Below are 141051 nucleotides of genomic sequence, written 5' to 3'. Positions count from 1 at the left end.
CCCATCCTTGGAGGTTCAAGGACTGGCTGGTCAAATCCCTGAAAAACCTGGTCTGAATTCAGTGTTGGGCTTGCTTTGAACAGGAGGTTGGATTACAGACCTCCTGATGTCCTGTCCCACCTGAAATATCCTACGATTCAGTGTTCTTGCTGTGCTGCAAGGGGCTGAAATTGCCTCTTGTGCTCTGCCCAGTATGTCAAACACAGAGCCAATGCTTCTCAGAATGGGACTGGATATGAACAGATTTCAGAGCACAGTTCCTGCCAACCACACCTGAAAGTCATCAGGAGGTGGCACAGTTCAGTTGCAAAACCAATAAATTTACTTTAAATCTAAAATGTCCAGTAAAATCCAAAGCTAAGACAGAAGATGCCTGATTTTTTTTCTCTGCCCAGTGCCTTACCTCACTTGACAACACTGCATTCATTTAAAACTCCTCATTCCCCACCCAGAGGTCACATCACCTATTAATCATGCTGAAGAGCCCCTCAATTATCTGAAACCACGATTACCCCAACCCATTCCATGTCCCCCGTGACATTTGGATAACTGAGGTTGTTCTGTATTATTATTATTTTTCAATTGTGGTAATTATTGTACATTAAACCATTAGCATTCATTACTCCTACAGTGTGTAATTAGAACAATGGTGGATGGATTGCTACCGACTCTAATGAAGTTTTTATAATTGTAATTTATGGTCGTCAAATTACCTTTCTTAAAAATGAAGCCTAATATTAGCCTCTTAAGTTATGGGGAGGGGGCGGCAATTACTTCTAATTGATGGTTCTTGTTTGCTCTCCGTACAGAGCGATGCCGATCCAGCCCCGCTCCAGGTCTCCACCTAACCAAGAACGGGAGAAGCATCCTTGCAAACCGACCGTTCATCCTGCCCTTTCCGACGACAGCGATACGGGGCCAAGCGTCACGACGAAACACCGCAGGATCCCTGCTTGGATTGCTGCTGCTGGCTTGGTGTAGAGAAGGAGGCGGCAGAAGCCCAGGTCGGCAGCTCTTGGGCCAGCAGGCAGGAGAGCGGGCAGCTGCCCGTTGGGTTGCGGGAGCCCGGCCGGGAAGCCAAGCGCGGCCCGGCCGCTGGCCATGGTGCTGAACGGCCCCTCCGCGCCCCTCCGCGCCCCTCCGCGCCCCTCCGCGCAGAAGCCTGGGGGTGAGGGTGGGCATTGAAGGGCGGTTCGACCGGTTAGCTTAGCCTGGCGTTCCGGCTGAAGGGGAGGGGCTGTAATCCTGCCCTTTAATTATTATTTTTGTTGTGGTTATGAGTTAAAAATAAGCTGTGCCTTTGCTTCCCAGCGGGGATCTGAGTTTTGCTTTAATTGCCTCTGTTTGAATCAATTTAGGCTCAATTATGCTCCTTCTTAGGTGTAATTGAGATGTTTGTGCCTATCGTCTGAGGTAGATGCAATCATCCCCCGAAGCACTGCAGAACAGAGAGGCAGAGGGCTGCGGCTTGATCACCTTCCTAATGGTTGGCCCTAGGTGAGCTCAGGAGGAGGATTCCCTCAATCAACTCCTTTCCTCCTGGCTGGAGCACGCAAGGGCTAAACCTGAGCAGGGAGGCCCCTAGGCAAGTTAGGAAGCTACAGGTTTTGGCACCTTTTTGGATTAGAAAGCTCTGCCATCGGGTTGTGCTAACCTGCCCTGAGATGTGCCAGGCCCTGGAGAAGACCAACAGAAGAGCCCTCACCACCAGAAGGCTTGAAACTTTAAGCTCCACACCACACAAACATTGTCAGGAACTGGTTTTTAAGCAGGTGATTATGGACAATACTTTCCATCTGGATGGGATGGGCAATGATGTCAAACCTCCAAGCTGGAACACCCATCTCCCATCAGGATGTCCTCAAGGTGTAGGTACAGGTCTCCTGCTCGGCTGCAGTAGGAAAGCTTTGTTCTAACACATGAGGAACAGGTGAATTTTCACTGCTTGAGAAAACTCCAGCGACAGTTTTAAGATTTTTTTTTTTCTTAGAACTACCAAGAGAAGAAAAAGAGACTTGAGGGTTTGGGGGCAGGGGGGAGGGTGGTGTTTATTTGGGTTGTTTTTGGGGTTTTTTGTTTTGGGGTTTTTTGGGGTTTTGGGGATTTTTTTTTGCCTGCAAGAGGACATTTCACTGTCATTTTCCTGCATTGCTGGGATCTAAGATCAGGCTCATGAGAAAGCAGAAGTCTGATTCTAAGACCTCTGCTTCAGTTACGTGGATCCATGGTCACAATTAGAGAACTGGTCAATGGATGGATTCTTCAGAGGTTTAAAAAAATAAATTAAAGTATTTCTCAATTTTTGACTGACCTCCAGCAGGTTCACGGTTTCTCCCTTGAACGTAGCACAAACCCAACACTTACATCTTGGTCTTTGAATAATGCACTAGCTGTTTCTCATCCCCGGCTCTAGCAAAAATGGAAAAATATGGAGTGGAAGAGGATTGCTGAAAAGTGTCACTGGTGAGTAGTGGTTCTTTTGTAAAGGATGGTTGAGGCTTTTCTAATAACCCTATTTTCCACTTCAAAAAAAAAAAAAGCTTACAAGCTTCTGTAGAAGTTTGAAAACTGTGGACTGTATCTGCAGGTCTCAGTGTGTAGTTCTTGGCTATGAAACACCACAAGTGCCTTCCTCACCCAGAGAAGAGTGCTGGTGATGGGAGGTTGGGCTGGCCTGTCCCTCCTTCTTCCCACAAGAATCGTTCTCCCGTCATCCAGTTCTGAAGAACATGAAGAAGCAGTGGGGACTGATTAACCTCCCGTGAGCAGCAGCGCTGAGAAGGACCCAAACAGGTTTCCTTAGGACCATTCAGCTCCACACAGTGCCCAACACAGGGTGGGCCTGGCTCTATCTGGGGGCTCCACCACGTCACCCCCAGACACCTCTTGCAACATCTTAGTAGCATCATGCTGCTGCTGCCCTCTGGCTTCAGCGGGCATGTGCTACTGGGCCACTGGCACTTAGGACTACCTGGTCCAGGTCTGCACTTGGCCAGAATTTCATAGAATCATAGAACAGTTTGGGTTGGAAGGGACTTTTAAAGGCCATCGAGTCCAACTCCCTGCAATGAGCAGGGACATCTTCAACCAGATCAGGTTGCTCAGAGCCCCATCCAGCCTGGACTTGAATGTTTCCAGGGATGGGGCATCTACCACCTCTCTGGGCAACCTGTGCCAGTGTTTTCTCACCCTCATGGTAAAAAATTTCTACCTTGTATCTAGTCTGAATCTACCCTCTTTTACTTTAAAACCATTACCCCTTGTCCTATCACTACAGGCCCTGCTGAAATGTCTGTCCCCATCTTTCTTATAAACCCCTTTAAGTATTGAAAGGCCACAGTAAGGTCTCCCCAGAGCCTTCTCTTCTCCAGGCTGAACAACCTCAACTCTCTCAGCCTGTCCTCCTAGGAGGACCAGCCCTCTGATCATTTTTGTGGCCTCCTCTGGACCTGCTCCAACAGGTCCATGTCTTCTGTCTTATGGGGAGTGGTGGCCCCGATCCATACCAGCAGTAGCCACCAAGGTCACCTCACCACGTTGGCTGAAGAGCCTTCCTTGTCAACTTAAGCTGGCTGGCCTGAAATAATCCCGGCTGGTTGTCCACGGAGCACCCACCCCATCCTCGACACAGGGCACGGCCGAAAGCCCCCCCGGCTCCCCGCCGTTGCCTTTGAGCTGCTGGCACAGGCCTGGGCGCAGCACTGATTAGATCGCTGTCACCAGGGAACAGGAAGGTTAATTGCCATTCTCTTTGTGTGCCGCTCGGAGAGGAGACCAATTTCAGCTCAGTAGCAACAAAGTGTTGCCTGCTTGCTTTGGATGGGGGCAGGGGGAAAGCAAACCAAAGTGGAAGGCAGCGAGGGAGGGGAGCGGGGGGTGTTGGACAAGTGGGCAGGATTGTGCATGGACTTTGAGCATAGCTGTGTCTTGTCTGGTCTAGCAAAAGAGAAGTGCTTAACAAGTATTAAGAGACACAAATAATTCTCCTTTTCTCCTCTCGCCCATTCTTTTCTCTCTTTCTCTTTGCTTGTAAATCCTGCTTATCGCATCTGAATAGCAGAATGGTTTCACACCGGACCTTTAATCTGGCCCAGAGCAGCCCCCAGAGGGGCAAAGTGGCTGAGGATTACCTTTTATTTTATTTGATTTTTTTTAGCTTTCTTCCACTCCTCCCCTCCCTCGTCGTTTTTTTTTTTTTTTTCTTTCCCCTTGCTCTGCATTTGTTCTTGGAAGGAGTGAGGAGCAAAGGCTTAAGGGGGGGAAGGGGAAAAAAGAAGTGTGTAGGGGGTGTTACAAACTTAAGGGGATCTGGATCTATTCAGAGCGACTTGTCCATAGCCTTGCTGCTTTTGTTCGCCTGCCATTCTTTAGCTGATTTCTTCACTCTAGTAAAAGCGCTTTAATTCCCTTGTAGATACCGAGAATCCCTCCTTCTCCTGCTCTCCCCTCCTTCTCCTCCTGCAGCCCCGCGCACCCTCTTTTACTTTTTCAGACTCTTTATCCAGTGTCCTCCTAACCACCAACAAAGCCCAGAAATCATCAGGTTTTCTTTCAGAAGAAGGAAAGAGCGAGAAGGAACAGGAGGAGCCAGAGGAGATGGGGAGCAGCGTGTGCGTGTGCGCACACGTGCATCTTTACGTGTGTCGCACCTGCCCCATGCCAGAGCTTTTTTCAGCTCCTTCTCTTAGTTAACAAAGGCTGATAACCTGTTACCTCAATCAGTTGTGAGTTCTTGGACATCACACCTAAAGACTTCACATGGATAAACTCATTTCATGCCTATGGAGTGAACCACTGAACACCAGCAGATTCAATGTTTGCTGTTCGTCATTCCCCATGGTTGAACCTTTGGCTAGAACATGGGCAGCCTCCAAAATCCCCATTGCCTTTGGAAATTCTGGATATTCAGTCATGATGTTTTCCTTCCTGAAACACAGTGAGGGAGACTGTCCTCACAACACGTCAGGCATTGGCACCATCTCTTGGAGCTGAGCATCTCCTGGTCAGGCACCCCGTGCTCCTGCACAAGGCCATGCAGCTGAACAGCTGCCTGAGCTTCAGAGTCAAAACCATGGGCAAAGGAGCTATTTTTATCGCAGAGAGTTGGCGACTGAGAGCACGGGCAGGTATTCCCACCAGCAAGCAGTCGGCACCTCCCCTGAGTGTCTGCAGAGGGTGATCCATAGCTTGCTACTCTCAGACGGTCCCGCTGTGGGCAAATCTCTCCTCACTAAATGTGGGAGAAGACAAACCTCTCCCTCAGTGTCCGGCAGCTGGTGGGGATGCTGCTCTGCTGACCTTTCTACAGGTCCAGTTACACCCACCCCGGGTCTGGGGGGGGTCTCCAGCCCATGCCGACCTCCTGGCTTGTCCCCTGTGACACTTGCTAGCAGCAGCCCCGGCAGCCCTCAGCCAGGGCGTGGGTGTGAGGTCCTTCTGCATCCTTCAACGCTGGCTGACTCCTCAGCCCTTCTCTCCTGAAGGGCTTTGCCATACGTCTTACACCTGGAGCTGGGAAGGTTTGGTGTGCTTGGGCATGTGCTTCTTTGCAGAGCAAATTATGGGAGCAGGACCTGCTTTTACAACAGGGTTTGTTCCCACGTTGGCCAGGATTAACTCCCCCTTCCGCTCCCAAGCAGTGGGCAACAGGAGAAGCTGAGGCATTTCCTGCAATGACTAATTAGATCCAGCTCCTAACAACAACATGCACCAGAGAAAAGCAAAGCATTAGCCAGGACAAGGTAATAAGACTGTTCCCCTCCCCAACAATTTCTCCCACTAATCCCAGGCAAAGCTCCCAATGCTGGACCAAGCTGCCAGGTGGTGTAAATCAGCACTGCTCCACCTCCTTCAGTGAAGCTTTGCTGATTTATAGCAGCTGAAGATTTCCCACCACCAATAATCTACATCTTGAGAAAGAACTAATTTTGTGCATGTTCATTTCTAATCCCTTCTCTGCTTGGGTGCTGTAGTGGATACCAGGGCATGACTCTTTCTTGGAGGCACATTAAAGCTGCCACCACCACGAAAGGCAATGCTGCTGCTGACAGAGGTAGGCGTGAAGGGTGTTGCTTCTTTTACAGATGGCTGGATTCCTCCTGCAGCCACCGTGGTGGCATTGGATTAAGCCATAGGCCAAACGCACGAGCAGTTTAATAATGAATGATGCACGCGTTGCCAGCTATGAGTAATTCATGCAGCAGTGTGGGTAGCACAGCTGCTGTCTAAGCACCTGGCCCTCGAAGGGTGAACGAACATTAAGGTTGTTCCATAAAAGCCGGTCCAGCAGTTGCAGGAGGGGATGTTTTATGAATGGAGGTGGCAACCTGGACCTAGCATTTTTGTAGCAGTTGGCCGGTAGTGGAAGATGATTTGCGGTATGGTTCACTGAGGTGTTGGCCAAAGGCTGGAGCAGGTGGGAGGGTAAGGCCTGACGAATATGGGAGGAGGTCTAGGAATACCCAGGAGCAGAGGGACGTGGAGCACCAACAGGTAACTGGGAGGAATGTCAAGGTGGTTTTTCAAGCTAGTTTCCAGAGGAGATATATCTGGACTTGTTTAGAAGTCAGAAAGTGATGGGCACCACAGCTCCCATCTTCTCTCCTATCCTTTGAGCCAAAACCATGAGGTGCCACAGGTAACAGGTCAGATGGCTGGCAGAGGTGTGCTGCAGGTCACCCTGGAGCACCCAGTGCTGCTGCTCACAGACCATTGGGGTGTAGGTTTGGTTCCAGGCACATAAGCAAGACGGTGACTGCCAAACAAGGATGGCCAAAAATGATACTTGGTGTGCAGGCACTCAAGACCAGGTGAAATGATGGGCATCTCAAAAGCAAGTCATTTAGCAGCTCCCTATAAGTTGAATGCTGATCAACCCCTGTCTATCAGGTGAAATCCAGCATGCTGGATTGTCCTCTCTGGTGCCTTCTCCTCTTCCTCCAGACCCTTGCAGCTCCACCCTTATCTGCCTGTCCCAGTGACAGGGAGATTACATTTGTCTCATCTCGTAACTGGCCACACACCCAGCACAACAGGGGACCTGACACTACAGCCTTGGCACGGATGCTTCCAGCCAAGGCACAAGGGCTGCATGTTCTACTGTGTGCCCACAGTATCTCCAGAACAGGCTTGGTAACTTCTTCCAGATCAATTCCCCACCCTGGGCTTGCAGCCAGGAGAGGGGTTTGAGATCAGCATTGGGACCCAAAGAGTCAAGTGAGGCAAAAAACCCCCTATCTTGACTTGCAAGAAGCAATCCTGCTCTGCAGCAGCTGCACCCCAAGTCTTTAAGAGTAGAAGCTTCTCCGTAGCGTCTCCTAAGCCCCCGCAGTATGTCTTGTGTTTTGCAGTGCCCTCAGTGTCTTCATCCAGAGTGCAGCCCTTGTTTGAGGTGGAAAATACAGCCCAAAGAAGTAATGCTGAGCATGAGCGTATTTTTTACACAAAATCCCCTCCTTCCCACAAACCACCACCACCCTCTTGGCTGCTCTGGTGCAGGCATGTTGGTGAATGAAAATGCTTCTCCCATGTTTCCTCCCTCCCATGGGAATCTCACCCCTCCTCCTCTTGGGATGCTTCATCCAGCCTCTTTGGAGCACAAGCTGGGGAAGGCGCAGGGAGGGAGAGGAGGAGCTGGAGATGTTTGCTAGCAAATAAAGGACTGTGTGCTTAAACACTCTTCCTCTGCCTATCCCCACCCGGCAGCGTTTGCTCAGCAAACACTGCTAATTCACCAGCTTTCCAACGTTTGATTCAGTCTGCAAAAGCAAACCTCGTATCCCACGTCCCCGATGGCCTCCTCTCCCCTCCTCCTTCCCCCCAAGATGTGCTGCTCAGCACCAGCCCTCTGCTCTTCCCCACATCCCTGCTCTTCCCTTCCACCCCCAAAATCTGGCAGCTGGTTAAAATCAGGCTGAGGTGCACATGGTGGGCAGGTGATGCAGCAGCCTCCCATGCAGCAAAGCTCTCCTGCAGTGCTGCCAGCCCTCATAAACATGTGGGAAAGCAGAAGCCTGGACAGTGTTTTCCTGGGATGCCACCCGTGCCCAGACACCAGGCTCAAGCCAGCTGATAAGGGGTGAGCACAACCTTCCCAGGCTTCATGCAGGTTTGGTTAGGAGAAGGGTCATGAGCCAGGTTATGTGGAGGTGGAAGAGGGAAAGCTGGTGTGGGACAGAGGCAGTGATGTTGTTCCCTTTGGAGAAAGGCACGGGATTTGCCGAGGGGCAGGGGGAACTGCAGCCCTGATTGCACAAGGGGGGCAGCACCTCTCTTGCTTTTGACCGGTTATTTGTAACCAGTACCTCTCCTAAGGACAGGGCTTAGACCCCGCATCTGCTCTGGCCATGGCAGTGGGAAACAGTTTTCTTACTTGACTTGAAGGTGCCCAGTAAAGGAGTTGCTGGTTTAAGTTATCAAACCACCAGACACAAAAAACCCAACCTGAAACCACAATGTTCATCCAGGCATTGTCTTACATAGGAGAGTTGTCAGCTACTATGGTATAGTATATTATATAGTATATACTACGCTATATATAGTATAGTATATACAGGATGCAATAGTATGGTTGTGGAGAGATCAATACAACTAACAGGGAACACTCAGATGCCAAAATGCTTCAGCAACTCCAAAATGTTGAGTTTGAGTCAGGGTATAACACCCTTTTCATTTTGGGATAGCAGTGAGAACATTCTGCTGAAATTGTCATTCATTTCTGCTTGCGGCTTGGCCGGGAGTTTGGGAGGACTTTCCTTTTGGAAACTTGTTTTATCAGTCCTACTGACCAGCAGCACTGAGATAAGGAGATATCAGGACTGCCTGCCTTCAGGTGTGCTTGGACAAGGGACTTGAAGAACCATGGTGGTCTTGCCAGCTAGCTCACACCCAGGCGCTGTGTCTTCACTGTGTTTCTCCTGATCACGCTTGAAGCCAGTGTTGTAAAACAGTGCACACACCTTTGCCTTCTCCTGCTCAGCCTCTGATCTAACTTAGTATGGGGAAACACTGATTCAGAGCCAGGACCAAACCCAGGGGAGGCTTGGCTTGCTCGGTTTGGGTTTGCTTTGCATTGTGGCTTTTGTTGTAGCTGCAGTTCTTGGCCACGCTCTGCTGGCCTTCGTCCTGGCAGGACCTCATGCTGTGGGCATCCAGATGTCCATCACCCATGCCTGAGTCGCAAGCATGCGGGTGCTAAAGGCCACAGCATGTCCCTGCTGTGCTCCTGGAAAAGGAGACTGGCTCGGGAGAGCAATCCTCTCCGCTCGCCTATCTGCATGGGAAGCATCCCCCTGTCACTTAAAACCAGCCCCGGAGCTCAGGCTGTGACATACGCTCCCTTCTCGCCTCCTCTCCCGCCCGCCTTTCATCACAGGTCCTCGCAGGAGGCCCATTAAACACTTAGCTGACCTTGGACCTCTGCCCGCGACAGCTGCCCGTGAGCGCGGGCAGGAGCGTGCTTCCATTGCGCCGTGCCCGCCGGAGCTGTCACCGGTGATTTACCACGCTGCGGCCGTGATACCGAGCACGAGGAGCTGGGACCGCTTGGACGGGGAGGGAGGGAGGGAAAGCTGGGGTGGCACGGTGATGCCACAGGGCAGCAGCAGGCTGCTCTGTGTATCTGCTGGCCAAGCCGCCCCTCTTAATGCCCCTCCGGGTTCAACCCTGGGTCTTAATTTTCCAGCTGACTACACTTGTTTCTAGCGGGAGTGAGAGGGAAGATGCAGACTAAAATGGTCGCAGCCTCTGGCGCTACGTCTGTGGCTGAAGGATGGATAACAACTGGGGTGGGCTATTTTTCCCCCTCCTCATGCTGTCCTGATGGGACCAACCCTACCGTGGAGGCACTTCTGGTGGAAGGGTGGCCTGTCCCAGCCGCAGGCTTTCGAGTGAGGTTTGTGGACATAGCTGGGCTGGTTTCGCATCAGGAATCAGAGCTGTGCCCCCCAGACCATCCCATACACGCCGCTGTCCAGGACAGCATCCTTTGGGTACGGCATTAAGCCCTTGCCATTTTAGTTTTTGATTTTACACCCTGAATCTGAGCCATCACCCCACCGTATCCTGCTCAGCCTTTCAGATTACCTGGCCTTAACTCTAAAAAACAAATTTTCCATGACAAATTATAGAAGATCTTCCGTGGTCTTAACAGAGCCCGATGACCCTCTCCTGCCCCATCTCTCCACTGCTGGACCAGAAAGCCCCAGAGCAGGTCCTGTCCCCAGGGTATCTCCAGTGTTTCTCAGGGCTGTGCTGGGGTGTTCTTTTTATCTTGAGTTTGCAATGTAAAATGCTGAGGTTTAGCCTGTTCCTTGGGAGGAGAAGCAAACAAGAGCTGCCTCTGTCAGACTGTTTGCAGGCAGCTGGAAGAGAAGAAGCCATATAGAAGAAGGTAAGGGTGGAAGGTCCCAAAAGATGCTTCAGCTGCCCCACCAGCAGAACAAGGTAATGGCAAGCTGCAGAGCTGCATCCCTCTTTTCTCCCAGCTATATTTGGGGACACCCTTAGGGAAAAAGGGTATTAAAGCATTTCTAGTTGTACCACCCTGTTCATCACATCCCCATAGTCAGAAAGAGATGCCTTCACCACTCATGCTTCTCTTAGGTCACATTTGGTAGTAGCGAGGTTTTTCTGGGAGCCTGGTATGATATACAGTGAGTTACCAAAAGAAGGAGACATAGCTGCTCTGTGTCCCAGGGGAAATTACTATGTATGTGGGCAAGGATGGAAAATGTGAATCTCTCTGCCAGGTGCAGGGCAGCTGCTCAGGGAACCTCTTCAAGGGATGAGAACGTTTTCCCTATAGACAAGCTGTAGGCACCTGTTAAATTAGAGCAACCTCCCCACAGTGAACCTATTTTCCTACCCTGTAATGGTGAGGAAATGCTCATCTGAAGCTTGGGTATCCCCTGTAACGAGCTTGCACCTTTTTACTCAACCCAGCATGTAGAAATGCCCCAGGGAAACTTTGTCACCACCCTGAGGAGTCCCCAGGACTCCAGTTTCTGTCACCCATCAGACCTCACCTTCCCCTCATGCCTGGAGGTCAGGGGGAGGGTGTATTTGCAGCCGTGGTGGCTGCAGTCCGGGATTTCTTTGCACCCAGAAGATAGCCAAGCTGTGATTTTTCAGAAATAACCTTTGATTTTGAATGCATTTATGAGCAAGGCAGTTCAAAGGCAGCTCGGCTGCAGCAGGCAGGCTTGCACCACTCCTACAGTATCTCTGTTGGACACAGCAGAACTTGGGGACATGAAACTGAGGATCTAAAACTCGGCGTGCCTTTGAAAAATCTTCACTTGGAGACTTTGCTTGACATAGTGAGGAACAAAAAAGGATCTGGAGTTACACAGGGGCATGGAAGGAGCAAGATATGAAGGAGAAATGCTGCTCCTGATGCTGCCAGTGCTATCTTGGTGACTTGGCTATGAAATAAATGCCCAGATCGGTGCTGGGCTGAGGCCTGCTGGCTTATTTCTCTGCTTAGCCATGAAAACCCATCACTCTTTGCTTGGCTTGGAAGAGAACGACCCTTCAAGGCTTTGGGGTTTTGTTTTCATTCCTACTGATGAATTTCTTGTTGTGGAAACCTCTTCAGAACCAGACTTTCTTAAGCTGTAGCTGGGAGGTGCTGGTAGAGCGGTGGGACAGGCAGGTATGACCCGGTGTGGGAAACCTCTGCTGCGACCTCACCGTTGTCGTTGCAGAGATGGAGTGCTCTGCTCTTGGTGGCTGGTGCTGGAGATGCATCGCTGAAGCCACCCAGAGCCTGGGCATCTCCTGGGTGAGGCAGGGGAAGGATGGAGCCTGTGTGAGAGCAGAGAGGAGCTGGGCTGGTGCTATGGTACCTGCTGTCGGGAGCACCCTGGAGCAGGCTGAGATGACCTTTTTGCACCAGCTCCCATATGTGGGTGCTGAGCACATCCTATGTTGGTCACCTCCATGGCTGGGAGAGGCCAGAAGTTCTCCTGGCCCTGGTTGTGCCTCTGAAGTGTGCTGCCCTGCAGAAGGAGTCCTCCTTCGTCCCCCCCCTTTGCATTATTATTTCCCCTCCTCTTTAAATTCATCTCCCTCTGCCATCCGGGGCTGTCCCTGCTGGAAAATTACTCTCACAAAAGCTCCCTCAGCAGTAATTACCTAAATGGGGGGAAGGGAGGGGAGATCCATTTAGAATCCACTTCATTGCGGGATTAGCTAATTAATTAACGGTTTCACTGACAACTCGAAGGGGAAGAGTGTGTTAAATAGGAAGGCTTCGGAGCTTGATTTATGTGATCTGACACCCACGGTCTCTCTGCCAACTTGCCATCCTGCCTTCCCCTGGCCGTGGGGTCCGGCTCGCTGCCTCTCTGGGGATGCCGTGGGGACAGTGCCTGCCTGGGGCTGCCAGAAGGCTGGGGCACGTGTGCCTGCGTGCGGGGAGACAATGCGGAGGTGGATGGGAGCAGGGGGTTATTAGCTGGCAGATGAAGCTGGGCTTGGAGGGGGCTGTGGCCACCGAGCTGGCAGGGCCACCCATCTGCCTGGCTCTGGCACAAAGAGCCGGGGAGGAGGAGGATGGTCCTGCCCTGCGGCCCCCTCATCCCACCCTCTGTTGCTGGGGGAAGGAGGTCGTGCAAAGTTGGATCTGGGCCACCTGCGCCTTGTCGCCCTCCACCTCCAAGCTCTGCCTGTGGCGACTGCAGCGGCAGTGGTTGGGGACGGGGTGCAGGGTATGTGGCTCCTGACTGTGAATGAAGCTGCTGAGAAGCCTGGTAGCCCCAACTGGTGGACTGGCCACTCTCCTCTGTCACAGGCTCCCTGTTCAGCCCTGGGCATGTCTCTCAGCCCTCCAGTGCTTCCCTTCCCTGCCCATCACCCAGTGTGGTCCCTTGGCTCTGTGCCTGCAGACCTGCAAGCACCTTGGGAAGTGTCCTGGGTATCAAACCTGATTGCACATCCCCAAACTTGCTCCTCATGGAGCTGACGCCGGTGCTGACCCCAACCCAGTCTCCCTTTGGGGAGCCTGGTGGCTGGGGAAGACCCCAAACTGCACCAGGGATGGGGTTGGCCAGGCTGGCTGTGCAGAAGAGAGGACCGGCATGGCCCCATCCACACGTAGCCATGCCCAGCCAAATGGGCACGTGGAGCCTGGGGTATACAGGCTGCCCGGCCCAGGATACCACAGCTGGAATGAGTTTGTTGGGTCTCAGATGGGAGTAGCTGCACTGAGCTGGAGCGGGCTCCCAGCAGCAGGAGGATGGTGACCTCAACTCCCCCCTCAAGCATCCCTTGCTTTGACTGTGCTCTGCCCCCCTTTCCCCTCTGGGTTTTTGTGGAGTTGGGGGTTCCTGGAGCAGATCAGGGTTCAGGCCTTGCTCTGCCCACCACCCAAATTCAGCCCCTGGTGCCTCTCAGCCACACTGGCATCTTGAGGGACAACCAGCTGTCTTTTTGGATGGGAAAAAAGAAAACTCAAAAGTTTCCAGCTGGATTTGTTAATTTGAGGCAAAGGTTAAGATGAGTATTGAAAAAACATGCTTTTTCAGGTTAATTTGCATTTGTTTGTTTGTTTGCATTCTGCAAAGACTGTAATTCCCCTTGGAGGGAACAAAACTGCCAAGTTTCACACCTTCACTGGAGGTGAAAATTTCTCACGTTTGCTGCAAACCTGCGGATTGGTTTGGGGAGAGATAGGAGGGGGGAGAGCAGCAGGGCCGGGTTTCCTTCCACTTTCATCTGCTTCTGCAAGGATGAAGGGGAAATATTGATTAACAGTTGCACTGGAGCTGCCCATCCTTTGTGGAAAACTGGAGGGTGCCAGAGGGACGTGGTAGGGGACGAGGTGGAACATCCAGAGCGATCACCCCTGCGCTTGACCATGGGATGGGCACGGGGAACCTCATGGGCAGGTAGCTGGGCTCATCCCAACCTCTCTGCCCCACTGCGGTGCAGGGCTGGAGGGATGCTCCTGCCCACGCCCTGCCGGCAGTCGGCCCCGAGCCCCCCGGCGCTGCCCAAAACCTCTTGCCATTGACTTTGACGATTGTTTCAGCCACTTGAATGCCGGAGGCAGGGAGTGGGTTAAATCCAAACAAATGTTAAATCCCAAATAAATAAATAAAGGTAGTTCTGGGGTGGGGTGCGCCCGTGTCTGGCAGGCCTGCGCTCCCCCTGTGTGTGTCCCCCCCCAGCACTTTGATTGCTTTTTTTGATGGCTTCTAAATAGAGGCGCCCGATCGCATCTGGGAGGAAAATGAAACAGATTTCATTTTTCACACGCGGCACAATGGCCGCGCTGACAAAAGAGGAAGGCGGCCCATTGTCCCGCTCTGCATCTTCACATCCTACCTCTGTCCCCCGAATTAACCCCTTTCACCTCCGCCTTTGTGGCGACACCACTTCGGAGCCGCCGAACAAAGGCGGCAGAAAGCCCTCGCCGTGTACCGGGGGGGCGGGCGGCGGTAGGGGGGCAGCAGGCTGAGGCACGTTGGTGTCCCTCATCTTGCTCCCCGGGGCCGGCGGTGGCCGTCCCTGTCCCCTTCCCATCAGTCACTTGCCAAGCAGGACCTTCTCCATCAGGTCCTACCTGCATCCCTGGCTGCGAGGGGTGAGGAGGGGGCATTATTTGCCCCCACACCTCCTCTTCCACCAAGACGTGGGGTGCAGACAGCAGCAGGATCAGACCCGGAGAGCAGCTTTACCCAAGGAGCCCTGAAGGACCAGGATGCATCAGCAGCATCGCGGCCCCAGCCGTGCCATGCAGTTGTACGGCACCTGGCTCCCTGCGAGGGTCCTGCAGCACCCTGCACTCCCCCGCCACTCCCTGGGGCTGAGACCTGCTAGACCAAGACCCAGAGCTTTGGTGGCCCCATTAACCACGTCCTCCTTTTGCACATTAAGGGTTCACTGGGCTTTTCTTGTTCCTTCCATAGATTTTTATTACGAACTCCATGATGATTTGGTTTATCACACTTAGGTCCCAGCTGTGCAAAAATACAAAGCTAAAGGGGAAAAAGGAGCAAAGGGCTTTTGAGCAAAGCTCAGAAGCATTTGGGATTTGCTGAGGCTGGTTTTGATCTGAGCCTCGTGCCTTCATGGAGTGCACAGGAGGACCGGCGTGGCTGCAGAAGCCAGGACCGAGTTGCACACCAGCGTGGGAGTGCAGCACAGCTTGGACAGCAGAGTTCTAAGCCCATGGGAAAGTGATTTCAGAGATTTCAGCATTTCTTGGAGCTGGGGGAAATCTTGGGATTTCTTTCCCCGACATGTTGGTTTATCTCCTCAAGGTCTCATTTCAGGGAGGATGCCTTATTTTGTTTCGCCTGATTGTTTTGACTCCCGCGCTCACATCTATCTGACAAGCCATTCTGTTCAAAGATGACACCGCTGCGATGAAGCCTGTGATAATTTCCTCCGTCTCTGCAATCGATGCCCTCTCGCGCAAAGGCTGCCTTCAGCTGCAGCGGTATTTTTAGATGAAAAAAAAAAAAAGAAATCACACCCAGAGATTTGTTTTTCTCTTTCTGAGCTCAGTCTTTGCAACAAGGCCCCTGATGTGCTGTGGTCTTCTGCTCATCGTGGGGCCCCGCAGCTATTTGCTGCCTCCTTGGGCTTCCCCGGCTGGGACGTCCACTTGCATTTGAGTAGGACGGGGGGGAAGGATCAGGCCAGGCAGATATTTGGGGGTGGATTTTGCTAGCAATGGGATTTCCTTTCCCCAACCAGAAGGTCACCATGTGTGTTGCAGGGAGGACAAGGACCTGGCCAGCCGATGTCTCCGGTGGTACCCAGGGCCACGCGGTCCCTCTCCCTCTCTGCGGCTGCCTCGTGCAGTTCCCGACTGCAGCATCCCTTTAAATAGCAAGGGACTGCACTCCCACCCGGGGCCTGCAGAAGGTTAGATAAGAGAATACAAACCACAATGCTTGCCCTTTTTTTTTTTTTTTTATCTTTCCCTTTTTATTATCTTCTTATGGCTTTAGAATTATCTTCACAGACACTACATGAATTTAGTCAGGGCAGGTAAGGTCACACACAGACACAGTTGCTCATATTTATGTATATTCACCAGGCAAAGGAGATAAATGGGAAAACAGGCGCAGAGGGGGACGGGGAGGGGAGGCAGGCAGCGGGGAGGACGGGATGCATCAACCCCAGGGTAGGATGGGGAGGGGCAGCAAGTGGGCGCGGGCACTGGGGCCATGACTAAGGTGGGGTTGAGCAGGGTACCATGGCATGTGATGCCATGCGATGACAGCACCTGGGCAATGGCAAGGCCATTCCTTCTGCTGTGGGGTTAGAGCCTGTGATGGGAGGGTGGGCAGGATTTCCCACAAGGCTGGTGGAAAATCACCCGTAAAGTCCTGTGGTTTGGTCAAGCCCTGTCTTCTGCATGTTTGTGACCAGAGAAGTCAAGCCAGCAACCTCATGGGTGGGCTCATAAAGCATGTCTCAGCTAGTTCAAGCTTTGATAGCTCCATTAAGACACCAAAAAGCTAGGTGAGCTGATTCTAACTGCTGGTCCCGGGCATAGAAGGCAGTGCTGTGTTGGGTGATAGGTCTGGGCTCTGGCTTCCAGGTCAGATGATATCATGGAGAGGTGGAGGTGACCATATCACAGTGAGGTGGGTACCTTGTGACCTCACGCTGGCTGTGGCTGGAAGATGGGTCACGGCAGAAGGGTGTAAGCAGTGGTGAGCTCCAGTGCTTGGTCAAGGTCTGGCTAAAGGGACCACAGAGTGGGAGCTGATGGTTCAAGTGCTGCTCCATGCTGAATCATGGTAGAGCCAGGGCATGGAGCAGCACCTTCGTCCTGCTGCCCTACACAGGGCAGGCTGGGGGGAGTTATGTGGGGGGGGCCTCGGAGGTGACAGAGCTCCTGCAGCAATGAGTCCCCTTCCTCAGGAAGCCCCATCGCTGCTGGGCATGTGGGAGAGTGAGCAACCTCCAGCCCGAGCAATTGCAACCTCATGTCTGGCAGAAGGGACCTCGCACACATGGGCAGGGTGACATGACATTTGTAGAGCTGCTGAGATGACCAAAACACCAACCTGAGCTCAAACTGACTCGGTGCCCGCTCAGCCGCTGCTTGCCAGCACCTTTTCAGGAGAAGAAAAGCAGACTGAGAGACCTAAAGGGCTGCTGAAATCAGGGTCAGCTTGTCCAACCCTTAATCATGCCTGGTGGCACCTACCCATGTGGGCTCACCCATCTCCGGTGTCCACAAGCATCCCAAGGGCTGAGCATCGTCTGGCTCCTGCAAGGAAAAATTCCCATGGGCTCCAAGCTGCGAGCCCACAAACCAGGAGGCGTTGGGCCGGCTGTCAAAGAAATGCAGCGAGAAAGGTGATTTTGCAAAGGTCTCTTTCCCTTGTAGAGACCTGGGTGGGAGGGGAGGAATAGGGCAGGGACAGGGGGCAGGGGGCCGGGGCTGGGCATCAAACTGTTAATGGCAGGAGCCTTTTGGGAAGCTGGGTACCGGCGCAGAGTGTGATGCTATTTCAAGGAAAATATATAATGCACCTAAAGAAATTGTACAGAAATTGCAAACAAAGCATGCACAGGAGGATATAAAATACCGAGTACAAGGGCACCCACTGATTATAACTTGATTTAAAACCACTTAATTCACTAAATAATAAATGCAGATTTACCAGAGGTGTCAGGACTAAAAGCATGCCTAACAATGCGTTTATTTAATAACTGTTTGCTCTCAATGTCAGGGCACTGTGTCTAGAAAATACACGCAGAAAACAAAAGGCTGTGATTTTTATTCTTTTTCCCAAGGCCTAGTATATCTAGGGAAAAAGAAAAAAATCAAGAAAGAGAAGGCAGAAATGATCCAGCCAAGATGAAACTTGGCTTCCCTTTATCCAGGGAAATAGGAAACCCCGATGGGAAGTGGGAAGCAGGACGAATCAACCGAGCGCGTTAATTCTCTGCTGGTGTATGAAGATGCAAAGGAAGGAGAAAGAGGCGCTGGTTTAGACGAAGCCTTCCTAAGTGAGCATCAGCCAAGGGAAATGGTGGCAGAAACGGCTCCTCGCTTCACAGGCGGGAAGATGATTTGTAATATCGGATCAGATGCGTTTTTGCCCAGGAAAACTGAAGGAGCTGCACGCTTTGCTGATGACTTGGAGCTGCTGTTGGGATGGTATGAAGTTAAACAAGTGCTTTCTTGGACTGGTTCATCCCCCGCAGTGTTTTGAGGAGTAATTTTGAGTGGTCTGGAGGACCACGGACTTTTATTGGCTCTGCATTAGCAAGATTTGCACTGGCACCCACCAGGATTTGGGGAAATCAGGAGAACTGAGGGGTTGGTGTTGACCTAGCAGAGTATTTCGTCAGCACACCCAAGCTGAAGCAAGGTCTCAGGGTCTTTGGGAGGTTCAGCTCCGCCCGGGGAAGCCCCATGCTACCAGCAATGTCCTGGGTTCTGGGTTTTTAGCCATTAAACAAGAATGTGGATCGTTCCATGTATTGCACAATTTTTCAGCTCAGTGCCATGGGGTGCTGAGCCTAGGTCCTTGGAGAAATGCATGGACCAGATTCCACCACTTGCCAACCTGTATTTTAGTGTGTAGAAAATAACAAAAGACCAAGAAGACCTTGCTCAGGAAGACCTGTCTTCTGCAAAGCTTGCTGAGAGGCATTTGCTGGAGCTTCACATCAACGTGTCTTAGTAAAATCAAAGCAAGCAACTCCCCCACCATGACCACCATGGAGAGAAGCTCATTTGAACCATCTTTTTCCCTCTAGTTGGAACTGAGCATCCATGAATATTTCGAAGTCTTTGAACCTGACCAGGAGGTAAACCAAAATGTTCAGCCCTGCTGATGGCCCCATGTGGGGATGTGTTCTGGAAAGGGTGATTTCCCCCCCAAATCCTCCTCCTGGCCTCTCCCCCTTTGCCTTCTGCTCCATGCCCAGCACGGATTGGGAAATCCCAGCTCATTGCCTTCTGCGTCCTCCTTTTTTGTTCTTTTGATATAAATTTGGTCTCTATCCCCACTGCCACCATGTGAGCTGCTCCTTGCCCAGGTCTTCGTCCCCCAGGTCTAGCCTTGTGGCTCTCTGAGCTTCACACCGGGCAATTTTCAACAGCTCCTCAGGTTCCCCAAGCGCTTACTGTGCACGTTGATGTTGACAAGGGTGTCAGGCTTTGCAAAAGTAGCCCCGTGTTGATATTAGAAGGTGGTGCTCACTTCTGCGGGCAAAACATGAAGGACCTGGTGGGGCTATGATGGGACCAGCAAGCCTGAGTCAGTGGGTGGCTCTGCTTTGCTCATCTGAAGGGGGCTCAGCATTGAAGTAGGCTGTGCCAGGGCAGAAGAAGGGATATTAGTGAAGTTTCCTGTAGCCTTTGAAAAGTCTAAGGCTGGTTTGTTGTTTACCCCATGAGATATTCCATGTGCAGGGCGTGCGTCTCCAAAGCCAACTTTGCCCCTTGCTTTGGGAAAAACAGCACATGCGAAAGCTTTGTTCCCTGTAGCACCTTTCTGCTGAGCGTGGTGTTGACGTAAAGCCTCAGGGTTGGAGGAATCTGTCGTGCCGCTCTGTGGTGTGAATGTTGAAGCTGGGGGGACGGCACCTCGAGGAGCAGAGGAGCTGTGAACGAGCCAACCCAGTGGGATGCTTTGTGGGTTGACCCTCCGGCTCTGCCCGGCTCTGTCTCTGGTGATGCTGGAGGGATGCAGCATGACGTGATAAGCAGAGACACCTTGCTTTTAAGTGGCTAAAGCCAGGGAAAATGAATCTCTAAAGTCAAATCTTAACATGGCAGTGCTCCCTGGCCGCACGTGGGTTTCTCCAGGCCCACCCTTTTCCTTCTGGCAGAAACGCTGCTCCGATGGGGCTGGCAGCGTTCACATGGCTCCCAGCACGCCCGAGCGCTGCAGATTTGGCTGAGGGGCACAGAGGGTCCAGCACATCCCTCACCAATGCCCCCCTGGGGTGTCCATCACCCCAGGGAGCTGCCCCTTCTCCAATGAGGACAGCCCCTGCCCTCCGTGATGGTATCAGCCCTCTCCGGCCTCAGCAGTGGGGCTTGGGGAGAGGAAAGAGAAGCCCACGTTTCTTTCCACTCTTTCTTAGTGACGCACATCCCTTAAAAGCCGGTTATCTTCCCCAAATCCTGTGCCTGTCAGGGCAGCCATGCACAAAGAGCCCCCAACCCCTTCCAGCACTGCATCCAACCCACGGCGGAGGTCTCTGCTGGGCTCCTCTTCCTTATTCCTCCCCCCTGCCTCCCCCAGCACTGTCTCCCAGCCTTATCTTCTGTTGTCTTCTTGTGGAAGAAGAGATAAAAGTAATTCTTATGGATGCTTCTCCAGCGAAGGCTTGCCTCCTTCCCCCCTCGCCTCCCCCAGCATCTCCCTGCTCCATCCAGATAAAGGGTGAGGACCAAGCACATGTCATTTTCTTTGTGCAAAATCAATATTCAGCAAAGTTTATCTGTCCGACATAGCAGGAAGCGCTAATTTCATCCGCGTCAATTACTTTGATGAACGCTCATACTGTTCAGGGTGCGAGAACAAGATAAAAGAATTACTGAAATAAAAAGCATACACCCGCAAACGCGTCCGCCCGCCCCCCCCCCCCCTTCTGCTCTCCCCCACCCCAAATCGCCCCTCCTGGGGTCGTATGGTGCAGAGCGGGGCTAGGGGCGGCCGCTGAAGCCGTGGAGAGAGGGTCTGGAATGCTAGCAGAGGTGCCCGGGCAGTGCGTGCAGCCTGCCCCTACAGGAACTAGCCCAATTTGGGTGAAAAAAGCCATGGTTTGGGTTGGGTGAGAAGTCAGAGCCCTCTGCTCTGGCTACACGGGCATCGCTCGGCAGCAGGTACACCCCGCGGGGGTTTGCACGTGGCTTTGTTTGATGTGCGCAGAGAGGAGGTCATGGGCACGTCCAAGGTTTTCCGACGTGCTGCTTTCCCCTGGTGACGGTCTCAAAGCAGAGAGCAGCAACATGCCCGTGTGCCTCGTCACGCCCGGCTGGACCCCAGCGCGGTGACAGAGATGCCAGGGCAGAGTGTGGGTGGGATGGATGGATGGATGGATGGATGGATGGATGGATAGATGGCAGCCCAAATCAAGGCTTGGAGATCCACCTGGAGAGGGTGAAAGCTGTCGCTGAGATTACCTAGGACAAAACCTGACTCTGATGCTGCTGCACGTGAGAGATGACCCCAGGGGAATAAGATGAGCCCCTTCTGCCCAAAGCCACCAGCTCCTCCAGCCGCTGCCTCAGCCTCCGCGCATGAAATGGTGCGTAACAATTTTATAGTATTGCTACCGCAGAACTGAATAAGCAGATCTCAGGGCCCAAGTCTTTAATTAACCAGCCAGGCTTGATTTTCCAGCAGGGCTGAACGCACACCCACGCTGTCACGCTGACAGCGTGGCCCAGACCTCGGAGACATCAGCTCCCCCCCTCCTCTGCGAAACCTGCCTGCTCGTGCCGGCGGGTGCCAGCCCGGCCTTGCCACTTGTGTCCCCAAACCTGGGGTGGCAGGAGGGGTTCAGCCCCGGTACCCCCTGGGCTCAGAGCTCAGTCCTTGGAGGATGAGCTGGTTGGTTTTTCTTAGTTTCTAGAAACTCATCCCATTAGCACTGGGCTTTACTGGACCTGCGCAGCAAGCTCCCTTCTCCTTCCATCCCAAGCTCAGTGGGAATTGTTCCCGGTCGAGCCGAGCGTGATCCCTCCCGTCTCCATGTGCTCAGCAGTCCTGGCAGGAACGTGTACAAATGGCTCTTTCAAATATCTCTGATGCCGTCCGTCCCAGGCAATTTGTCAGCCTGGCGCTCCCCTCCCAGCCCTTGAGTGCTTGGGGGCCCGGAGCAGCACGAGCTCTGCCGCGGGGGTTCCGGGAGGGATGGGAGTTTTCCATGTGGATGCCTCAGGTTGTTGTCTTGGGAGACAAAAGCTGGCACAGCTCTGGGTAAAGTCTCATCCTTGGTTAGAGCTGCCTGATTTTGCCCCATTTTCTTTTGGGAGGTGTCACCCTCCTTGCCAGGAGCAGCCGTCCCAGGCGGACAGACCTCCCTGCCTCAAAGTACCCCACAAGCCTAAAGCAAATAAAAGCCAGGACGGGGGAGGTTCTGCTCCAAAATCACTGTGCTCTACAAAGCCTTGATGGATATTAAGTCACGTGAGGCATAAAGAGATCCTAGAAAATCCCAAATGCCTGGGGTCGGATGAGGATGGACCCACGAGGGACAGACTGGACCCAGCTCCCTGTGTGCTGCAAGGGGATGGGGAGATGCTGGCGGTGGGGGTCCCATGGGATGCAGCCGAAGCTCACCCCCAGGCTGCGGGGTACCCAGAGGGGCAGAACCACGTCCCCACTGCCAGGCCCCAGCTCCCGAGGGAGGTGGCATTCGCTTGGGGATTGCTGATGGCCAGCTCCCGCAGCCAGGTGACCCTTTGGGCGCGTTGCAAGCGGTGGAGGAAAATGTGGCTTAAGCAAAAATGCTGCCTGCACATGTGCAGGGGGCTGGGAACGTGCACTGGAGCGATTTCCACAGCTCAGCTCGGCAGCGGGAATTTGTTAAGTCACGGCAATTTGCCAGCTTGTGGTGGTGTGATCAAGAGGCTGTCCTCATTTCCTAGCTGGCTGCGCGCGGCCCCGCCATGCCAAGGCTCCCGGAGCATCCCGCTGGCACCTGCAGCAGCAGGGTTGCCCCTCGCCCGCGCCGCGGGGCATTTCTAGCCCTGCTGGGTGTTAAAGCAGAGCTGTTCAGTCCTATCTCAGGAGCACAAGTGTTTCTTCCAGCCCTTGTGTCGGTGCGGCTGTGGTCCCCTCGCTTGCCCAGCCGGGCACAGCTCTGCCGGGTACCCGCCCCAGGAGGATGCTCTGTGCTGGGGCAGGGGGGGGATGCCCCCAAATGAGACTTTTGGGGAGAAATCTGGCCTGGTGGCATCTCAGAAGCAGGGGGACGGTAGCAGGGCTGGCAAGGGACGGGGAAGCCCTGGCTCACCTGGCTGGCAGCGGGCACCCCTCTGCTCGGGGGGGCTGGGGGTGCCTCTCTCTCCACTGGCTACAGGGGGAGCCAAGACATCGAGCTAAGCCGGGATGCGCATTTTATCCATGGATGAAGGTAGGCGAGGCAGATGGTGATGATGTGCTCCCACGGGGACCTGCTGACGGGTTTGGGGACAGCTGGGGCAAAGCTGCCAAATCCACAAGAGGTTTTTTTTTTCGGGTGAAGCTGGAAGTGCAGCATCTCAGCACCCCGGGGGATGTCTCCATCGCGGCAGATGTCTCCATCTCTTCACCCTTGCTGGAGCGGGTAACCCAGCCAGGCGCTCGCCCGTCCCGCCCCAGCCCACCTTTCGCCCCCGTGTCCCACAGCAAGGAGTTCCCCACCATGGCAGGAGGACGTCCCCATCCCCAGCTCTTGTTGCCTGGGGGTATTCAGCACGGGAGCGGGATCACTGGTGAGGGGTCCCAGAGTCACCTGTGGGGTGGCCAGAGGAAATATAACCCAGATGCGGGGCAGGATCCTGACCCCGCTGCCCCCCCACCTCCCTCACCATCCTCCAGCCCGACCCAGCAGGCCTCCTTGATGTCGGTACCGAGCGTCAGCGCATTTTGTGCATCAAAGAGACCCAAAAGAGACGAACTGAACTAAGAACGAGTCGAGCAAACGACAAAGTCCTTACAACCGACACAATTACTGCAGGATGCCACCCTCGCCAAAAAGCAAACCAACCAACAACCAGGGGCACACACGCAAACCGCAGCCTTTAAAGGTTCCCGGTGAAGAATGATTTCATTTTGGAGATAATTTTGCATCCTGTAATTATTTGCTTGTTGGGCGGGTTTTTTTGTCTTTCTTAAATTAGACATTGTTAACGGCGCTTCAAGGGTCTTACCGCCAGTGCCAAATAAAAGTCTGTCTAATTAGTAATACTTTGTTTGGGAAGAATAATCCTTTTCCGTTATTTGGAACAAGCAGACTCGGGCTGTGTGTATATGTGTGTACAAGGGTGTGCGAGAGGGAGAGACCAACCTGCCAGCTGAATTATGCAATTAAATATTTCAAGGCGGCTGTCAGGGCACAAGGCTCCGATTTAAGCACATGCATGAGCGTGGCTTAGCTTTAATCGGGGCTGTCCGGGCGCTGGGAGCTGCCTGAGCTTGGTACCGATGTGTCCCCAAAAAGTCTTCATCACCCCAATGGGGTGAGGAGGGATGGGGCTGTGGTGGTCTGGGACGGAGCCCCGCCGAGGAGGGAGGCATCGAGGCAGGATACGGCCCCCGGCTCCGAGCCCACCCCATCCCCCCGGCCCCCCGCTCCCTCCCCGCTCTCTCCTGGAGAACACAAAGCTGAGACTTGGATTATCTTCATTTCCATATGGAGAGCGATGTAAGCCCGTTCAATGCATGGCCGGTCATTTTGTTCACAACTTTACAGCAAGCGGGAGCAAAACCCACTGGGGAAATCAACTATTCAGCTCCTCTCACCTTGTGCGCACACGCAGGGATCAGGCAATGCAGGAGCCTGGTTAAAACAGAGCTGCCTCCCTGGGCTGGCTCTGACCACCCTGCATCTCTTGGTGCTTTTTGGGGGGTTTGGGGGTTTTTTTGGGGGCCACCTGGGCCCCGGTTGGGGGACAGATGTCAGCGCCAGGGCCAGCATTTCCCGGCGAGGGGTGGCATCACCCCGGGATGCTCCGTGCCCCTTGGCCGCATCCCAGCCCAGGGCAGGCCCAGGGCCCTGTTCCCCCCTTCCATGGCCTGGCAGCCCTGAGCTGCTCCACGCCTGTCCCCACCGCTGTCCCCAGAGATGTCCCTGCGATGTCCCCGCTCCTACTGACCTGCAGCCCCCTCTGCCGTTCGCCGCTCCCGCCTCGCCCCAGCCGCATCCCGCAGGATGCATCCCGCAGGGAGCACATGTCCCTGGGTGCTGTGTCCCCTCCGTCCCCACTGTGTCCCCTCCGTCCCTGCTGTGTCCCCTCTGTCCCTGCTTTTTCTCAGGGGACGGAGGCGTGTTGGGTAGCCCAGTACCAGCATCCCTCTCGCAGAGCCGATGGCGTTGGCCCACCCAGCAGAGAGCGGCTCCTTTCTCGGGCCCATGGTGTGAGAAGGAGAATCAAAAGAGCCAAACTCCACAGAACTCACCCCAAAACGCCGCTTCCCTCTCCCTCTCATCCTCTTTGCAGAAAGGAGGTGAGCTCAGGCAGCAGGGACCAGCCGGGGCATTGGGCAGCCCCTGCCCGGCCGCGGGGATGCTGGGGGCACAAATGGGGCTCTGCGGGGAGGCCGTGCCCCCCTGGCCCCCCAGCTCCGGGGCAGACCCCCAGTCTGGCTCAGGACATTGTCCCTGGTCCCCTGAAGCCCCTGAGCGGCTTGGCCACAGAAGGGGCTGGGGTTCCAGCCCCTGAGGCCAGCCCCCAAGGACACGGGGAAGGGCGTTTGCTGGCTGGGTGAGGAGCCTTGACATTTCTCTGCCACAAAATTTTATATCAGGCACTCATTAACGGCTGCGGGATAATTACATGTGCTGCGGGGGGCAGGCTGAGACCCCCCCCGCAGCCTGCCCAGCTGTGCCGGGCAGCACAGGGCCATCCGCACGGCCGCTCCGTTGGCCTTGAAACCACGCTCCCCTCCCCGGATTTTCAGTCCTTGTCTTAGACACCAAATTTCACCCCAAACGGAAGCCCGAACACCTTCCAGGCTGCTTGCTGAGCCTGTTCGGAAGGGGTGAAGCTGGCGGTAGGTGCATCGCCCCTTCCAGCTCTACGTGCCATGGAGGTGATGGGCTCGGAGGCAAGGGGCTGCTGCAACGCCAGCGCACGCAGAGAGCTGGCAGAAGCGTGGCAGAACACCGTACTAGCCACTAGAGAAGCCAAACAGCAGCCTGCTCCCCCCAGGAGCCGGGAGCCCCCCGCCAGCAGCCCGGCAGATGGAGGCCCGCAGCTGCGCCCGCACGGCCCCGGGCCGCCGCCCCCCCGCGCCGCGGCGCCTTTCCCCGCTGCCCGTCGCGTTTCCTTCCTTCTTTTTTCCTTCTTCTTTTATTCCCCCTTTTTTGCTTCTTCCTTCCCCCCCTCCCTTTCTTTCTTCTTCCTTTTTTTCCTCTTTCTTTCCTCCTTTTTCCTTTTTCCCCTCCCTTGTTTTTCTTTCTTGTTCTTCTTTTTCCCTTCTTCTTTTTTCTTTTTTCTTTTTCTTCTTTTTTCCTTTTTCTTCTTTTTTCCTTCTTTTTCCTTCTTTTTTCTTTCTTTCTTCTTCTTTTTTCCTTCTTTTTTCTTTTTTCTTTCCTTCTTTTTCTTTCCTTCTTCTTTTCCCTTCCTTTTTCTTCTTTTTTTCCCCTTCTTTTTCTTTCCTTCTTTTTCCTTCTTTTGTCCTTCTCTTTCTTTCCTTCTTTTTCCTTCTTTTTTCCTTCTTTTTCTTTCCTTCTTTTGGCCTTCTTTTTCCCCTTTTTTCCTTCTTTTTTCTTCTTTTTCTTTCCCTCTTGTTTTTCCTTCTTTTTTCTTCCTTTTCCCATTCTTTTTCTTTCCTTCTTTTTCCTTCTTTTGTCCTTCTCTCTTTCTTTCTTTCTTTCTTTCTTTCTTTCTTTCTTTCTTTCTTTCTTTCTTTCTTTCTTTCTTTGTTTCTTTGTTTCTTTCTTTCTTCTCCTTTTTTTCTTCTTTTTCTCTCCTTCTTTTTCCTTCTTTTTTCCTTCCTTTTCTTTCTGACTTTTGGCCTTCTCTTCCCCCTTTTTTCCTTCTTTTTTCTTCTTTTCCTTTCCTTCCTATTCTTATTTTTCTTCTTTTCTTTCCCTTTTTCCTTCTTTTTCCTTCTTTTTTCCTCCTCTTTTTTTTCCTTCTTTTTTTCTTCTTTTTCCTTCTTTTGTCCTTCTCTTTCTTGCCTTCTTCTTTCTTCTTTTTTTCTTTTTCTTTCCTTCTTTTTCCTTCTTTTTTCCTTCCTTTTCTTTCCTTCTTTTTCCTTCTTTTTTCCTTCCTTTTCTTTCCTTCTTTTAGCCTTCTTTTTTCCCTTTTTTCCTTCTTTTTTCTTTCCTTCCTATTCTTATTTTTCTTCTTTTCTTTCCCTTTTCCCTTCTTTCTCCTTCTTTTTTCCTCTTTTTTTTCCCCTTCTTTTTTCCTCCTCCTCCTTTTTTTTTTTTTTTTTCCCCCTTCCCCATCCCTTTCCCCATTCCCCCTTCCACGGTGTCAATGCGGCACGGGTGATAGGACACGGTAATAGATCTGCCTCGGCCACCCTCTACAATAGCTCTCAGACAGTCTATTAGTCAGCAATTGTCTGCCAGGCAGCCTGGCCCGGCCCGTGTGCCGCAGCTGATAATGGCAAAGAACAAAGATGGCAGCTGCTTTGTAGAGGAACAGATTTGTGGCAAATCGAGATAAAATAAAGAGGAAGGAGAAAGGAGTGTAAGGGAAAAAAAAATACATATAAAAAGGGGGAAAGGAGGGAAGAGGAGAAAGCGGCGGGGGCCGGGGAGGGAGGAGGAAGGATGCTGCGTGCGAGCTGTCAGGCTGCAGGAGCATCGCCGCGCTCTGATCTGGCACGGTTACGGGGAGGGGGAGAAGGGAAAACACCACGGGAGAAATAGAAAGGCTGGTGTACATGAAGAAAAAAAAAAAAAAAATCATTTTTCAGGCTTCTGGTGTCAGGGGTGGAGACAGGCACAGACGTGGCGGCTCTCACGCGGCGAGGCTGGGGGATCATGTCTCTGGCTGCGTGTCTCTGCCTGTATCTTGGGGGGGCGGTCCCCATGAGGAGCGGGACGATGCCCGGGCAGCAAGGACCGTGGCATGGGGCACGCCAGCGCTGCCTTGGCGGCCCCACGTCCACGTACCCGGCAGTGGGGGCAGCCCCAGCAGCACTTGGCCCCGTTTGGGTACAGAAAGTGGGGGCTTCGCCTGGCTGGGGGTCACCGGGCCACCAAACATCCCTCCTGCAGGGTGCCCAGGGACCGCTCCCCCTGCCAGCGTGGCCTTCCAAGCAGGGGGGGTGCAGCCTCTCATTCCTGTCCCAGGGATTGTGTGTGGGCAGGCGTGCCCTGCCAGAGGGGCAAAGGGACGGGGACATTCCTAGGGACGCCTGTACACCGCTCCACCCAGGTGAAAGCAGAGATGGGGCTGAGAGCTTCATGTGCCTGCTTCCCTGGCTCTCACAGGGATGTGCATGCAAGGGTTTGCATGCATGAGTTTGCACGCAGGAATTGCATGCAAAGGTTTGCGTGCGGGAGTTTGCACGCAGGAATTGCATGCAAAGGTTTGCGTGCGGGAGTTTGCATGCAGGAATTGCATGCAAAGGTTTGTGTGCGGGAGTTTGCACGCAGGAATTGCATGCAAAGATTTGCGTGCGGGAGTTTGCATGCATGCAAGGGTTTGCACGCATGAGGTTGCGTGCAGGAATTCCCACGCACCGCTTTGCACGTAAAGGTTTACGCGCAGGAGTTTGCATGCGTACAGGATTTGCACGCAGGCACCTGCCAACCCCACCTTGCTGAGACACCTGAGCTCCTTCCAGCCATCGCAACGGCTCTGAGCTCCTCCAGGAGCTGGCAACCGCTGCTCTCCCTCTCAAATTCGGCCCATGGTTCCCTAAGGGAACCGCAGCGGCTGGTGGCGGTGAGGGACGGTGGCTTGAGGCTGGCCTGGCTCTGCCACCGGTGAGGGCTGGCTGACCCCGGTGGCCACAGTCGCACCCATGGTGCTCAAGGGCTGTTGCTTATCATTCTGAGCAAAGGGTGGATCAAAATCAATTACAAAAAAGAAATTAAAAGGTGGATGGTGTAATTAAAATCCGATTTTTCGCTGAAGCTGGGTTGTTTTAATTTAAATGAATTACGTTTTGCCTTAAAAATTTAATCGAATTAAAATTAAAGTTAACAATATGGTAAACCAATGTTAAAGCTTAAATTTAGTATAATCTATTCACACTTAAATTAAATATATATGCACAATTATATATATATGTAAAAAGATAGCTGTACATATTTGCTCTTGAAGTTTTAAAGAAAGTTACATTACTGAACCACCAAAAGTCAGCTGCTGAGTGCTTAAACCCCGAACTGCCCGAGTGGCTCTTGCTCATAGCATCCTATGTGCAAAGGGAGTTTTTACTGCATTTTGGTTGTCTCAAGCGGCGCAGCTCCGAGACTGGTTTGTCCAAGCTGGGAGAGTAATGAGAAGGCTGAAGGCAGGAGAACGTGGCGTTGTCTTCCCGCTTCTGCAGGATAAACCCGCGTGAGAGGCGAGGTTTGCTGGGGGCAATTGCTTCAGGCCCTTGCTGCAGAAAACGTCTCCAGTCTTCCAGAGTCTACTTAAAAGGGAAAACTAATGTTTAGGAAATGCAAGACCTTTTTTCTTATGCATTCAGCTTATTTAAGGTTTTGTGACCGTATAAAAAAAAATTGTGAAGTCCTCTTTTTGTACATGTTTAATTGAATTCTGGTTCCCAGCTAAATAATGCTGAATTTCCCCATCCCACTGGCTATCCCAGCATCCCAGCATCCCAGCCTGGTGCTGAAGGCTCCCTCCACGCCTTAGACATCATCCCCGGAGCATCCTGAGCTGCCACTTTTGGATGGATCCCAGTCATTCCCACGTTAGCCGGAGGGAAGAGCCAGGTCGCTGTTGCTGGGGATGCCGACGGCGGGCATGGACCGGGTGATGCGCAAGTCCCCGGCTCATGGCAGCATCGTGCTTGCCCATCATCCCCAAGCCCCCGGCTCATGGCAGCATCACTCTCGCCCATCTCCCTCCCTCCCGCCTCGTCCCGCTTTGTCCCGGGAGCCTCCCCCAGGGCCCAGCTCCGGGTTAGTTCAAGTCTAGCCTATTTAGATAACCTTCTGGTGGGTCTATAGAGAGCCGAATATCCCTGCTGGAGGATCTCACTACAAATGAGCCAATCCGCCTAATCTCCTTATCGTTGTAGGCCTCAGCCTCGGGGCCTGGTTATCTATATGGATAAAAGAAAAGGGACACTGCACAGCACCTATCCCAGCAGAGACCCCTCCCCTTTAATCCTGCCAGGGTTGTTTCTCCCTTTATCCCCCTATTGCAAATCCCCAGCGAGAAGCCCCCGGCCCCCCCACGCCCCGCTCCCCTCCCTTCACGCCTGAGCAGGGAGGCAGAAAGGAGGCGAGAGGGCTGAGCAGCCCCGGGATGCTCTTATCACCAACACCTGGAGTGGGAAAGCGGGGCTGGGGGGCACAAATCCCCCTGGCCCCGGCCGGGAGGGAGGCTTAGAGGGGCTGGGGGCTGCTCCCGTGCCCCTCCGGAGCTCCCCGCCTGATAAGTACCTTAATCATGCAGGGCCAGGAATCCCCCGGGGTGCGGGCTAAGCACTGCCCACACAATTAGGGCTCTGTCTCCCTCCTTCTTTACATTTTTCCCTCGCTTTCATTCCTGCCCTCCACCCTTTCACCTTTGCATTAGCCCCCCCCTCCCCTGCTTGGCCCCCAACGCACCCCCCACCCCATCCCCATTTCTTTCCAAGCCCCCTTCCCCCCTCTGATTTCCCTCTTTATCCATTTTTTTGTCCCCTTCCACCCCTTCCCCTCTCCTTCCCCCATCCCATCGTCTCCCCTGCCCTGGTCACATCCCTCCTCCCTCCAGCCTTTGCTCCCCTTTCCCCTTTTCCCTCTCCGTTTGCTCTTTGTCAGTCTGGTCTCCATCCCTCAGTCTGCCTCTAATTTCTGATTAATATGTTCTTAGTCAAGGAAAAGGGAGAGCGAGAGAGAGAAAGAGAGCGGGAGAGAAAAGAAGGAATCTTCTAAATAAATCATTTAGTCATGTGAGGAGCTAATCTCCAAGTGACGGCCTGTGTTTATCTAGTTTTTAGCAGTGCATGTTAAATAGTGATATGGGACTAATTTTTTTTTCCGCTGGAGCTGCTGTGAAGGGATTTTTAACTTCATTTCCCAGAAAGAAAAATGGTGAAAGCAGAGATAAGGCCCCCGAGCAGCTCTCCCCCTGAACCGTTAGCCAGTGCAATTAAACAAGACGCCGCAGAAAGGGCAGCCGAGCCCCGGTTGCCAATTACTGACGCCTTCCCCCCGCGCCGGGCACCGGCGTGCTGGGCTCAGCACCCCTGGGACCCCCCGGACCACCTCTCCCCGCTCCAGCATCCCCCTCTTGCTGCCCTCTGCCACCCGCCTGCTTGCCTGGCCTCGGTCTTGTCACCTAACGTGGCTCCCCCGGGGCTTCTGCAGGCCCTGGTGGCATCTCCGTGGGGTTGGGGGCTGGCCAGGGCCACCCACCAACCCTGCTGGCTTTGGCTTGGCTTTGATTTGGGGTGGGTAAGAGGTCAGTTTGGTAAAGGAAACCTCTTGTTTTGCAACGAAGCGGGCAAATATTTCCCTTGGAAAATGGCCAAACCCAAACGTTTTCACTTTTCTGGGGAAAAATATTTTTTTTCCCCTCTCCACTGGACCCTTTGACAAATCTGACCTGAATTTTGAGCTCTTTCTGGGTCCTCCCCCTCAAGAGAGGAGCATACACAGTATTTTTTAACATATATATTATTCCCTGAATATTTTTCCACCTTTTCTCGTTACTTTACCTCCCGGCTTGCTGAGCAGGGTCCCAACATCTTGCTGCAGCCCCTTGCAAACCCCTCATCCTTTGACTCATTTTCCGGAGAGGCCAAATTTTTCCGATTTGGTCCTGTCTCCCTCCTTCCAGCACGTGGTCCCGCTCCCACCCTCACCCTGGTGCACCACAAACCCTTCCCATTTTCCTACCTCTTTTTTGGGGGGAAAAAGCGGGCAGGTTGGGGATGCTCGGGTGACTATTGCTCTTTGCTATAGATAGCAGAGGGAGATGGCAGTGAACCCTCCAGGGCAGGGAGTAGGGGGATGGATGGGAAGATAAATAGTGGGGAAAGGAGGCTGGAAGCCATCGCTGTAGCTCAACCTCTTGAAGAAGACCTCTTCTCCTTGCAACGGCTTCTCCAGATGTTCTCCACCCCTGAAGCCTGGCTGCTCCCCAGGCAGCTGGAGGAAAGTATCAAAAAAAAAACCAAAATAAATCATTTTTAATGCTCCAGGCAGCTCCCATCATGAGGGGCCCAGGAAAACCCCCGGAGCCACCCGGACCTTCTCCCCAGGCCACGTCAGAGCCTCCCGGGGTGGGTGGATAACGAGTGGGCAGGAGAGGCTGCTAATTTCCACCGAGAGCTTGGAGGGGGAGCCTGCAAGCGATTGCAATTAAGCCCTGAGCATTAAAAACACGGTAATAAGGGGCTACGTTGAGGGGAGGCAGAGCGGTAATTTAAATGATAGCCAGCTCAAATATGGAACGTCTAAATGTTCTCTCAGAGAGATTTATATGTGTGCGGGCCTACCTCACTCATTTATTTCGTTAACTAGCTCCGTATTGGTATATCTGCCCGCTCTGCCTGCGGGAAGACGGGCGTAAGGAGGGGTGCTGGTGTAGGGGCTTCCTTTCGGGTGGGAAGCATCCCCGTGCGTGCACCCTGCTGAGCCCTGAAAACTCGGTGCACCCCACTAAGGGCTGGGCAACGCTTTCCATCCGCCTCCCACGTGGGGAAACTGAGGCAGGGGGATGCTGAGCAATTCGGGCCCTGATGGGTCTGCAGCTCATTGATGCAACCGGGGTCTGAAATATTGGAGCGGCGATGGAGGGGTTTGGGGCTGGGGGGGTCCCGGCACGGCGAGGGTCCGTGGGCAGCTGCCCTTAGATGTGGCCTCGCAGCGAAACGGGCTGCCCTGCCTTTGTCTGCAGCCACCAGCTTCCCACCCTGGGAAGCAATGAAAAAAAAAGCGGGATTTGTCCAAGAGGTAGGAAAATGGGAAGGGTTTGCGGAGCAGCAGGGGGAGGGTGGGAGTGGGACCACTTGCTGGAAGGAGGGAGATGGGACCAAATCGGAATGGTTTTGCCTCTCTGGAAAATGAGCCAAAGGATGAGGGGTTTGCAAGGGATTGGAACAAGATATTGCACCCCGGGAAGGTGTAATCGTTCAGTTAGTAATGAGAAAAGGTGAAAATCCTTGGGACAGCAAACCCTCCTCATCCTCCTGTGGCAGGGACGGAGGGCTAGCGGGAAGGCTGCACCCCCAAAACACTGAAATGGGAATATTTTATTAATAATAATTAATAAAAGTGCCAACACCAAAATCCTCCCTCCCCTCGCTGGCTGATCCACCCTTCGGGAGGGTGGTGGCGTGGGGACCCCTTCCCTCCCGGCCCCCCGCCGCCCCCGGCTGCTCCCCCGCCGGAGCATCCCTTGGGCAGGCGGCTGGGAACAGCTGTCGGAGAGCTGAGATCTAATGGCTGCCTGGAGAGCAGTTAGTGGATAATTAATATTTGCAGCACAGAGCTGTGATTGCTCTACATCTTCCTCCTGACAGCGGCGTGGGGAGGGAGCCCGCGCCGGCCGGGCTGGGAGCCATCCCAAGCCCAGGGCTTGGTGCCCAGCAAGCAAGCAGGGAGCTCGACCGGTCCCGTCACCCAAAATACTTGGAGATCCTTAGCTGTGCATGGGAAAAGGATCATAAAAAGCCCCTGGATGCAGAAAAAAGATGTTAAGACATGGGTGTGTTGGCAAGGCCACTGGGGCTCGGTGCCTCCATCCCACGGCAGCACCAGCGCCCAAGCAACCCTCAGCCCTGCCCTGCAAAAAAAGACCTTCGGAAAGCTTCATGGGTGTGAAAACGCTTCTTCTCTTCACTCACTTATTTTTTGTCTTTGCAGAAAGGGCAAAAAATGCCTCCGAGCTCCCTTGCAAAAAAAAAATCAGCTGGTTCTTTTCCCTGCCCTGGGGTAGGGAGGATGGGGATGCTCTGTGCACCCAAAAGCCTTGGGGTGGGGAGTGCATAGAGGGAACGGGGATCCCCCCCCGCCCAGGCCTCCGCACAACGCTCCTGTTGCGATGCCACGCCGGAGGTTGGCTGAGCAGCTGCTAGAGAAGATGAAAAAACCCCTCCGAGCAGCTCCTGGTTTTTATAAAGGGAGAGGCAGGCCGGCGCTGAGCAAGCCCGGTCCCCGGTGCGGGTGCAGGACTGCCTGCGTCTTGGGGAGGGCACCCCACGAACGGCAAAGCCCTGGCACAGCCAAGCCGCGGCACAGCCAAGCCGCGGTGGTGCTGGGGGCTTTGCTGGCCTCTCCTACCTGGCATGGGGAAGGGCAATGGGAGAGCGAGGGCAATAAAATCAGGAGTGAAGAGAGAGGGGAGCCCTGGCCCTGAGCAGGGGAATGAGCAGACGTTGCACGAAGCCATCGGGGAGATGCTCCGAAGCAACGGGGTGCATTTGGGAAGGAATAGCCCCTCGAGCACTCGGCCGTGGTGAGCTGAGCTCTGCCTGCCTTCGGGCAGCCCCAGCCAGGCTTTGACCTTGGGCTGAGCTCATGGCTGAGCCCAAAGCGCTCCTGCTTGCCAGCGGGCTGGCAAATCCCCTCCCAGGCTGCGAGGAGCAGGAAGGCACTAGCCCATGGTGCAGCCAAGCCGGGCAGCCCCATCCCAGCCACCAAACCCTCCCGAGGCAGCAGCATCCTGACCACAGAGGCCTCAAATCTGCCCTGAAAAAATAAGGCAAAAAGGCAAAAGAAGAAATAAAAGCCTCCGTGCAGCGGCAGGGACTCTGTTATCCTTCTTTATTAGCGTTGTTTTCCTAGGGTTTTTTTTGGCGAGGAGCAAATCCAGCCGTCTCTGGCTGCAAGCGGGTTTGCTGCAGCTCGTGGCATGCAGTTAATTCCCTGAACTGTTTAATTTAACAGCCTCTGAGCGTGCAGACAGAACACTGGCACTTGGCTCTTCGGAGAGCGGCCTCGGGACCCAGCCAATAAAGGAAAAGCGCAAATACTGTACTTGGGAGAGGCTCAAATCCCGCTCCCTCTGCCGGCAGCGGCTCCTGGGGCCACAAAAACCCACCGGGGGCAAAAAGAAGCGTGCCAGGAGCGAGCCGGAGCGAGCCCACCACTCTTGGGGGTGCTTGGTGAGGGGCACCCAGCTTGGCTGAGCCTCTTGCTGGCGGGTTTCAGGGGCTGGGAGGGGAAAGGCAGCGGTGCAGCGTGCTCCATCCCCATCCCTATTCCCATCCCCACCCCATGCCTTCATCCCTTCCAAAATGCCAGCGGAGCGTCTGTTCTCAGCATCACCATCAGCAGCTTTGCACGAGTGTCTCCGTGCCTCAGTTTCCCCATTGGCATGGCACGATAACATTGCTTCTCGGCCACGCTGTGAGATGGATAAAACTATTACTATTCAGCTGCCACAGGGATAAACACCAAGGAAAAGCCCGTCACTGAGGTCTCCCCCGGGATATGGGTCTCCTTTTCCACTGGGGCAAGGGCCTGCCCAAGGAGTGGGCGCAGTGGTAATTAGCGGTGGCTAATTGCAGACTCCTGAGCTCTCTGCAGCGTCAGTGGAGGGAACGTGCTGAGGAAGAGGAGCTGAAGACCCCGGGAAGAGGAGCCTTATTCCTTGCTCTGCCACCGCCTGCCCGCATGGCCTTGGCCATGTCCCTTCATCCAGCCCATCCCAGTTTCCAGCCTGGACCCCTCAGTACTGGGATGGGCCAGGCTGGAGGTTACAGGCACCGCTACGCATATCACTGCCACTTTTGGGGGTTAATAGGAAAAATTACCATCCCGAGATAACCATTTTGTAGCTGCCTCTTGGACTCCCGTGTCAAGATAACAAAATGAAACCATCAGCATTTAAACCCCCTTCCCCCATATTGCCACCTGGGGAAAAAGGGACTATTTTCAAAATGATTATTTCCCAGCAAAACCCCCGAAGTCCAGAAAATTCCTGCCAACAATTCCTATTGATTAAAAAGAAAAAAAAAGTGCAGGAATTTGGCTGCCAAGGAAAACCTCTGGGTTTAGAGTAAGTACTGAAATGTCCCCTCCGGAGCCGGCACGGCCACGCAGGGGCTGTCCCCAGGGACACGCGGGGCTGTCCCCAAGGACGTGTGGCAGCGGCCTCAGAGGATGCTCCGTGTCTGATTTCTTGGCTGGGGGATTTTGCCGGGGAGGGCCGAGCAGAGGGATGCTGCTGGCCCTGTGCTCCCTGCGCTCGCCGGCTTTTGGGGCTGGGGACCGTGGAGCTGTCACGAGCTGGGCAGGTCTCAGCACGGCCCAGAAGCTGCTGCGCCATCAGGTGAATTAAATGAATTAAAACAAGCAGAGGAGGATGAACCTGGAGGGGCTGGAGGGGAGAGCACAGCAGCCTCTCAGCCGAGCATACACCTCCTTGCACGAGGATTTGGGGGTTGTGTCTCCTCGTTGGCAGTGGGCGACACAGGGCACAAAGAGCCGCATCGGGCTCCAACACCTGGAAAGAGGCAGGAGAACGTGTGAAGCCTTTCAAAAACCCCTTCCCAGCCCTGGGAGAGGGGAAAGGGAGAGAAAAGCCTTGCCCTGGGGCTCTGGGGTGGGGGCAGCACCTTGTTTTACGCTGACGCCTGACTGACGTACTGGGATGCAGCAGGACAACGTGATGCTACAGGACAACGTGATATTCCAGGACAATGTGATGCTACAGGACAACGTGATGCTACAGGACAACATCCGACCCGGTCTCGCCTCTGAACCTGTTCCCATCCTTTCCTTACGGCTTGCGTGGGAGGCGGGATGGGAGCGGGGGGCTCCGGGTGCCCCCCACCCCAGCACCCAGCCCCGCAGCCGGGGACCCCCCAACCCCATGCCTTCCCACGGCCTGCGCTAGGGCCGAACAAGCGGAAAATCAGGCTGCTTGTGCTGTCGCTCCCCGGATTAAAAATCCTATAAATAGCGGGGTGGCTGCGAGCGACACCACCCCACCCCACCGCCTGCGAGGGGGCCGTTTCGGCTCTGGCTTGATCCCCCCGCCTCTGGTATTATCCTTCCAATTTCTGCCGCAAACCCCGGAGTGCCTGGGCTTGCACACGCGGGAGTTCACACCTAGAGAACAGAGCCTTATCTTGGCGCTGTGTGCAGGACAAGGCTGTTTTACTCCTCCCTCCATAACCCTCTTAGACTTAATCCCGTCTTTAATGCCGCTTGGAAGGGGGCTTTGAACGGCTGTGCAGCCTAACTGGCTCTGACCTCTCCGGCTGCTCTCTCATGCCCATTTGGAGAACTCCGACTTTCAAAGAGATAACAGAAGCCCGGTAAATCCTCGCTGGGAAGCTAAAGCGATTGTCACACTTAGGGGAAGTTTACTCGGAAAGCAAACTTAGAGCAGCTTCCCGGCCCCGGCGGAGCGGTGGCGGGGGGGTCCCTGCGGCGGGAGGGCACGGGTGGACGCGCCGAGCGGCTTTCGGTGATGACGGTCCCTGCTTTAGTTTTGTTAATAAGGACTTGGGATGAAGCGGTTAAGGGATGCTGGCCTTCACCCGCCTTGGCGGGGGATGCTGGGTGGGATGCAGGTGCTCCCGGCTCTCTGAACCCATCCGTGATGCTCTCCCCTGGCAATACACCACCTCACAGCTTCCCCCCCCCAAAATAACACGGCTGCAAGCTCTGAATCACCCGGCTCTTGTCCACCCCGCTCGTCGCACCCCATCCTTGGCTGCTTTCCTCCACACCGCGACGCAGGAGCAGCCATCCCGGTGCCCGTCCCGGGGCGAACCCCCTCCCCGCGCGGCCCCGCGAGGTCCCCGGCAGCCCCGGGAATCGACACCTTTCTGTTCCACTTTAAATTAATCAAACCCAGAGTCCCTATATTAATACTGTGGTGGGAATTAAAATCATGCAACGCATTAAAGATGTAATTTAAAATTAATAACTCATAATTATTTATCATGGCGTATCAGCGGGGCTATGAATTTTCTCTTCTCACCCGGCATTCATTTCCTTCCCTTCTCTCCTTCTTGCGCCTCTAATAGCTGCCGGACCATTATGAATATCTGCGAGTGATTTTTTTGGAGATTCTGAGCTTAAGATATAACGTGCTTAATTTTTTATTTATTTTTCCCTCCCCCTAGTATTTCTGGGGGTGGATGCGAGGGGAAAGGCTTCGCCGAGCTGAAGAGAAGGCGGACGCTGAGCCTGGGGGTGCTGCTAAATGCCCAAATGAAGGCGCAGGTTTTGCCTTCGGAGGAGCCAGCCGGTCCCTCCCTTCGCACCCAGCGGTGCTCGGCCACGGCGGCTACGGAAAACCCAGAAAAGGCCTCGGGAATGGTGAGGGGTTTCCATCTCCATCCTGCTTTGGACAAGCCTGGGACCACCGGGAGCTTCCCGCTGCCCTTCCCCGCCAGTGCTTCAGGGGGAAACATCACCATGAAGTGCAAGATGGATGCATCCCTGCTGGCCATCCTCCACCATGCTCTTGTTCCCCCAGCAGCCGTGGGGGGCAACTCGGCCATCTTATAGGGAAAACACGGAGAAAACGGCAGTGAAATCGAGGGGGGAGGAAGAGAGTGAAGCCCAGCATCCCTCCCAACACCACGCAGGTCCTGCACTCCCCCGCCTCCGTCAGCGAGCCGTGCCGATGGAGGGAATCTAATCCCAAATAGCGGCTGGTGAAAGCTCGCAGGAGGGAAAAAACGAGGCAAGAGCAGCTCTGTCTCTTTAAAAATAAATAAATAGATAAAGACTAAAAAAATGCAATAAGTATATGCAAATGTGTTGAGCCGAACATCGCTGTCTGTGAAACAGATGAGGGAGAAAGTGCTTGAAGCTAGAGAGGAATGAGGCAGCCAGTGCTGACCTCGGGGTTAATAATTTTTACTTCTCCATCTCATTCCCTCCATAAAAAAAAATACAAGGGGGGAGGGAGGGGAAAGGCGGCACGGGAAGGAAGGGCTGGGGCTGGGGAGCCGCGCCGGCAAGGGGAGCCGGCGATGCGCGGAGCCCGTCCCAGCCGTGGCAGCACCCATGGGTGGGAGCTGGGGCAGGGAAAGGGGCTGAGCCCTGGTGCTGAGCCGTTTGCAGGAGGCATCTCCCGAGGAGGCGTGAAAAGCAGCGGAGATCCAGGCTCCAGCTCTCCTCCGGGTGAGGGTGGTCGTCGGGAATGAAACATCCCATTAAATACTCCAAATATTGTGACTTTAGCAAAGCCGCTGCGTCCCACGTGGGTTAGTTCAGCTTCACGAAGACGACGGACGACGGCGGGCAACGATGGCGGGGACACGCCGCAGCATCACCCAACGCATCGCTTTAACGAGCTGGCAAAACCTCTGCTGGGAAATGTTTCTTTTTCCTCAAACCAATGGTTCTGGATGGAAAACCCATCTGGCGCCAAATTTCCACCAGTTTCGGCATCCCGCATCCCATGGCACCTGCCAGACTCTCACGCGCTGCACCCAAAGGTGGCCTTAAAAGTGGATAAAGCCTTGACGTATTTATGAGTGTGAATATTTCTTACCTCCCCCGGTGTTCCCAAAACAACCGATCAGCCAGTTTTGGTGTTTTCTAAATGCAGCCTTAAATTTTGCTGCCATAAATGAGGAAAGCCGAGGCTGCAGCGCAACGCCCGAGATGCTGCCGCCGCGTTCGCTGACCTGCCTGGCTGAGCGCCTGAACCAAACCAACGTTTCTGCTTTCTTTCCAACCCAGGCTGGTTTTTAGCTACAAAAACCCTAAAATTCCTTCCTGGGTGTGGGTGGATTCCCCATATTATTATTTCTAAGCTTGGCAGGTGTGCAGGGGTGGCCAGTAATCGTCACGCCTCCAGGTGTTTGGAAGTACGGACTCATTTTTCTTGCTTTTCCCCTGTTATATACTACCTTGCTCCTCATATGATGAGTTAAAGGAAAGGCCCTTTCGCACCCCAAATAACCCCAAAACCTCGCCTGCTGCTGCAGATCTCGGGGCAGATCCTGTGGGAAGGCTGAGCCCCACGGGGCTGTGGGCTGCCTGGGGTCTCGCTGGCTTTTGTGGGTCCTCCCAAAGCTTGGGGATGGTGAAACCCAGACCTTCTCCTTCTCCCTAGTGCTCCTCACACCCTGCATCCCTGTTAATCCCCCCGGGACGGGATAACGGGAGCGAGGGGAGGCCCCATGGTGTGCCGGTGGCCGGGGCAGCCTTCACCCATCTCCTTCCCCGTGAGAGCAGGCACTGCCCAGGGAGGATTGCAGGCCCCAGCGGCTGCCAAGGAGCTGCGGAGATGAAACCCAGCTCTGCTCAGCCCTTCCTCCGGCCAGCCTTGCGGGCAAGCCCCAGCAGCTGCCTTTGCCAAGGGGGCATCTCGGTGGAAGGATGGAGCCCAAACCCTCCTGAGCCGGGCTGTCTGCACAGCCAAAATCAGCAGCAGGACCGGAGCCTTGGCAGGAAAGATGATGTTTGGCTGTCACCTGGCTGTCTCCCGCCTCTGCAGCCCCCTCACCAGCCTTGTCACCCCCAGCCCTCCTCACTTGCCTGCCGAGGGCAGCATCCTCACGGCAACCCAGCAGCCTGTATCCCTCCCTGCATCCCTCCCCTTGCAAACCTGCATCCCTCCCTGCATCCCACCTGTGCAAGCCTGCAGCCCTCCCTGCATCCCACTTGTGCAAGCCTGCAGCCCACCCTGCATCCCACTTGTGCAAGCCTGCAGCCCTCCCTGCATCCCACTTGTGCAAGCCTGCAGCCCACCCTGCATCCCACTTGTGCAAGCCTGCAGCCCACCCTGCATCCCACCTGTGCAAGCTTGCATCCTTCCCGTGCAATCCTGCATCCCACCCTGCATCCCACTTGTGCAAGCCTGCAGCCCACCCTGCATCCCACCTGTGCAAGCCTGCAGCCCTCCCTGCATCCCACCTGTGCAAGCTTGCATCCTTCCCGTGCAAGCATGCATCCCACCCTGCATCCTTCCCCACATCCCTCCCTGCATCCCTCCCCTTGCAATCCTGCATCCCTCCCTGCATCCCTCCCACGCAAGCCTGAGCATCCCCTCTCCAGCCACCCCCACGCCCCACCAATTCGCAGCCTCCTAAATCTCAGCCTGATCCAGACCAACACCATCACAGCCCACTCCCCCCCACCCCACCGTCCCTGTCCCGCTCGGCTGAGCCCGTGACCCTGCAACCATCACCGAGGCGTCGCGCCAGCGATGCTCGGGGCCGCGCCGAGGAAGCGCCTCCTCCACCCCCGCGCTCGGGCGCTAAATGGAAGCGGCAGATCGATCCCGAGTGTGCCAAACTGACACGGAGGCTCATTAGGGGTTAGTTTTCATCCTCCTGCTCCCTGGCAGCCTTCACATTATCCCATAAAATTTATTTACTATTTCATGAATACATAAGCAGCAGGCAAACGCCGGCTTTTTATATATTTACACTGTATATATTTCACGGGAGAGTTATGTATGTCTCTGAGGCAGAGTGGAGGGAGCGAGAGGGGAGCAGGAGCAGAAGGAGAAAGCAGCTGTGAGGGAAGGAGGAAAGCAAGCCCTGGGGGAGGATGGGGATGGAGCACGCTCCGCCACCGCCGGCGCGGGGCGGGAGAGGCGGCACGAGGCGGGGAGCAGCTCGGAGCAGCCTTCGGCCCAGCCCGTGTACCCGTCTGGAAGCCCCCCCTGCAGCTGGGGAGCCCCAGGATTTGGGGATGGCTGCAGGAGTTGGGGTGCGGGGTCTGGGCTGGCGGGGGTGTCCGTGGGGTTTTGGGGAGCGGGGTGCTAGGGAGCGCGGGCTGAGAGCGCGGCAAGGACCGCACGTTGTGCTTGTGCGATGCCATGGCACCTTTGGGGACCCCCCGGCACCAACCAGGTGGGGTCAGCCCCCCCCCCCCCGAGCCCCAAAACCCCATTTACCCCAGCAATGGAACCAGACTCACACTTGTGCCTGCTGTGCAACATCACCCCACGGCGATTCCCAAACCGCCCCCGAGGCCACGGTGAGGGGCTGCCGCCTGCGTTGGGATCCATCACGCATCGGGGGGCCGGCAGGAGCTGCCACCTCGGGTGCCATCTCCCAGCCCGCTGGCACCGGGGACAGGCACAGCTCCTGCCCCGCGCCGCGGCAAGGCAGCGCTGGATTGATGGGCTGGAGTTTACTTCAACAGCTGGCTCCTGTCTACCGCTCTCTCCTAAACGCACTCCATATTCAGGAATCACTTAATTTTGAGTGTATTAAAGTCTCGTGGCTGTGAAGTCAATCACAGTTTGCATTTTGGGGCAAGGGGGAGAAGGGCGAAACGGCAAACAGGGGACTTAATTCATAAAGCTTTGGTTTGGCAACTCTATATATTTCTTTAAAATCCAGCTGTGATGTTTCTATTAACCCCACAAATTACAAGAGGATTGATTGCAATCTCATTTGTTTTTCCCTCGTTTGCTTGTTCAGCCTGGCCAGAGGAGGAAGATCCGTCACCCTCCCCACGTGGGTCGGGGCGGGTTGGCTCGGTGGCGCTCAGCTGTTGGGATGCTCGGGTTGCCAGCGCCGCAGAAAAATAGTTCAGAGAGGGGAAAATATCCTTTCTTCTCGCCTGAAGTTGGTCAATTTAACTTCCGAGGAATAAACTTGGCTGCGTTAATCGCTACTCCTAAGTCTGCTGTAATGCAGGGGTATGGATTTATGCGGTGCAGGGAAAGCTCAGGGCCACAGCAGTGTGCGTGTGGCAGCACCCATCACACCCCAGGGATGGCTTCAAGCTGCAAACCCCATCCTCTCTCCCCTGAAGCACACGCGATCACCCCTGCAGCCCAGCCAGGAGCCACGTTGCAGGGCCACTCTGCGCTCCCAGGACCGGCTCCCATCACACGCAGGACCAGGAGCCCACAGCCCCCCGCCGTGACTCGGCCACCCCCAGCCCGGCAGGACGGGATGCGGAGGATTTAGAGCACCAGGAGCACAAGGCAATAGGTGGGATTCGCACAAACCCCTTCCCCGTGGCACAAAATTCAGCCTGGTCCCTGCTTCTGCATGAGCAGAAGGGCCAGATCTTCCATCCGCAGGAGCGGTGGCCACCCATCCCCAGCATCAGGGGTAGCTTCGCTTATCCTACAGTTTTATTTGGTGAAGACATCAAAGGATCTTCTCCCTCCACCCCCAAAGGTACAGGGGCACCCCATTTTAAGGCCTCTCTGCATTCACCAAATTCAGTAGGGCTCAGAAGGGGATAGAGGGAAGGGGACAGGCCCCATGCTTTGGGAACCCAGCTAGAGAAGAGCAAAGATCCCCATTTCCAGAGTGAATGTAAGGGGGGGGGGGGGGGAAAGGAGGAAAAAAAAGCCTGATGGTGTTCATTTTAACTGTTCAGCCACTTGTAGCCTGATGCCATTAGAGAAAATAAATAGACAAGAGCCACTCGAATGGTACGTGCAAAGAGGAGACAGGAACAGAGACAAAACAAGTGCTGGAAGACAGAAGGAGGCACTATGGCTTTGAGGAAAGCGAGGAGCCGGAGCGATGCTGCTGCCGCCTCAGCTGCCTGCCAGCCCCAGCCGCTCCCGCGCGGCTCCGCAAACTTGGCAGCAGCCTCCATAAAACTCCCTTGAAAAGGCTGCGAGCGCTGAAGCCCCTCGCCGCGCTGCCTCTGCCCAGCGTGGCCGTGTCACCCGTGTCACCTCCTGGCTGCTATGGCAGGGAGGGAAGGAGGCAGAGCTCTGGGCCGGATCCTGCTGCTACCGAAGCGTCCCTGAGCTCTTCCCGCTTGCTGCTGGTGCCTTCCCCGGCTGCGTGATGGACGAGGTGGGGCTGACACAGCCGGCACCGTCTCTGCAAACACCGCTCGATACCTCCTAGAACGCGGCCATTTATACACCGTGATAGATGCGGCTATCAAAGGGGAGCGGCCGTGGCTCCTGCCACCCCCTCCCTTCGCTGGGAAGGGGTGTAAATTTGGCAAAACAGCTTCACTAACCTTTGGTTGTTTATTATACCTGCCCGGAGCCTCTGCAGCCACACCGGCGGCTGCAGCCCTGCGCTGGGCTGGCTACGGCACAACCTCGGCTCCCTGCGCGCGGGGAAAACCGGGTGGGAGATACTAAAGGGTCTTCCTCACCTGGAGGAGGGGTGGGAAGCATAGAGCAGTATCAAAGCATGGCTATCCAAACACGCTTTGCCACAGATAGGGGTTTTTTTTTTTTGGAGGTCTCCTGTTCCCCTGGCACAACCGAGCAGCCAGAACCCCCGTGCCGCCCCTCCAGGTCCCCATCACCTGCGGCAGAGGGGCAGCAGGAGCAGCGCCCGGCAGAAAACTGGCCTCTAAGTTATCTTTCTGCAGACCCTGCTTAAGAAATCAGTGTTTGGTCTCCCCTCCTTATGCCACCACCAGGCATGGGGCCACAGGCACCCCCAGCCCCCCAAAACACCCCAGTCTCACACCTCGCTCACAGCTGGCGCAGCAGCACCCGAGGCAGCAGCAACACGGAGCCATCTCCTGGTTTCCCACGGAAAAATGAAGGTATTTCTTCTCTTGAGCTGCGAGACAATTGCACAAATGTATTTTGTTGGGTTTTCTTTTTGCAAGACGCTCACTTTCTTCCTCCTCTCCATCCTGTATCACCCTGCCCAGCCCGCTGCACCCCTAGGTCAATAACTGATCTTGCGTGATGCTCTCCAAGCACCAACCCAAACCTGGGCTCCCATGCTAAATATTCACGAGTGGGGCAGATGGGGCAAAAGGCACACAGCTGGGCCAGCAAACAGCCCAGCCAGGGCTGCAGCTGTGGGAGAAAGGGAAACCTTCAGGGAGAAAAGGGGAAAATGGAGAGGAATGGCAGGGAGGACTCAGTGCCGGAGGGTCAGAGCTTGCGGCGAGGGTGGGGAAAGCCCTGTCTGAGCCAAGAGGAACCGACCGGCCGAGGCCGCTGCTGGCGAGGGGCGACGGAAGAGGACTGGCCCCATCTGCTCCCCGTGTCACGCTGTCCCTCCTCCCGGTGCTCTCTGGCAGGCATGTGCTCCTGACAGGCTGCAGAGCTATTGATGCCATTTGCCTCTGCCCTGGAGGCTTTTTGGTGATGGAAGATGCCTCCATTAATACAAGGGAAAGCAGCAAATGTCTGGAGACAAAAAAAAAGAAAATCAGGAGGGTTCGGGAGATTGATGCGACAGTCACTGTCACTTTGCTGCTGGGGGCGAGGAAAGGGTTAACCACAGGTCCATGCAGTGCTTTGGGAAACGGGCATCACCCGAGGAAAGGAGCAGAAGAGCTTCATGAAACCAGTCCTGCACCTGCCCAGTCCAGCAGCCAGCCAAGGGAGCGATGCTGCGAAGGTCCCCGACCATCCCGGACATCCCAGTGTCCGGCATCGCCTCCCTCCTCGCCATCCGTCATTTCTGCACCGCCGCTCGCTGGAGCCGCGGCGAGGAGCTGAACAAAGGGGGAAGATGGCTGTTCCTCCTCCCGGAGATGTCATGGGCGAGAAGAAGCGAAGCCCTAGCAGGAGGTCACAGGCTTTGGTGCTTTGCAAGCCCAAGTGGAGACGGTCCAGGGAGATGCGGGCGCTGCCAGCTGCCGGCTCCAGCAGCAACTCCGGCTCCCGGCTCTCTGGGCTTTGATCAGAGCCTTTCTGGAAGCAGAGCTGGGACCTCTCATCTCCTGCACGGGTGCTTTGCAGAGTCAGGGACGGCAGAGCCGCTTCCCGCAGGACCGTGTGTTATAACCGAGCAAAACCTCACCCACCGGCCTCCAACGCTGCTTCCTCCGCAGATGCCAGCTCCCCCTGCAAGCCAAGCCGGGGGCTGCCCCTTCGCCAGCCCTCCAGGTCCCCTCCCCAGCACTCGTGCTGGATTCGGCCCCGCTGTGTCTAAGCGGAGGGGGTTCCCCAAGACACAAACTTCAGAGGAGCACGGGGAAAGCCACACTGTCTTAATGCAGTTACGCCAGCATCATCCCACAGCCATCGGCGAGAGTTGCCACAGACCAGGTTTTGCTAAGCCCAAACCATCACGCCTAACAGCTTCCCTTCCCAAAGTCCACAGTTTTGCGTTAAAAACCAAGCCACTGATCTCTCTGGTTCCCTGCACGGTTATTTTCCCCTTGGGAAAGCCTCTCCACAGCCAGCCCAGCCTTAGCGGACGCTTCAAACAGCAGCTGAGTTGCAGACGCAGCTTTTGCCGGCGCTGTGCCCGTGTTACCGGCGAGGAAAGAGGGGAGCGGCCGGTGCCACAGGGCCGAGGGAGGTGGCCAGGGCTGCCTCACCCCGTCCTCGGCCCCAGCCCCAGCCGGGCATCCTCCCCGTGGAGGGATGCACCAGACCTGGCTGGCTGTTTTAAATATCAAGACCCAAAAGGAAATAAAACAAGATATTCCCAGGAGTGCTGAAGTGGCTCCTGTGACACTCCTGCCAGAGTATTAATATTTGCCAAAAATCGTTTGTCGTTAATCAGACACAGAAATATCTTTAGTTTTATGTACCTATCTTTATTACCTTGGGCCACTTCAGCTCAGAAACCTGCTCCTCGATGCTCTGCCAGGGACCAGCACCCCGGGAGGATGCAGGTGGTCCCCCAGGGCCGCGTCCCCAGGGCCCCCGTGCTGCAGGGGCAGGGTGAGCCCTGAAAGCAAGGTGCTGCAAAAGAGTAAAAAAAAAAAAAAAAAAAAAGGAGATTTCTCAAATGACTCAAAGCTTGGTGGTGCATCCATTGGAGAAGCTGTTTAATTAACTTCTGATCTGAACCAAAACAACTTACTTTTTCCTCCCGGCCCCATCTAAAAGTAACCATTTCTGCAAGGGGAGTTCCCAGGGAGAGCTGGTGGCTGGCAAGGGACCAGAAAGCACATCTTCCCTGGAGGATTTCTTCATGACTTCCCATAGGTAGATTGCTCACTTGAGGAAAACCCAACTGAGAGCTTTAGCTAGCTACCTTCTGTGCCATCCCTTGGCGACAGCGGTTGAAGTCCTCCCCATCAGCACGTGGACCTGCTCCGCTCCAGGATGCCCTACAGCCGGGGGGCTGCAAACTCCCGAGGAGGGTCCAGGGCTCCACCAGCACATGGGAGGGCTGGTGAAGAGAGAGACCCACCTTCCCCCACTGAGGGGTCTCGTGTCCTGCGGGGAGAGCGAGAAGCGTCTCTGCAGGGAGCCCCAAGCCCACAGACCTGCAGGAGCTCCCAGCCATCACGTCCTCAGCATCAGGCAGGCTGGGGGACAGGGGAAGCCCTGGGCACGCAGTTTGTGATGTGCCACCACAGCCCAAGGTGAGGCCTCCAAGGGAAACGGGGCAGGAGCTAGCCTAGAAACCTTGCATTTTGAGGATTTTCATGAAGGCGGCTGAACGCTGCAGGAGGAGCTGTCTAAAGCAGCCTGGCGATGCTTTACCAGAGCAGAGCACGACACGAGAGCATGTGCATGTTGGTGACTCTCTCCTGTCTCTCCCACACTCCCAGCCAGCAGGTTTTGCAGCCCTCTGCGTAGGATGGAGAGCAGGAGATGGGCATGAAAGCAGGGAGACCCCATGGCTTGTGTCCCTTGGCTGGGGTCGCAGCCCTGCTCCACTCCACCAAACCCCCCCATGGTTCGGTGACCCAAGGCAGGTGGACTTCCAGGAGATGGAGGGTGCAGAAGAGCATCCCCATGCCACAGAGCATCCCTGTGCCGTGCTGGCCACCCCACCCACTGCGGGATCTCTGGCACCAGGGTAGGAGCCTGCCTGGCCCCCAGCACGGGGCTGGGCCTTGTGCTCCCCCCCAGCCCGGCTCCAGGGGAAAGGCAGAAAGCAAAATGCCCCGTGTTATTTGGGGAGGGCCGGGGGCAAAGCAACCTGCACTAACAAAAGGGGCAGGAGAAATCACCATAACGAGGGGCTCCCGTGGCATGGTTGAAATACCAGCCGAGTGGTTTGATTTGGAGGGAGGGGAGAGGGGATGTTTCCAAACACCATCGAGGGATATCTCAAGATTTAAGGGTCAGGCTGTTTCCCAGGGAGGATTGATGGGTGACTCTTGCCCCCACACGGAGGAGGGAGCAGCTCTCCACGCCGTGCGTCGGCAGCACGAGTCCTGCCCAGGACGCAGTGGCAAGAGGACTTCAGAGGACAGTGCATGGTGGCATGGCCAGCTGAGCACTCACAGCTCAGGACACAGGTGAGAGGCAGCAGGGTAAGCAATATTGGTGACAAAAGGCACTTCTTCCGAAAGTGGGGAGGCGGCCTGGGGACTGCAGCTGTAGCAGAGGGTTGAGAGGGGCTTTGCAACGGGAGCCTGCAGCAGTTTGAGCTGGCCCTGCACCCTTCCCCAAGCTGCAAGGCTGCTGAGAAGGGTCATCTCCTCTCCTGGGTCCCCCATGCCTGGTCCTGAGCCTACAGAGCACCAGGATAGTCCCCAACAGGAGAGCAGGACCCAAGCGTGCTTTTCCATTTCACAGCCAGTCCCTATTAACCCCCCCTTCCCGCACACCCCCAGGCCCCACAAGCCTCCCAGGGCCGGACATCAGCAAAGCCCGTTCCAGAGCCCTGCACATCTCCACCCGGGCGATGCAAGAGGACAGCCAGCCAGCCGGGCGCCCGGCGCCAGTCAGACCTACCCTCTCGTAAACCCAATCAATCCAGTGCTAATTTAAAAAGCAACACATTTATCCAGCCTCCCTCCTCCAGCCGACAGCTTCGGCATGCTCAGACCAGCCTGCCAAAGCCAGCAAAGCCCCAGCAAGCGAAGGGCAGGCGCTGGGCTCCTGCACATCAGAACATTGACTTTTCTGCTGACCACCTCCACCACCAAGTTTGGAGACCCGCAGCAGCTCTAACCCAGCGAGCCCGGGGCGACACAGGCACAGAGAGCCGCAGGAGACCTTCCCCACGCGGCAGGCGCGGACCTGCCCACCGCAAGCCCGTTCCTGTAACGGGTTTGCACTGTTCGTGTGTGCCAATTAAAGGGGTCTCATTGCCAGCATCGCAGCTGGGGCCCGGAGCCGGCCCCGCACGGCATCTCCTGCCTACGTGCCTCGGAGCATCGCCCGCTCGCAGAGCCAAACCAGCTCTTCTCCCCGAGGAGGGGGTGCACAAATCCCGGAGGAAGAAAGTCCAGCCCCAACAGCCCCTGGGTGGCAGCCCTCGGGACCCCTGCCCGAGCCGCGGCAGGCACCCGGGTGGCTCTGCTGCCACCTCCCCCAGGCTTCCTCCCAGAAGATGCTCCAAAGCTGAGCCAAGCACCTATTAATTAAAATAATGTTCCAACCCAGTGAGGAACAGCTCTGCCCCTTGGGTACCCATGGAAGCAAGCAGGGATCTTGCCCAGGGAGTTTCTAGCTTCCAAACCCCATTTCATTTGCGGGGGCAGAGCTGGGAAAGGGCGAGGCCTCCAGCTGACCGGGTTTCTTGTGGTCCTGGTCTGACCCACCCGAACGCACCCAGCCACGCCGGCTCTGTAGCTGTACGCAAAGCACAAGACCAGCGATTTTGCTGCTGGCAAAGCTCCCAGCTTGCTCACGTAGTTTGGGGAACAGCCCAAATGCCGTCCCGCCCGGATGAGAGCCCTGCGGGAACAGACCCCGCGTCCACCGTGCTGCTCGTTCAAGGAATACCCGACTACAGTATGTACCAAATAAGCCAGCGAACCCAACAAGGCAGTGCAATGCCACAGACTTTGCTGGAGACACCGCAGATGTCCATCAGTGATTTTATAATCACGATGAGGCCCACCAAAACCACTCAGAGGCATCGAGGAGCATCTTCCAGCCACCAAGCCGAGCCCTGCGCACCCCTCTTCCCAGCCAACACCGCCAAGAAACCTGAAGATCCGAGACCTGATTCACCCTGCAACGTTTCTCTTCCTACCCAGTTCATCCTGCAGACGTTCAGAGTCCACCCAAGATGAAAGAAAGACCATCAGAAGATGGAAAGCCTACCCCAAAGCTCAGAGCTTGCACGCAAGACCCTGCGCTCCCCTCGCTTGAACTCTTAGCCCAATCCGATGGGCAACTGTAGTTCAGTTTACAGGGTGATCACAACCAAGAAACAAAACTCGGAGTTAGAATATTCATGACCAAGCCGCACGCTTAAAGCAGTCGGGAAAGGTTTGTTGAATACATTCAAATAATTAATACATATGAGAACACTGCAATTCCCTCTTTGCTGGTCCACAAACAGAAAGAAGCTAAATTCATTAGATTAATATTTGTTGAGACTTATTAGTTTAGCTCTAATTTCATGATCAGATGGCATTTTCGGGAAGTTGAAAAGCAAGCTCTAAAGATTCATTGAACCTAAACCATGGCATTAAAGAGCAAGCAATTTAAAAATTTTCCAAGAAGAAAGCCTGTGCCCAGTTGCTGGTTTGCTTTTAACGCTGTTCTCCCACCAACTGGGAAATCAGCCGCTTTTCTTCCTTACCCAGTCTCAGGCCAGGGCTCAGGCTTGTTAATATGAAAGCAAATAAATGGCTCCTCCGGCTGACTCGACGGCGGGATGCTCGGCGGAGGGAGTCAATACTGGATCCCTCCCTGGGGTGAGCTGGCGCAGCACCTCGGCCAGGCTCAGGGTGGTGGAGCTCCCATACTCGGCCGACGGAGCATTTCCCAGCCTCTGCCAGTCTACAACACTTGACCTAGCAACGGCCATTCAAAGAGTCCCCACTCAATGCCACCAAGCCATCTCCCGTGGGCAGATAACGAGAGCAAGGAGCCTTCTCCAGGGACTCAGCCTTCCCGAGGCAGGGTTGCCTCCTGGCTTTGATGGTGGCCATCTCCGCACACAACTCATAAGACCTCAGAAGAAGGTCCGGATGCTTTTAAGTCATCTTTTAACTGAACTGGACAAGCAAGACTGGGCTGATCCGAGTGGTGTCCTCGGTGGCCAAGAACCAGGGTGAACCGCAACCCCTTCGCGCCAGGAGGCAGCAGCAAAGCAAAGACCTTGCACCCGAGCTGAGACTTCCCCGTATTTCATTACCACCACCCGGAGACCTCATTCAATAAACCCAGTAACTGCAGTCTCGGCATGACAGCAACATAAACCACGGCTGCCGACCCCGCCTCAATCTCGGCTGCTCCATGCGTGAAAGCTTCCAAGCCCCTGGACCCAGGCAAAATATTTCATCACGAGGAAGACTTTGTACAGCAAAGAGGGCTTCATTGCATGCGTCAAGGAGCTGGAAAGAGCAAGAAATGCCCAGTGTACAGTTGTCCAGCAAGATTCCTGTCCCAGACCGGGCTGGATACTGGAGAGCCTACCTGGGCCATGGTCTGCAGGTGGTGGGGAGAACCTGGACTCATCCCTGAAGGCAGCCTGGGCCCGTCTCTCCTGGGAAGGGCACTCCACTTGGAGGTAATAACATGCTTCATTCCCTGCTCCTTAAGGAAACTTTTAGGGAGGCAGAATTGATTCTGAAGTGTTATTATCTTAATTAGAGCGCACATTTGCCACTGCTGAAAAAGCCAAGGGCCAGGTTCTCAGCTGGTGGAAGCCATGGGAGGATCTCGATGCCTTTGCACCAGCTGGGGAAAAAAAAAAGAAAACTCAGGTGATGCTGTCGCTGCCAAGATGCCAGCGACCTTCCCAGGGCTCGGCTGCGGCATCTTCCTCCCCCGCCGTGTTTGCTTTGGCCTCAAGCTCCCTCTTCGCCCGGCTGGAAAGGTCAGCACCCCCCCGGCGGAGGGGAGGGCAGGAGCAATCACCCCCCTGGGTGACCCCTCGCCCCGGTCCCCGCGCTGCCCGGGGCCGACGCGCGCCCAGCCAGCTGCTGGGTGGCTGACCCCTGCGGGTCCCCGCGCTGACAAAAGGCCTATCTTCTCTCTGCCTAAATGATTTAAATTCTAATCAAACATCATTTATAGCACATCTCGGAGCCGTCTCCCGGGAGCTGGTCCCACGTGAGCCGTTGCCAGGGCAACCGGGGGGTCTCATTTCAGAAATGTCAGATTGCATTATTGTCTTCACACTTCTCTGATAAGCCGGTGTCTCTCCCTCTCCCGCCACCCCTCCTCGCATGCCAACCTTCTCCCCCCCTTGCCTCCCCGCTCCCCGGAGGAAATCGCCGGCTCCGTTTCATTCCTTGCCCTGCCAGCACCACCCTCCCAACGCGGGGTCCCCGTTGGGCTCCGCTGCCTGGGCCGGTGTCGCGGTATTTTTGATGGAGAAGGAAAGGAGGGCTTGGTTTGTGTTGGCCACGCTGGGGTGGAGGGGGAGACGCTCTCATCGTCCCCCCACAACGCTGCATCCCCTGCCTTGACGTCGTGGTCCCCGGCGTGCCAGGGTGCTGTGGGGCTGTACAGGGCTACTTGCTGTCTTCCAAAAAAAAAGGGGCCAAGGGTGGACACAGAGTTCAGAGCAAGCTCCAGTGCCCGCCCAGGTGAGCCCCGCTCTCCCACAGCCCTCACAGGGGACCTTCTCTCCGGAGAGCATCTCCCAGCACATCTAAAGCAGGGTGTCCTACAGGATCCTGCACCGCAGGAGGACACCGCAGCTTCTCCTGCCAGGGCTTCGCAGCCTGCCCCACGGCAGGGGTGAGCACTGGGGCCCACCCAGGTAAGGGGCCCATGGACACCTTCTGGAGCATGGCTGCTCCTCTGCTCCATGGTGTTCCCCTTGGAGAGGCTCACCTTGATGGCAGCTGCGCTCAAAGCCATCGCCCTGCGCTGCGAGAGCTGCCCACGGAGGAAAACAAGCGGCACATGAAGGAAGAGCAGCTTTGCACAGAGAAACTTCTGGCCTTAAATACCTCCCAGCTTCCCCCCAGTTAGGCTGGCCCATGAGCAGGGCTCCTGAGCCAGCTCCAGATCCACAGCTACGTGGCCAGGTTCTCCCAACCAGCCCTGCTTCCAACAAAGCTGTGGAGCCCAGGTCAGCTTTCTTGCTTCACTCCTGCCTTGTAAAATGACCTACAAGAACCACTTGATAAGGATCTACAAACCACCCAACCTAGCAGAGCCCCCATGCTCCTCATGCAGGACCAAGGGGGGACAGGTTGAAGCAGTTCGACATCATCAGACAACTTTCACTAAGGTCACAACCATGTTGAGCCAAGAGCCCATCTGACACAGCCAGGTAAAATAACCACCAAAAGACAAGAAGAGAAGTCACCAGAAAAAGAGCACAGACACCTCACACAGCGTGAGCTAGATCACAGCCACCATATACACACCAAAGCCTTCAGCAGGCAGAAAGACCTCCTCTCTCTCCAACTCAGCACCTTCTCCTTGACATGGTGGTCACTGCTATCATGGCCAGGGCACACTACTTCTCCTTGGAGCACCAACAAGCCAACCCAACCCCACCCCAGGAGACTATATAAGGTTCAGGTGCCCCTCATTCCCATATCTTCTGAAGGCGTTGCCAACTCATCGCAGCCAGCTGTGCTGCTTTGGCCCTCCTCCAAGCTGTGTCTACCAGCGAGGTCCACCTCCATCCCTGCAGCCGTCCTTGCCTCCAGCTCCCCAAGGCCAGGCTGATGTATTGACGCCATGGTCGGCTGACGAACCTTTAGGGAGGTCTCGCACAGCTCTGAGCTGGGTCCAGCGCAGCCGTGGTTGCCACACGCCAGCAAGGATTGCCCGCTGAGCTGCTGGGAATTTGATCTTGGGGGAAAACAGTCCCGTTTCCACAATCCTGGGAAGGGTTTGGCCAGGAGCCAGTGATGGTCCAACGACCCCAGGGCAAAACTGGGGTGTGTTTATGATTATTCTGCTGCAACTTAGGGGTGCTGGGGTGGGGATAAAGCTGTGCCCAGCGGTTGGGTTTCAGGCTGCTTCCTACAGGAGCCGATGTGACCACACGGGCTGTGCCTGCCCATCTCTCACGCCGTCCCAACAGTCCCAATTCCCCTATTTTTAACCCCGTTTCCCTGCCTCCCGCTGGAAGGTGATGGGGGGTGGCCCCAAAGAACCAGGCCAGTTGCGGTGCCGTCCCTGCGGTCCCCAGGCACTGGCTCGAGCCCACGTGCACTGTCCCGCATCCCTCCGTCCATCCCTCCATCCATCTGCCGGGCACCTCGGCTGCCTGATAAACCCCTAATGAACCTCCTAACACTGCCTCTTCCCAAAGAATAAACCAGCCCTGGCCCAGGCGGTTAATATTTAACTGAATAAGGGCCATAAATATGGAAAATGGGACTTTTAATTAAATAAGCAGCTTTTAAAAGGGCCCTTGGGCCGAAGAGGCTTTTGTTTAAGTATGATTGATTTGACATGTCCTTTCCCTCCCGCTTTCTCTTGCTCTCTCCCTCTCCTGCTCGGTGCAGGGACGGGAAGCAGGCTGGTGCATCGCGGTCCTGCTGCGGGACCCGCCGCCCTGCCTGCACCCAGCCAAGCTGCCTGCTCCCCTGCCTGCTCCCCAAAAACCTGGCTGTGGCATCAAGACGCAGGTTTGGGAGCATGGGAGCACCCAGGTGGGTCCCCAGAGAGGGACAGCCCTTCAGCTCATTACAGCACATCTGATTTTTAAGATCTACATTGGAGGAGAAGGTTTCCCCCCGGCTGCTGAGCCGGCCTTACCCATCCCAGCCTTGCACCCCCCAGCGCAGGATCTGGCCTCTCCCATCCACCCAGCTACATGGTTTTCCCCATGTAGGGCATGGCGGGTCCCTTACAGAGGGGATGGAGGGGAAACTGAGGCAGGGAATGACCTGCCAGGTCGGCAGCAGAGCCAGGGGAAGGGACTTTGCCCCGTGCTTCGGTGCCAGATTCATCCCCCCAAATTTCAGCACACACACACCGACTTCGGCTGCAAAGGTGCAGTAAAACCAGGTCTTAATAGCTTTGCTGTTCTTTGACATTTGGGTTTTACTCGCTGTAGCAAGCGGCACTAATTACTTCTTAGTTACCCAGGCGTCGCAGTGCAACCGGAGCAGGGGGTTTATGGAGTGCCACGGGCTGCCGGGGGGCACCGGGATGTTTCCAGGCCTGGGAAGACCCTGGGGAGGTGTTGGGGCATGGGTGGCCCTGCCCGGACCGGCAGCATCACCCCCCGCAGCAGGCAGCTGCCCTGGGCTGAACCGCCGGCGGTGACCCCCTGACTGCCGGGAGCATCTCCTGGCCACCAGACTTGGCTCTTTAAGAAACAGGAGTTGGGTGAAATAACGGGAGGCTGAAGGTCAGAAATTATTGGGAAAAGATGAGAGGACTGGGAAAAGGACCAAGCAGGATCGTTGCTACATCACGGTATAAACCGGAGCTGTGCCCACATCTGCAAGAGTGGATGCAGCATCTGTCCCCGGCTCAACCGGCGCACAGAGACGCTGGAAAAGGCACCGAGAGCAAGAAAGATGTCCCCGAAACTGAACGGCCTTGGGGTGAGGGATGAGTACAGACTCTCGGCTGGTTTGCTCTGTGTATTTTCCACCAGTGGTTCTCTCCCATCCATCCCTCGTCGACGCCGTGGGCCTCCCTTCGCTCCGTGCAGCCGTGGAGCTGGCAGGCGAGAGCACGGTTAACTATCTCAGGGGAAGCCAAGTATTCCCTGCGCCTGTTGCTTCGATGGGATTTCACAGGTGAAGATATGGAGATGGGGAGAAAAAAAAGAGAGCACTAACTTGGAAAAGAGCAGGTTAGGCTTCACATCGCTTCTGGTTGTCCTTGGACATGAAAATGCCCATCCATAAGGTTCCCAGAAGGACGGTGTCCTCAGTCTGGAGTCAGACTGTGCTGCTGGTGGGACCTTCTCCCCCAGAAACCAGTGAAAACCCCTCGAAACAGCTGGTGAGATCCCAAACACTTGAGGCAACCGGAGCTTTTCCCTGGGTCTGAGCACCCCAAATGGTGACACAAGTCATGGATGGTGCCAGGTCCAAAGTCTGCTCAACGCTGGGGTCACCAGAGCTCTTTGGGAGCAGGCAGGACTAGTGGCCATGGGCGGTGGCACACGGAGAGCTGCTCGCCCTGTGCGCCCCTTCCAGGCACCACGGCGTAACTCCGCGTCCCCTGCGACACACGAAACCCGGTGCAAAAGGACGGGCTTCTGGTTTCAGTTTGCTCAAAGATGAAGTCGAACCTTGTGTCTCAACCTCACGCTTTCAGCAGGTCACGCTTCCCCCTGGCATCTGGCCTGGGTTCCCCATCCCAGATGTCATCCCCCAGTCAATATTCCCCTGTGAGGACAGCTTTCTCCTGAGCTGCCTTCCATCTACAGCGGCATGCCCTAATTCTTCATACACATCGCTAAACGTCTTGTATTTTCCCTTTAAAGCACGCAAGGCACAGCCTAGATGAGTTCGGGCTGAGCCCGCACGCTGCACCCCTCCCACGGCAGCGGTGCAGAACAGCTCCTCTCCTCCAAAGCATCCTCAGCCACCTCCAGCGTCGGGTGCCCTCTCAGACACTGCAGAGTCCTAATTTTTCTCTCCCTGAAATCCAGACACTTCTCAGCCCTGGTGTGCAGCTTTTGAACAGTGAAACATGAGGGAATCCTGGTGTTCCCTTGATCCTCGGTGCCTAAAACCACCTTCTGTGAGCCCTTCCCCTCTGGCTGCCAGTGCTGCCTTCTGGCTGCGAGGACGAGGGACATTTCTGGAAGGGGCAGCTCGGGAGATGGAGCCGGGGGACAGAGCCCCTTCCTGGGCAGGGGTTTCCTGGCTCTGCCCCTCTCCTGCTAGAGCCAGCGGAGGATTTTAAGGTTTTCCTTTTAATGCCTGAACAACCTGTTTGAAAAGCAGAGCCCACACCTTTCCCAGCTGGCTCCCAGTTAGAGGAGATGGGAGAAATCTATGGTCCACCTTTGGGTCAGACAGGGGTGTCCTGGATGTCCCCAAGTCCATCACACGCGGTGCCCTGCTGCGGTGTGAAGCTCGGCGCTTGGTCCTCAGCAGCACGAGGGCATCGCTCCTCCCGCTGATTTCCATGGATGCCGATGCTGAGGGGTCCCAAGAAATCCCACCCCAAACCACAGCCGAAACCCCAGGCCGGGCCAGCTTCAGTGCTCAGCCCTGACAGAATCAGTGGCATTTTTTGGATTCAGGCTCAAATTAACGTGAGAAAAACAATCCGGACACACAACCCAGAGCGATGCATCACCCCGGGAGGTCTGATGCCACGAGCAGAGCTGACCACAGGGCTGCTCCCGGGAATGCGAGGCAAAAGGCAGAGCTTGCCACAGCAGTGCAGAGAGAGATTTTTTTTTTTTAAAGGTATGCAGTTCTCAAAAAGAAAAAAAAGAAGGAAAAAAAGGCCCTGTGTTTGCAGCCAACACGTGTAATCTGTTGCAGCCCTTGTCAGACAAAACAGTTTTGCCGTAAGACAGCGATTCCCAGAGGGGAAAGGGGCGAAGTGAAAATACTTTATCAGCTGCGTACATATGTAAAGCGGTACCCTGGTTGAAAAGCAAAGCCTCTTTCCCTTTGAAAGCCGGGAAGGGAGAGACGGGAGGCGATTGCCTGAGAGCGGGGACAGAAATGACACAGGCACAAAGCCGAACGCGGCAAAGCCCAGGCCTCCCTCCTAAAACATGCTTATCTCCCTATCGGACTGAAATAACTACCTAGCTGGGGCGAATATGTATTAAACAAACAAATCCAAACAAACCTGAGATGTGACTCAGTTTGGAAAACTCTTAAAATATACGCGTGGTATTTAATGTACAGAAATTATCACTGAATTCAGCCGTTAAGAGCAGGTTCTGCCGGAGTCCCTGGGGTCAGCAGGGGAAGCGTCCATCGCCCCAAGTTTCTGTGCCACCAGGTTTCTGAGATGAGGGGAGTCACGTTCCTGCCCGGATTTAAGAGGAGATCCTCGGGCAGGAGCTGCCGGCAGACAAGGGCTCTTCCTCCCGCTCCAAATTCAAGGTGTGTTAAAAAACTGGGAATACCAAGACCTGGACGCGTGGCGTAAATCAGCCCTTGGGTTCACAGGATGAGCGGACTCCGCTGGCAACAAGTGTGCTGGCTGCTGAGTCCCCAGCGGAGGCTTCTCCCTCTCCATCCATCAGCGAGAGACCTGAGAAGATGGGAAAAAAAAATAAATTAATGCCACGTAGCAGCTCCCTGCCACTGCCGGCGAGACGGCGAGGGGGACTCGAGCACGCTGCTGCTGGGCTGGGGGGGACACAAGTGCCCGGCTCCATCCCGGGCACGGCCGGCTCTTCCAGCGGGATGGAGAGCCCGGGGAGGGGATGAGACGCCGGGGCGCTTCCCGCGGATGCACACAGGCAGGAGGGAGGTAAGACATGGGATGGGGGGAGGAAGCGGAGAAAAGAAAGGCGAGAAAGAGGAGAAGAAAGGGAAGGAGAAGAGGCGGCGGGGGGAGAGGGAAGGAGCACGCGTGCGTGCCCATCTGGGCGATGCATCACATTGAAATTGTCCCGCATTAAAAATTCACCAGCCAGTGAATTTTCAAGGGATTTGTAGTAATTAGATGACAAAATGCTGGCAAATCTCAGGCTTGCCAAAGATGTTACTCAGGGGTCAAAGACTCGACACTTTTGGCTGGGTAATTTGTAAGTGTCAATCACACTCAGCCATCAGAGAGAAAGGAGAGATCTAACGGCTGAATCCTAACGAAGTCCAAGGCTCCTGCCTGCCGTCGCCCTGCCTGCCGTCGCCGCGCCGCCGCGCTCGCTGCGGGGCGCACGGGGCTCCAGGCGCGCCAGCTGAAACACAGAGTGGGGTGGTTTAGTTTGTTTTTTTTTTTTTAATTAAAAAAAAAACCCAAACTTCCCAGTTTTCATTTTTCAGCCCCAATTTCAGGTGGGAGGAGCGCCTGCTCTAGTTTGCAGCTGCCTGGGGGTGATGTGCCTGTCCCGTTTATCCTGCCGGGGGGTGCAGGACGGTGAGCTGCCACCCCCCGGCGCCAGCCCTCCGCAGCCCTGCATCACTTCTTCCGACACGTGCTTAAAATTGCTCCTGGGTCAGTCTGTCCTCCTGTTTCCCAGGGCTTGCTTAGCCCAGGCTGACACACTGGGCTGGGTTCGGCCGAAAATGAAATTAAAACAGCTCCTGCCTGCAATCTGCCTGTTTCTGCCTCCCCATCAGATGTTATGGAGCCTTTGGAGCCACCAGCACCACCGCATGGGTTGTCTCTGCCTGCCTCAGCTGTGTCAAAATAAGCTGGGTTAATTTAGACACCGGTGGGATGTTCCCAGCGCCGGGGGGTGGCAGGGGCAGCCGAGGGGGTGGCCGTGCCACCGGAGCGGCTGGAGGGGGGTCCCGCTTCGGGCTGAGCCGGCGGCGGCAGCTCGTGCCACACACCCGCCCGGAGCCTGCAGGAGAAAAGAAATTAAAAGGTTTTCTACTTCATCGGCTTAGAAATCAGACCACAAAATGCAAAATTCAAGCTTTACCCAAAGCGCCACAAGAGATCTCGATCCCGGCCATACGCTAAGTCTCCGGCGTGGGGCTCAGGCAGGGCTCAGCTTTGCCAAGGCTCGGCGGGAGGGAGGAGGCTGAGGTTAAGCCTGGGCTTTGCTGCCGGGTTTTCGGGGCAGGGTGGACCCCACAAAGGCAGGGTACGGCCCCATGGGGATGCCTGCCCGGAGACTTAGTGTACAGCCGGGACAGAGATCTCTCGTGACGCTTTGGGTGAAGCTTTAATTTGCATTTTGTGGTCTGATTTCTAAGCTGATGAAGTAGAAGACCTATGGACTGATCAGAGGGCAGCACCCAAGCACTCCTCCAGCCCCATCAGCATCAGCGGGACGGCTGCAAACACGGGCTACGCTTAACTCCAAAACGATTTTAGGTCACCAAACGCGGGAGAGGCAGGAGCGTGACTTCTTCTCCGACTCTTGTGGCTTGTAAAGCTGTCCTCATTACACCTGCTAAACCCCACCTCCGGTTTTGGGCCGTGAGGGACGGTTTAAGCTGTAGGGAAGGGACGGAGGGACGCGGGGGGGCTCCGGCCACCAGCGCTGCAGTGCTGCTGCTGCTGGGGCATTGAGAGCATCCATCATACCCCAAGGAAAAACACTCTGCACACCCCAAAACCACCTTCCAACACACTTAAATAAGCCAAGTCACAGGGCGGGGGGGGGAAAAAAAAGGTTTGTTTGCTCCATGCCACCCAGCGTGCTAAATTTTGCGAGCGTCCTCAATCCAGCGGCACGGGGAGGGGAGAGGTGGCGAGGGGGAGCGGAAGGGCAGGAGGAAAATCGCCTTTGGCCAGAGTTGCTGCGGTTTATTGCGAATCCATTGCGATTCCTTGCTGTAGGACAGCGGGACTGTAATATCTGGTAACTCAGCCAAGCGGCAGCACGGTGCTCTCCAGCCATTGCGCTGCCCTATATAAGGGAGCTAAGGGGACTGTAAAAGTGGCTGTAGGTTTCTCCTCAATTTAAAAAGTCATTTAGCAGCTGCAAAACACCGCCTGGCAACAGCCGGCCCTCGGAGGGGCATCCTTCCTTCAGCCACTCATCAGCTGCATTTCGAGCTCCTCTTCTGCGTAGTTAAATAGCCCGAATCACAGACCGAGATCTGCGGAGGTGCTTCTCCGTTTTTTTCATTTATCTTAACTTTATCTAACATCATCTTAAGATGCTGCTAGAGGAACGTTTGTGGGGAAGCAGCAGCTGATCTGCGGTAAGGAAGGACTCTGTGACCTCCCGAGCTCCCGTTGCTGCTGCTCCGTCCGGGGTTGGCACTCGGGAGCCGTTTCCCACGAGCCGGGGGTGCCCGTGGGGCAGCACCTCCTCCCCGTCGGAGCCTGCTGCCGGCAGATGAAAACCGAGAGCCCACCTCACCGCGCCTGAACGCAGCTCCTACCGCTGCCTCGCTTGCTCTCGCAGGAGAAAATTCAACAGCAGACAAAGCAAAATCTGATTTGCAGTTGAGTGAAAACGAAGAAAACCTTTTTTCCCCCCCCACATCACCTCCCCTGACACAGGCTACAGACACCCCTCTTGCTTTCCTGCTCTTACTTCTGCCTTCATAGGCAGCACCGCATGCAATCGCTGTCCTGGCAGCTTTGCTAAGCCCTGAGCTGGGGACGTCACACGTGGGGACGCGATGACGCCGGCTCCGTACCCTCCGGTCCACGTGGGCTGCGGGGCAGAAGCGCTGGCAGGACACACGGTCCGGGCACGCTAATGCCCATCAGCCCAGCACGGTCCCGGGGCTGGAAGAGAGAGCTGAGCCTAATTACGTGGCACTAATTACGGACTGTGGAACGTAGGGATCCGTGCTGCTGCAGGTCCGAGCCTGGCCGCCGCTGCCCCGCGGCAGGGGAGGTCGGACCTCGTCCCTTCTCCGGGGTCCTCCCCCGTCGCTGCTCTCCGGTCTCCCCGCTCTGGCACCGGCATCGCTTTCTGTATTTCACCGATTCAGGTCACACCGTGCACACACCCGCCTCAGCCAATGTCTGTTCGTATTCTCTCTTCCTAGCTCCAGTTTGGGGTGAAAGCCTCCCTTGTTAGCCAATTTGGATACCTATTTACTGTGAATTACTGAGCCTGATTATTATTCATGAATGGCTAAGTCTGAAATCTCAAGCCCTGCCATGCGATTTCTCTTCCTCGCCAATGCATATATTTAGGGAAAACAGGAGGCAGCGCGTCTCAGTCAAACGCAGCCGCGCACTGGAGAAAGGAAAGCTGCCTCCTCGCTCTCCTGTTTTATTTCCCGGCGAGGAAGGTGGTGGTGGAAGCTGGAAGGTGGTGGTGGAAGCTGGAAGGTGGTGGTGCCGAACACTGGTCACGGTGCGACCCGGGGTAAGGTCCAGACATGCCATAATATGAAGGAGAAGCTCGTGCTCCCCAAATCCTGAGCAAATCTCCAGCGAGCATCCCCATCACCCATCCCCACGGGCGGCTGCAGCCTGGGACGAGGCCAGTTTGCCGCTGTCCCCGTCCATGATGGGGTCCAGCTACCAGCAGTCACCTTGGCCGGGGCTGCTCCCGGCTGATCCGTGGCAATCGGTTACCCAGCGGCAACTCGTCTGATCCCTTAGACACAGTCAGAATATTTTAATGCTGGCTGCAGGGAAGGGAAAGGAGGTTTCTGTGCGAAGCAGGGAAACGATGGGGCGGCAGCAGCGGCATCCCTGGGCTAATCCTCTGGCAGGGCAGAAGCAAACAGGGTTTGCAATGGCAAAGGGCTGGTGGAAGGAGGAAGGGAGACAATTAGGAGCTGAAGAAAAGCAAACCTCGACTGCTGGTTAAAACAGGAATTTGCAGCACACCTGCACGCCCGGCAGGGAGCCGGGCTGCTCCCGGCAGGGATGCGGGAATGGACACGGCGCACAGTGGCTTTGAGCTGTAGGTCTGCACCGCGCTTTGCAAACGGGGAAACCGAGGCAGCGAGGGAAGGTCTCCGCGGGAGAGCATCGCTCCGCCAGCAGCACGCCTGCCTTCGCGACGCTTCCTCCACCTCAAGGGAGCAGCAACCGAAGCACCGTTTTTTTTAAAAGCCCAAACCCTTCCTGCGTGTTTCTTGCCACATCGTGCTCGGGAAGACGACTTCAAGCACCTACAGACACCGCGCTTACTGCCTCTGCGAGCAGACAAGCAAAGCTGGTAGAGTTGCCCGCAAGAAGGCGATGGCTGCCAACGCCAACAGGCAGAAAGAAAGGCTTGAGATCCCAGAGCTCCTGCCCAGAGCCGGCAGCTGCCTGCAACGCAGGGGCTGGAAAGCAGCAAGCATGGCACCGGGGGACGCGAGCTCTTCCTGCAGCCCTGGCAAAGGGCTGGCGAACGGCATCTCCGGTGCTTGCTGCGAAGCGACGGGCTTGCTGGGCCCTTCAGCGCTTCCCAGAGCCCTGCTCCGTGGGGCACACCTGGGAGGAAGACTTCGCAAAGGCAGGATGGGACTAAAGAGATGAGAAGAGCTGAAATTCATGATCCAATGCTGTAGTGCAATGGTGATGAAAAGAAACCACCCGTGGCTGGGCAGAGGGACAGGGGCACGTTGTAAGCAGCAGCAATTCACGCCCGCAGCTTGGGAAAACAACAGAGCGGGATGCTACCTGCCTGTCCATGCCTGCACCGCGTCCCCTGCCTCCTCCCGTAGTGAGAGAAACGACACAGATCGTGGTCAAGAGTTTTCCAACGGCGAGAAGTCACCTTGAGCAATCACGGAGGGCACCGGCGCACGGCCTGGCTCCGAGCGGCGGGAAGCATCGCTTGGCGGAGACGCAGCCCTGGAAGCGGAGGGACTCGCAGCGCCCAGCAAAACCGTTGGATATTCTCTCCGCCCTGACTGGCTTGCTGTCCCCTTAAGTAGATAACAGCCCACACAGGCCTCTGGCAACAGGCAGCAACAAAGTAAAGCTAGTTTTACATTAAAACCCGTTAACCCTCTAATTCAGTAAAAAGGCTGCATTTGAATAATATCCTAATCCAATTCCAGAGCCGCCCTGGGGAGGGGGATCTGGCGGGTGCCTGGGGAACAGCCGCAGCATTCGCGGCTCCCGCTGCCGTCCAGCCCTCCGGGGTCTTGCCCAGGACGAAGCCATCACAACCTGGCAAAAGCCCACCCGCCGGAGCAGCGGGCTTCGCCCTGGGGTCTGCAGACCCCACGGGGACCCGGCACCGTATCCCGAGGATTGCAGAAGACAGGACCGAGTGTAAACTACTGGTTTCAGTTCTCTGATGGGGAGAGCACGTGCCTTGCACCAGCCCAGAGAGACTCCCCATCTGCCAGCGCCCGAAATAAGCCGTGCAGCCCCCAGGACGGCTGCTATCTCCAGCTCTTGCCCGCAGAGCCATGGGTGATGGCCCAGCCAGGGGCAGAGGCTTGGAGCGGGCTGCTCACCCCCTCTGCCATCAGCACAGCCTGGATACAACGCACCCACCCCAAAAAGGACACCCAGAGCAGATGAGCACTGCACCCTAAAAGTTCCCCGATCTCCCCAGGGAGCCCAGGGGTGACCGGCACACACGGTGACACTGGCCCTGCCGCGTCAAGGGCCAGCAAAACGAGGGGGCCGAGGCTACAGCTCATCACAGCCTAATTACAGCAATTAGTGTGCCATCATCTGTAATAGATACAACCTTTCTGAATAATAGTTACTGCTAAAAGAAACTATTATCGCTCCCGAAGAAAATAAGCGGATTGCGATGGTGTTCAGCTGCAGAAGTACCGCCGGGGTTAAGGACCGGTGGGAGGCTATTTCCCAGGTTTAACTACGTGGACAGTTAAGAGAGTTTCCATTACTTTATCATTAGGATGGTTTCAGATTTGGGAAAAAACAAAGGCAGTGGGGAGAGATGGATTTCCTGCAGACCTACTTAGGCATTCATTTTAATTCAGGGTAATTAGCAGGTAGATGCTCGTTTTCAGAAAATTCCTGTTAAACCCGCTGTAATTTTAGGGATGCAATGTGTGGGATTCTCAATACGTAACAAAGAAGTCGAGACTTTGCTTGTGGAGTAGAAATTAACTCAAAACTGTTCTCCAGAGCTGCGATCAGCACTTTCATAATTAATGTACAGGCATATATATCTGTATACACATACACAGCCCCCCCCGCACACATCAAACAGATTTCCTTGATACCAAATTGCCTGAAAAATTAACCAATGTCAAACTGCTCAACAAGATAAGTATCATTAAGGGAAAAAGAAAATCTTCATTATGTTTGAAGGTGCAGGAAAAAAAAAAAACCCTCATGAATGTTTTCTAGCCTGTTTCCAGGCCAGGAAATAACATGTTTTAAAACCTATCAAAGGGTTAAATTAATTTTCATTAAAATTTAAATTTGAGAAGGCTCCCTCTCTTCTTTCCTCCCTCCTCCCCCTTTGAACGTTTGACTGGCAACCATTTCATATTTCAATCTCGGCAGAACAAATTGAATTAGATGTTGAAACCAAACTCTGCTCTGTTCTCTAAAGCCTACATGCTCTGCTTGCGCTAATCCTTTTCGTCGCCGCTGCAGACCTCAGAGACGCTCAGCAAGAAACCTGCCCCGCCACAAAAGACAATGAAGGGAGAAGGGGGAAAAAAAATAACCAGGGGAAAAAAAAAAAAAGAAGGGAAAATCCAAGTCCAACCTGCAACCCTGCAAAGCTTCGCTGAAATCATGTGCTGGGGGACACATGGGCCTGGAAGGGACTCTGCCTGGCTCCTCCGTCCTCTGTGCCGGCCGTCGGCTGCGCTGAACGCTGCCGGTTGGTCCTTCAGCCCCGGGGATGCTAAATTCCTGTTTCCCTGCGGTGACCCCCCCGGTACAGAGCTGCCCCGGGACCACCGACGGGTCCCGCTGCTGCCAGCCCCCGTGCCAGCGCAGAGGGCAAAGGCAGCGGGGAGCAGCGGAGGGAGCGGGGACGGGAACGCCGCTGATCAGCACTGAGCGAAAAAAGGAAAAAAAAAATAGATTTCCTCCCTCCCTGGTGAGCTCGTCACCATTTTGGCTAACCCTCTTTGACAGCGCTGCTCCGACACCCGTGCCTCAGTTTACCCACTTGTCCACCGAGCGCAAACGCCCGCCTGCTGCGGGGTAGGGCGGATGCACCGGAGCTGCCGTCAGGGCTGAGCGTTTTACACCGCAGCCCTGCAGAGGCCCCAAGGGGTCACCCCTGAATTTTGGGAGTCTGTCCCCTGAGCCAGCAGCCCCAGGTCCTGACAGCAGGAAAACCCGGTGCTGGGGGCCGGGAAGCCGCTCGCGGGCAGCAGCAGGGCTCCTGAGCTGCAGCAGGGTTTTGGGGGCCAGCACGGGGTGTTACGGCTCTGGGTGCCAAGCAGTTGCACTCAGCCTCCTCCGCAGGGACTGCACGGAGAGCCAAGGAGCCGGTGAGCCTTGAGCCCGCTGGTGCTGAGCCCCAGGCTCCGTGGGAGGACTGGTTTCGGGGAGGAGGTTTGCAGAGGAGCTGGGACAGGATGCGTCCGAAAGCACGGGGCTTGCCTGGGCTCCGAGCAATGCTGCCTGTCCTGTCCCTCCTGCCCCGCTCCATCCCTCCCCAGCTCCGTCCTTCCCCAGCTCCATCCCTCCCCAGCTCCATCCTCGGGCTGGCTGCTGGAGAAGGTGTTAACAGCACATACACCCGGAGGCATCCTTAAATCAGAGCTGCTCCAAGGGACAAATGTTATCTCGAGGCTCCGGCACTTGCTGCAGACGCACTGCATGAAGCAGGCAGTTATTTAACCCAACTCGGATTATTCCTGCCGTCACGTAAGCACCTTCCCTTTCATCAGCAGGGCCCCGGCGCTGTGCTCGTGCCCGGTGCTTGCGGCGGACCGGGAAGGCAGACGTATTAGCAGGGTTATTGGTCGGCTCCAGGCCCAGATGCGTTCGCTATTCAGGCGGCCAGCGGCGTTGTGGGTTGAACAAAAGTCCGGTAATAAGTAAGGTTATGAGCATCCCACTGCTAGGTGTATTGGGCACCGCCTCGCAGCACTAGGCAGATATTGCCGAGAGGAAAACAGCCTCTTCGGCAGTAATGTGCATCGCACACACAAACACACACCAGCGAGCGCGGGGCAGCTTCCCGGAGCTGATACACGGAGGACAGCCCCGGCTTCCCCCCGGCACGGTGGGCTCAGGGCCACTTTGGATGCATGCGTCACGCAGCCCTAGCAGCACCCCAAAATCCAGGGGGGCCCTAGGCCACTTGGGTGAGATTTAGGAACTGGCGTCATTTCTGTGGCTGTAAAAATGGGAGCCGGAATGTGTCAAAATCATTCCCTTGGTGGTGCTGAGCAAATACAGCCCTGCTGGAGAAAGCGCTGCAGGGATTTTCTCCCCAGCACGAAGGATTTGTCAACCCAGCGCCCCGAGTCACCTCCCCGCGGGCAGCGTGCCGGTGCAATGTCCTTGTCTCTTTTGATCCTGCATGAGTTTCTCAGCACAGGACGGGGTTTCGTCACCATGGAGGTGGGCGCCGAGTCCCTCAGTGGATGGAAAAACAGGGACAGAGTGCAGTTCAAAGGGACCTAGGAGCCTCCCTGGTGTTTTTATTGCACTTCTCTGGATGCTGTGGCTGGCGAACAGGTTTCCTACCAGCAATCCAGGGTTTTCACCGTGGCCACAAACACACGCAAAGATCCATGAGCCTGTCTCACTTCTCTTGAACCCACGCACGGTTTGTGAGGCGGTCTCAAAAGGCGGTGGGGGGCTGGCTGAACTGCACGGTGTTGGACCACGGGGAGCTATTTATTCCTGGCACCCTCCCACCTACCTCTGCCATCCCGCACTCTCCAGCCTCTAGAGATGCTACTCCAAGAAGACACACGCCAAGGAGGAGCGATGCCAGCCACGAGTCAAGATGGCATGAACTAGACCTTGGGGTGCACCGTGGCCTAGGAGGAAGCGAAGCCGTGGAGGCCAGGGGTGCTGGCAGGGAAAAGGCCTTGCCAAACTCCTTCTTTTGTGGCGGCAGCTGCAGGTTGGTCTCCAAACAAGCGCTTTTTAAATTTTTTTTTGGCAGCCCATCTGTTCTCCCCCAACCACAGTGAGGGCCAATTCGCGACTCGACAGCGATTTCTGCTGCAACAGCAGAAAGCAGACACACCGGGGAGCACACAAAAACACAAGCAGTGCATGCTCTCGGTTCAACGCAGAGCCTAAACCGAGCTCAAATCTGGGCTGTACCCCCTGAGACCACAGCTATGAGCCTGCAGGGTGACAGGGAGGAGAGGCAGCGGGGGGGACCCCTGCTCGGAGGCTGCTGAGCCTTTGCAATGCCACCTTCTCCTCCTCCTGGCACTGCCGGCCCTGCCGCAGCCCATGGCATTTTGACCGCCCCGGCCCCGCTGCCCCGGTACCCACCTCACCAGAGGCAGCTGCTACATGGCCTCGTCTTTGTTGCTCTCCTCCTCTTCCAGATGCTCCAGGATTTCATTCAAAACCTCCGATCGTTTTTTCTTCTTTGGGGAGTCTGTCGAGGCCCGGGTGGTAGCAAAGGAGATGCAGGAGAAGAAGAAAAGTAAAGATTACAACCTGGGTCCAGGCACAACTGCCTCCATGTCCTGCTGCCTCCAACCCACCTCATCCCCCTCCTGGGTAAAGCCCCTCAACGATCATTTACTCGGTTCACAGGCTTTGCTGGAAGCAAACGGCCCCAGTGTCCAAACGGGCTCATTGGTGATGCCGACCCTTCCCATTGACCCCAATTCAGCCATCCACTGTCCAAGAGTGGTCGCAAGACCAACCTAGACACCAGCCTTGGGTCAGCAAGGCTCTTGGCAGGACACAGACCCACCAACATCCTTGCTGAGCCATAAGTTCACTGCCTGGCCCTGCAGCCCAGCCTGCATCTCCCACCTCGTCTGGCAGCGGGCGAAGGCGAGAGGCTGGCTCTCCCCTGACAGCTGAGCAGGGATGTCCCTGCTTCGCTCCTCTTGTCCCGCACCAACAGCACCGTCCTGTGACCCCCGCGGCATTGTCACGCTCCCAAAACTGCCGTGGGGCGCAGCCCCATGCACCCATCCCTCCCTGCGGATGCTCCAGCCTGCGGGAGGGCGAGAAACCCCCGGGGGCTGCCAGCACCCCAGCGAGCATCCCAACCTCGCGTCAGCGCCCGGTGCCGGGGGTGACAAAGCCATTTGGTCCCTGTGCTGAGGCCAACGTCTCCGCCGGGCAAGAAGTGGCCTCTTGGCAGGAGCCGTGGCGCAGCCCCCTCTCCCCCTGCTCGCTCCCCAGCCAGCGGCTCTCGCTTGCGAGCAGCACATGGAGAACAGCTGTTTAAATCCTGCTTTCAGACATCAAAAGCCTCGCTGGGTTTCTCAAACAAACAAACATACCATAGGACTAAAGAAAAGGTGTAAAATAAATAAATGGAACAAGCTGTGCATTTTCTTTTAGTATTACAGCTGCTGCGGGAGATAAACAACAAGTAAATGTCACAAAACATCAATACAGAAGAAATTAACCTGACAAAAGCTCATATCCCCCCCTCCGCCTCCCCCCCAACTCCCAACAATTTTGCATTTCTGGAGTTCCCATCTAATGATTTTATTTTTCAATTAATTCCTTGACAGAGCGCCAGCACCCGCCTCCCTCCCCGCCGGGGGCTGCGGGGACGGGCAGGGGGACAGGGGTGCCGGCAGCGCCCACTCCCCTCCTGGCACCCACCCTGCCGAGCGCGGGGGAGCCGAGGGGGGGCCAAAAGGTGCCACGCCAAGACCCTCCAGCAGCTCTTCCCAGTTCAACCATCCAAAAGGATAAGGGACAACCCACCCTGGAGGAGGCTCCATGGTCCTCCCTCCCCTTTACTCTGCCCTCCCAGCTCCCGCTCCCCCGGCCAGCCTCGCACTCGGGGCTCGGGAACGGCATCAAACGTGGCCTCAGCTCCCAAATCCGTAGCAGGGAAGAGTGTGTCCCCCACCTGCCGCCCCCTCCTCACCAGACCCCGATGTGCTCCGTGCAGACAGCCCGCACGGAGGTGATGACAGGGGCTGCGCGGTGGAGGGGATGCGGGATGCTGGATGCGGGGTGCTGGGTGCTAAGAGAGCAACCCTAAGCAGCACGGTGCACCCAGGGGACCTGCCGTGGCGTGGGCAGCGGGCTGGCAGGGCAAACAGCTCCAGATTCACCGGCTCAGCCACGGCGCTGCTGGGGAGCACCGGGAGCATCCCCCCATCCGCCTAACAAGGAGGAAAAGGGGAAAAAAGAAAAAACAAACCCAGGAGGGTGGGGAAGCGAATTGGTTCGACTTCCCTTCTGCCGCTCCAAGCTGGTTAAGGTTTGCCCGCTAACGATCCCATTTGCTTCCTTTAAACAATAGCCAAAGCCGGCAGGGGTGGGCCGAGAGGGGGATTACCACGGGATTAGAACGTGGCAGGGTTGCGGATGCCACGCTAATCCTGCAGGGTTTTACTCTCCGGCTACGGCATGTGTTTGCATTAGTTACAGATGCTCTCTAAAAAAAAAAAAAAAAAAAAAATTAAAAAAAAAAAGAAAGAAAGAAAAAGAAGAAAGGAGAAAAAAGGGAGCCCAAAAGGCTGGGAGGTGAGGGCGAGCACAGCGCGTCTGTAATGCAGCTGAGAGGTAAAAGGAGCAGCTTGGGGGGCTGCGGCCAACGGAGGAGCAACCTGGGAAAGGTGACGGGGACGGGGAAGACTCTACCCACCCTGCCAGGGAGGGCAGCAGGAGGATCGGGTCCAGAGAGGACCATGCCTTCCCTGCGAACGCTGTGCTGCCAGCAAACAACTGTAAATAAGCAGGGGCGAGCCGCAGTGGGGCTCCGCTGCTTTACACCCACCCACGGCCCTCTGCCGCGCCCGGGAGTCTCGCTGGAAATGCTCTCACATCGGAAATTCAAGCCAGATCCCCCCCTCAAGCATGTCTCTTTCATTCGCCCGCCCCAAAGCCTCCGCATCCCCTCTTTCCACCCCATCCTTCCTATAAAAAACCCCCGCAAGTCATTCCTTCCCCTTCCTGCGTCTCGCGCAATATTCCCCATCTGTCAATTTAATTCTTTGATCGATGGGAAAGAGCAGGAAAAAACGGCCCGGCACAGCTGGCTTCCCAAGTTAGCCCTGGCAGGATACCGCCAGCCCCGCTGGTGACGGCTGAGTGCAATGTTTGTGAAGCGCAGAGAACACAAGTCAATAGTAATTTAGCTGGATTGGGAGCAAGTACCTTCCCCGCACGGACTGCGAGCTCCCGGGAGAGAGGGAGCGCGCGCATGCTGAGGGTATCGCCGCCTTGCTTGCAAATCTTCCCCCAGCGAGGCTTGCCAGGATGGAGCCGCACCGGCAACCGTCGCCCCGTGCTGGGCAAGCGAGGGAAGAAACGGAGGATCGAGCTGCTCACAGACCTTTTGTGGGCTGCAGTTACGCGATTGCGGGGATGCGGGAGACGTGCAGGTCTGCACCGGGGTTCTGGATGTGACCCGAGACCTGCACAGGGCACAGATCCAGATCTGCCCCTCGTCCCAAATTCAGTTGGGATCCCTTCGGCGCTGTTTCGGCAGAGCCAAAATATTCTCCCTGCTGCTTTCAAAGACATCAGTGATCCTTGTTTTCCTAAAGGGAGGATCCCCCTCCCCAAATGAGGGCCAAGATGGTGCCGGTGGCAGGGTTCATGCATCCCTCGCTGCCCTGATGCAGCATTTGCCATGACCCTGCTCCACGTTATGGGCTGGATTAGAGGCCCCAAGGCCAACCGTTGGCCAACCTTTCCGTGGCTTCTCCTTACCACGTTACAGTAGCTAAGTCTCTTTACCCACAGCAGCATCAAATCCTCCCCTGTAGCTGGCCAAGCTCTCGGGTTCTCCGGCCACCTTGCAGCAGCAGGTCCCACAGATGAAAAATGCAAAGTTGTGTGCAATTAAAACTCAAAGAAAAGTGGGGTTTTTTCCCTAATATAAGACTCTCCTGCCTCGGGACGAAGAGAAGGTACACTCAGAAATGAGCAAAAAGACTGAAATCTCTTACAGGCTGTGCTCGGAGGCAGGAGAGCAAGCGCAGGGTGTAGTGCTGCAGTCCCAGCCGTCAGGGCTGGGCTGCGGCTTCGCTCCTGACAGCATTACTGAAACCATCTCTGGCAGCTGGTGACCACTTCTGGGGTCCTCACTTTCTCCTGGAATATTACAAAGACTCAGAACAAGCCATAAAGAATGACCTGAAAACTACGTGAAATGGGAAGGAAGCCTATTCCATTTTATTGCATCTATTAGACCTATTGAAAAGATGGCTCAGAAGTGGCTTGATTGCCATGACAAACGTCTGCACGGAGAAAAGATTTAGGAGACCAGACCTCTCTTTAACTAACAAATAACAGCAGTGAGACCTGGGAACTGGAAGCCAAATCTCTATAAATGGTGTCTAGAAATAAGGTGCATAATTGTAGCAGAGGGAAGTCAGTGGTAGGACGTGTCTCTCGCAGCCCAGCTTGAGACTTTACAGTGTTTCCTCGCTAAGACAAAACTGTCGGGGCTGACACTGGAGCCGCTGGGTCAGGGGTTTTGGCCGCTGCTACTCAAGACACCAGCCTGAAAGATCAAGGTGGCTCTTTCAGAGCTGGAGATGCCGAAATCTGCTGTGATGGCAGCGAGACGGAGCAGGATGAGCTCATTGCTCAAGTCAAACGCGCCATCAAACCCAGGGGAGCGCAGGTCACCGTGTTGTTCCACTGGACCTGGGTGGCAACAGCCCCCCCCCAGGCCTTACGGGAATCTTCTCACCCTCTGCTAGCACTCTGCAGCCTCTTCTACACACAGATCCACCCCGCGCTAACGGCGGAAACATCTGTGCATCACTGTTGGGCCCACAGCAAAACAAAAACTTCACAGAAAAGAGGAAAAAGAAGGAGCTTTTCAAAATACTTAAATTCCAATTGCATAAAACTTGGGAGAAATGTGTCTGAAAGCCCTGTGAGATGGGCAGTCTCAGTCCTTTGTCCTGCTTTAGCACTTTCACCTCTTCTGGTATGCGCAAAGTCCTCGGCACGCTCCCTGGTTGCTTTTATTTCTGTGGAATAACCAGGAAAAGAGCCAGGAGCAGCAGAGGCCACGCGTACCGATGGCACAGCACTGCCAACACGGCTTGATACAAACACGCAACGCCGCTAAAGCAAACCCGGCCTCTCCAAACAGCATGGGTGGCTTGTGGTGGTGTGTTGGAGGTCTCCAGGTCCAAAAGGATCACAGAAGACTTTCAGAGAAACAAAAAAAAAAGAAAAAAAGCCTCTCCCATCTTATGGCAATGCTCAACCCTGCATTCAGGGCAGGAAACAAGGAAGAAGCCGAGTTGGATGGTGGGATACCACACCGTGCCTTTTGAAGGCATCTGCCTCCACGTCCCGCTTCTCAGACGCTGCTGGCTGGGCTTGGCTTGGGGAGCAAGGCGAGGACAGCAGCAGCGGCGGCTTTTGGTGGCAAAAAGCAGCCGAAGACACCAGGGACCTCGGTCTTGGCTCTGTTCCTGAGCCTTGAAGACTCAAAATTATCTTTTCTCCCCCATTCCCAGCTCAGTCCCTTCCTACCTGGCGATAAGGGACCCGAGGGGCCTGACCGCTGCCGCTGCGAAGCTGTGGGAAGACCCTCACAAGTCACCCACACCGAGGTGGGAGAGGAAAACTCACGGGGACAGGAGGAAAGTGGGGGGAAATGGGTATCGGTAGGAAAAAGCGAGCTGGGTTTCTGATCGACAGAATCCTGTCTGCATCACCAGTGAAACGAGATGCGCGGTCTCAGCCCGGCTGTCGGGTAGGCTGAAGGGGGAGGGAGGATTCAAGGCAGGGCAGCAACGGTGTATGGGCTCTGTATCCTTTCCAACCCAGCTCCATGTGGGAAAATCAGCCTCCAGCTACGCCGGAGAGGAAACACGCAGGAGCATCCCCACGGGGGCTGAAGGCAGAGTGGTAGCTGCAGTTTTTCCCTCTTTATCGCTATCACTATCGCTTTCTGCACACCCACAGCAAAAGGGACAGGGCACAGCTCCCTCCCCTCCTCGGGATGGCTGGGCATCGCGGCCAGAAACCCCACGGCAGGCCTGTCTCGAAACCAGGAGAGCGCACTTCCCGAAGAAGTAAAATCCCACCCGTGAAACTCCAGCCTGCCAGTGCGGTGTGGACAGGCTGAGACCTGGTGCCAGGCCCCAGCCAGCTCCTGGTGCCCGCTAGCGTGCCCCAGACGGGCTTTGTTACGGAGATCCGCTTCTGGCAGATCCTGCTCTGCCGCAGGATGAGCTACCAGCAGTTTTGCAGCGGAGGAGCGCGTATGCACCAGACAGGGCTGAAGTCATTGGATGTTATTTCTCTCCCCTTGAGAAGGGCTGGAGCACGGCGATGACTACCGCCTTCAATCCCATTTTCAGTCCCTAAAGATGGGGAGCGATAACCTTGCTCCCGTTTTTCAGCCAAGCTCCCAGAGCCGCTGCAGCTCCGAGGCTGCATCCCTCCTGGGACATGAAAACGCTCTTCTGCGTCTCTCCCAGAGTCCTCACCTCGGTGAGGAAGACTCTGGACAAGCGGGCTGGCGCAAACACACACAGAAATTGCAAAGCAAGCTGAGCCTGGGGGAAACGGAAGCGACAGAGCTCGCAGGCAGCAGCCAGCATCCGCTGCAAGGCTGCAGCTACCGTAAAGCCAAGACTATTTTTTCCCCCTAGACTGAGTAGAGAGGGAGAAAGGAGATCCTGAATCTAAAATGGGGAGCATGAAACATCACACCTGCTGCCCTCTCCACCCAGGTGGAGACTCACGTTGCCGTGATCAGGCATGACGTGTCCCTGCTCCAGCGCTGGGTTCTGGGTGGGCACATCCATCCCCAGCAGTGCCTGTCCTCCCTGCTGCCTCCCGCAGGCCCCCAGCAGCCCAGCTCTACACCCAGGCTATTACGTACACTTAAGACACCGCTCTGCTCCTTTTGGAGATCAGCCCATGGCTCCCAGCACATCCCACTTCGTTCCACACCTCCCCGGTCATATCCACCCTCAGCCCTTCCACCACCAAACTGCAGCTTCCCCAGCCTGTAATAATCAGCGCTGCGCACACTATCTCACGAACGCGAGGTCGGGTCCCACTGGAGTCAGGCTCGCTAAATAAGCACAGCTTGCTGCTCTCCCATCGCCGGGGATTGCAACGTGCAGCCCCAGAACTGCTTATGCCAACCCCCTGGGCGACGGGTATGTGCGTGATGGAGAGGGGAGGCTGGGAGGGGATGCAGGAGGAAGAGCATTGATCTCCAGCTTAGCCCTCCAGCCCAGGGAAGCCCTTCCTACATAAATATTTGCCAAGCAATGCATTTGCGCCTGTCGATGGCTGTCAATAGGAGCCTGCAGCGCTGTTATCTACGGAGCTGTCATTCTCGGGGACCTGATCCAAACAGCCCTCTCCGCACCTCAACCGATGGCCAAATTATTTGCCCTTTTTCATCTGTGTGCTGCGTGCGCAGAGCCGGTCCCCAGCTACGGAGCACCCTGGGGTGCAGGCGGACGGAGCGAAAGCACTGCGGCTGGCCGGTGGCATGGAGGTGCCTCGGCAGTGCCAGCACACGGAGAGTTAACCGGCTCGCATGCACACAGAGAGCTGTCAGACAAAGCCATGGCCTGGATGCCTCCTGCTTCCCCCTGTGCTTCCATCTCGGGCTCCAGCATCTACCTGCCAGCTCCCACAAGCCGGCAGCGGCGGGGAAAGGGCTGGCGTGGACCGGCAGAGTGTGCCAGATGGGCCGGTGCCAGCCGGGGCTGTATCGACAGGCCAGAAGGATGCTGCTACGTTACCGTGGAAATGGTCTGCCGTTTTCCGTCTCAGGGCCTCCACCGTCTCCTCCGTATCTGCCCACTCCAAGACCAGCCTCCGGCCGTACAAATGTGTGCTGTGGCACAGGGCGTTGAATGCTTTCTGCAGAATTAAGAGAAAAAAAGATAATAAGGGAGAAAATAAAAACAGGCTCGCCTGAGGAAAAGCAAAGACGTCCCTCCCTCCCTCTGCCCTGAATCTAAAAGGCCACCAGAGAACACCCTACTTTGAGCGCTTTGCTCTGATGGGGCAGGATTCATCTCCATCAGTGGCTTTGACTCGATCATTTATCTTCTACGTACTTGCAGCAGAGCAAATACCCATCGCCATTCCTGCAGGCTGCTGCTGCTCGCTAGGGAGCAGGCTGAAATCCAGCACAGCAAGCAGCTCAGGGTTGGCTGCAGCCTTGCATCTCCCTGGGCCCACACCTGAGCTGGGAAAGCTGCAGGCTGGAAAGGCTGGGGGGACTTGGGGCAGCACTAGGTGGGTCCACTGCAAACCAGGACCCTCGTGGGCAGCGCAGCAGCGGGGGGTTGGCAGGGACAGAGCAGCCTCGTGACTCTCCAGCCACCCTGTCCTCTGCCGGCACGCAGTAAAGCCCGGCTCAAATGTGAGTAGAGAGGTTGCTGTCTGCTCACGGGCAACAAGTTTGAAGAAGCACAAGCTCGCGGGGGAAAGCTGCCTTCCCCTCGCCAACCGTTTGGTGATGTTGGCCATGGTGGCAGCAAGTGTGGCAGAGCCAGATGCCAACGCAGAAGTCCTCTTCTCTTTTTGCCTATGGTGGTTTGCTCTGTTACAGAAATCCAGAGGTTTCCTCACTGTTAGATCCGACTTCACAACATCTGTACAGCTATAACCTCTTGCTGATGTTGAATACAAGCATGCCGGCCAGCACAGTAGCTCAGATGGCTTTCTATGCCTGTAGGCAACCAGCAGAGGCATGCAGGTAGCAGCGACTCGAGCCAGGGAAGGATGACTTCGCCTTTATTTCCCATGGACTTTCAAGGAAATTCAGGACTGAGCAGGATTGGGCCCATAATGCAAATACACAAACACGTTGGGCAAATATTTTCACCCTCAGGGCCCCACAAAGCGCTCCACAGCAATGGGACACATGGCTGGGCACAGGGGTAGAGAAAAGGAGCCCAAAATGCTCTTTTAAAAACCCCGCCTAAGGCTGGGATTAAGTCAGGTTATAGGCTCTGCAAACTCGCATCCCTGGAACAAATACGGCAGCTATAGGACCACAGAAACACATCCCGCTGTCCAACAGGGACGTGTCCTCCCACCTGGAGGCCCCTAAAGCAACACCAAAGTTGTCCTGGAGAAGCCCAGACCTCTCCTCCGAGTTGTTTGCTAAATGGTAATGGTGAACCACTGCGGTCATCCCCAAATGTCACATCTCTGGGCAGAGGGGCTCTTCCTGCAAGAGGCTTTGGCTGCCCGTGACCGCTCAAAAACTCAAAAAAAAAAACCATTTCCAGTGACCAGCACTCAGTAACCTCCGTTTTCCCCTCCTTCCGACTCCCTTTCGCTCATGTAATACTCATTCATTATAAAAAAGAGAAACGGGGAGCACCAGCTCCACCTGCTCCGTAGCACGGCTGAGACCCCCCACCTTCGCCAGCTCCCCGGGGCTGACCCCGGCAGGGCACCCCTCCTTTTTGGGGGGGTGCCTTCCCCTCTGAAGGGCTACAAGCCTGGCTGGTGCTTTTGCAGCTACAGCTGTTTTTATTTGCCGCTGCTGTTGTTTTAAAGGCCTATTTTCACTTGGAATGGTATCCAATTAGCAGAGCAATGTGTTGGCTTAAATAAACACTCGGGGGGAGGTGGCAGTAGGGAGTTGTGATGGCTGTTTACATTGGCACAAAGAGCCATTTCCAAAGCCTGGCAAACAACTGCAGCTCTAATCGCCGGGTCTCATTTGTTAATTTATACTTTTTAATTTCTCACTTCCCGCAGCAGAAGGAAGAGGAAGGTTGGAAGACAGAATATAGCCCCGGCAACCTCGCTGCGCCCCGCAGCGGGTCACGGAGGAGGGCAGACCATGCCGAACGCGCCCACCACGATCATGGTGCGAAGTGCAGCACTTGGTGGGCTCTCGGCCTCAAAGCAGCTTGCTCTGCCACGTCCTCCTCGATGCAGGATTGCTTCCATGCCCCGCCGGGCACACGCAGCCCAGCTCAGCCCAGTCTGGGATGAGGCATCCTCTAGATTTGCGGGGAGCACTGGGGGAGGTCATGGAGCAAGAGGGAAAGCAGATGCTGCCATCAAGTTGTGTTGCATGAAAGAAACCTGCTGGGAGAGATGCATCTGCCAGCAGCCTGGTGACATTGGCCCTTCCCAGCCCAACGCGCTCCCAAAATGGGCTGTTTTGTACCCAGGATGAAGCAAAGCTCGGGATGCCGGGGCGAGATCGCGGAGACCCTCGCAGCCCACGTGGAAAAGGACATGTTGGGACCTGTGGTCCCCACGGCCCCGTCTTCCAGATGGGCTCCCGGAGCTGGGGGCTGCAGAAGAGAAGCCATGCATTTCAGGTGAAAAACAACTGAATGTCACTTCATTTGGAAATCAGCTAAAAAATAAAACCTAGCTCTTCATTGCTCTGAGAGGAATTAAGACTTTTTCAGGGGAAAAAAAAGAGAAGCCACCGATGATTTAAAAGACAAAGGGATGAAGGGGAGAAATGCCATCCCCATACATCCGCATTGCTGGAAATTTTCCAGCGAGGGGAGGAAATTTGTCACTGCTGCTATTCCAAATGAAAAGATAGGTAGGGAAAAAATATATTTTAATTACATGAGAAATATGAAATGAGGACAAGCAGACCGGCTTTCAAAGAAAGCGGGGCCGGAGGCTGGAGGCCGGAGCTATTCGCAGGGTGCAGCTCCTCCACCCGCGTCTGCCTTCCCAGGACACCTCCTTTGAAGACCAAAGCGTCGGATGGCCAGAGGCTCGTTCGGTTGTATCCGAACTCGGGATGGAGAGAGGTGTGGTGTCCACTTGTCCGAGAGAGAGAGACTCACCAGAAAAACCCTCTAATTACCACAGCTTCGCATCATCCTATGCTTTTGAGAAAAGGGGAGCCTCCACCACACAAGGCTCAGTAACCTTAAATGCCAAAAAAGGATTTAATTAAACCCACTGCCAGGTAACACCAAAAGCTGAAGAGCCCCGGCAAACCTCCTCGCAGGTCTCTTTTGCTTTCCAAATGCTTTAGGGGTTGCATGAAAACCCTATGGCCCTCTCCCCCTAGAAAATAGGATGTGAGTATGCTTAAAAATGTCATTTTTGAACCGTCCCAATTATGATTTTGCAGAGTTTGATTTGAGCTTGATGTCACGGCTCAGCGTGGCAGGATTTCGGCGCTAGCTCCGAATACAGCTTGGGCAGGGCTAGAGCCCAGGCGGCGGATGGAGAGGCGAACGGAGCAGGGAAAAGTGGAGAGAGGAAGGGGAGAGGCCCCCAACAACAACAGCTTAAAAATCTCTGTGGGATTCAGAAAGGGAATTTCAGATTTAAGGGGTAGTCGATAAACTCGCATGAAGCCTGGGCTGCCAGGACAAGACAGACCCTGCTCTGGAGCAGAGCCTGCTGCGCCAGGGCCTGGGAAAGGCAGAGATCAAGAGACCGGACCATTGCGTCTGCCACCCCCGAGTGCTACGGCTCCATCCCTAAACGCCGTGTTAATTTGGAAGACAGTGCTGCTCTGCCTATAGATTCCCCCTTGCCCTGTTAAGTACTCAAGCCGAAGAGTCTCCGGGCTGGAATCGTTAGAGGGACAAAGGGTCAACAACATTAGGAGATGGATAAATTTCCCTTCCTCGCAAGAACCAGTCCCAACTGAGGATGCTCTCTGCGATGCCAGCTGCACACAAGGATTTTTTCTTCTGTGTGCATGCATTTTTAAAGGGTTGACTGTCTTTCCCGAATGGGCAATTTCTATTTGGAGACCAGATGTATTTTTATACCGACAAGGGAGAAAAGTGGAAACTCGGCTTCCAGTTAATAGTTCAAAAATAAAAACAATCCCACAATTCTGCACAGGGAACGTCAGGAAACGTGTCAAATGGTTAATGCTTCCTTAACTGGAGTTAATTTGTTATTGCCAGCAGATCAAAGTCCCCCTTCTCACCCCCCAACTTCCATGCACTCCCAGCTAGTGGTCAGCTGGCCCTGGAGATTTAAAACGAAAGGCCTGACCAGCAGGTATGCAAACCCTCTCGGTGAATATTATTTTGTCCCTCCCATTGCTGTCTTTGACGTGAGTTTTTCTCTGTTTCCCTGCTTTGCACGCATGTGTGCTGTGATCTGTTAAATGCTCGCGACATAGAAGAGAGAGGGCTGCTAATTTCATCTGATGGTGGTGTAACACTCCCAGTCGAGGTCCATCCATCACCCTGGGAGCCGTCAAACGACCCAAGAGACAGCCTCGGCTGCAGACGTCGCCGTGGGAAAGCCAGGCGTGAGACTGGGGCTCTGAAGGACGAACATCTCCATCTCCGAGGGAGAAGATGCTACCACCAGCAGCGTCCCGTGCCCTGCCCGGGACCGTGCTGCCCACAACAGCACCTTTCGGCAGGGCTGGCTCTCCTCGAGCGGGTGGCAGAGCATCAGGGGAGGCCGAGGGGGTGAAACCCAGCCCGGCAGGACAGGTCTGCAGGCACAGCACCGGGGAGTTCAGAGGGGGAGCCCCACATCTCTGTCCTGGCTTTGGAAAATCTCTGCGCACGCTCCCACAGCGGCCGTGATTGCCCAGAGAAAAAGACAAACACGGGAGGTCACAGGCTTTAAATGCCCAACAAAGCCACCCTAATTATTCTATTACAAAAACATCATGTTTTATAAGATGCTTATAAGCGATTTCCAGATTACCACTCTGAGCAAAAACGTCATTGACAGTCACAGCTATTCAGCTCAGAGGTCTCCAGGCCCACTCCCCTCCTCTCTCATTTCACTTAGCAATAAACTCTAAGCCAATTATGTCCGTGTTTACAATATTCAGGATCCTATTCATCAATACACAGCGCATCCTTTTCCAGACGGCCAATGGAGTGTACTTGATGTGCCACTTGTGAGACAATTAAATCCCTCAAAGAGATGAGGGCGGAAAAAAAAAAAAAAAGAAGAAGGAAGAAGAGCTGCTTTGCTGGAAAAGACCCCCCCTCCCGAGCGATCTTCCGTAGGGCAGCTCGCTCCCCGCACGCTCGCCTCCCGTGGCCTCTGCGAGCTTTGGGAGCGGTGCCCCGAGCAAGCGCCCTGCCTGGCTGCCTCCCCTCCAGCTGGCTGCCGCGACGGACGGGTTTCCTACTGTTGAGATCTCTATTTGTCCAGTGCAGCTGCAACCAGCCACCGGGTCCCCAAGGGGCTGAAGAGGGACTGGACGCAGACGCTGAGCCTGTGCCCTGTTTCCTCCAGAAACCAAGCAGAAAAGTGGGTGCTGTCTCATTCACCCCCAAACTGAGCAGCAGGAAAGAACCAGCCAGGTCCCTGTATGCACCTTTCCATCAAATGTTTAAAGTTTCCTTAGGAAAAGATTAATTCAAAAAGCAGGAACAAAGCCTGAACGACTCCGGAGGAAGCAGAGGTTAAAGCCAAGCTGCCCAGAGCCGGGGTTTGAGCAGAGCCACGGGCACAGCTCGCCGTGCAGGGAGAGGAACCCCAAGGCGGACCCCAAGGGGAGGACGAATGCTGAGCAGAAGGAAGTTTGAATTAGGATCAATACAGGACTAACAAAGAAACTCTATGTACTGTGTTATACGGGAGGTCAGACTGGAACGGATGATCTAATAGTCCCTTGTGATCCCAGATCAATGAATCCTGTCTAAAAACATAAACACAGGCTACGCTTGCTCCCTCCTCCTCTCGCCTTCATCTCTGCTCACAGTCTTGGAAATTTGGACTCTCAGGGAGTCAGGGGAGCCACGTGGTCCCTTCCCTTCAGCGATAACATCCCTCGGCTTCTGCCCACAAGCGTTCCTGTTCCAGATACCACGCAAATCGCCAGCAGCATGGATGGCACCCGCCCTGGGAGTGCCCACGCAGCAGCTTACAGCAGGGCCCAGGACCCCCTTCTGCCCAGCGCACGAGAGACCACGCCTGCTCCAGCCTCCTCCTGAACCTCCGGCAAAGGGTAAGAGCGGAATACTGTCAGACAGGCTACAATCCCCTTGTTTCTTCTGCAAATACGGAACTTAAACATATAGGAAAGCTTTAAAAAAAATAATAGAGCAGAACATTTTGAACGGCAATCTATCCCAGCTTAAAATGCCATGGAATATTTTGCAGCATAAAGTGCACACGGATCGCAAAAATGTCAAGGTATTGGAACGATGGGTTTTGCATTTTTTGGTTAAAGCAAAACGTGCTTTCAACTTGCAGGCATCAGGAGCTCAGTTCTCGGTGCTCAGAAAGGTGTTTCCCAGGCACAGCCGCCTGCTGCTGACGTTTTCCGTATTGCTGTCAAATAGCCAGCGCAGACCACTCTGAGAAAGCATCCTTGGCCAACCCAGCACAGCGAGGTCCCCTCTTTGGATCAAGACAATGACCGGATTACAGAGCTTGATCTTTGCTCTTGCGTTCAGCAAGGTAAAGCAGACACAGTCCTTTCTCTCTGCTTGCCCATCCTTTTGACCAATTCACAACTACTGCTCTTCTGTTACGCTATCTGAAAAACGCCAGGGTAAGGCTGCTCACAGAAGGGTCTCAAAACACACGGAGGAACCGATGAAACAGGCCTTGTGCAGTTTACAAATCAGTAAACAGCCACAATATCCAAAACTCCCCTAAAACCAACGCGGCGGTGGGGGTGGGACAGGTACTGAGGTTTCCTGACGTGTCACATTGGGTCAAAACCATCCCTTCTCACCTTGCTTCTGACAAACCTGAAAAATAAGCCCCTGTCCTACATTACAAGAATTTTCAGCCATTGCCTCAGCTGCAGCGAACCTCTGCCCGTTACCGCTTAGGGTGCGGTTTTTGTCGTGTAACCCTCCGCGGTTGCTCACGTGGGGGTTTTAGCCTCAGTGCAGCTTTGCTGGTGAATGGTACCAGCCTGCCCCAAATCTGGGCTCCGCCTCAGTGGGACAGAGCCTCCGGGCTCCCTTCCTCACCTTCTGCTCCCAGACCGGGCTGGGAGGGGGAGAGGGGGAGGACTACAGCTCACCTTGGCATCCTGCTTGGTGAGGAAATCCACAAACCCAAAGCCCCGGTGGGATCCCGTTCCTGCTATTTTTTTGGGCAGCCGGACGGTCTTCAGCTCTCCAAAGGTGCTGTGAATTAGAGAGAGAAAAGCAAAGACGGTGTGAGATCAAGGGAAGAACCATCATTTTATCACAAACCACGGCACTACCAGTGGCAGACCCACGCTGCAGGCTTGCCAGTGCTGAGGACTCGGGCGAGTGGTGTCCCGCCCTGCTTCCCTGTAAGCCCCATGTCCAAAGCACCTAGTAACAGCTAAAAACTCAGCTTGGATTTCAAGGCTCATCCTTTCCAGTCGCAAACCTTAACAAAGCAAAAACCTTCTTTAACAGAACCGCTATCGTTCTCCCTCTAGGAGACCTGCAGAAACCAAGGACCCAGCCTGCGTGCCATGCCCTGCTCAGGGCAGGCACAGAGCATCTCCAGGTTATCAGGAGGCAGGGCTGCTCCTGACCACCATCAAAACAGATTTATTTGCACCTTTGAAGAGAGGCACAGCATACGGGCACGAGCCAGAGCATAGCCCCACAGGGACCTATTCTCTTTCCAGAAGAGCTCCTCCATCCCCAAAGCCTGTTGTAGGCACTGTGTTCGCAAAGGTGTCATCTCTCTGCTCCGCGGATGCTGGCCATCATTTTTAAGACTGGATATCCTCGCTTTAACAAGTCACTTGGGTACCTGCATTTCCCATTCCGCAGCCAGCCACCCAACCTCCTTCATGAGCTAGAATAAAAACTGGTGTTATTTAAGCTTGCTGAATTTATAAGGGGAAACAGGTGAATTTGGCAGATCCAAGTCCTGCACAACAACCCCCAGATCCAGCAGTGCTTCAGACAAGTTTTCAAATGCCAACGGGATGGAAAGTCGGGAACGGGGAGATAAGGGAGGTCCCGTTTAGCTGGAGGGTGTGGGGTCGGGCTGGCAGCATCCGCGCTCCACCACAGCCCAGCTGAAACCTCGTCACAGCGTGCCTGTCCCCGGAGAAGGAACTTGTCACTTGAGGACCAAAGCACACAGCCATCCCACCAGCCTGGGCCTTGTCCAAAAAGCCTGAAAACAGACCCAAAGGCAGCGCTCGCTGGACACCCCTCTCCTGTGCCGTCCCCCGGAGAAATTCCAGGACAAAGCTGATGCTTTCTCTGCATCCGAGCTCCTGCTTCCCCTTCTCCTCCCCTCCCCTCACGCCCATTTATCAAACACATATGCACAAACTGCAGGCAATAAATATTTAATGTGGACCGGGTCTGAATAGATGTGTTATTTTATTTGAAGATCTACACACACGCGCGCATACACAAAAGGAGCCTGGGATGCAGCAGTGCCAAAGAGCACCTGGGAATAAACACAGTAAAGGCCATAAACGCTCTCGTGAAATGATATAAGCTAAATCCTGGGAGTTAACCTGGTGCACTGGCAGCATGACCAGGCATTCATCTACCCAATTTCCTTAGGCAACGTGGTGTGTAAATGTACCATTATGAAGCCTCAAAATGAATCCGCACGTCTCCTCCTCGGCGCTTTCCCTCCCTCTCTCCCTCCTGCCCCCTTCGAGCTGGCGCTACGCAAACAAACAAACAAACCCGAGCGGAGGCGAGGGAGCAGCCTCGGCCGGCGGGGATGCTCGGCTCCGGGAGCAGCAGGAGCACCGTGGGGTTTCCAGCAGCAGGAGGGTCCTCCTGCAAGGGGGTGTGGGCGACGGGGGCCCCGGGAGCTCTGCAGGTGGCTCCTCTCCCTTGCAGCATCCCTGTAAGATCTTGAATGCTGCAGCTGGGTTAAGGGAGAGGTAACGAGAGAGCTTCTGGCCCAAGCAGATAACCATCTAGCTAGGAAAGACAGGCGGCGGGTGGCACGGGCAGGGGAGAGCTTATCGGACAACCCATCGCTCCGTGGAAAACATCATAGGCATTGCCTGGGGGGAGCAGAAGATCTGCTAAAGGAATATGAGCAGAGTATTTGCTAAAAGGTCTCAAACAACACTTGCTCTGTGCACTAAACACCACGTGTCTCCCTTTGACACCGACACGCAACACGTAAGATGGGCACGGATGGGCAAGGGGGTGCCCAGCAGGAGCAGGATGGCTACGGACCCTGGGGCTCGGGGTCCCAGGGGGAAGCTGTGGTGACCCACATCAGCCTGGGCAGAGACGGGAGAAGCTGCCTCTTCCCTCCTCCCCAGCTCCGAGCAGCCCGAGCTACCCATGCTGGGAGACGTGCGGAGGCAGTGGGGACCCGATCCGGAGCAGGGCTGGCCACAGGCACCTCCCTGGGGCGAGGGCTGGGGGGAGGCAGGACAGCGGTACCCACCAAGAGACGGGTCCATTGGAGGATGCTGCTGCACGGCTCCCAACGGGGAGCAGGCAAAGCGGGGGGGGGCAAGGAAAGCCGAGGGGCACGGCGGAGACAGGGCTGACCTCGCTGGGGCTGCGGAGTAAAACACCCTCCCCCCCACTGCGCCGCTAATTAGAAACCACAACATAGCAATTACCATCCCGGGAGCTGCGAATGAAGTGGAGAGCCCGGGCCTTTAATGTTCTCCTCTCCAGCGCCAGGCAGAGACTCACACCTCTCTTTTCCAATTATTTCTTCCAGATTTGGGGGAAGAGTGGCAGAGGCGGAGGGAACCCAATTACCCCTCGCAGTGCCAGGCTCCCGGTACCCAGGGAAGCCAGGTGCCGCCGTGTTTGCTCCCACACCGGCTGCGTCGAAGCTGCAGCCTTCCAGCTCTGGGATGGCTGCGCACGGATCGCACCACGGCTGCCACGGGCAAAGCCACAGGAGCAGGGATGGTGGAAGAAAAAGGGATGCAGCTCATCGCTCGGGCGAAACGCGAGCAAAATTACACGGGAGGGAAGAAAGCAGCTTTTATACAGGCTGCTAAACCGCAGCTTGCCCGTAAGATCCCACCGAGCTGGTTTAAAACAACTGCTTCCCAGGGGTGGGGATGGCTGTGGAGGCAGGGGGGCTCACAGCAGCTCAGACCCGGTGTCGCTGCCACCTCCTTCTCCTTCCAGCACACGGCTCCAACGGGCGCAAACGGTGTGAAAATGCAGCACACGGCCCAGGGGTGGGGGGTCCTCTCGGAGCTGACGTCTCTCTCCTCTCTCCGTGGCGAACTGGATGGAGATCAGAAAGCGCTGGCACCAAACCCCACTGCTGCTGCGGAGCGCAGCACCGTGCCAGGCTCCTCGTCGCCGGCACGACGGTTTACAGGGAAGTCCCCGGAGTTAGCGTGAGCATGAAACCTGAGCGGTTTCTGCATTCATACCCACCAGCATCCACGTCTTCTCCACGTGCTCCTGAGCCCCTGCACCAGCGCTGAAGGACTTGGCGGCTGTGGGAGCAAAGCCCTTTCCTTCTTGAGACACTGACTTATTTGCAGTCAGCCTGGCTTAACTTTGCAGAAGACGGTAACCTCCTTTCTGGTGAATCCTGGCCCCGCCACGTGCCTGGCCTGGATTTCTGGCAGAGCACCCCCGTGGTTCTTGGTGGCACCATACCGGGCTGCGATTTCAACCGTAAGGAGTGCAGCCAAGGTCTGCGTCAAGAAGAAACATCTTATGTACACAGCTTCCCCATGGAGCTGCTCACGATTAATATAGGCAGTTTTGTGGGTGGCAGCAAAACCGAAGAGCAAGAACTTTGCCATGGAGGTTTGCAAACCCCCAGCGACCCACCGTGCACGCAGCTGCTCTGTCGCCCCGGTTTCCTTCCCTGCGTGTTCGAGAAGAACGGTGTCCGAAGGGCAGTCCTCTGAAATCCCGAGTGGGGGTCAGGGCCCAGAGGGGAGGGCAGAGCCCAGGCAGAAGCGTGGGTGGGTCTGGAGGACGCGGCTCTCCCGGCCTCCCTCTGCCCGCGCTCCCCACGTGCTGCAGGCAGCTCGCCAGCCGGGCTGGCAAAATCCGTCCTCACGCCTGCGCTCGCTCTCCCAGCCTTGGCATGTTTTCACGCTGCTGGCTGGAAGGGATGACAGCCCCGAACAAATGCTGCAACTAAGATATTTCCTAAACGAGAACCTTTGTTTCGTGCTGATCCAGATTTACAAAGGCAGAGGGGAGACCAGTAAAAGCCCGTATTGGTCCTGGCTGAGCAACGAACCACACGGCTGCGGAATAAAGACAGCCACCACCTTTCCCTTGACGCGTCACCGGTCCCAAGCTCAGCAGAAACACACGATGTTCCCAGAGATGCCAGAAGGGACATCCCCTCCCTTCCACCCATGAGGGATCCAGCACTTCTACATGGCATTGCCGGGTACCAGCCACTCTCCCGATGCTTTGGCAGCTCTTCCAGTGGTGCTGCAGCCACCCGCTCGCTTCCCTGGCTGAACAGAAAGGGAAGAGAAGTAGATTTCTCCTCCACGCTGTAAGACGTATGCTGCAAGCTGGCTGCAGGTCAGAGGAACATCACTCCTTGGGATTGTAATTATATCCTTCTGGCACAGGCCAGCTGGGAGGCAAGTCCTTTGCCTGCTAATTATAGGACATTATATTGCTATTAAACAGAGCACACTCTAGCTCGGTAGACAACACACTGCTCACTTGGCTTTGCCTGTTTACTAGAAGGTGCTTGCGCATCCGCCATCAACACGGAGGGCAGAGGAGGACGGGGATACGGGTGCTCTCCAGAAGTCCTCTTCCCTCCTCCGCCAGCACGACACCCAAGTTCCCACCCTGCAGCTCCCTCCCTTCCCATCACCGCTCCCCTGCTGCCAGCATGGCCCCAAACCCACCGCAGCATCACCAGACACCATCTTCTGCCGCTGACTCCTCCATCTCTTTTCCCAGCTCCTCTTTTCCCATCGGGTTTTGTTTGAATTTCTGCTCCCTGCTTCCAAGTCTCTCCCCAACCTTGCTCAGTCCCTGATGTCTAGGTCTGGCCCCATCACTGCCCCAGGTAGTCATGATGGCTGTTCGCACACGCTCGTTCATGGGACGGGTACCTACAGATGAGGCTGAACATTATTCCAGCTGGGAAGTGTCCCTTCCATTTCATCCTGTTCCCTGTCTCAAATAGGAACACTTAAACTGCAAGCTGCTTGGGACAGGCCAAAACCTGTTCAGCCCTAATCATTATTTTCAAGTCCCAAACACCAAGATGTGTTCATCATGCTCGATCTTGGTGCGCCCTCAGCTACGAGCTGATCAAGGACTCTTTAGTTGCCAAGCTCTGTAGGGGAAAGCACAACCGATGCCGCGAATCCATGCGATGGTGGGAAAGACGAACTGCTGCCTGCTGCCAGAAGAGCAGACCTTCTTGGAAAACAAACAGAAAAATCACCCTGAGGTCTCTCCAGGCATGTACAGATGTCCCACTGCAGGGGATAGTCCTAAACCCTTCTCTCCGGTTTACCTCCCTTCAAGAAAAACAAACCAGCAATAACCACGTTGGAAAGCTGGTCGTGAAAACCTCCAGCAAGGCTGCCAGCCTTCTCGTGGGTTGCCATCTACTGCCACCACCTGCTCCTCTCTCCCCTCCTCTCCTCTCGCTGCCTTCTCATCCCCGAGCCCTGACGCTGTCTAAATCCCCCCTCGTGACTGCTGGCAGCCCTAGGATGGAGCTCAAGCGAATGAGCCAGGCAGCGTAACTGCTCATCAGAAATGGCTCTGGGCAGGGGACAACGCGTCCAAGAGAGACAGAAGTCCTACCCTTCCCTTGCTGCACCTCTTCCCCAGCAGCAGGCTGCAGCCATACGTCAGCCCAGCAGAATTCACTCAATTGCTTTGCAATCGTCTTAATTTTGTTGTTTTTTTTTTTCTCCCCCTCCTCGCCCCCATATAGGACCTTCCCTCCCCCAACAAATTACCTCCCTGCCAGTCTCTGCTTCTGCGCCGATTTGCTGATTATCGGGGGGCGGGGGGGAAATAATGGTCCTTTTTCTTTCTTCCTCCTTTAGGAACGCAGGACCCTGGCAAATGGTTTTGCCCCTGGGCTGAGCCGTGGCCAGTTCCACCCCCTGCATGAGGGAGTTAATGAAATACGCAGCGGAAGGTCCCTCCCGCCTCCCGCTCCAGGACTTCAGCTGACTCCAGTACGGCTAATCCCATTACAAGAAAATAACGTGGATAATTCAAGCTAATGAAATCGTTACAAGAATGTGGACAGCCAGGGGTGGACATTCAGAGCCAATTTAACACTCCTTGGTGTTGTTATCCCCAGCACAGGAAATATGTGAAAGGAGGAAGGGAAAGGAGAGAGGGAGGAAAAAAGCCCTCCTCTCTTGTTAGCTTAAATCCTGTTAGAGAGTTCAGGAATTAATCTGCCACCTCTCTCCCCTATTACCGTTATCATCATCATCATCATCAATAACGTCTCCTCGGTAACCTCTGAAAATTAGCAAATGAACGCGCAGGAGGGCAAGGCAGGAGCGAAGCCTCCCGACACGCTGAACCCAGTGCAAGCTGCCACTGCCTCCGTCTCCAGCAGAGCCACGGGGCAGGGGACGACGGGTGGAGGGACTCTGCCGCAGCCCCGGTGCCCCGGTGGACCCCCAGCTCACGGCTGCAGGGATGAAGCGATGGGGAAAAGCCTCGCCTGCCCTGGCCCCACTGCGAAGCCGATCCTTCGTTCCCACAGCGGCTCCTCACCTGCGCCGGCCGGTCCTGCTGGATCATCAAATCACCTTCAAAGCCCCTATGAAAAGCCAGCGGTACAGAGGAGGAGGACAGCCACGTCGGCGCCTTGTTCTTTACTACATGGATCATCAGTTTTTCCAGCTTCCTCTCCTCTTTGCCCAGGAGCATCGTCTTTGTTTGGAGGCCTCTTGATCTGCTGCCGCAGCAAAATTGGGTTTCACTTTATGCGATTCCTGTTCTTCGGTGCCAGCCTCCTGCTGCCGGGAAAAGCATTCCTGCCTTCTTCGAGCTCAGCTGCTTCCAAGCCACGGACCCCTTCCTGAGGCCAGTTTTCTGGGGGAGACCTGGCCACGCTGCCCAGAGCCACCCGTGGCGGGTCCAAAGCCAGGCTCCCCTCTTGGCCACCCGTGCCGAGGGAAACCGAGCACCGCCGGCACGTGTCTGGGCTCCACCATAGCATTTCACCACGAATCGTTCTTTCTGGTGCTGAGCATTTCCAGGCAGGAGCTGCCGGTCGTGCTGCACTCGTGGATGCAATGAGGTACCTCTTCCACACCACGCAAGCGAAGCACAGTCCTGTCTGCTTGCGGTCGGAGTTGCGGAAAGCCTCCCCATGATAAGATTTCGAAGCTATTCACGCCTGTATCCTCAGCTCACGTGGGATCATGAGTGTTCAAACACCTCCTGGATTTTCAGCTGGATACGGGTCGTTCCCACTTGTCCCTCGCCTGCACTTTTGGGTGACGGCAGGACAGGGTCACACAGCCCCCCCAGAGGCAGCTGCCTTCCCAGGGTGCTGCGATCTCAGCCCAGACAGTACACAGCTTCCTACTCCCCCCAAAACACCTGGAAGCTTTAACCAACTGCTTGACAGGGCAGCGAAACAACACAGTAAAGTGAAGGGGAGAAACTCCCAAGTCTCAGAGAAACTCCAAATCTCCCCAGGAGACAGGGGTCTCTAAAACAACATTTCTGAAATAGGAGCACCGTTTCACGCAGTCCTACAAAAACCAGGAATGGCATTTTCAAACCAGGAGGTTCTCCAGGATCGGCGATGACCATCAGGTCCTGATGGAGCAGGAGCAAGCACCAAGAGAGGCTGCAGCCCTTGAGCTACCGCTAAGGAGCTCAGCAGCGATGCCGGGGAATGAAGTGGGGACCCCAGGCTCCTTTTCAGCCTCCACTCCCCCGAACAGGCGACCTTGCGATGCCGGGGAATGAAGTGGGGACCCCAGGCTCCTTTGCAGCCTCCGCCCCCCCATACAGGTGGCATTGCGATGCCGGGGAATGAAGCGGGAGCCCCAGGCTCCTTTGCAGCCTCCGCTCCCCCATACAGACGACCTTGCCGTGCTACACCTCACCCGTTTTTCCAGCTCACCGCCTGCAAAGCCACAGCTGCTGTCTACCAACCTCACGCAGACATACAATGCTTCGATCAATCCATGAAGGCAGCAGAGGGACTCGTGATTTAAAAAAAAAAAAAAAAGTGCAACATGAGCGTCTTTGGTACGAGAAAGAAAGCAAAAGCCCCATGGCAAAAGCAGCAGAAGTCCTGCAAAAGGGTGACCCGGCCTTGCAAGAAAGAGAAGTCACCTAGGGATTTCTCTTTGATGGGAGAATTGAGGCCAGAGAAAGGCGCACGAGAAGCACGTTGCTTGGAGGGCTGTGGTGATGGGACACGTGGTGTCCAGCCTGGGTGGCCGTCCCCTCCCTGTCCCACGTGGAGAGCCTCTGATGTGTCACAGAGAGGAATTTTCCACCTTTCTGCCACTGCAGCACGAATAACACCTCTCCCCTTTTCTCAGGCTTTATTTCCACCAGACTTGTAGAAATCTACACCAGCCTGATTCCCACCTCGCGTCCCCTCAAATCTGGCTGGAGGCAACCAACGCTTTCCGAAAGCATCCCTGCCCGCGGCAGGGGAGGGGGGAGCGGGACGAGCCCCCCGGGACGCGCCCCGCACCAACGGCACCGTTCGACGTCTCCGGGATGCTCTCTCGCAAACACGTCTAATTACATCCAGACGGCGCTTTCGGCACACCTGCCACAGCAACTGTTTATCTTGCCGACGACTTAAAGAGCATCATTTGCAAAGTTTGCTAGGAAGGAAAGCCAATTAGCATGTCGCCGGCTAGGCACAAAGATCCTCTTGCTTTATCTCTGCCGCGGCTGCTCGGCAGAAGACCCTTTGGTGCTAATTCCCTCCCGCTGCTCCCCCCACATTGATTTGGCTCCTCCAGTTGGAAATACACAGCCATGCTTTCTCCCAGAAAAGACCCAAAAGCCAAATGGGTTGCGAAGGGAAGGGGCAGTGGTGGCGAGCCAGCCCAAGCTGCCAAACCTGCCCGTACGAGAGGCAGCGGGGCAGAGCCGTGCTCGAAGGAGGAGAGCCTGAGGTCCAGGGGCGAGGGGGACCGTTGCGATAGGTGTGGCAGAGCAGCTTGCAAACGAAGTGCGTGTTTTATTAATTTTTTTTAAACCTGTGAATCTGGGGAAGTGGCAGGCACCGTGCCTGTGGCAGAATAAAGTGATGCTTTGCCATAGATACATACCGAAAAAAATATCGTCCTGGTAGACACAGTGGCCAGGGAGATGCGGTCTGGGAGCGGAGGCCCGCAAGGCTCCCGCATCCCCGTCCCTATTGCACCCTCCCAGGTTCCCCTCTCCAGCCGGCACATCTGCCCCAGCACATCTGCCCCGGCCCAGCCTCACGGCTCAGGACCCCCGGCACCCCCTGCCCAGGCTTAGCAGCACCTGCGCCGGGCAGTCCTCGCCCATCTCTCCTCCTTCATCCCCATCATCCCGCTGGGTCAGGGCTCCTCCATCCCAGCTAAAGGCTGCGACGGGGCTCTCCTCTCTCCTACCTCTAAGTCTTTGCATCTCCTACCCCTCCTTGTCCGCTCAGCGCCCATCTCTCGCCGGGTACCACCAGCCGACTCATTTATCCGTGGTGTTGGTTGACGTTTCGCTGCCGTGCCTCCCTGACATGACCCCACGCGCCCCGGATGAAAGGTCCCAGCTCCAGCACATGTTGGAAGCCCACAAGATCCACCTAGAAGCCGGCCCTGGAGAAGCGAGCCCAGCTTTTGGATTGCCCTCACTCCCCATCTCTTTCACATGTGGAAAACTAAGCAAAGTTTAGCTTTTTTTAGATTTATCGGATTTTGGACCAGATCTTCCGCTGCTCAGGATCACGAATACTGCCAGTGCCAGAGACTGTATGGACACAGATACGCTTCTCCCAAGGACCTGTGAATTAACCCACAAGATTCCTGCTAATATTAAGCCCCATTTTTTGCGGATGGCTCCCTCAGGATCGGCCTCCCTCGGAGCTCGCAGCAAAGCAGGATCACAAACACGACAGCTTTGGCTCCAGACCAACGCGCAGCCACGGGACCTTCCCCCTCCTCACGACGCCAGACCAGAAGGCAGGGCCTGTTTCCCATCGCTTAAACGGCTTGTTTAAAAACGTAGCAAAACATTTTACCCCTTCTCTATTTATTTTCCTTAACAGTTGCTTATGAGGGACCTTATCAAAAGCTTTCTGAAATTCCAAGTAAATTAGTCATTAGGCAGGTTTTCAGAACAGTAATTAGGCCACTCCATGCCCCTGATGTATTATTTACCTGAGAAGATATACATAATTAGGGCTCTTCTTTATAACTGGTATTACACGCACTAAATTCTACTCCAGTCTATCGTGTAATTACGCAATTAGGCTGCATGCTAAACAGAAAGAAACCAATTCTGAAAACCAAGCAAAAAGAAAAGAAAAAAAACAACTGTAATTATTATTTTTTAAATCCTCCATCACCAGCACAGCGGCAGGTCTTAAAATTTTAATAGCCCTCCACTTAAGTCATTTTTAAACAGGTGCCGCAACCAGGTTTGGTTTCTTAATTTTGCCGCATTTAATCCTACTTTGCGCGGTTTAACGTCGTGCGAGAGATTTGGTTCCTTAAAGAGATTTGCTTTAAAGGCTAACGTTAAGGGGGCCTTTCCCTTCCCCGGTCGGCACAGATTTGCCGTGCCGGTGGAAGCGGCATCGCATTGTCTCGCGGCCTCCCTTCGCCGCTCCTCGGCCCCCCGCTCCTCCCAAACGATGATTATTTTTCAACAGCCTCCCGGCTCGCAGCTGGCAGACAGGTACAGTTGCTATGGTACGACCGTCACAGTAATTTAGCCCTACAGCGCTGGCTCCCGCGCCTGAATTTAACGGGGCAGCGTGGCAAAAAGAAAGGGGGGGGGGGACGAGCGCCAGCCGTCGGGTGTCTGCGGCAGGAGATGCTAACGTGCAGAAAAGCACCCAGCAGCCTCCGCGGGCCTTTCGGACGGAGGGACGAACCCGGCCGTCTCCCGATTTGTTCCTGCCTTCATCCTGGTCCGACGGCAAAGCGAGATCTCGGCTCTTCCGCGGATCCCCTCCTACCTGCGCCTGCCCGCAGGGCGTCGCGCAAGCGGAGTCACGTCTGTCCTGCCTTTGTGTCCTGGTCCTCGCTGTCGGAAGAGCGTGTGCCATGGGGTCTAACATATGGTGGGGAGGGTTTTTTTAATCTACCTATTGTTATACATTTATTTTAGAGTTGGTGAGATCAAAGAAAAGCGCCCAGGACTCGCTGAGCACACTGACACCTCCCGGAGCAGATACCTGCATATTATCCCCGTTTCTTTTCACGCTTTAGAGAAACGAATGATTCACTCTTTAGCTAAAGCATGAACAGATTTCCTTCCGAAACTTTACATCTCAATGCTCAAAATTTCCAAGCCCATTCCCAAGGCACCGGGGAAGGTGCAGAGCTGGCACGGGGAATGCCACAAGCTTTAGGAAGCCCCGGGTTTAAATACCACTGCTGGACTTGCACTGAACTCCGCAAGAGCTGGGGGTTCAAAGTCGTCTGCTGGTCCCAAAGACTGTGAGCTGGTGACTCGGAGGACTTAGAGAAAACTGTTGTTGGACACATGTGACTGAAGAGGTCATTCGAAACCAGCAGAGAGGTGGAAAATCCCACTCTAATGTTATTTAGGTTTTGCTGCTGCTTCTCTCCTCTTTTGCCACCTTACGGAGGGGACCTGTGCTCCCAGCCCCCGTCACCGCAGGGCTCGTCCCTCCTCTGCTGCCACGTCCCAGCCCTGCCGAGGCTCTGCCTGGGCTCTGGCCACCCTCCAGTTCTGCGATTTCCCCTAACCAGTGGCTTTCCCCTTGATGTTACTGTAATTTTTTTTTTTTTTTTTCCGGGGGGAGAGAAAAGACATTTGAGTAGAGCAAAGTCCAGCTCTACCAGGACAACTGCAAGAGGACTTTTCTTGAGCCTTCCCCAGCCTCCCATCACGCCAGGGCCACACTACAGCTTCCGATACCCCCTCCCATCGTGGCTCTCACCGAGATGTACAAACCACCACAGTCGTGACCCTTATATCCCAAACCCCGTGAAATCTCAATCCTAGCACGGACTTCAATGAGAGCCTCCAACGCTTGCAAAGCCTTTGGCGAAGCTTGCGCTCGTAAGCCCCAATTCTCCCCGCACGCAGCACCTTGCAGGACCAGGGCTTAGGAGCCACCAAGTCACCGCGGTAATCACCAGCAGGTCAGGATTTCAAAGGAACCCGCAGCTCCAACAGCACCGAGATTTGGGGATTTATCTCACCTGGGCTCTTTTGAAAATCCTGATCAGAGAGCAGCTCTAGTCAAAAATAAGTTATGCTAAAAATAGTGCTCACAGGAGGGCCCGGTACAAATCTCCACTCCTCTAGGATTCTTATGAGTCAGCTCGTTTCAAAGACAAGAGGAAATTTGTACAACTAGCAAAGCAGTAAACAGAGAAGGGAGCTTTAGCCATGCCTCATGGGCCCCCAAAGGGCAGCCGGGGCATCCTTCAGAGAAAGCAGCCTTGCTGTTAAGATACCGGCTGCACCAACAGTCAAAAATAAAATATATACATCTCAGATCCAACTGTAGGACCTCCTGCACTTAGCTGGAGGAGAATAAATATAGAAGCAATGAGATATTTATAGGCAGACAGCTATTTTAACACAGCTCTGCTTTAAAGAAAATCCTTATTTAAGTCTTGTCCCTGTAAAGCTGCAATATGACTCAGAAAAATAACCAGATTAATTATTTTCATCAGGAGAACAGAGAAACACGTAGGGAAGATCAAATGCATGCAAATGCATTAAGAATGTGGGAGCCCGAGTGAAGCGCTTCTGTTCTGGCGACTCAAATACAATACGGATGGTGAGATCTCCCGAGCGCAGGCTCGTCTCCGAAGAGCCCAGCCCGACCACGCTGAAGCCTGCCGGGGACCAGAACAAGACAAAGCATTAAAGACAGGCACACATCAGCTCCTCGGCGAGGCAGGCTGAGGGCCACCACGCCATCGCGCTCCCCTGACCAGCACCGGCCTCTCCAGAGACGCGACCAACAGCAAAACACTTGCTTTTCTCATCGTTCTGTAAAAGCAAGGTACTGTATTTACTCCAATAACGGTCCGATTCCCAAAATTGGAGGCACGGCTGTTACCCAAGCTACGACGGTTGCTCTCTTCCCGCTCCTGGCGTGCCCTGTCCTTTGGTCACCCCTTCCCAACAACTACACCGCCTGCTAAAGCTCGGAGGCTACTGTACGCAGCGGGACACGTCTCTACAGGTCACTTGGCAAACTCTCAGAAGACAGGAGGACAGGGAGCGATTGCACGGTGCAAGCATTATCTGAGCCATCACGGGATTCAACGATGATGTTCCTACTCCGTTTCTGCAGAAAGCTCGCCGCTCTCCACCCACCGGTCTCAGAAAACGCTTGCAACGACTGGATGAAGAGGAGAAAGGTTTGTACCACTGCAACCAGCAAAGAGCGGCAGTGCCCAGGATGGAAGTTGACAACTCCGGCTGATCCACCCACGGGGCTTTCTGGGCAAAACTGCAGTGGAAGTAACTGCTTGTTGGGTTCGGGGTTTTTATTTGTTTCCTTATTTATGTCTTCGCATGGAGGAGCATTTAAGCGCAGCAGGGCTGCACTGCCATAACGGTGTGATGGAGTTGAACAAGCAGGAGTGCGCGCATCCACGCGTAGGCAAGCCGAAGCCCACGCTCCTCGGCGCTGCCCCAGGGCCAGGCACACGCGTCCCACCGCTGCAGCAGAGGCAGATCCTCCCCGTGGGGATGGACCGTCACAAGGCACGGAGTGAGCCACCACTGGGCACTTACCACCTCCTCAAGGGAGGGAGATGTCCCAGAGGTGGGGACATGCCTCCCCGCACTGTCCTCGCCCAGCATCTCGCCGTATCAGTATGCAAACGCCGGCAGCCGTGAACCCTGCCAATGCAACCTTGCTAATTTAATAAATGGACTTGACGAGGCTAAGTGTCTGCTTCAGCGCTCCCCATCCCCCTGCCCCAGCCCTGCCCGCCCCCTCCCAACTCAAAGCCTCTTCAATAAAATAAATTAAACCACCCAACAAAACCACACAGCCTGAGCGTTTTACAGCTCTGCTCTCCGGCGGGAGCCAGAAAAACGCAAAAGAGGGCAGAGCTGGGCAGGACAGTTGAAAGGCAGCACCAAACGCTGAGCGGGGCATCTGTGCAGTGGGGTGCAAGGTCTCCCCATCATCCCCCTTCTGCTGTGCCCCCCAAAACCTTCAGGAAGGCTCATCGCAACGCCCTGGGTGTTCACGATCGATTGCAGGCAAGAGCAGACGTTTGCACCTTGCTGGCAGATGCCGTCAACGCAGCGTGGCAGCCGCAGGCTTGCCGGGAAGGTGAACGCGAGGTAGAAACGAGGGGCTACAGAAGAGGAAGAGAAACCATGTTCTTCTCCATCTGCCAGCGATGCCTGCACCAGCTGACCTGAACAAGTTGTAATGCACGCATGGATGCTGGGAAGGGAAAAAAAAGGGAAAGAAAAAAAAAAAAAAAGAGAGAGGCAATGACACATCTAAAAATTACCTGCCAGGGCCGACTGGGATCCAAAAGGGCCAGAGTTTGCCCTCCCCAGAGCAGGCATTTCCAACAGCTTTTGACCACTGGCTGTCCAGGCAGGGACACCCGGCTTGCAGGGAGCCGGAGGCAGAGCAGGGACCTCATTTCTCCGTGCTGTGAGGCTTCCAGGTCAGGGGCTTGCAACCAAAGATCCTAATTTTTAGAGGCAAAACAGATAGGTACAGCTCTCCAAGCTGGTACACAAGCTGCCATGCCCATGCTGGAGTTGAGAGACTAAATGAGACGGGAGCGGGTAATGACTCCCCAAGAAGAGATGCTCTGCTTGAACAGATGCCCTTGCCAAGCTATGAGCTTTCCTCTGACTCTCGCACTGATCTCAAGCAACAGAGCTTGGGAAACCACCTCCCACCGCGGCTTGTCCACCTCCGAACGGCCACAGCCTCCCACGTACCTCCTAGAAGCAACACCTCTGCTGTTTCTTTCTGCTCTAAACCCGCGCTCCAAGGTCAGCTACAGACCGGGACACGCTTAAAGCTGATGATGTCCCCAAAGCATCTTAGGTGCTAAATCCAGTAATTTAGTCCAGAAGACTTCTTCCTGCGGCCAGGCAGACAATACCAACAGTATGATCCCAGATCTCTCTTCCTCAAGAAGAGCGAAAACTATTTGAAGATGTCATCTTGAACGTTTTGGCTACCACCACCAGAGGATTTACCATTTCTGATGGACTCTGTGCACACAAGCCCCAAGAGGTAAACATCCCTTTCGTATGCCCCAGGGAAAAAGCAAGGCTCAGCTTCATGATGCCATTTGCCAGCAGCCAGCAAGAGAGAAACTGGGAAAGCGCTGGAAAAAGCCATCTCCCTAACAGACGCCTGATGTTCGCAGGAGAACCGAAGACACAGCCTTGCCGCCTCTCAAACCGCGGGACACGCAACAAAAAGCAGCGCAGAGAGACAAAATCCATTGCAGTCGCTTCAAGTGGAAGCTCCCCAATGTGGGAAAGAGTAAGAGCTGATGCTAAGCAGCGTGACCGCGGGCTGGTCGCATACAAGACGCCAGACAACAGCCAGCTGCTAGGTGGGGTGCTTTAGCCCTGTGCGAGGAGGTTCAGAGAGCTTTCCTGCCTGCCCCCGCTGCTCCTAAGGTCAATGGGAAGGTGGGGGAACACACCGCACCACGGAGATGCCAATGTCTCCAAGGGATGTGTCTATGTAGGAGGAGCCTGCTTTCGGTTCACACATCAGAGGATGGCCTTTTCGAGGAAGAAGGAACCTCAGAAAGGAATCGGAGCCAGGAAAGCATGAGCGGAGTTGATTAAAGAAAGGGAGTAATGCCTGGATTCCTAGATTCTCTGATGTTTAATAAGCGTTAGAAAGCACTGGTAACACCCAGCACTCAGCTGTGGGTCCCAGAGGCTGGCGCTGCTGCTGGCACAGGATTTGCCGCCCTCATCCTCCGCTCCTGCGGGCCCAGGGCTCCGTAGGCACGAGAGCCACGGGTCCCTTGGGGCTCACGGGACTCCTCTTCCCACACAGGCAGGTAACTCCCCTCCCAAAGTTTATTGCTGAGCTTTTTAGTCTCAAATACCATGGGCCATCAGCTCTCTGCTGTGCCTCTTACCGCGCCGTTTCCTTCTCAGCTCGGCAACCACAGGGAGACCCAAGCTGCTGCTGCTCTATTTTGCCAAGCGCTGCAAGAGGCGCAGGTACATGATGAGAGAAAAGGGGAGGCGATCCTTTCAGCCCCAACCCACAAAAAAAATACAAGAGCACACATGGAAAAGAGCTGAGACACCTTCTAGGGATAAGAATAACAAAAATCGCTGAGGACAGAGCAGAATCCCTGCCGCCTGAGAGCCTTATAGGGGGAGGGAGCTGCCAGCCGGGACGAGCTCGGGAGCACTGAGCCTGCGTGGGAGCTGTCAGAGTCCCAGCCCTACCTGGTGCGACGGTAAGAAGTCCCTGTGGAGGTGACAGCTCTGGCAGACGCAGTGAGCAAAGTGCCGAAAAGGAGGAGAAATGAGAGAGGAGGCAATGGCAGCGATCTTTGCAGGCAGAGCCAGGCTGCGCTCGCTTGCATTAAAAAAAAAAAAAAAAGGAAAGGGAGGCAACTGGTTAAAGACCAACTTTTGAGCAGCATCCTCACTGCCCACAGGTAGGGCAGGGCAGGTTGGCAGCTCCCCTCCCTCCCTCCTTCCCTCCCCGAGGCGTCCCCGCTGCAGCAGACCTAATTTCATGGGGTTTTTGCACAAGCAGCAGGGTGGAAAATGATCATCGGGAGCCAGCTCGTGGCGAAGCACCCCCCGTTCCCCAGATCCCCCTGCGAGGTGAGCAGCCCCAGCCCGGTCCCGCTGGGTCGGTACCGCAGCAAGGCCAGAGGCTATCAAGGAGCTTTCCAAATCGCAGCCACGGTGCGGAGGGGGGACCCGCGCTCCCCCCCGTCCCCGTCACCCTCCTGGATGCTGACGAGAGAGACAGCGCAGTCCTGCATGACAGCGTGAAATTAATATGATTTTGGGGGAAGTTGGCAGTGAGTAATGAGCATCTGAAATACCTTCACTCCACCCCCTCGCCCCCCGAACTCTTTTAACCCTTCGGCTGCTAGCACAGCAGCGGGATCAAAGGGTGGGAAGAGTAAGACCTGGGTTAAAGAGGACCAAAGAAGGGGCATGCAGCCCCACCTGGCAACTGAATTTGCAGGGCAAGTTTTGGCACAAATCCTGACGGTGCTGCTTGCGATCAGGCCCAGCCCGTGGAGGTGCCCAGATCAGCGCTCAGAGGCTTGGAAAAGTCATCATTGCTGCCTTTCCAAGCAAGGCTCCACAAGGAGGTGTCAAAAAAAACCTGGGGGGCTGGAAGGGGACCAAGCCTGTCCTTCAAACCTCCCTGGGCGAGTCCCAGAAGGCCACCCATGATGGAGACAGCCCAGCGTGCCCAGACCACCGACAGGCAGCCCCTCCACTAGCAAGCGGGTCTGTGAGAAGCAGAACAAAGGAGATGGCTTTCCCAGGGGCGCTTTCCCTGGTACCTATCGGGAAAAAGGTCCCATCACCAAGGGCTTCTTATGTGAACTCCTGGATGTCTAATAAGGGTCAATCCCATAACACCACCTTCCTGGGAAGACATGCCTTAGGAGCTTCCTCCTATACTTACTTACACCAAGTTCTCAAATTTAAGATCTCCTCTGCCAGATGCCTGGAAGTGGTCAGGATACTGCTGGGGGAGGAGGAGAGGGAGGTGAGAAGCCAGATGGTCAGCCCGATCCGCCTTAGCTTGGTTTCTTTGGGAAAAATAACTCGGGGAAGGAGCACAGACAGAAGCGCTCACGGTGCCACCAGCTGCAGAAGCCAACACGGTTCAAACGCCTTTGGCGGGGGCTCTGCCCTGGGGAAGGCAAGAGGCCGTGCAACGAAAGGTCCTCAATTGTAACCATATCCCAAAGGCTTAAAACTTGCTGGATTGGAAGAGGTAGAAATGCTGTAGCAGGCTTGAGGTTAAAAAAAAAAAATATGCAAACAGAGATGCAAATGAAGGACACAGTGTCATCCTGAGGAGAAGACTGTGATTCATTAGAGGCTCGTTCAGGACCTTCTCATGAAGCCAGACTGAAAACCACCCACACATACAGGCTAGCGAAAGTCAGGAAAGTGGATGGATCAACGTCACCGCGCAAGAGCTCTAGTTAAGAAATGCAACAGAGAAGAATTTTAAGATCGAGAAAGTAATCGTCTTAATTGCTCCTTGACTTAAAGGCTAAGACACAAGCTCAAAAGTTAGCCCAGTGTCATTTCAGCACTGCAGATTCTGCAACCCTCCGGCTGCCAAGCCCCAAAGCAGCCTCAATGGCCAAAGGACAATTTTGAAAATGAACAAGAACTGGCTACAACATAAGGCAAAAAAATAACATGTTTTTCCTTCCTTATATATAGACACACACATACTCTTCTTCACAATTCAGACAGCAGGAGACCTTATAATCCTACTAATAATAGTAAAATAGCAGCCCTGAGTGGGTTATTTACAGGAGACAGCAGCTCCTATAGGCTTTGTTTCTTGCTTCCTATCAAGGAGAAAAAGCCCACGTGTACACACGTACATGCGCCAGTCCCACGCGGCACAGAAAAATGGCAAAAACCCCAAAGCAAAATCCCAGAGTTCGATTTGAATAAGACATTTCGAAAGCAGCCCCTTCCCCATCTCTCTCCACCTCCCCGAGCCCCTCCGCGGCGATGAGCAACGGAGTCTGTGCGTAAAACTAATTAAGTTCCGTCGGGAGGTTCGGCTTGGTGCCCTGGCGAGAGATGCTTCGGCAGGAGTCAGAGAGAAGCAGCCTAGAAACTCTCTTCATTTGCATTGGACAACTGGACTGCGCAAAAGCAGGCAGCCGAAAACTCCTCGGCGGAGGTTTCGGGCGAGCAGAAAAGGGCACCTGTGGGTATGGAGTACATGGAGTGCAGAAGAGGGGAAAAAAAAAATATAGAAATCGAGTATTGCAATGAATATTCAAGACAGGGAAAGAGATGTGCTGAAAAATCTTCCTTCTGCTCTTGGGAAGATCCACCTTTTAAAGCAACCCTGTCAAGGTAACACAGAGTTAAACATTTCCTTATCTATGTTAAACACCTTTATGATTCAAACTGAAAAACAGCGCTGAAAACCTATTTCACTCTCCCCCGCCCCACGGCTCGGTTTGGATAGTCAAATTAAAGTGTCCAGTTACATTTCTGGTCTCTGAGCATCAACCCAACATTGCTGTGTTTGTGTTTCCAGCGCATGAGGAAAAGGCTTGAAGAAGGACCAAAAGAAAAAAGAATCTGTAATTTATGCTTTTTGAGGTAGTAAGAGAAATAACCCAGCCCAGCAGATCCCTGTATTCTCACCCGGAGCCCTCAGCTCACGGGGCCGGTGCCCGTAACCTGCAAGTTGCTGCCCAGAAAAGCACCTGCACCCTGCATTTCCCTGTGCAACGCTCCCAGGCACCTGCAACTTGGCCATGGGAGCAAGCAAGGATTAGTAAATCCCCTGCGCTAAGCCTGGTAAGGTAAGCGCGACCTTGTGCTTGGTAAGGATGCACCTGGGGCAGGCTGTGCAGGAGAACAAGGTCGCTCGCAATCCAAAGGTGTTAGAGGAGCAGATGGCATGGGGTGCTCCGGGGGTCCAGCCTAAAGGGTAAGACTTAAATCTTCCAACAGCCCCCAGCAAAGGGGGAAAATGGGGTGGTAACAGAGACCAAGGGCAGGATGAGAGCCTGGTTATGCGGTGGGATCACGGGGGAGACCCCAGCAGCCCAGCACAACAGCCCTGCAGCCAGGACCCGGTGCAAACACCAGCTCCGAGTCTGCTGGAAGGCTGCAAGGAGGAGACGCTGCCAGGGAGGCTGGAGGGCAGGGGAAATGTAATAGCAGAGAAACTCCATCTTCCCCTTGCAAAGCAAAAAAGCACTAAAAGCCACCAGCAGGGCAGAGCTCCTCAGCCAGAAAGTGGGGAGCAACCAACCAGCTTGCTAACCGCACCAAAGAAAACACATCCAAAGACACATTTTTTGCAAGTCCTTCAAATTACGTGGGCAGAGGGGCCCACGCGGCAGCGGGCGAGAGGGGCAGAGCTGCACTGGGAGCAGGAGGGTGGAAAGCTTCAATCCAGAGCAGCAGCCTGCAGCCCCCCACGCCAGACCCGCTCCTCCTCGGGTGCTCAGCAACCCAAGGCACAAACCTCACAGCCTAGTTAGGAAGCTGAAATCCAGCATTGACGCCAAGTACCACATCATCTGCTGGCATCATCGGAAGCCGGTTGCATTTACATCTCCTAAGGATGTGGCCTTGAACCAGCTCACTGATGCTCCTTCCAATGCATGCAGCCCTGCAGTGCTCCGGGCATGAATTTGTACCATGGTTTTGAGAAGCCACCTTTATAACGGGAACCAGACATTATTATGCCTAGAGATAGACCAAAACAGGGCAAAAGTGCTGTTAGCATGGGAATCCACCTGTATGCTGAAGACACCAGAGCACACACAGGCACCTACACACGCACTTGGATGCAAACCACCAGCGGGGAAGCTGCCCAGGCTCTGCCGGTAACTTCAGGGTACCCGATGGCCTGGAGCAGGAGCTCAGCTGCTCGCCCACGGTGGCCCGGGCTGCCCTGCTAGTAGCACGCTCATTTGCCCATGGCTTTGCCATCTCATCTGAGCTCCACGTGCAATTAGGAAGGCATATCACATGAAGCAAGGGCTTGATATAGCCACAGCCACTGGAGACCACCCAGGTGAACTCACGTTCCCAGATAATCACCATCACTTCCCACCCAACAACTCGACACCAGGCAGAGCACGTGCTTTCAGCACAGGACATCCACGCTGCCACCAACCTGAAAGCATCAGCCAACTCAAACCAGGCTTCCCCAGCCAGGCGTGCAGCCTGGAGATGGCTTTGGAGATCACAAAAAAGGGCCGGTCGCATTTTTAAGCCGCCTGTTTCTTTCCTTGAGAACACAATGTGGTGATCCCACTCAACACCAAACCAAACTCAGAGGCATCATTCCTGCTGTCAGCACTCAAATGTGTAATGAGCCACGTTCCAGTTCTTGCTCCTAAAACCCTTTTTGACAGGTTCCCACCTGAACGCGTGCCTTTCAGCAAGATGCATGTTCCACGGTCCTTCTGTGCGCTGGCACCAACGTCCCAGCCCACGGGGGAAGCCACAAAGCTGGGATCCAGCACCGCCCTGACAGACGGGTGCGGAGCACCCACCGATGCCAGCTGCTTCCTCGGGGTCTTTCTGCTTGCGCAGACTCATTTTTGTGCACCCTCTTCGAGCACAGGCGCGCAAGCACGGTACCCAGGAACAAGCAAAGGTGTGAGTGTTGCAGAGGAGCCGGCAGCCCAGTTCTGCACAAATACCTTCTGGCAGGGCACAGCCCTACCACTGTTGCATCTGAGCATTTGTTTTAATACACTTATTCTCCCAGTCCTTCTCAGGAGTTGTGTCCGTTCTCCGAGGCTCCCAAGCCCCAATCCACAAAGGTCGTTAAGTGAGTGAGCAATACTGGCCTGAGTAACACAAGCTAAGAATTGAGCAAGGTATCCAGCCTGGATCCCACAGGACCGGGCTCTCTCTTCTCATCTGCAGATTGCTCCAGTACAGGATTTTGTTCATCTGACTCCACCGCAAGCCACAAGGGAGGTTGCTGGGCCACGGGCACCGGACTGCGGAAGACCAAGAAGCTCTTCCTTCGGCAGAAGTAGCCTCCTGGCGAGAAGGGGCGGCACGTTGCTCTGGGGAACATCTCCGTATTCACCGATAACGCAGCAGAAACTATTAGCTTTAAACCAGTAACTGCACACAGGTAGGACAAGAGACATTTAAGTGGCGGGCTCTGCTCATCAAGCAAACAGTTACCCGCATCTCTTCCGAGTCCTTCAGACTGGATCTAGCTGCAGACTGACACTTGGACCATCTTGACAGAATGACTCAGAAATGCAGCTTAATCTGTTCATGGATATAACCCAGATGAACAGGGAGTGAACCCGACAGTGGTTTCCACCACAAGAAAGGGCCGATGATCTGCTCCACTTCCTTCCACCAGTACTGCAGCCCAGCATGCCCAACGCCTGCGCATCCAGCAACCCGGCCCCCCTGCCCCGCAGATAATATTCTCAATATTTTATCTATGTCAATTTAATTCTGTTTTGATTGTAAAGGGCTAAGGGCATCATAAATAGGAAGTTTTACAGTCCTGCGAATCAGAGTCTTGTTTGCAATGCACATGCTCTTACCTAGACTCTGTAGGGTGCTGGAGGGAGTTTTCAGCAGTTGAACAGTGGAGAAAGATGGGCACTTTGGCTTTTCACAGGAGGGCACAGTACGCGCTGGGGGACACCACTCCCAGCAAACGGTAAGGAGCTAAGCAGGCGATCTGGCCAGGAGGAGATGTCTCACCTAGGACAGATCTGCTGACGCGGTCGGATGGCAGAAGGAACTGGCAGACCAACGCACCCACGGTTACTGGGAATCACTGAACCTGTCCACCGTCTCCAGACCGGACCCCCAGCATGAGCTCAGCAGCTCCTGGGGCTTCTCCCCAAAATCCCACCCACCAGCTTCACCTCCCCAGGCTGCAGTTGCCCTACCCCCAGCAGACCCTTACACCACGAGGTGTTCAATGCGACTTCTGCTGCTCCCCCCACATGCATGGGCCACCTAAACGCAGGGGGACAGTATGGAGAGAAAAATTTGAAGCAAGCTAAGAGGAAGCACCAATGGATTTTGAAACATTTCTAGCACAACATCCAGGTTTTAAAAGCAAAAGCCTCACCTGCAGAGTAATCCAACCTTAGACTGCTCAGCAAGCGATGCTTGCAGCACTGTGCATCCTAGGGCTGTTTGCACTGAATATTCTAATTAATACTGCCCAGCACTTGCTTAACAAACTCACATGTTTACGAAGGGACTGATTTTTTTCCTCCTCTGCCTTTCAGTAGCAAAGATTTCCATGGCTTCAACAGGGCAACGTTACTCTGGGAAGGAGAAATTGTCTCCAGTCATGTAGACTCCATTACTGGGAGAAAGGTGTGAACAGCAAGCATGTCTGGCAGACGGATTGATTATACCACCGTGTCCTTTATAATGGGAAATGAAAAGCCCATTCTGATAACTACACTTTATTATAATAGGTCAGAAGAAGTGAAAAGCATCATCTTATAAAATTAACTTCATAAAGACTGCCTTTAAAAAAAAAAATATCTCTGCCAGTTTATCCACCGTATCTTTCTTCAGAGATTTTTCTTCTTCTAGAAGAGACATGACTCCAAGTCCTGTCCAACCGGCTGTCTTCACTTTTACCCTCTATCAGAGGGAATAGATCTGTTTTCTCCTAATCAGTCCCAGGCACTTGTTTTGCCAGATGCAATAAATGCCATGTCTTTGTCAAGACGGAGAAAACAGTCAGCAAAGTAGTTAAAATTAAAAGAGACACCCACCCCCGAAGGTCTTCCTAAGCAGCAGCATTACTTTCGTTATAGGAAAGTCAGAATATGGAGATAAATGCACCCGATAACCCGTTCTGTGCTCTGGCATACCTTCCAATTGCTTTTCCTGCTAGCTGCTTCTTTAGTCAAACTGAAGTCCAGTGTCTCAGCTGATAATAATTTTACGATTTTACAGCTTTCCGCAATGTGTTTGAGTTCCAACAGGCGAAAGGCAAGGGGTGGCCAGACGGACATTAAAACACCTTCCACACTCCCACTGCCGACATCTGATCTCACTCTGAATTTTGAGGGTTAGAGCCGACCGCAACTCACTGGCGGAGGAGGGCTAGAAGTGACGGTCCTTGCAATTTTAGGAGAATTTATAGATACAGACCCAACAGTAAGTTCTCAAATATGTTTTGCCAAGAAAAGAAGAAACAATGCCAGCCCCAAAACGCGCTACTTGAGATGCAACTCTGCTAACTGCTTCCTTCAGTAGTATAAGCATCAGGTATGTCAAAGCCTAGGCAGACTTTCCACAGTATCTATCCCTCAGGTTGCATTCGATTGGGTAGAAATCTTTGAGAAGTCTTTTTCTAAATCTAGTCGTTCCCCCTTTGGGGAAAATAAAACTTACATCTGCTTGAAATGTTATATGCCAACTGCAAAACAGCCTCATTTTTAATATTCATGAAAGTTGGTGCAGAGGGGAAGGGAGGATGGAAGAGGATGCGATGAAACAAATAGTTAATTGGAACTTGCAATGAAGGCTGCATGGATCTAATGTGATAGATTTTAAAGGAGCCTAATTTTCAGAAATTGCCAGAGCTCCAATCTGTGAAAATGTGGCCTTTCACAGATCTCCAATTCAGCTTGCCACATCTAGAGTTCCTTTTGAAAAAAAAAAATCTTGCCATAAAAGCCCCCCAATTTGGTAGCAAAAATTAGCAGCCTTCATGGGATATCAATCCCTTTGTCTCTCCTCCCCTAACTATGTCTCTTTGGAAAGAACTAAGGACCATTTGTCTTTTGTTATTTTTCCAGGTAGTAAAGATAAGAGTAGAATCTAATAAAGAACAAAAATGGGGGGAAAAAAAAAAAACCCCACACACCCACAAAAGCTAAATCTTCACACCTAGCCCAAAACCAGCCCCTATAATTGAAAAGCATTTCTCCCTCTGAAGAAAATAACACCTATCGGGTCTCAAAAAAAAAAAAAAAAAAGAAAAGAAAAGAAAAGAAAAAAAATCCCCTGACGGTGCGAGAGAGGCTAACGCCTCCGGCAGAAGATGGCAAGACACGCTCTGAACCAGCACCGCGCACCCCGGCAAAGCCGTCGGGGCCGGCGTGGAAGGTGGGCAGCACCTAAGGCTCATGGAGCCCTGCGACAAGACATTTATTTTGCAGGTGGAGGACTTTAGCTGTTAAGCAGAGCATTCGTGACTCCCGTACAGAGAAAATTAAGCACCACCTTTCTCCAGCCCAAGAATTAGAACTTGGCATCCCCAAACTCCAAAATTAAAAGAAACACATTTGCTTTGAATCTCCTGCAAACTATGAGCTTGGGGGAAAAAAAAATCAATTTGAATTTTACACCCACTCTCAGACCTTTCCCAAGGGACTGGCTGGCCTCCTTCCTCCCAGGAATCCACCTCGCCGCTGGGGACGGGCAGGAGGAGCGGCTCCCCAAACCTGCTGGTGCTCACGACGCAGAGGACACGTGCGGTGGCGCGACGGGAAGCGCGCGTGTCACCAACCACGGCGAGGTCCAGCCCAGAGGATGGCGCAGAGCCTTTCCCCGTGGTTTGCACAGATCGCTCAAAGCGGCTGGGGAAGGGCAACAGCAAGGGAGGGCGCACGCAAGACAGCCACGGTCTGCCTTCGACTGCCCTAAGGACAGGAACGACGGTGCAGGGCAAGTCTAAGCATTTAAGTGATGGATGCATAAATAAAATGATATTAAAAAGCGTAAAGACAACCAGGGCAGGATTTCCTGAACTGCCAGTGCTGAGCAGCACAGGTACAGCAGCTTTCAAAATTCGCTATTCAAAACACCCAACTCCCTTCTTTTGCTGTTCCAGCGTTACGAACACCTACTGCGGGGCCATTTAAAAAGGAAGATACAGCTCCTTGACAAAGCTCAAAACACGGAAATATTTCTTTGGGGAAATGTATATACATTTGTATAATATATGTATTTGTCTGGGGTAATACGTACACCCACGAATATATATATGTGTGTGTGTATATATCTGTATCTATGTACTGTGTGTATGTATATTTATTTATTAATTTTTCTCCTGCCCAGGCAATTGAGAAAAGAAAAAAGCAAGCGCAGAAGGAAGCAGGTTGGGAGACAACATCAGCTGCAGGGCTGGAAAGTGGCTTTTGAGCATGTGAAACAATAGGGGAGATGCTCCCCCTGCAAAGCCTCCCGCCTCGGCGGGCCCGGGGCTGCTGCCCTGCACGGCGATGCCCGCTGGCGTGGCCCGGTGGTCCCCAGGCTGGCGGTCCCTTGCTGTCCCCAGGCTGGTGGTCCCCGGTGCGGTGGTCCCCAGCCAGCCTTTCTGGGCAGGCTAAGAGTGCCCCCTGCAGCCCTGTCATCCCTGCCGCTTCTGCTGCCAAGCAGTTGTTCGTAATTTCAAATAAATAAATAACGAAACAGAAATAAGACAGGTTCCTAAATGCAGAAAGAGCTAAAAGCTCCAGAGCAAAGGCACCTGATTTAAAACCACAAAAAAGCAATCTAGGAGGATGAAGTGGTTAGTAGCGCTCCGTCATGCCCGGTTTTAGCCACTCTGAAGGGAAGGAGGGATGGCAGGGGGGGAGGGAGGATTGTGGGTCCCCCCCAAAGCCGTTGGCTTTTGTTTTGAGGATAAAAAACCCACATCTCTCAATATCCTAGGTAAACGAAACGGATGTTCACACATCACTCAGCGAACGCTGTCAACAGCGCACGCGGCTAGAAGCTGCATGTTCCTTGCAATATTAATTAGACTGCTCCTCCACCCCTCCTCTCCACAGCACTAAGGTGCTAGACAAGACAGGAGGAAAAAAAAAATATATACCAAAACCCCCCACAGCCTCTGCTGGGCTTGTCTATCCTCATGATATACCTAAGACTCTCAGCTCCTTGAACTTAACCCAGGGCCCTAGAAGGCAAATAGATCCCCTTGGTTTTGTTTGCTCCAGCTTTACAAAGGTCACGTCTGTAGCCACACAGTGTTGGGTTTTAAATTAGCAGTGCCCCACGTGCTAAGAAAACTCAGCACGGTGACTTGGAAGTCCAGGTTTTTTTGCCCTGTTTCAGCAGGGCCTCTCAGGGCAGCTTTGAAGCGAAAGCATCCAAGCCGCACAGCACGAGCAAGAAAAACCTTTGGCTCTTCTACACAGATCTTTAGGTTGTGCCTACCACCACCCTTCCAGCAACATTCGTCCGAGACCCATGTCACGGTCTGCGCCCACTTAAATCCCCAGAGCCCACCCCAAAACAGCGTTGCAACGTACAGCTTTCCTCGCCACCTTACCCCCTGCAAGGAAACAGCCTGCCATCCACGCGGGAACCACCGGCCTTACCTGGGGTCAAGCCAGGAGAACATCACACGCTAATAAAGTAGGTAGAATTCACCGTACATCGAGAAATGCGTAGTTCCCCCCGCAACGAACACATCGCTGCCCCGCAGCTCATCGCAAGGCAGTTTTCACTGCATGGGCTGGGGAGGTCTCCAAGGGTTAAAGAAAAGCCACCTCCTAACACAGTACTTCACCGTGCCCTGCAGGTGCGAGCTATCACCCTTACTTTGCAGATCGGAAAAACTGAGGGGCAGCGCTGGATACCGATTCCCCCAAATGCCTTCTGCAAGCCAGCAGCGGAGCAGGGACCATGGCCTGGATCAACGAGCAAAAGATTTTTGTCCTGGGAGCAGAAAAGATGCCGCATGCTGTATTTTACAAAGTTTCACCTCTTTTCTGGGATGCATTACAAGGCTTAACGAGTCACTGCACAAAAGGCTGAGGATACAAAGAAAACAGATCAGCAGGCGCACAAAAGAAGGCAGGCTGGGATCCTAAAATCCCTGTTCAATGCCCAGCACTATCCCAGGCAGGTCTCACGGCTGACAAGGTATTTCTCGCCGGAGAGGGTATTACAGACAGCGTAGCCCTGCACCCTTACACACACAGGGTAAAACCCCACCGACTACGTGAGGCGCACGCAGTGAAACACTCGTGGAAGGCGAAGCAAGAGGTAAGCGCTCCTTCCACGACGGGAAGAAGCTACACCATCACGTTGGCAAGACAGATGGAGGAGGGAGCCAGCCCCAGCGAAAACCTTTCACACCAGCTGTCTGCAGCGGCTCTCGGTGCTCCTCCCCAGCCAGGTGTGCTGAGCATCAGGAAAGCTGCTGCACGCCTTTCAGGCAAGGGGAAAAAAAAAAAATATCCAATGCTATGTCATTTACTCGACAGGCAGGGAGATCTCCAGGCGCCGTGGGTGTCTGCTGCGCGGGGATGGGCCACCGGCTCCGACAGCTCACGGTGGCTCCAGCCAAAATGCTGGCTTATGTGATCTCCGTCTCACCAGCAGAATTTTTATACTGGTATAACCTGCAGGCCATTTGTATTTATGTTCACTAAAAGGCTTGTTTACTTCCACAAAGAAAACATAACTCATGATATTTACAATCTGATAGCCAGACCCATATGAAAATCACGCCAGCTCCAGCCTGGAGCACTCCGCAGACCCGATGGAAAGCGCTATCCTACCTGAAGAGTTCCCTGATTTCCCTGACGGTGGCCTGGAATGGGATGTTTCGGACCAAGATCTTGGAAGTCTTCTGCTTCTTGACGATTTGCTTCTTTCGGGATGATTTCACAGCAGGCCTATGTCATCAACAGAAAGTTGAAAGAAAAATTAGCCAGCTAGCTCACATCAACATCCTCGTTGGCAGCTTACTGGCGGTGAAGGAAACATCATACAGTACACTGAGAAGGAATGAATTGAAGTGATTTAAATCCCATATCTGACAATCAAAGGTTCCAGCTTGCTGACTGCAACCTCAGTTGAGCTTAGGCAGCAGGCCTGGACTCACATTTGCCACTAACTTTTGTTCTGACATCAAATATTGTCCATTCAATTGTCAGGAGAAGGTACTATTTGATATATTAAAAAAATAGCTTAATGCAAGCTAATTTTGATTCTTTTTCTTACTGGTTTAGAAAACAGCAAATGAAATTTTTTAATAGATTATTTTTTTAAAAAACTTCAGAACTGTATTGCGTTTGGACAAGATAAGAATTTACCTAATACAAAACACAGCAGCTTATTTCAGGAAGCAAAGCATTGCGCATTGTAGGCTGGATACCTACTGAAGGGATTTTAAAAATCAAAATGGATGAAAATGGTTTATTAAAGCATTGAAATACAAAGTCAGACTGCTTCTGGGCCCCAGGGACCAGACTTTCAAATAAATTTTGACATTTAAGAGATATCGGCTCCGGTAGGGTTTCCAAAGTGTCTAAAGGACAGTTTCTAAGCGCTAACATTCACCTTCAAACATCTGGATTAAGTTTCGACTTCACACTTAGAAGATTCTGTACTGAATAAAAACTAGGGAGGAAACCCTAAAAAGCAAGACTCAAACTCCAAGTAAATTCACCCACAAGTAACAAATCTCCTCTGCACCGGACTGCCCAAACAAAAAGTTAAATCCATATTTTTTTTTCAAGCAAGAAAGAAACCTTTATTTGTCTCGATTTGATCAGAATCAGCAGCAGAACATTATTCTTAAGCTCCTGTTCTCCCTGATGAATTAGGGTAAAAGATTTCATTACCCAGAGAATATTTATCTTCAAGAACTCTTGAAACCCATGGGAAGTTGGGCTATCAGTTGCTTTTGCAATGCTGACCGAACTGTCACCGAAGCAGAGGTTTTAGAGGAGCCTTCTCCTTGAGCGCGGAAGAAAACTCAAGTGCCTGGTTCTCACTTTGGTCTCATTTTTGGGGTCCCACTACTGCATGCTGCTCAGGGATTTTAACTGGAAATGCGTCATTTGGCGAGTGAACGCCTTCGCATCAGCTATTCATCATTTCTTTTGTCTTTTTCAAGTAAGACCGACTAAAGCAACTCTGAGTAAAGCACAACAAAGGCTGATGTGTTCAACAGTCAGAGCACTACCGATCGCATCCCTCGTGATGCCGAGATGCTAGGTGAGAAATTAAGAACCTACCAAGCATTACTGCAGCTTAAATGTAACCGTGTTACAGAGGTGAGACATAAGCTTTACCTGACAGCTCTCTCCGAGATTTTCACTTCCAGCTTATGGCCGTCTACAGAGCAGCCCTACAAGTTAAAGCAAAGAAACAACAACAAAAATCAAAGTCACAACAGCTTCCAAGCTTCCAGGATACAAGCACAGCACTTCACATCTTGCTCTTTCCCATATATTCTTCCCCTTCTCCTTGCCGAAGTTTTTCTCTGTCGAACGCCACTCACGCAAGGCAAGGTTCCTGGTATGAGGTTGGAGACTGCCTGAAGCAACAGCCAACATCCCTGATGTAGCTGTCCTTCAGCCTCAGCTCTGCTGCTAAACTGGCAAAGATGAGTCACTTCACTGCCCTCAGCTATGCTTTCCTCTCCCTCTAGACTGCAAACTCTTCAAGGCAGTGACCATCTTATTATTTGTTCTGGCATGAGCAAAGGATGTCTCATTGGCCACCAGCAGCCAACACAGCAAGAAAGTCTTCTCTCTCTTGCTCCCTGTGCCTCAAAGAATTTCCTGCAGTTCAGCACCAAAACCAAGCAGCCTCTTACCTTATCAGCCCCGACAGAGCACACGACATGCAAAGGCACCACACCGGGATCCCAGAGCCCTGCTGTCCACTCCCTCCACAAAATACCCGTTTTCTGGCTTTCTTTCTTCCCCTGGATTCTGCCTTTCAAAAGGATGGAGGATGCACGTCTACCCCAAGACTACCTAGGCTGCGGAATGTGAAACGGCCACCCGCGGAAGGTGGGACTCACGGACCGCGGTCACTGAACACGCACAGATTACGCAGAGTTACTCCTTCACATCTGCCTAGAAAGGGATCATTCACCGTTCTAGCAGCAGAGGGAATGATTTACTCCTTCGGAGTGCAGCCAGACCCTGTGGCGTGTGCCACGGGGAGGGCAGGAGGCTAGAAGACCCTGAAGCAATGGCAGATTCACAGAGGGCAGAGCTGAACTCTGCAGCACTAAATACTAAGCAATATTTATTCTCAGTGCAAGTAGGGGCTTGGGTCTCCGTCACCTCTGCAAAGGGAACCTTGCAGAATAAACTCATTAAATTTCAATCATCGCACATTTTCTGCCACCTCCCTACTGGATCAGCGCTAGGAAACGCTCTCCTGGGTGAGGTCTTGTCCCTTTACACACCTCCTTTCCTCGCAAACCTGGCCCATTTTAGAGGCTTTGCCATCTGCACAGTGTAACTCATAGCACTGACATCCTCAGCTTTTCTCTGAAAAGAAATCCGGACTGGCAATGCTTAAACTTACCTGGAGCCGGCGCAGGGCCTTCTGGGCGCTCTCTGGCTTCTTGTACTCCACAAATCCAAAGCCCATCGAAAGCAAACTGCCTGTCAGAAGAGAAAGGGGATGCATTAAACTAGCAGGAAGCAGTGATGATATGAAGCAGATTTAAAAACAAATCAGAAACAAGCGCTGATTGCCAAAATTGGGGGGGGGACAAAAACTAACACCCCAGGCAAAGGGCCAGCCTGCCCATGCCCTGACTCTGACACTCCTCGTGAGCACCTCTTACTGACTCATTTTGAGCAAGACGCTGCTCTATACCAGCTTGTTTTGGTGCTGATGTCGAAGAGGAGATAGCCAATGTTGCACGCAAAACAGATCTTTTGCTTTGCATAATTTCAGTGCAACCTCCTTAAATAAAACACTAAGTCCTACAAAACAACTGCCGGTCAGTGTCAGGGTAAGCGATCCCCTTACGGACACACAAACATTTGTTTATCCAGAGGGCTATTTCCTCATGAGTGAAATGAGACCTTCATTTGGAAAATTTGCCAACTACCCAGACACGGGTGTGACTTTCGTTGCAGGATTACAATATGCAGGTTGCGGTTTGGTCCCCAGAGGAGACATTTCTAACCTGCGACCCCTTCAGAAATTCGTTTTGGCCAACGCTTGACAAGCAGTCAGTTACTGACCGCTGCTGGGAGCTGAGCATTTGAGATCCGTTTCAGTTTGGGCTGCCACATGCCGTATTCCCCATCATCACCAAGTGCAAGCCCCGCGTTTCATTTGAGAGACAAAGTGCCTTGGAGGTCTGCAAGGCACAAAAGGAGCAAACGCTTCTATAAACCTGGGTGGGCAGCTGCCAGTCCCATGCCGAAGGAGGAGACGTCTATTACCTTTCCCTGCACAGCAAAGGTTTGCGGCACCCACGGTCACGCCACACTTCTGAGGAACGCGCTGACCGTATCGACAGCCATACATAAGGCTGGGTGAGGAAAGGAAAAATCCACAAGTAAAACCATAACACCCAGTTTCTACCTTCAAAACCTCAGTGGTGGCAGGCTATAGAGATGACCCCACAGTGACAGAAGGGGATCGCTTTGGTAGGTGGTATGAGATCAGCCTAGAGTCAAATGTCGGCTGATCACGAGCACGCCTGCTGCCAGACACGTGAGCAGCACTGAAGAGTTCACTTTATTTCTTTTTCTTTCAGTAGATCTGAGTTTTCCAGCATCCCATGCAAGAGGAGCCCTGTTAAGGCAAAATCCTGTAAAGCTGTGCAACTCCCTAGCCTAAAACCCAGAAAGAAGATGCAGCCCATCTAGCCAGGCTTGCCTTAAGCAAACTCTTCTCTGTCAAACCACCCAGAAAGCGATTGCAGTCAATGCAACAGGCGTAACCGCTCCTCATCGCAGCCTGCTGGGTTCAAATCTGGCAGGTAGAAGGCAAACGAAGCCCACTCAGCACAGTATTCAGCCAGGCATCCTTGAAGATCCCGGATAAAGCATGTTGTGCGCAGGTTTAATCATTGCAGGGCACCGGTTCCTTTCAACTTGCATCCCGCTCTCTTCTGTGATCCTGAAGGAGGTGGCTTCTCTATCCCGATCTCAAGAGAAGGCCACGTCTCCACAAATCCCACAATTGAGTTTAACCTTCTAGACTGAACCCCAGGGTATTTTGGTTGCTGCTTTCAGCCATTTCAACAGGCACACTTCTAGAAATATTAAGGATTTCGCCAACGAGAACACAAATGCTCAGCCAGATGAATGCTAAAGCAATGCCACACCTGAGCCCTCAGCAACCAGCCGAGGGAAGGAATTGAACAGCAACATCTAGAGTACCTGCTTTGTCTTTCTTCTTGGATATTGTGCAGCTCTTCACAGCTCCCACTTTGGAGAACGTCTGCAAGGAATTTGGACACGTGATTCAGTTCCCTTTGTCACAGGCTTACAACTCGAGTGACAACGTGGCCCTCTTCCAGAGCCAGGAGCACGCGCTCGCAGGCCCACCTCCCCCAGCGCGCACCTGACAAGCAGTCAGCGCAGCTGCATCTTATAAAATTATTTCTGTACAAATATACACCCACGTATGCACAGACTTTTAAAGAAATCAATCCACGTGTTCCCAAAAATCCTCCACCGCTCCTCAGAAAGCGCGCAGAGATCTGGGATGGCTCTGGAGGAACGCTATGGATCACAAGACGCGCTCACACCCAGGTGGGGACCTTAGCGGTGGGCGACACCTGTGATGTCCCTTGAATATGGCTCCCTCCAAAGCCATGCGGGAAGGACTGTAGGGTAGCAGGGGCTGCCCTGCAGTGACGAGCCATCTGCTCAACTCCTTCGTAAAACTGCAGCCAGAAGGCAGAAAAAGAAGAGGGGACAAGTCCCAGGCTTCCTCTGAACATTTACATTTGTCCCCAGACCCAACTGGACCAGGGTGTCTACTAGTACCACAGTCCCAAGGTGGAGGAGCACGGGTCCAGGATGGACAGACGTTGCGCCAACATTCTCGGGCCACGAAATGTGGCTTTTCACACGGCTACAAAAAGTGGCAGAGATGGGAACTCCCAGTTGCTTTTCCTTATTTTGCTATTAATATCCCATATGGCTTTAGAAACGCTACGATCTCTCCCAAGTGTTTTGCTGAGGTAAAGCACAGACAGCTCAATGTTGGTAGAAGCTCAGATGAAAAGCACATCTCAGCGAAACCATCATTTATTTCTTTATTGCCTTAACACACAAAGCAGTATCACAGCTGCACGAGTGCTTGTCCCAAGGAGAAGCGTTACAGAAAGCATGGCAAATGAGGAGTCTTAGAAGATTTCCTACTGCCTCCACCTGTCCCGAGGTGGAATTAAGCCCCATCAAAACTGTTTCAGATACGTTTGTCTTAACCGACACCTGAAACCTCAAAGCAGAGTTCCCACTCCCAGTAAAATCCAGTGCTCCCTCATCTCCCATTAGGTCATACTGGCTGCAATTTAACTCCTTTAAACACTTTATCCTCAGCACAATGGAGGTGGAGAACAGCTTGCCCCTTGCCTTCTGCAGCAGAGTAGAGCCCTTTCTTCTAGCCCACGCTGAGAGTGGGGGCTTTACTCCATCAGGCATCTCAGTTTGGCCCTCAACCACACACTCAACCCTCTCCTGCTCCATCTGAGCAGACCATGCTAAGCAAAGCGCAGCCCACCCTCCTCGCTTATGGCTCACCTCCTTCAGCGTGTCTTCCGTGGTGGCAAAGTTCAGGTTTTTGATGAACAAGGTACACCCGGGAATGCTTTCTTCTTCCTCCTCCTCCTCCTCCTCTTCTTCTTCCTCTTCTTCCTGCGCTGCTGTTTTCTCTGAGCCCTTGATAGCTGTGTCAGTGTCATCACCTGAAACAAAAAGAATAAGCCCAACTTTGTAAGATGTAACAAAGCCAAATTTTGGAGGAGGAGCTTGCCCACTACCCCAGCCAATAGTTACTACTCCAGCAGGAACAGGCCACTTCTCTATGGGCTCTTTGTGGGTGGACATAGACTGAAGCAAGCTCAACACACAGCATATGAACACGGTCCCATGAAAACTAAAATACTGCTTACTCTGAGTGTAGAAACTCCACAAACCTGCTTCCCCAGCACTCAGACAACCTCACATCAAACCTAGCCGGACACCTGCTGAACTAAGCAAGGGGCCCCAAACTTGCTTGAGCATCCTTCTGCACTGCTCTGAAACCTCATCTCTTGCCAAGACGTATCCGCAGGATGTGAAATAACGTCCCCATCAGCACGTGAAGGAATATGGTCTGTTAAACCCAAACACATACTGAAGGGCAATGCAGAACTGCACCCAGCACAGAGGCTGTGGTCTTAAAAGGCTTCACTACAGCATTAACACTTCCAGAGCCATGGGTTTATACTCCGTGACCCACAAACCTCGCTCAGGTCAAAAGCAATGCACGCTATTTTGTACAAACCTTTGCGATTCTGCAAAGACAAATCTGTAAAAAGAAAACCAAGTAATCAAGCCGCAATTCAGCAGAGAGCGCAACAGCTTCCTCCGGGGCGCCCAAGCCCCACGATGGAGCTGGGAGCACGCGTCCACAGCTGGGAAGCTAACAGAAACCTGGATACCCTGGCTCAATGGGCAAGTCTGCTGGTGTTTGCAGTTGGTCTTAGCAAGGAGGGAGGCTTTGGCAGCTGCATTTTGGCGCTTTCCATCCATTTCCCTCTCTTCCCAACTTCTAAAACGGCTTAATAGTTTCTACCGTACTTAACGCGACGAAGAGGCCTCAAAGCTACTGAGGACACACAACAGGGGAGAGGAGACCTCTTAGAGCCTGCTGCAGAGACTGCAGCGGGACTAGGCCCTTATTAGACATCAGAGAATACACAGGAGCTCCCTCACTCTCTCTCATCCACTGACTTACCAACTCCTTTCCTCGCTAGACCACGCTTGCCTTTTAGAGTGGCTTCAACCCCTACAGCACAGCTGACGCTGTGCTCAGAAGGGACAAACTACGCATCTCCTTTTGGCATTAACACCCCCCCTTGGCGATTCTTCTAGGCTTATTTCTCCCTCATTTCGTACGCGGAGAGCCTGCACTGGGCCAGCGGTGTACAGAAACCCCCAAGCTCCATCCCAAGAGCTGTCTTTCCCTACGTGGCTCCATCTGGCTGCCCTCCCTGCCCCCAGCACCACGCAGCCCAAGCCTTTTTGGTCGGGTGGTCCAACCCTCCTCGCTCCAGCCGGTGGGGTATCTGCCAAAAAGGCACAGAAAAAAAGAAAAACCATCGCCTTTGCCTTCAAAGGCTTGTTTGAGGAAAGCAGAGGGAAGAGATTCAGTGAGATGGAGGCGGGACGAAGAGGTGTCTCCGTCCGTGGCTGGCACAATATAACACGGCCACCTGAAGCCCTTTTGTGAGCGAGCCGTTCACTGCGCATCCCCTCCCTTCCCTCTCCCAGATCCAGAGGCTGGCAGCAAAGACCATTATCAGCCCCGAGCAGCCTTCCAGGAGCTCCTGCGCTTAAAGCCCTTTATCTCCAGGTGAGGGTCTCGGTTACTGGGAGATAAAAGTGGCCCCCCACCTCCCCACGGCTCCAGCCTTCCCCTGGGGCCCAGGCACAGAACGGCAGCCCGGGAAGAGGCTTTTCAGCAGCTTTTCTCCCCCTTCCCAAAACCTCAGAGTGAGTCCTGAAATAGCTTCTAGCAAAACAAACCTACATAAAGCCATGCTCCTCCAGCCTCCTCTTTTTCTTTTTTAAAAGGATCTTGAGAGGTTTTAAATATACAGGCAAGATTTTATTTTTGTGGCCCCTGGGATGGGGAGAAAGAGGGTATACTCAGGGAGGGAAGATCACGTCCTTGCAGTGGGAAATCACCCAAAGCACATAGTGGGGCTTGACACAAGAGCAGAGAAACACGTACAGGGACCCGCAGCCTGTCACCAGTAAGCCAGCCTCTCCATCCACCCCTGCCCAGTACTCCCATTGTTGCAGCTTGCTTGGCTGCCCGCGGGCAGGGACAGTGTCCTTGCACAGCGCACAACCGCACACACGCTCGGGGGGTCAGGTCCAGCTTACAGACAACAGCTACTGCTCTCCCGACGGCTGCTGCCAAGACCTGACTGGACCAAAAATCTCTTCCCAGAGCTCACGTTAGCCCAGTCCAAACTGGACCTGTGCACTGCAAGCAGCACTGCACTGCCCAGCCTCGTGCAGGAGGCGAGGAGGGCAGGGGCAGGAACGAGCACAGCGCTTGTGTGATATGATCAACTAACACGCCGCGCAGAGAGGGTGACCCTAAGGGCTGTGCAGACGGCTTCGTGAGGCTGGTTCCATCCCCAGAGGGTCAGGAATATCAGCATTGCTGCTTTACATATAAAGGAGCGGCGAAACAATCAGAGATACCTCTGTCCCAAAGTCAAAGTTCTTACCAGGTACCAGCCTTGCTTTGCCCTCCTTTTCTGGAGCCTCAAGGGTTTTCTTCTGAGGGGCTGGGCTGAAGAAGACACCCATTGGAGCCCATTCCAGATACAATGGCACGGAATGAAACTGTAAAGAGAACAGAGGAGAGATATGAAGAGTGGAGGGTAAGGCCTGAAGAAAAAGCTCTGCTCTCAGCTTTATTTTCCTCTCACTCTGTAATGGAAAACAGCAGTGGAAAAGCTGAGCAACTTTTTCAGCTGGCTAAACTCTCTTTCACTGAAGGACAGTCTGTATCCAGCCTCACACAAGACCACAGTCTACCACGTACTGCACTCCTGTATTGCAAAAGGTAAAAGAAAACCTCTCCAGGCCACCGAGGCTTTTCTAAATGTGTCACGGCCCCCTCTTCCAGCTGTCTTCTGCACGTTGAGAGCCCTACTCAGCCACTGCTGCACAAGGATGCACCGGGCACCTCCCCAAATCCAAGGGACAGAGAGCAACAGCAGTGGCTCTGGGATAACTCCCCTCCCTCAACAGCCCTCTGCCCCTCACATTTGTAGCAAGCCCTCCTTTCTGCAGCTTCACAACTAGCCGAGATCCACACGCTCCAGGCAGCTGCCTACCCCTAGCCCTCGCCACGCTCACCTTGGAGTAGGCCAGCTTGGTGAAGGCTTGCTTGGCCTCAGTTGGCTCCAGAAACTCCACAATGGCCGTGATGCCTCCTTCTGGCAGCAGCACGCGGCCCAGGCTGCCGTGTTTGCCGAAGACGTCCTCCAGCTCCGCTACGCTCGTGCCGGCAGGGAGGTTCTTTACCAGGATCACTGTTTTACTCCGCTCACCAGCAGCCTGCCACGTTTGGTGGGGGAAGAAAGGAGAGATGGGATTTAAAAAAGCAAAACCCGGTATGTTGCTAACTGAAGATTTCAAATCCAACACGCCGTGCTCTCTCGCTCCACATCACCCCTTTCCAGGATCCAAGATGGCCAACAGCCATTTAGAAAACACTTCCTATAAGATCCACACCTCAGTACAACCTCCCTCTTCCACAGATGCTCATGTATGGAGGTTTCAGCTCCAGATCCACCCTGGTATGGACACAGGACTCCTCCTCTGCCTACAGCAAGCTGACCATCATACTATAAGCTGTCCTACTATCTCTTTCAACCATCCCAAGGGCAGTAGCATTTTCAAATGGACAGAGCGTTTCCTAACCCATGTAAGGGTTCAATCCTGCAAGATGCTGAGGATTTGATGATTATTTTCAAAGATAGCTGAGGATGCTAGAACTTGGCCATCATATAAAAGAGGTAGGTCCACACTGCTGCCTTCAGCTGGGCATCTCACCTGACTGAAGGAATCCAGGCTGACTCCATTTTCAATGAGGAACCGGCGAATTTCCTGGACCAGCTCGGTTTCTCCCAGAGCGACCCTCACCGCCACACTGTCTTTACTCTCCTGCAGGCAAGAACATCAGTTGACAACGTGACAAACTCAAAAAGAGGGGAGCAAAGAGCCTGATCCAGGAAGATGCTGGGCACCTGTTCCTGCTGCTCTCATAAGCAGATGCAAAGGGAATCTGGCAGAGAGCTCGAAGTGCTCTCTGCTCCAGCTCCTCTGAAGCTGCTAGGAGTTTTGCTGTTGGAGTCAGAACGCTTCCCAAAGCAAAATGAAGTTTCCAGGAAGGATCTGAGCTTTAGGTTGCAAATTCCCAACAACTAGTTACGTAGAAATGCAAAATCCAGTCACAGAAAAGCAGAGTGGGCAGGGCAACTGGGAGTGTGACTTTGTCTTCCAGTGAAAAAGGGATGGTTAGGCTCAGATCCCACAGAGAGGCTACAGCACCACGGATCTCTCCGCCTGTGTGGTGTTCGTGGATACACTGAGGTTTTTGTTGCAGAAAAAGACCAGGCAGGCCCTGGGCATGAGGAAACAGCAAAGTGATCTCCCATCCCAGGTGATCAATAACCCAACTCACATGATCCAGCACTTGGCTTTTGGAAGCATTGTACTTCTGAGCAATGGCATCAGCCACGGCGTTTGTCCCCACAAACAACGTGTTCCAGTTGTGAGAGCTGGAAAGAGAAAGAAGAGGCAGGTCACACAGTCCCTTCTTCCACTAGTGTCTCTCTGTCCTATGGTCCTGGGAAAAAACAGCTATTGAACGCCACTGTTAGCAGCCAGGATGAAAAGCTAGAGAGAAAGAAGGGCAGACGATCCTTAGAGATGGGTCAGGACGAGGGAGGCATGACCGGAGAGGCAACAGAAAGGCAGCAGCGCAGGCAGCTTTGCTCTTCCTCCCTAGAGGTCACTGGCCACAGCTCTGCCGTTACAGCTGGAAGTTCAGACGTTGGCTCAGAGGAACGCATGGTTTTTTCAACTAGTTTCCTAAAAGCACAAAGTCTGTGCGACTAAGTTTGCATTCCTTTCCCTTCGAGTTTGCAAGTATTGGCCACTTTCAAACTAATTTGTCACACAGAAACATACAGTTCTTACAAGTTTTATAAATACAAGTGGCCCAGTAAAGGAGAAAGACCCAACTGATCTGAAACCACTACCCTAAAGAATTACAGCATCAGCCCAACTTTTGTTAGACATCAGAGAAATAAAGTCATACACCAAGTCTTTGAAAACCACGTTTCTCTCAATTTCTGCTGCTCATTGAACTACCAGAGCTACTTGGACAGAGGAATCAAGTAGGTCAGAGATAAAGGAAACAATAAAGCATTTGCTGTGCAGCTTTCAGGCTTTGGTAATCCACACAAAGACCCTGCAAAGACCCCACATGCATTCCTGCCACTCAGGAGTTTGGCAGGTTGTGTTATCTTGCCCCACTACAAGACACCTCTGAACCTGGCACTGTTGGCTTTGTCCTTGGCCTCTTTCTGCTTTTTGTAGGAGGAAGACTCTTCTGCATCTACATCTTCGATTTTTTCCTTTTTGATTGTGGATGGTAAAAGATGCATCATTCTACCCTAGAAGAAAGGAAGAAGAGGTCCAACAGCTCTGAAATAACCCACAGAAGTTCATGAACTAAGCAGAGTTTTCTGGCGCCTTTCCTAGTCAAGCAGCCTAGGTGGAAGGAGGGAACCTTTCTTCCCGAAGGAGACATTACTGCAAGTCAGAGTAGCCACACAACGTGAGAGACACAGACTCAGATCCCCGTCTCCACCTCTAGCTCAGACTTTGGTGCCTGGGAGGCTGTTCAAACCAGGCTACTCTACCAAAGCAACCGTGTTCCCGTACAGCAAGGCAGGAGAGACTCAACCTTTTCAGCAAAGCACAGAAGCAAACACTTGGCCACGTTGCTAACAAACATTCCCACCAGCCGCAGTCCCACAGCACAGGCAAACCATCCGTCACCGTACCTGGAACACTTGCCCATCCATTTCTGCGTAGGCCTTCACCGCATGCTCGGGAATCATATAGGTGATGAAAGCAAATCCTTTGGGTTTCTTGGTCAGTCTGTCTATAGGGAAATGGATCTCCGAGAGCGGTCCTGCAAAAGGCAAGGCTTTACCGTGACAGATGTCCTCGCAGCCATCGGAGGCTCTGAACTGGCGCTTTCTGGCCAAAGCCGGGGAGGAGGGGAGCCAGGGAGGGCAGAGCAGCTCTGGATACCGCAGAGGGTCTGCGGTGAGCCACCAGCCTGGGTGAGGAGCTGCTGGCTGCAGACTGACAAGGCGAGCTCAGCAAAAGCACCCCAAGTGCAGTCGCACACTGTGTGGCAGCTCACAGGGCTTCAACAAGCGACACAAACCAGGCAAGCTCTGAGTAGCTGCACTTACCTTCCGTCAGGAATAAAGATTTCCACAACCTAACCCTCTCTCCCCCCAGGACACTCTAATGCCAAGACAACCTTAAATTTGTTCAACTTTGAGCTAGAGAAGGGAAGCTTCAAGCTTCCACCTGACATGCCAAACGTGAACATGAATTTGGGGTGTATCTCAGAGATTCACCTCCTACCTACAGTATTTAGAAATCTCCTGCGTGATCGGTATTTCATACAGCAGGTGCTTTTGGTTATCTTCTCCTCCTCCTCATCCCACTAGGACTCAGAGCCTACGCTGACGGGCAAGAGCTTCTACTGCTGCATCAGAGATGCAATGAGAGGGATGAGGGCAGACGCACACGGCATCAGGTGTGGGACACAGAGCTTCGTCCGTTCACACCCAGCAAGAAAACCTCTGTGTGCCCGAAGGAAAGAGGGAGCCCTGCAAGTCCCAGCCCCGCAGCAAATACTTACCGTACTTGGAAAAGATCTTCTCCAAGTCCTCCTCAGTGCTAGTAAAGGGAAGATTCCTGACAAAGAGTCTCCCTGATTCAGACAAGTCCTCTTCTTCCTCATCGTCCCTCTTCCTTCTTTGCCATGGCTGGTTATCAGGTTTTGCTGTAACAGCTTCTTTTGGGGTATTCCCACATCGGAATACCTCAACGCATCGTCCACCTAATCCACAAACACACACAGAAGCACATTAGTTGCTTCCCAATCAATATCAGCGCGCAGAGCCTGGGCTTACAGCAGTGACACAAGCAATTAGGATTCCACAAGCTTTGAGCAGAACTCTGCCTGCTTTTAAAAAAAAGGGGGGGTGGAGGCTGCAAATGATCAGTCTTCATAAAAACCAGGGTAACATTTGTTAGACAACTCCACCGCCTCCCTTCCTTTCAGAGAGCTCCAGCCTTTCTGCCTGCGCCAATCGAGTCCACAGGCTGCCACATCGATATTCCCATTCTGCATATGATTTTTGGAAATATAATTCCAGTAGTTCCACTACGGGCTAGGCCCAGAACAGGTTTCAAACACAGGCTTACAGAATCATTTGTACAAATCCCCTGCACTATCCCAACCAGATTTAAACAGCATCATTTTTATACAAAGAGCACGATAAACTTCAGGCACGTGAAGGCCAAAGAGCAACACACACAGCTCAGGCATTTGCCAATTCTACGCTGTTCCTGACACGGCACCTGGTTTATTTTGCATCAGCTGAGCGGAGGAAACCACCCCCACCATCTGCCTGGGAAAAACTAAAACAACGGGAGATATTTCTGCAGTGAACGCTTCAGCAGCTGAGCGCCCTGCCATTGACACCAGTCAGAACAAGAAGGAACAAACAGCCCTTACCTATGTATTCTTTTTTTCGCTTCAAGGCCCTTTGCACTTCTGCTTCACTCTTCAAGTCAACAAAGACATAACCTTGGAGGAAGGAAAGGTTCAACTGAGCATCATGTGGGGAACACACAACCACTAATTGGCTAATTAAGGGTGAACTGGGCTTTCTTTAATGTAGATTCCTATAGATAAAGCATTCAGCTTCCATTAAAGTTTCAATCCAGCCTGAAAATGGCCATGGCAGACTGGAAGGCTGCCTTTTGAAAGCTTATTCTCTACATACAAACCAAAGAAGCCTGACTTAACAGCTGAAGTAGGCTTTCACAGGTGACTCCAAGAGCAAATAAAAGGTGCATCCACTGTTAGGCTATGAAAAGAAAACAGCATATAGCCAAGTTCCCTGCCAGCTCTGAGGACCTGCTCCCCACTCTTTCTGATGGGTACCTCCAGGCTGTCAGGAAACCCACCTTGGTTAAGGACTGCTCGGCAGCCGATATGCACAGGTCAGCCAAGTCCCTGGGTGCTGCTGCAGCTATCCCAGAGGAATACGCCTTTCCTTGGCATAGTTTGGGATGTTTAGGAAAGTTCCGGAGGCAGATCAAAGGAAAGGCTCCTGCTGCTACTCCTAAGGGAGCACAGCCAACATTACTCTGCCCACGGCATCCTATGGACAGCAACTAGGGCAGGTGAGCTGCAAAGTCACAGAAAGGTCTGTAAGAATCGGGACACGAGCCAGCAATTTGGAATTGCAGATGAAAAGAGCAGAGGTGTGATTGAGAAGTCCTCTTAACTCACAGATCCAACCCCCCTTCCACATACACACATTACCTGTATTTTTCCCCTGGGCATTTTTTCCTATCCGGATTGCCACTGGCTTCAGAGGCAAGAAGAATTCACGAATCTTTTGCTGCAGGAAGAAATATAATTGTTTAAATAAGTTCTCAGATACAGGAAGCAGCAGGTTTCAGACTCAGGGTTTTTTATATACACTATAAAACCACTACGTGCAACATACAACATCTCTGCACAAAGCCAGTTCAAAAATTTCCCTGACTGCCCATACAACCCTCAAAACAGCTCCGTAAGTGAAGACAGAAGCCTCTGCAAAGATCGCGCCGAGTTACAGACTGAGAACACCCTGCAGCCTCCACTGCCAGCTTGGTAACAAAGCTTACCTCAGTGATGTTCAAGGGGGCTCCACGGAGTTTCACCGTGTACGGTGTGCTGGCTTCCGCTGAGCTGCCTTGGTTCTGGACAGAAGGATGGGGGGAAAATAAAAAAGAAGCTGAGTGAAAAACAGCAGAAGTCACAGCACAACAAGCTGGTCTTGTCCAACAAGCAGGAGGCTGAAGCGTGGGAGAGAATATCAAGAGACTCTCACAACTGCATCAGCCCGGGCAGGAGGTGCCAGACGAGGGTGCAAGGTTTGGCTGGGTTAGTCAAACCCAGCCGCTAAAAACTGAGTTCCGCAGAACAGCCTCTCCTGCAGACAGAGACGGACACAGGAGAACCAGAAAAGCTTCTGAAAAGGGCACTAATGGCATTTGTTAGGAAGCCCCCTTTTCTGGAGGGGGAAATTCAATCAGCACTACAAGGAGATCCAGCAAAGTTTTCTCATGGCTCCCACTCAGCGAGCCAAGAAAGCCGGTACCTCGGGGCTCCCGCAGACTGCAAGCTTTCAGCTCGTGCCTGGGGTGACTGGCAGACACGTACTATCCCACAAAGCTCCTGCTTTAGATAAGACAAAATTCTAATCCAGCTATACCTCTAGTGTGGATCCTTTTTTCTTCTTCTCCACCGGGGCGCCTTCCTGTGTTGGTTGGGCTTTTGGCTTCCCCCTTTTATCTGTGTGGGTGCCATTGTTTTCTGCAATGTCCGAATCCTCCTCTTTCTCACTTTCCTCTTCCACCTCCTCACTCTCTGTTTCTTCCTCTGTACTGGATGAGGAGGAAGAATCCTTCACCACTTTAGATTTCAGGTAATCCATATCCGAGAGCTCTTTGCTGGTAGCTGCCTTCTTCTCCCCTTTCTTTGCTGTCAGAGAGGAGAGACCAGAGAATTTTAGCACACAGATGCTGCTGCTCTCTCCCCAGCCAGGTAAAAGCTGAGAACTGACACAATCACGAGAACCACCTTCCTCTCCTCTACCCTTTCCATGGGAAGGAAAGGCTTGAGAATAGCAGAGCAATCTTATCTCAGCACTTCCAGACTGATGGTCTGGATCACTGTTTATCAAAGCAACAGTTCATGTATAAAACAAATTAGAAAGGAGCTTGAGGAACATCACGGCAAACTACTTTGTCTCAATCTTAGCTAAATACTTCAAGCAGACCCCAGAGGGGGTTTTCAGTTCTTCAGTTTAGTTTTGCAGGGTAAAGGACAGAGGAAGCTGTTTCTCCAAAACACCCCTCCATCCCCTGCCAAAGATCAACTGATCACACCTGCATTTTAGTTACCCAGAGAGAGACGAGGAGCAGCAGGGAAAATGCCATTCACTCCAACAGAACAGCATAAGGAAACACCACGTAGGGAGAAAGAAAGGCTCCAAAACCACACTCACCACTGGTGCAGGGACACTGGATTCTAAGACGACATACACCAGACTGCAGCTCAGACTCCTAAGTTAACCCACTACTCCACTAGATACAGTTCTCCTTTCAGGATCCAAGATACTGAACTCCTTCCCTTCCTATCAACTCTGACAGGGCCCAAGGACACACCACCGTTTCCAGAAATATGCATCAAAGGCAGACCAGACAAGTTCACAGACATCACCTACAGGTTACCAAATAAACAGAAACCACATCCAGCTCTGGAAATCCTGGAGATGAAAACGGCTGCAGGCTAGGAGAGCATTTAAGGGAAAGATGCAGATGTTTGCCATGTTACCCGTCCTTAGACATTGACTTAAGGACCCAGGGGAAAGCACAAATGCCCTTAATATCAGAAGCTGCTTTCCCACATTTCCCCAAATTTGGGAAAACAACCATACATCCACAGCACACAGAACGAGTCTCATGCTTGAGAAACCGCCTTCCTGGTTACGCTGGCTCCATTTGGAGGCAGGACTCGGAGCTGGGTCTGCTCAGCACACCTGCCCTCACATTGACTGAGACAAAGACAAAAGCAAAGGGTGATAGCTCCTTTCGGTACCTTTAGCTTCCTCCTCATCTTCAGAGGGTTCATTCCCATCCTCCTCCTCCTCACTCAGCTCCTCAGACTCATCTGAATCAAAGTTGAGATAATCAGCTACAGGCTTTGATTTTCCCTTCTTGGGCTCCTCTGCCAAAGTGTCATTAGCCCAAGTGGCCACCTGAGACCGTTTCTGGTGAACCACCAAGAACTCCTGGAATGTCTTGTCTTCTTCCAGCTGTTGAAAAAGAAACCAAGCAGACAAGCTGTGAAGACAGACACAGGAGAGCTAGGGGCAAGTTTTAATTCAAAGATATCATCTCATTGCCAGCGATGTAAAAAATCCCTAAGACACTCACAAGGTGAGCACTTGAAGTGGATAGTCTTCTCAAGATCTCTCAGTCCTACTCTTTCTTTTTTGTAACTGATGTTTAGAAAGGAACGTAAAGAAGAAAAGAAAACATTAAAAAGAGGAAAAAAATGTGCAAGTTAAACATGACAAAACTCACGTATGGTGAAAAAACAGAATTGTTGAAACAGGGTTGTCCTGGATGCAGTGCTCACACAGGAGCAGCCGACAATTAAAAAATTGGTCGCCAACGTTGGGATTGTTAAAACCATGGTTTGTTACAGTAAAACTGGACTGTCACGGAGCTGGTTAAATCATGCACGTGGCCTGAATTAACAGCACCAGAAGCAGCACAGAAAAGTTATTCAGCTCTTGCTCTTAATACAAGTTAGCAAGAACGTAGGGATTGCAATTCAACCTCAACTCACCTCCTTTAAGTTTTCCGTTGGATCTTTCTTCTTTTTATCCTAGGAAAAGAAACCATTTTTAGAAAGGCTTATTAGAAGCACAGCCAAGATCATTTCTCAGGTAACCTAACAGTACAGGCAACACAGATCCTAAGGCAGAAAATACCAGAACGAGGACTCCAACATCCGCTGTCCCAGCTACTCCGTCCCCTTCTCCACGCACCAGGCTACCCTTCTCTCTGCCAAGTCACCGACGTACAGCAGAGCCTCAAGGAAACAAGCAACACTCACTTTCTTTGCACCTGCAGGAGCTGCACTTGTCACAGGTTTCTCGGTCTGTTTTTCTGAGGCAGGGGCCTTCTGAGAGTGCTTACTCCACGCTTTGGGTTTTGAAGGGTCACCAAAAGACTTGCATAACTCAACCTGAAAAGAATCAGATCGTTAATTAAACATATGGTCAACAGTCTGGTTCTGTAACTGCTGGATAAGCCTCACTCAGAAACCCTTATTGTAACCCTGACGGGATGAGGGGGGTGTGTGTGCAGGAGAAGAATAGGGAACTTCATACAGACGTGCATTTTAAAAGCACGGGGCTACAGGTTCACTCAACATGGGGAACAGTTTGTTGTGCTCATTTAATCACAGCCAAATAAGTTGTCCTGTTCATCATGAATCATCCTCTGTCCAGAAGAGCAAGATGAATGACTTGAAATGAAAAATGACCTCAAGTTCAAAAGTTCAGATTATGACAGCTCAAAACCTGACACTGTTGTTCCAACCGGCACTGAAATTGCTGTTAGTGCACGCACACAGCCCACCTGAATCGAGTCCCTGCTTGAGACTCCAGCAATGAGGCCTGGCATCAGGCTTTGCTGTTTTGCTGCAGAGGACTTAATCTCTAGGCTTTCTTGGCCCCTGGCTGTTCACCTCTAAGGCTATCAAAAGACAAACTTTCTTAAGAATCAAAAGAACATATTTTTAAAAATCAACTCACTGTGACTCTGGAGGTGTCTATGAAACTTCTGTTGAAATGGTTCAGTGCCGTTTGAGCTTCATCTTCAGACTTGTAGCCAATGAAGCCAAATTTCCGGAACTTGCCATCTTTGGTGAACTTCAGGCAACAATCGGTCAGCGTGCCAAAGGCAGCGAACAGCTTCCGAAAGCGATCTTCCTTCATCTGGGAAACGAGGAAGGACAACGGGAAGGCAAATCAGCAGTGCAATGAGAAGCTTTGCATCCAAAGCAAAACATTTGCTATCAGAGCAGTTCCAAAGTGCAATAGGAACCACGCTGTATTCTGGTAACACTGATAAAACAAAACAAAACATCATCAGCTGCTAAACTGCTTCATCTCCTCTACGAATCCACTACACGTACAGATCTCTGCCTGCAATACCACCACGGCTAAAGGGTGCACCCAGCTCTTGGGGAACCCAGGGCCCCACACTTGCCACAATCAAGCCCCAGTTCAACCACAGGCATGGTGGGACCCCGCAGGGGACCTGGATGGTGGCAGAGCAGCAGAGTGCGCACCTGTGCCCAGCTCCTGGAGAACGAGGGGAGGAGAGCGGCCACAACAAGCTCTGCTCCCCTGGGGCACCCCCCCAGCCCATGCCCCACACTCTGCCTTCTCCCCCCCAGGGCATCTCCCTGACCTCTCCTGGGGCACCCCCTGCCCAAGGTCCCCCACCATCCTACCCCAAAGGGTGCCTCCCCACTCTCCCACAAGCACACCCGTGCAGCACATCTCCACAACCCCCTTAGAGACCCTTTCCCCAAGGGTGCTGGTTGACAGCAAGCTGAATATGAGCCAGCAGTGTGCCCAGGTGGCCAAGGCGGCGAACAGCATCCTGGCTTGTGTCAGGAATAGCGTGGCCAGCAGGACCAGGGAAGTGATTGTCCCCCTGGACTCGGCACTGGTGAGGCCACACCTTGAATCCTGTGCTCAGCACTGGGCCCCTCACCCCAAGGCGGCCATGGAGGGGCTGGAGCGTGGCCAGAGCAGGGCAGCGAGGCTGGGGCAGGGGCTGGAGCACAAGGCTGGGGAGGAGCGGCTGGGGGAGCTGGGGGGGCTCAGCCTGGAGAAGAGGAGGCTGAGGGGAGCCCTCATCGCTCTCTGCAACTGCCTGAAAGGAGGCTGGAGCCAGGTGGGGATCGGTCTCTTCTCCCCAGTAACAAGCAACAGGACAAGAGCAAATGGCCCTAAGTTGTGCCGGGAGAGGTTTAGATTGGGTATTAGGAAAAATTTCTTCACCGAAAGGGCAGTCAGGCCCTGGCCCAGGCTGCCCAGGGAAGGGGTTGAGTCCCCATCCCTGGAGGTATTTAAAAGACGGGTAGACGCGGTGCTTAGGGACATGGTTTAGTGGTGGGCTTGGCAGTGCTGGGTTAACGGTTGGACTTGATGATCTTAAAGGTCTTTTCCAACCTAAACGATTCTGTAATTCTCTGTCCCCCTACTCCCCCCGCCCCGAACCGAGGACCCTCTCTCCCTAACAATCTCCCCGCTCACCCCCGTCCCCACCAAACCGAGGACCCCTCCCCTCCCAGGGCCTCTCCCCGCCCAGGAGCCCCTTCCCCCCGGCGTGCCCCCTCAGACCCATCGCTAGGCCCGGAAGGCCCCTCCACCCCGCAGAGGCCGCAACCGTGCGGCGGACTCACCCCGTTCGGGAGGTTCTTCACGATAAGCCGCGACATGGCGGCGACAGAAACCGGGCAGCGACAGAAACCAGCCGCCACAGCGCCAGGCCCCGCCGCGCTCAGCGCCGCACACGCCGACCCGCGGGCGCCGCCATCTTCTCGGCGAGTCACGTGGGCGCGGGGCGGCAGCGCGCAGGCGCCGGACCCGGGCCCTGGCAACGGCCTTCCTAGCAACGGCCCTAGCAACGGGTCCTTAGCAACGGGGGCGGGGCTGGCGGGAGCGGAGGACCCCGGGGGGACGACAGGGAGCATCAATGGGGCATCAGTGGGGCAGCGAGGGGCTGGGCAGGGAACGGGGGGGATGCGGAGGGCACAGGGGGCCAGGCCGGGTGCGGAGCGGGCCACCAGCGCCTCCCCGGGGGTCACCCCGTGTCCCCCGGCAGCCCCTGGCCGGCCGCTGTTAGACCCCCCTGGGTGATGCCGTCCCCATCAGAGGGGACCCCGCTGCCCACCCCCGGCTTTCTCCGGGGCCTGCGGCAGCCCCCTCCCGCCCCGGCCCGGCCGCGCTGCTCCGCGGGGCCGGAGGAGGGAGCTCCGCGCCCGCCGCTGCCGGCTCCCGGCGGCTGAGCGGCCCCGGGCCGGGCACGGCGGCGCCCACGGGAGGGAAAATCCCGCGGGGGCTGTCGAGGAGTTGGGTTTACCACGGAGGGAAGCCGCAGCGTGCCCCGCCGCCCGGCTCTCCCACCTACAACCCACGCAGAAGGAGCAAGGAGGGAAGGGGAACCAGAGTAAGGAAAAGCGACTTCTCTCCGAGGACCAGCTGAATAACCATGCCGCCTGCGGATGCTGTGGTTCCAGAAGCTCCCGCGGGCAAACGAGGCCAAAAAGCACGAAAGAAAAATCCCTTGAGGGTTATTAAACACTGAGGGTCCTCTCCTGCCCTGAACATCTGCTGCTGGAGGGAGAGGGTGTCTTGGGGCAGCAGGACCATTCTCCTTCAAACACCCCCTCTTGCTCCCAGCCCTGCAGCCCAGCTTACGCCAGGGGCAGTGGTCTGGGCCTGAAATCCGGCTTTACACCTTTATTCCCAGAGGAAGACGCTCAGGACAGCTCTCAGCTTCAGCACAGCCCTCACTAGTTTTTCAACCCCGGTTTGGCACCGCACCTGATTCACCCCAGGGACGGACGCCCAAGCCACCCTGGCACAGAGGTCTTCCACCCCACAAACAGCGTGGGCAGGGGCACCATCTCCCAGTGCCCCTCCGAGGTGGATCCCACCGGCCGGGCCGAGCCCGAAGGCTCAAAGCAGGGAGCACATGGCAGCAAGCTGTTTCAGGGAGTCAGTCCTCAAGCCAACCGCACCGCTGCTACATCCCAGTGTCCTGGTGGGACTGGGCTGCAGGCTTATTAACTGGAGAGCCCAGGTTGAACCCATGCTCCCTCCCCAGGTGTGCAGCAAGGGAAACACTTGCATTTTCCAGGGAAGGAGAGCTGGGGCGACAGCCAGGCTCAGAGCACAGGAGGCAGGAGAGGGTGGGATGCTGCCGGGACTGCTATTTGGTGCCCTGCTCAAAGGGAAAATGCACAGCACAAACCCCTCTCACCCCACAGCCCCGACTGGGGGTACCCAGGAGGGGATGCTCGGGCTCCCATTCGCCTGGCCCTTCAAAGGGGTCTCCATGAGGCGTCACAGTACCAGGGACCCAGCTCCCTCCCCCCCTGCCCTCTGCTCCTGCCGTGTCCTTGGCTGGGCTGTCAGGCCCGTCACTTGGGATGAAGGCTGGCACTGACAGGGCCACACTCGCACCATCACTAACACTTCCAGACCTTGCCCTTGTCACTCCTGTCCTCTCCAAGACACTTTGCCCCCCTCTCTCCCTCCCCATCTCCTCCTCACCTGCTGCTCGCAGCTGGCAGCAGTGCCCGGCTCCTGCCCGCACTGCCCAGGCAGCGCTGTCCTTGCCTGTTCCTGCCTCCTAACCGGGTGCTGCTGGGACAGCGGGGACAGAGATGTTCCACAGCCATTCTGCTCTCAGTGGCTCATCACCTCCAGCCACAACTTCACCTGGGGCTGCGGTTTCCCTCCTACCAGCCTCTCCTGCAACTGGGGTTGATTTTCTCCAGGTGAGAGCTTGGCCCCAGCACTCGGCTGCTGAGGCTGTGTCCTCTGAGGCTGCCTGGGACCAGAAAGAGCCAGTTCTCCACTGATGCTTGGGAGTGAGGTGCTTAACTGAGCCAGGCTCTGGGCCAGATAACCAAGCTGACTCTTGATCCCAGCAAAGAAGCCTCAGTGTCCATGCAGGGACGTGGGTTTTGCAAATTCCATGGAGCTGCTCAGCTTTGCTAATCTCGCTTTGTCGAAAACAACACATTTTAGCCCTCCCCAGATGCTCAGATTCGATACAGAAGCACAAGCTTTACAAATACTGACCACAGATTTGATTTCCTTTGTGGTTTCTGCTCCCCAGGGTGGGTCAAGTTTTTAAGTTTACAAACGCGAGAGTGGGAACAACACCCTTTTTTCTGGAAAACCAGAGATTTTGGGGGCATCAGAGAGAGAAGAGAGTTGCTCCTTCAGTGGGTGGTTCTGCTGTGCCATGGAAGGCCCTCCCCAAGGCAGGCTCGCTTCTGAGCAGAGATCCCAGCCCTGAGCAGACAAGAGGGAAACTGAGGCCCTGTCTTGAGGAGGCTCAAAGGAGGTTTTGGAAAGCAGCTCCTAGTGCTTGAATATCTGTCCTGAAGATCATCTTTAACCCTTCTGTTGCTGGTAGAAAGCATGGGTAGGGGATAGACGGGGTATTGTACAGCCAGCTTGGATGGGTGCAGGTAAAACAGCCCATGTTCCAGAGCAGAGACTGGGGAAAAGACTGAACAAATTGGGTTTTGTTTTTTTTTTCCCCATGGAAACTATTGTCTTTGACAATGCCAGTGTGAGATACTCCTGTCCCCATGCCACAGACTGTCCCCATGCCACAGACTGTCCCCACCGCAGTGCCGGACCTGCTCCCCCTGAGGGGTCCCCAGCAGCGGACGGGATGGACGCAGGCAGCCGCGCTGGGAGCTGGGTGGGGAAATGAAAGAAAAAGCAACTCCGCCCGAGTTTTCTTTCTTAAACTGGCTTATAGGAATGAGAGGCAGGGGGTAACTGGGAGGTGACGTGCCTGGCAGAGGTGACACATCAACCCACAGCCAGGGTGCTGTCCAGAGAGCACCAGGTTTGTCCTCCTGTCCCCGCAGTTAGCTCCGTGCTGGGGTGTCCGATGGGCCGGTGGCAGGGTCCAGGCGATGACCGTCCCTTCACCCGCCCTCCTCCAAATCCCCCTCCCATGCTCAGCAGAGAGGGGGACCCAACGCTCTGTCAACCCCGCTGCCGAGAGGAGGGGGAAGACGTGGTCCCTCCGCAAGCTCCATCCAGTCGACCTGTCACAACGCGTTAGGTGGCCGGCTCGTCGGCCGGCCGGACAGGGGGTTGCACAGCGCCAAAGAGCAGGGGTCACCTTGTTGTAAAATGGTATTACGGGCTGCCTGCGGTCAAGCAGCTGAACTTTGGAAAGCAGGGTTAGGGCAAGGGACCGCGGTGTCGGGGGAATCTCTCAGTGGGGAGAGGCAGGTGTGGGCGGAGGGGCAAAGGGTCCCCGACATTGTGCTCCGGGAGGTGAATGCACCAGGGGTAAAGTGTTGTTGAGAAGGAGAGAAAGAAAGAAGCTGCTGCAGATCCTGTCTATCCCGAGGTATGATAAGAGAGAGGTCAGATGCAAAGTCTACTGCAGTCTTTGGAGAGATGCTTCTCTTGGTCTATATCCCCTGCAGTGTCCAAAGGGGCACTGAAGGTTTCTCCTCAATTTCCCCAGGTGCCACAGCACAGCCTGTCACTCCTGCCATCCCGGGCAGGCAGAGCTGTGACCCCGAGCCGGGATGACCGCTGTGGTGACAAGCCAGCCCACCCTCCACTGCCCCGGGCTGGAGGCAGGCGCTGCCAGCCCTGCCCGAGAAGGACGAGCGCAGCCCCAAGGAGCCCTTCATGCCTGTCTGATCGGGAGCGCCTCGGCCACCGCCGGGCACTGGCGAAGGTGAACAAGGAAGGTAAGATCCATTTGAGCCAGGGTCACCCTTGCTGGGACAGCATCCCCCGGGCAGCCTTGCCAGGCAGCCATTCTCGTGCTTGCGGGATGCTGCCGAGCAGGTTTGAGGGTTGTAGGGGGGTTCTGAGCATACCCACATCTTTCCAGCAGGTTTGGGGGTTGTAGGGGGGTTCTGAGCATACGCCCATCTTTCCAGCAGGTTTGGGGGTTGTAGGGGGGCTCTGAGAGTACCCACACCCCTCCACCGCACTAGAGGTGCTTAGTTTCCTTGACACTCAGACCTTGAGTCCCTCCCTTTTCTTTTAGATGTGGATAATGAGCAAAATTCAGCCTCGGGGGATTACTGCAGAGGGCTGTAACCTGGCTGAGGACCTTCTTCAGCTGATTAAATTAACCTACAGATACCAGCAAGGACAGGGACGAACGTGACCCAGCAACACTCACCGCCTGGTTTTGGTGTGCTGACACCCCACCAAGGCACTCTGCTCACGCAGGTAACGTTATATTAACAGCACCATTGGAAATGCTGCCCAAACCTCCTCGGTTTTGCTGCTGGAGATGTTAGTTTTTGGGAGCAGAGATGGCCGGACCCTCCTCGCATGAGCAAATTGTCCTGCCTGGTCCTGGAGAAAGGAAATAAAAGGCTGCCTTTAATGATATAGCTGGGCTTGGAAATGCAGTGCCCGAGGCACCTGCCCTCCCTGTGAGCCGCACAACAAGATGGGGCCAAGGGAGGAGCAGGAGGACAACCTGCCCTTCTGAAGGGCTTCATCCCTGGGCAGCTGGGACTTTGCCCAGCCTGGGCTGCCGGACCCTCTGCTCGAGGGAGAGGATGCTTCCGTCCTTGCCTGGGGGATGCGATTGCTGCAGTGTCACTGTGGGCAGCAGAATTTGGCTTTCAATCAGATAAACCCTCACCTGAACCTGCCGCCTCAGCTAAGGAAATGGCCTGCCAGCGCGTCCCGTGGTCCTGCTCTCTGCCCTCTTGGTGTCTGCAGTTTTGGGGTGGAGATTGTGTCTTTTCAAAGCCTTAAAGCTAGACTGTAATGCCGAGTAACAAGCAGATGGGTGTGAGGATGAGGAAGGGCAGGAGAGATTTTCCCCATCACGTCTCCGAGCACAAATGAGCTGCTGACACCAGCTAGGCTTGCCGTGGAGAAGGATTCAGAAAAGCCTTGGAAAGCCAGATAGTCCAAGTCCTTTGCGTGACAGGAGCCGGGGAGCAGAGGTAAATCATGGGCACGAACAATAAATCATCTGCCAAAACACAAATTAACGGGACCACATCTGCCCTGGAGAGGAGCCACCACCAGAGCAGGTCTCAGACCTCCTTCTCCCTTTGTAGCAGCTGATGCTGGTGGCTGGCAGAGCCAGAGGAGATGGTCCATGAGGTCAAACCCCTCATGGCATCGCTCTACCCATGGGCTGGTGAGGAACATCCCCACTAGCCCACGTCTCCAGCAACACCTCTCCCTAGCAGAGCCGTCCATGGTCCTCCAGAGGGGACCACATGGACCTTGGCATCGAGCACACACAAACTGCTGAGATTGGAGTGGGCTTAAAAGAAAGGTTCATCCAGTCTCCCTCCTGACCCCACCTAAAGCCATGGGAGATGTTGGCTGTGCTCTGCCGCAGCTGCATCTGGTCCAGGCAATTGCTGTCACCCATCGACACCGTTTCCTCCAGATGACAGATAAGGTCCAACTCCTCCCCAGCGTGCCCCGAGCCAGCCTTCAGCTTCCCTCTTTAGACCCACACCAGACTCCCCGCCAGCCTTCCTGATGGCTGCCTATGGGACCCTCTGCGAGGAGACCAGGGAGAGGGATTTTGCCTGCTGCCGCCCCTTGCCCGGTCTCTCTTCCATCCATCACGCCTTCCACCTCCTTCAGTTTCCTTTGTATTTCTGTATTTTTGGGTGTGTGTGTGTGTAAATGGACTCAGGGGAGGGTCCAGGCAACAGCTGCCTTTGATCAGTGCAAGATGTGGGAGATGGAGCACTTCAGGAATGCCGACTCCTGATCAAAGGTGGGAACACAGTGACAGCCGGGACTTGGCAAAAACCCATCCCTGCTAATCCCTGCCAGGGAGCTGGGGGGTCGGATCAGCGACCCACGCAGGCAAGCCGGCCCTCGGCCCATCGAAGGGAGCAATCCGTGCCCTGATGCAGGGTGAGAGGCAGGAGGGTCGCTCCTGTCTGCCTCACAGGGCTCTGTCCCGAGCAAGGCGTTACCCTCTCCACAATAGGCACGCAACGGGATTTCCACCTCTTTTTTTGCCCTCCGTGGCTTCATCCCTGCTCCCGCCTGCTGAGCAACCCTGCCTGCCCCTGCCAGTGTCTCTGCCAGCCCGGCATGCACCAAACCCCGCAGCTCCTGCACCTCCTCCTTGGAGGGGATGCCGAAGAGAAAGCGAGTCAGTGATGCTCTAACACTTTTATCGCCTCCATAAAGATGACGCGAGGGTTGAAAGGTCGCTTGTTATAAAAACAGCTGGGAGGAAAAGGGAAAACAAATTAGCCCCCTCCTGAGAGACACCCGGCGTTTGGGGACAGCAAGGACACGGCTCACAGCCTCCCCTCCATCCCAGGCACATGGGAGGCAGCGCGTGGGACAGCCTGATTTGTGGGCTTGGCCTCAACGCCGAGCCTGTCCAATGTCACCTTCCCCCACGGACGCTCTTATCTCCGGGTGGGCTTTCTCCCGATAACCCTGGTGGGAAGCCGGGAAGCCCATCTGCGCAGAGCAGGTGGACTCGGGCAAGGCGTCGGGTGAGGGCAAGCTCAGCCCCCCCGAGCCGCAGCCAGCCCCGCTCCACCACGATGCTCAGCTCTTCCGATGGGAGCCAGGGTTGATGTTTTCACCCCGGCAGAGGCTCTTCCCAACCTCAGTGAACACCCTCACGCTCTGCCAGCAGAAATAATCCCACCCCACGTGCCCAATGCTTCCAGCACCCCCTCATCCTCACCCCCACACACACCTTCCTCCACCCCATCGCTATTTAGGTGTTGCTTGGCTCGGCCGGGGCTCCTCTGTCATGTTAAAAAGGGAAGCTTTTAAAAAGGGCCGATAAGGGTTATTCCCGCGGGGTCACCCCGTCTCCCCAGGCAGGGTCACAGGTCGCTTCCTCGCCGCGCGTTGCCTGATAATGAGTCAATCAAGGCCGGGGTTATGGAGACAGGATTTATCAGCAAACCCTGGGAAAATAAAGACATGAAAATGTCTGCTCATTCGCCAGGCTGGGGGATCTGGCAGGGATGAGCCTTTTTTGCATGGATGGAGGGCTTCAGGCTTAAAAGCTGACGGGGCCAGCACAGAGGAAGCAGGGGGGATTCAGGAGGGAAAGGGTAGTGGGAACAGACCGGCAGCTCAAGGGTTATGCTCCCAGCTTACTCCCAGAGCGGTGTTGCATGTGCCGTGATGCTGCTGACGGTCTCTGCAGCAAGCCATGGGCACAGGGAGGGACTGCCAGGGCAAGCAGGGACATCCGAGGTGTCCCACTCCAGACGAGGATGGGCAGCAGACAGGGAGAGGGGAGCCCAGCCCCAGTTCTGCACCGATGGGACCGGGGGGTGCTGTGCCCCCTGCAATACCCTGTGCCGGACCCCGCTTTACTCTCCCTGCTGGTGCCAGCACGACGCAGGGCTGGGGGTGCTGGGTGTCCCCGGGGAGCGAGTGAAGCTGAAGACCCCTGGGAAAGGTTTGCAAGAAAAATGAGATCCCAGTAAGGGGAAGTAAGGCAGGAGGGATGGCCTGATCAGCACTGCCACGTCCCCACGGACATAGTCACATCATACAAGTCCCAGCTCCAAGGATTTACCTGCCAAAATCTCCCACAGGCCACACTTTTTTCCCACTTGGTAACAAACCAAAGACCCGCAGCCTCCATCTACAGCCAGGCCTGCACAGTCCTGCATCTCAGCACTCGGAAGCTGAGCATGAGAACTGAAGAGCAGAAAGGGAAACTGAGGCACAGGGAGGGGAAAGCCTAGTGACACAGCCAGGGATGCAACCTCAGCCTCCCCTTGCCACGCCCAGCCTATTTTTGCTCCAGCACTAGGAGCAACCCAAGGACTATGCCAAGATGCTCACTTTTGTGGGGGTTATGGAAGCTGCCGGAGGCTTCCCGAGCTGCAGAAACAGCCCTCAGCACAGGGATGCAGCTGCCTTATCCCATCCTGAACAGGCAAACCGGAGCCAGCATCTGGGCACGGATGGAGGGAGGATTTCGGAGAGCAGAGAGGCAGCAGCAAGGGGCAGGCGGCTATGGGAAGGGAGGGGAAAGCATCGGGCACCGCTCAAGCCGCTCCGAGGCAGCGCAGGGTGACAGGCCACTGCTGACGCCTCCGGAGAGCTGGACACAGCAAACACATCGACAGGCAGCAGGGGAAGGGGAAGACGCGACGAGGGACGGCTGTGGCACGAGGCCGCGGGGCAGCCTGGACCAAGGACTCGCTCCCTACCCAGGCTGAATCCCTCCTCGGCCTCTCCTCCACCATATGCATCTTGCAAACACTTTTCCCTATCAGAGAGGCTTAGCAGGGCGAATATTGAAAGCACCTGCCTCCCTTGGCCAGGAATCAAAGGCCCCAGCGCCGGGATCCTGCCGCTCGCGCAGCACAATTATCCCCGACCAAATGCCGTGTGCAAGAATGTAGGGCACCCTCCCTCCTCGCCGACCCTCCATCGGAGCACAATGCAATTAAAATAAGCAATGCCAGATGGTTTATTAGCGACTACAGAGCTGGGAGCCGACACTTGTTTTCTTGTTCCAGCACGAAGGCATCAGAAGCGGGTCTATCACAGACGTGTTTCCCCCGCCAGCAACACCCCTCCTGCAACAGGGCAGGAGAGGTTGGATTTATTTGGGAATGCGGCACTCTGATACTGCAGTAATGAGTTCAGCAAGTGGAGAGATGGGATTAGATTAGAATCATAGAATCGTCAAGGTTGGAAAAGACCCTTAAGATCATTGAGTCCAACCGTTAACCTATCACTGCCAAGTCCAGCTATACCATGTCCTCGAGCACCACATCTACCCGTTCTTTAAATACCTCCAGGGATGGAGATTCAACCCCTTCCCTGGGCAGCCTGTGCCAATGCTTGACCACCCTTTCAGTGAAGAAGTTTTTTCCTCATATCCAACCTAAACCTCCCCCGGCGCAGCTTGAGGCCGTTTCCTCTTGTCCCATCCCTTGTTACTGGGGAGAAGAGACTGACCCCCACCTCGCTACAGCCCCCTTTCAGGTAGTTGTAGAGAGCAATAAGGTCTCCCCTCAGCCTCCTCTTCTCCTGGCTGAACAACCCCAGCTCCCCCAGCCGCTCCTCCCCAGCTTTGTTCTCTAGACCCTTCACCAACTTCATTGCCCTCCTCTGGCCACGCTCCAGCACCTCCATGTCCTTCTTGGAGTGAGGGGCCCAACACTGAACACAGCACTCGAGGGGCGGCCTCACCAATGCCCAGTACAGGGGCACCATCACCTCCCTGGTCCTGCTGGCCACACTATCCCTGATACAGGCCAGGGTGCCATTGGCCTTCTTGGCCACCTGGGCACACTGCTGGCTCATGTTCAGCCGGCTGTCGACCAACACCCCCAGGTCCTTATCTGCCAGGCAGCTCTCCAGCCACTCCTCCCCATGCCTGTAGCGTTGCCTGGGGTTGTTGTGACCCAAGTGCAGGACCCAGCCCTGAGCCTGGTTGAACCTCATACAGTTGGCCCCGGCCCAAGGACCCAGCCTGGCCAGGTCCCTCTGCAGGGCCTTCCTATCCTCCAGCAGATCAACACTCCTGCCCAACTTGGTGTCTTCTGCAAACTGACTGAGGGGGCACTCGATCCCCTCATCCAGATCATCGATGAAGATGTTGAACAGGTTAACTTGCGGCATCGAGGAGGCAGAGAAGGGAGAAGTGGAAATCATCGCCTGGGTTTAATAGTCATTTGTTTGCAGCGTTAAAGGCCGAACAAGGCGCTGTGCTGCACTCGCCCTCCTCACCGAGCAGAGCGTCAGAGCTTGATGCAAAGACCACGAGCGATGTCAGCTCCGTTGCATCCCAGGGTTGTTTCTTCCTCCCACCCCATCCAAAGCGCAAGTCCCTTCCCAAGGGAGTCAGCCTCGCTGTAGCGGCTTGGGCGACACGCACCGAACCACGGGCTTCTCAACGGGCTCGTGGCAGAGTCAAAGGTCCTCGCAAAACCCAAAGTGCTTTCAGTGCCCTCACGCTTTTTCCTATGCAAATTCTGTGATTTCAGCGGTGGGTGGGCTGGGCCCAGCCAGCGTGGTCAGGCACCACGGTGCCTCTCACTTAGCAGCGGTTTGGTGGCAGCAAATAGGACTTCAGCAGCAGGTGCCCCAGGGAAGGAGGAACCTTTGTTAGTGCAACACAGCCCGGCCTGAAAACATGCAAATCTGAAGCATTAAATAAAAGAGAAACATGGGAATCCTATGAGAAGATTCTCACACTGAATATAAAACGATGTAGGGGGCATTGCATGCTCAAGGCCATTAGCCTGTCTCCCCACACCAGCTCC

At 54.3% G+C, this 141051-nt stretch overlaps 1 protein-coding gene across 6 annotated transcripts; it reads right to left on the bottom strand.

The window, feature by feature from the left end:
* Positions 1–51082: 51082 nt before the first annotated feature.
* On the bottom strand, positions 51083–130588 carry RBM19 (RNA binding motif protein 19). Of its 6 annotated transcripts, XM_082324834.1 has the most exons (26): positions 130465–130588; positions 128801–128983; positions 128098–128229; positions 127828–127866; positions 127072–127288; positions 125684–125952; positions 125094–125168; positions 124747–124825; positions 123931–124002; positions 123049–123249; positions 122171–122301; positions 121656–121777; positions 120781–120877; positions 120150–120260; positions 119451–119651; positions 118814–118931; positions 116109–116272; positions 114738–114798; positions 112918–112997; positions 111666–111721; positions 110145–110261; positions 81873–81978; positions 74689–74809; positions 67289–67397; positions 57182–57592; positions 51083–51166 (listed from the first exon to the last, which is right to left on the bottom strand). In XM_082324834.1, the coding sequence occupies exons 1-24, from the start codon at positions 130498–130500 to the stop codon at positions 67306–67308; spliced, it is 2880 nt and encodes a 959-aa protein (XP_082180960.1). In that variant the 5' UTR covers positions 130501–130588; the 3' UTR covers positions 51083–51166; positions 57182–57592; positions 67289–67305. The 6 variants fall into 6 exon arrangements, with proteins under 6 accessions (XP_082180960.1, XP_082180962.1, XP_082180961.1 ...); XM_082324836.1 differs by lacking the exon at positions 111666–111721; XM_082324835.1 differs by lacking the exons at positions 51083–51166; positions 57182–57592; positions 67289–67397 and adding an exon at positions 69216–69380.
* Positions 130589–141051: the final 10463 nt, after the last annotated feature.

The sequence above is a fragment of the Platalea leucorodia genome, assembly GCF_965183815.1.
Source record: "Platalea leucorodia genome assembly, chromosome: 12".
Lineage (NCBI taxonomy): Eukaryota > Metazoa > Chordata > Aves > Pelecaniformes > Threskiornithidae > Platalea > Platalea leucorodia.
The sequence above is the reverse complement of the archived record's forward strand: the minus strand, read 5'-3'. Positions and strand labels throughout refer to the sequence as shown.

What these genes read in the sequence shown, in the direction of transcription:
- RBM19 (XM_082324834.1), bottom strand. Translation starts at nt 130,500, where the DNA reads ATGTCGCGGCTTATCGTGAAGAACCTCCCGAACGGG. An exon ending in CAAGAAGAAAGACAAAGCAG is followed by an intron (nt 112,998 to 114,737) that starts GTACTCTAGATG and finishes CTCTTCTGACAG; the next exon opens with GCAGTTTGCTTTCGATGGGC. An exon ending in AACGGCAGACCATTTCCACG is followed by an intron (nt 67,398 to 74,688) that starts GTAACGTAGCAG and finishes GGGCCTCGACAG; the next exon opens with ACTCCCCAAAGAAGAAAAAA.